This window comes from Cornus florida, unplaced genomic scaffold (genome assembly GCF_030987335.1).
Source record: "Cornus florida cultivar Cherokee Brave unplaced genomic scaffold, ASM3098733v1 CherokeeBrave_3.0.0_Hap2_Chr11, whole genome shotgun sequence".
NCBI lineage: Eukaryota > Viridiplantae > Streptophyta > Magnoliopsida > Cornales > Cornaceae > Cornus > Cornus florida.
The window spans coordinates 113508497-113610097 of record NW_026775581.1 but is presented as its reverse complement, the minus strand read 5'-3'; the positions used below and the strand labels follow the sequence as shown (position 1 = coordinate 113610097).

The 101601-nt window shown below is 34.3% G+C and overlaps 6 protein-coding genes and 1 pseudogene across 6 annotated transcripts; 2 read left to right on the top strand and 5 right to left on the bottom strand.

Moving 5' to 3' along the window:
• Nucleotides 1-5367: 5367 nt before the first annotated feature.
• Nucleotides 5368-8747, bottom strand: LOC132285305 (protein DETOXIFICATION 16-like; annotated as a pseudogene).
• Nucleotides 8748-12632: 3885 nt separating this feature from the next.
• LOC132281894 (protein DETOXIFICATION 16-like) lies at nt 12633-16515 on the bottom strand. The gene is made up of 8 exons (XM_059783554.1): nt 16216-16515; nt 14562-15106; nt 14241-14327; nt 14070-14126; nt 13512-13750; nt 12993-13111; nt 12794-12880; nt 12633-12695 (listed from the first exon to the last, which is right to left on the bottom strand). The coding sequence occupies exons 1-8, from the start codon at nt 16513-16515 to the stop codon at nt 12633-12635; spliced, it is 1497 nt and encodes a 498-aa protein (XP_059639537.1).
• A 6217-nt stretch (nt 16516-22732) lies between these two features.
• On the bottom strand, nt 22733-26414 carry LOC132284514 (protein DETOXIFICATION 16-like). The gene is made up of 8 exons (XM_059786623.1): nt 26053-26414; nt 24575-25119; nt 24260-24346; nt 24088-24144; nt 23590-23828; nt 23384-23502; nt 23164-23250; nt 22733-23064 (listed from the first exon to the last, which is right to left on the bottom strand). Exons 1-8 carry the CDS (start codon nt 26350-26352, stop codon nt 23005-23007), a joined length of 1494 nt encoding a protein of 497 aa, XP_059642606.1. The 5' UTR covers nt 26353-26414; the 3' UTR covers nt 22733-23004.
• A 2768-nt stretch (nt 26415-29182) lies between these two features.
• Nucleotides 29183-49318, bottom strand: LOC132285665 (DExH-box ATP-dependent RNA helicase DExH3-like). The gene is made up of 19 exons (XM_059787858.1): nt 48660-49318; nt 47885-48039; nt 47710-47797; nt 47212-47457; nt 40893-40988; nt 40111-40299; nt 39832-39991; nt 39592-39722; nt 39047-39214; nt 38686-38958; nt 35457-35651; nt 35097-35300; nt 34828-34897; nt 34513-34661; nt 31661-31969; nt 30866-30925; nt 30579-30731; nt 30361-30471; nt 29183-30129 (listed from the first exon to the last, which is right to left on the bottom strand). Exons 1-19 carry the CDS (start codon nt 49104-49106, stop codon nt 29656-29658), a joined length of 3678 nt encoding a protein of 1225 aa, XP_059643841.1. The 5' UTR covers nt 49107-49318; the 3' UTR covers nt 29183-29655.
• Nucleotides 49319-51867: 2549 nt separating this feature from the next.
• Nucleotides 51868-53810, top strand: LOC132283262 (T-complex protein 1 subunit delta). Its single transcript, XM_059785195.1, has one exon. It carries the CDS (start codon nt 52026-52028, stop codon nt 53622-53624), a length of 1599 nt encoding a protein of 532 aa, XP_059641178.1. The 5' UTR covers nt 51868-52025; the 3' UTR covers nt 53625-53810.
• Nucleotides 53811-57362: 3552 nt separating this feature from the next.
• On the bottom strand, nt 57363-66754 carry LOC132281893 (WAT1-related protein At3g18200). Its single transcript, XM_059783553.1, has 8 exons — nt 66616-66754; nt 59141-59447; nt 58985-59047; nt 58768-58884; nt 58440-58689; nt 58173-58331; nt 57934-58085; nt 57363-57834 (listed from the first exon to the last, which is right to left on the bottom strand). The coding sequence occupies exons 1-8, from the start codon at nt 66752-66754 to the stop codon at nt 57687-57689; spliced, it is 1335 nt and encodes a 444-aa protein (XP_059639536.1). The 3' UTR covers nt 57363-57686.
• On the top strand, nt 66349-81813 carry LOC132286588 (nuclear poly(A) polymerase 1-like). Its single transcript, XM_059788946.1, has 13 exons — nt 66349-66474; nt 66571-67216; nt 67296-67373; nt 67467-67574; nt 69581-69643; nt 69744-69905; nt 70823-70936; nt 71095-71157; nt 71256-71585; nt 72281-72445; nt 72565-73548; nt 80580-80653; nt 81482-81813. Exons 2-13 carry the CDS (start codon nt 67100-67102, stop codon nt 81498-81500), a joined length of 2277 nt encoding a protein of 758 aa, XP_059644929.1. The 5' UTR covers nt 66349-66474; nt 66571-67099; the 3' UTR covers nt 81501-81813.
• Nucleotides 81814-101601: the final 19788 nt, after the last annotated feature.

Sequence of the window (101601 nt, the reverse complement as noted above, 5' to 3'; positions counted from 1 at the left end):
TGAGCTTATGTTTTCAATGTTGAAAGATATTGTTATAGCGTGTAACGAATCGCACACTGAAGATTTTTTATTTGTCATGCCATAGTAATTGTGGACTTAGTACATGTATTGTATGTGTTTCCAAATTTGGTTGTACTTGGTAGATAGTTGATATATACGTTATTGCACAACTTGTTGATTTTGGAAACTTGGGGATGTTGTTGTTTGGGTACAGTTAGGACTTGGTTCTAGTACGGGGGATTGTCCCTCTATATAGTCTAGTGCGCACATAGGGAGGTTACCCATGGGCTAGTAACCCTAAAGTAACTATGGTGTCGATCTGATCCGACTTGACGTCCAAGTATCCACTTTGGTTGATTTCGCATTTCTTTTCAAGTTGATAACTAGATGATATCGTCACTTGTTGATCTTTGTTTGATTTAGCATTTTAAGTTGCAAGATGTTAACTTTGAGAAATCATACTTTATGCGTTGTATTGGAAGTTCCAATGTTGGTTAAATTGTATCGATATCATGATTTGTGTTTTGATGTTCAAATGTAATTTAGGAATGATCCTACAGATTCATTTTGAACATGGACGTTAGGTGGCATGACCCACTCTTGTTGTTTTCGTATTTTAAGTTTCAAGTTGATAACTTTGAGAATCTATATCTTGTTACTTTGTATAACATGTTTTGTTGTTGAAATGCATGAATGATGTGATTTATGCTAGAAACACTCTAAGGTAGCTTATGATGCTTCCTGAGTCTCATTTTGATATAAACGTTAGGTGGCATGAACCCCTTTAACATGTTTCACCATAAGGTGATAAAATTGTAAAATGTTAGGTCGATACATGCTCATCTCCTACGAGTAATTTTATGTTACTCAGTCACGTAGTGGGGACATTTTTCAGGTACGGGAATCAATGTTGAGATTCTCATTATGCTTGGATGATTTATGTATTTGAAGATTTCTATTCTTGTGAAGGTTGGCTTGAAATGCCATTTGTAGCTATTTTGTCAAATGTGTATATTTGATTCTAAACTTGTATTATGTACTTAAGCACACTTTTTGGTATTCATTCTATGTATATGATATGTGGCCAAGGGCCAAACTTCATTTCTAATCCATATATATTGAAAAATGTAGAAGTTTGCCTTTAATGAGAAAAATATGAAAACTTGGGTTTCAATATGTCATTTTCGCACTGGTGTGTGCATTGTGTATGTAATTCATCATTTATCATTCATTTTCTATATGTGAGGTGTGGCCAAGGGCCAAACACCATTTAGTTTTCATTTTTGCATCTTAGTTCACATATTGCATTTTTGGGCTAAAATAGTAGAAACCGAGCCTTTAAGGGTTCATTTTCAAATCGGGTGTTGTAAAGTGTGTTTCGGTACCTCTACTAGGTCTCATTAATCTTGTATGAAGTGTGGCCAAGGGCCAAACGGTTATTTGAAAGTATTTTAAAATTTTAGTTTTCAAAATTTTCATTTCTAGTTCATTTTTGCCTTTTTGGCTGTTGGGGGGTCGAATTTTGCATCGGCGATATTTTTAAGCCGTTGACCATTGTAGCACGTCCTAATAGGTAAGTTATGTTTGTGTGCATGGTCGTTTCCGGACAAACCCTCTTCTTTGGTGAAATGAGCCTCCTATGGACTCATTTTGATATTTTGTTGCATAATCTGATCTAGGGGCATTCTAGACCTTTCACATCAATTTCATTTTCTTCTTTTGACATGGTCACTTAGAAAACGTGATTTTAGGGGGGTTTCTTTTTCATGTTTTTCCAGAAAATGTCGTCTTGGTACCGGAAATCTATTGCAAAGTTCAGCTTTCAGTTTTACATTTAGCAGCTTTATGACCAGATTTCATGGAGAGGCATTTTACAGCGAATTTTTTTTTTTATTTTGTGCCACATTGCCAGGTAGAAAATTTGATTTCTGTAAGGGTTTCTTTTTCGTGTTTTTCCAAAAAAATTCATCTTCTAGCCTGTTTCTGCTCTCAGATCAGGACAGTCACTGTAGCAACTTTTGCCCTCTTGTCCAGTTCTGATTTAGGGGCATTTCGGGAATTTTCTTTGAAAAATAAATTCTGATCTTGACATGGTCACATAGAAAATGTAATTTTAGGGGGGGTTTCTTCACAACATTTTTCCAGAAAATATCATCTCGGACCCGAAAACCCCGCGTCAAATCTGATTTCCTGTGCGCACCGGCACTATTTGAAAAAGTCTGTTGTAAGGGCATTTTGGGGATTTCACGTCAAAAATAAAATTTTCTTTTGAAATGGTCAGCTTGGGAAAATTATTTTAAGGGGGGTTTCTTCTTTGTGTTTTTTCATAAAACGTCGTTTAGTACCTCAAAACGGCACACGCCCTTCAGTATTTTTGCCCAAGTTACTATTCACGGCTTCTGCGATGTCAACACTTTGTTTTGACTTTTCTCTTCCGTCCGGACTCCGAATTATGCGATTCTTGAGTCCATCTTAATTAGTTTTTCGTTTTCTTTCCAGCGGTGTGCTCGGTGGCACCCAAATCCATATTTTCAGAAATGACCATTTTGCCCTTGAGGCTATTTTTGTTCGGTTTTCTTATAATTCGCTTCCGCTACTTTCTTTTGAGTTCCGTGACTTCATGGGAAGTCACAGATGTGTTTTGGGAATGATATACATTCTAGGGACGTCATTTCTATATAAAAGACCATTTTGCCCCTGGGGGCTTAGTCGTCATATTTTCGATCTGCTGCTTCTGCATCAGTTCTCATTAAGTTCTACGACCTCATGGAAGGTCACTTTGACTTCTTAGAGTCTTATTTTCTATTTTTGCTTTCGCATTCGGAACCGTTATCGGGTCAATCTTCGGTTCATCACAGGACGCGCTGGCCTAAAAACCAGGGTCGTCACAATCCTCGCTACGTCGAGGTCTTCTATTCATCAGAGTTTGGGGTTGTCTCCAAGAAGGTATGGTTTTTCAGCAATGGCTTCCATCTCTTCTCTAATCCGTCGATCTTGTCGGTTGCCTGGCCGGAGGAGTACTTATGGGCGGTAGCTTGTAAATTTGGGGTTTTTGTGCCTTGGCAGAATCGCGAACTGATTTCTGCCAATCTTTCCATTTGATCCGAGTATAGCTCTACTCTCCTTTGTTTCCTGGTTTAGTTTCATATTTATTCTGTGTGTTTTTGCTTTTAGTTGTAGGTGTTTGCCTTCCTCCTTCTCCCTTTCTCCGAGGGGTTCTTCTCCCAGGGCTCCCATGGCAGGTCGATCCAATGATTGTTATGGATCTCATCTTGTCACCATGGCTTGTAGATTATGGTTGGGTGGTAGAGGAAATCTTGTCTTGCTGGCACAGTTTTTCTCGAATTGGGATTTTGCGTTTCCAACCAAGGTTTATGTTCTGTTGATTCATGGCCATGATACTATTGCTTGGTTGCCGGCCATCTTTTCTTACCCAATCTGAGTTGTGTTTATACCGGCCACCTGGATATTTGTTACTGTTATCTATACTGGGCGGGGTTCTATATTGCAGCTGATGCTCATGATGATGGCGCTTATGAGGATGGCAACACACCGGCGAAATACCATTCCGGCAATGTGTATTCCATCGTCCTTGTTCGTTGCCTCGTGATGTGTGGTGTTGTGGTGGGCCCACTTGTCAAATATTGCAATGATGGTCTTAATGGTGCATAGGTAGGACATCACTCCAACATCTTTTAGTGGGTTCGACCTATCAGTTGTGGTTAATCCAGATGTTGTTTAGTAATCTTGTTTTGTTTGCCATGTAATCTGTAAGCGATGTAATCTCGTCTTGTTTGCCAGGCTAAAAAAAAAAAAAAAAAAAAAACCTTGTGTTGGGCACGGAGTTGAAACCAAAGGTGAAAATAATATAATACTATATGATAATGCCAAGTTTTGACATCACTTGAAAGTAATAGCACAGTGGAATGTCAATGAAACAAGTGCTGTTGAGTAATAACATGAAAAAAGAGCAGATCAAAATTTAAAATTTTGAACATGAAAGATACATTTAAATAAATCTTTCATGTCCTAAATTAACTCAATGATCATGCCAAGTGTTATCATGCAAAATACATTCATGGCTCAGGTCAAGATTTTGGTTTTATGACAGCCTAAAAATTGATTTTATTTATTTATTTATTTTTTTTTTTTTTTTTGATATTTAGAAACGACGTTTAAAAAAAAAAAAAAAAAAAAAAAAAAAACTAAATTGTGAAAATTGGAGTATTTACTTTGCTTCTTTTTATTATTATTATTTTTTTCACAAACAGTTTTTTTAAACTTTTATTTCTTAAATTAACTCTACAAGAATAAAAAATAGAACATGGATTTCTCTGTATATACATAAATATATTTGTGTGTAATAGTGCATGGTCAGGCGCTATGATTGGCTAGAAATCCAATCATGGTTGGCACAATTTTTTATTTATCTTTTTTTTGAACTTTTGTATTATAGTACTATATATGTCCTTCATTTAACAAAAATTTACATTCGGTGTCATTACAAAAGTGAGGTATATTACCCTACTATTATAATGACACTAACTGTAATTTCATGGAAGGGTGATGACTTAAATATAACAAGACCATTTTTAAATACATTGACATTTTTTTTTTTTGCAGTTAGTGCTAACTGCTATTGTAAAATTCAATCAAATTGTGATCAGCTTGGAATCAAATTTGGACAACATTACTTACTAAAGTTATTATAGTATGGGTTAGACTAAGGTTGATCCTTTAATATGTTCGAATTGTCACCTTTAATTAAATTTAAAATTGACAGTTCCATGTTGTTTTTAGGAATTCTAGCTTATAAATTTTGTTTTTTATTTTTGGTTAACAAGAAATTCAAACGTCACTTTTGTCAAATTTAGCATCATATTCTATTTTGCAATAATACAAACTTTCTAAAAACCTGCCTAAATTATAAAAGTATTCAATAATACCCCAATGTCATAATTTTTGGAGCATGTCTAGCCTTCACGTTTTAAAAAAGTAAGCACATGACCATTTGATACTGACTGGGGACCACTTTTTGTCGTTCGGACATATTCGTACCTAAAATATTTAGGGTTAAATGCAAGAAACATCCTCCTTATATACAAAAGGTGCAAAAAAAACCCTTACTATTTTTTTTGGTGCAAAAAAACCCTGCTAGTTTTTTTTGGTGCAAATTGCCCCCTAAGAGCAGGTCCAATAGTTGGCCTGTTGGCGATTTGGGCCCATTTTGGCGACCCAATCTGCTTCATTGCGGGTCGTCAAAATTGGGCCACGTCATGCGGATCGGGGAATTGATTGCCATTTTCGATGACCTTGTTAGCAAGCGTGGGCATGCCATTATCAATTTTAACCTTCTTACATTAATGATTAAACTTAGAAAAAGTAAATCATCACAATATATTTGGTGACACACCACCAATACAATAAAAAAATATTACAACCATTATAACATATATAACACATCACTTTTTTTCCTGTCTCCCTCGATGTGGTGATTTAAGTTTCATGACACTACATCCACAGGGAGCATAGACTCATAGACGCTGGTTGTAGCCTTCTTTGCCCAAAGAAGAGAGGCGAGGATCGAAATGAGATGATGAAAGGGAGGTTGAAAAGTGTAGAGTGTTTACCTTTAGTTCCCAGTTAGTCCATGTTGTAATGGTTAGAAGATATAACACTTGCACAATAAGTGCACATATAAGCCCCAACCAAAGACCTTAAAAGAAATAGTTTCGATAGAGTGCATAAAAAAATCAGTGAAGATGAAAAGTAACAGATGCCACCAAAAAATAAAACCACAAACAATTACCTTTCCTCCAATGTGGAAAACAAATGCTAAAAGAATAGCAGAAGGAATGCCCACAAGATAATATGACCCGAGATTGACAAAAGCACCCATCTTCTGCCATCCACATCCCAACAGAACCTAAATGTTAACAAACATACATAAATTTGACTTCAATTTAAGAAACCAGTTGACCGGATTGACAATATATTTACAAGGCTCTGTCTTTAGACAATTGGTTGAGTATCAGAGGCAACAAAATAATTTTTGTAATATTCTCTACTCTCCATAGTTGCAAGGTGAACTCTTTTTCAAAATTTTGCAAATATTATCTCTCCCCACAGGCATCCATGAAAATATGCCTAACAGAATGAGAAACAACACATCAATCACCCCTTATGGTATTGCTATTTGAAACCTATTTGCAACCCTATTTATATATTTCTTTTCCTATAAATAATTTCACAAATTTGCCTAGTAAAGATAATTTACATGATATTATAAATGTATAACAGACCTAAAGGAATACATTGGAGTCCATCCATGAAGTTGGAAGTTGCAATAATTGGCATCATGATAGCTACATATCTGACCACTTCTTTTTCTCTGCTATAAGCATAGCCCCAGACGTTACGTATCAATATTAGGACCGATCCAACCAAATTGCCTTTAATAATAGCCACCACTAAGACGACACGCACTGCCAAACGTGCAACTTGAGGATTCCCAGCCCCCAACTCATTTGAGACTCGTGTGCTATATAGTAAAAGATAATTGCATTGGAAGGTACAAATTTAATTAAGGAAAATGGGAGGCATGGTTCTAAATTCGAATTGCATCATCTAATTCAACCTGGTCCAACTCAAACTAGAACAAGTGGTTGACAAAAAATTCCAAAGAAGAATTTAAAATGGTTCCAAATTGAATTCCATTGCCTAAATTTTAAAAATGATGTCAAAAATTCAAAGCCTTGGCACAGAGGAAAGAGAGATTCACTACATTCAGTATTGCATAACTGACCTCACTGCACCATTGAGTCCAACTAGGATCATCCAAACCGTCATAGATGTATTAAGGCTGGGGATGTAAATAAACATTATATTAGTAATTAAGATCGTAGAGTATGTTCGAAAATAATTCTTCTCAATTGAGTGTTCTAAAAATTCTAGGAAGATAAATGGATAATTTTTACCAGATAGAAAGAACTGAAGTTTCTAATCGGGGATTGGGTAGAAGACCAGATAATAAAACCATCATCTCAAATGATCACAACTCCATGCTGTTTTAAGTAATAGTAGAGATCACATTAATAGTCTATGAACATGGTGAAAGAATAAGGATCAGCATGACTATATACTTATGTAACATCCAATTGCTGAAAAAAAAAAATTTAAATAGAGGAAACTTGTCTGAAACAAAAAAGTAATTATAGCATTGCAATTATTGATGTCTATTTCAGAGTTTTTTTTTTTTTTTTTTTTTTTTTTTTTTTTTTTTCCAGTCTTTGTAATAAAATAGACCACTAAGAAGTAGAAACTTACCAAACCATGACAGCTGAAGGGACTGAAAGTCTAAGAAAAGTGAGGATATTTTGCAGGGCCTCATTCGAAACACCAGTCCAAGTATTTGCACATGAAAAGGAGAACTTGACATAAAGTGCTAAAAATAACACATTGATCCAATAAGAAATTGAACCAAGGCAGCTCCTCTGTTACCGAGGCCAGATTTGAACACCAGGACCTAACATACAAGGATGTGGAGTAGAGTTGTAATTCCGGAGCTTAACATCATGGGAAAGACATTGTTTTGAGTTTGTAAGAACCAAACGAGACATTGCCATATGCAAAAAGGCTGGGAATAATGAAATTTGCATAAAGTCCGGCTTCATTTGATATGGCAAGATCTTGGCCCAAGGCCTTGAGAATGGGGCCAGTGTTTGCCCAGATGAATGCAAGGGGTATGCTCACAAGTAAAATAATAAACATAGCTCTTTGCATGTGTATGCCAAGCATATGATATTGCTTTGCTCCATAGGACTGGCCACAAAATGTATCCAATGCACTTGCCATTCCCATCTACTCAAACAGGGAGGGAAAAAGCAAAAAAAGAGTGATAGGACGAACAATTCATAAACAATTTAATGCAAAATTAGCTTTGTCAAATGAATGGATTTCAAACAATAAAAAATCAATGCATTAAAATGGTGAAAGATCAAATTATTACACTTAAAAGATGATGTTACAATCAGGTAAATGAACCCACAAGCCCATTTCACTGAGAAACCCTTTTGCCAAACAATAGTGGAACACATTTTTTATATACAGAAAACTATGAGATCACAAATTCACATCTAGACAAACAAGTATGATATTACTTAAATTATCAAGTTTCCCACTTTTTATTTATTTATTTTTTATTATTATATTTTACTTAGAAATAAAGAGAAATCCAACTTATTTCCAAACTGCAGAGAATCCTCGCAATACAAGTAAGTATTAAGAGAAATTCAACTTATTTCCAAGCTGCAGAGCATTTTCACAATATAAGATGTGTACAAATACACACACACACACACACACATAATATAAGATGTGTACAAATACACACACACACACACACACACACACACATATTTATTTATGGTTATCAACATCAAGAAGAGAAACAAATTCAAAAACAAGCTACAAAAAATATGTAGAATTAATGGATTTACTACTCATATATTATATGCACAGATACATATAAAAGCATCACAACCATTTCTGAAACCTAAATAAAACTCCAAAGGAACACACATAAAAGAATAGGAGAACATAGAAGCCATTTAATTACCACAAATTGAAGAGAAACCCCAACTTACCAACACCGTAAAACCAGTAACGGTTGCGAAAGAAGTGGCCACTGAAGCACGAGAGAGAGCCAACTCCCCAAGATGGCCCACAAACATGAGAAAGATGAGCTGTAAGCAGAATTGTAATAGACGGACACATATGAGAGGCCCTGCCAACCATATCTGTGTTGGGGCACAGCGGAAGCAAAAGCTAGAAAGAAAACAACGATTCAAACCATAACACAAGATATATACGTGGTTCACTCAAAATCAGGGTTACATTCACGGATGAGAAGAGATTTACTATATATGTAGAGATATTATAATAGTAGAGAATTTTAACACCGGACCATGCACACAAACTTTTGACCGAGTTTTCCGTGTACTCCACGAGACTCCCTCTCGCCATCAGTGTTCACTCTACCAAACCCATAACTCACCCATACCATCAACGTACTCCCTCATGAGGCTACATCTCTCTCAACTCATAACTCTCAACAATAGCCCAAGTGTCTATTTATAGAGTCACATACCCAATTCCTTTGTGGACAAGGATTACAGTTTCTTAGAGCCCAATTCACGGTCTCTATAAGAAATTACCATAAAAAATACACTCTAAAATAGAAACTAATAATAATGGGAATTTGAGACATAATTCCTAACCATCTCCACCTTGGCTCAAATTTCATTACGTCAATCATTACTTCTCATGGCAATTGAATCTGGACAATTTTTTGCAACTTCAATCTTCTCGATCTTATTGCAGAACTCAGATTATCCCCACTATACGTTGCTCAATCAAGCAAAACCCCAAGGCTCCACCTTGACTACTTAAGCTCCATGCCATGTAGCACATGTTGAGACTTCTTGTATTTTCTAGATCTCCTTCACCTTTGGCTCTGATACCAGTTGTTGGGACACAGCGGAAGCAAAAGAAAGAAAGAAAACAATAATGCAAACCACAACACAAGATATATACGTGATTCACCTAAAATCAGGATTACATCCACGGATGAGAAGAGATTCACTATATATGTAGAGATATTACAATAGTAGATAATTTCAACACCGGACCATGCACACAAACTTTTGACCGAGTTTTCCGTGTACTCCACAAGACTCCCTCTCGCCATCAGTGTTCACTCTACCAAACTCATAACTCACCCCTACCATCAACGTACTTCCTCATGAGGCTACATCTCTATCAAATCATAACTCTCAACAATAGACTAAGTGTCTATTTATAGAGTCACATACCCAATTCTTTTGTGAACAAGGATTACAGTTTCTGAGAGCCCAATTCACGGTCTCTATAAAAAATTACCATAAAAAATACACTCTAAAATAGAAACTAATAATAATGGGGATTTGAGACATAATTCCTAATAATCTGCTCCTTCACTTCTACTACAATCTCCTTCCTATAAACCCCATTTTCACTGTTTCTCTCTCTACCAATTCCACTCTCTCCTTCAGAAATTTGAATCAAAGGTGAGGTTAGGGAAGATGGTTTATCCATTTTTCTTCGCTCTCCTTACCCTCAAACAGAGAGAGAGAGAGAGAGAGAGAGAGAGAGCCATTGAAGATTTTAAGAGTTAAAATTGTTTAATGGTGAGACTGCCCATACACTGTTCATTGTATACCAAAAATGTTCAAATTGGTAACAAGTTAACAACAATCATGATTATTTCTTTTATCGATAAATAAGGATGAAACTTTTGCATTCATCGACCTTCAGTACATGAGCTAATAGTCTGTGCTTCAATTTTGATTTCTTTAAAAAAAGCTGAGATTTGTTTTTTTAGTAATAAAGAGACATTATAGGTATGTGTTGACTTTTTGTACCACAACAATATTTTTTCACATAATAAACAAAGATAAAAAACATGTCATTGGTTCATTCGCAGTAAAAAACCAAAGATGAAAGTGACACACACACACACACACATATATATATACGTATATATTTAAACCGGGACTCTTCCAGTTGGGTGCCCTTTTGGTATTGGTAAATGTGATATGTGCGATGAGAGATATTTTAATAATGTTATGGTAGTTTTGAAGAATATGAACAGTGATAAAACTTAATAATTTATGGGTTAAGTTGTAAAATTAGCATCGTCATGTATTGATTAAGCAACGAGAAATAAAAAATAGAGTAATCACTGCGCTATATGATCTTTGGTTACCTGTTCTATATATTTATCAGACTGAATTTATTAGATTTAATTTATTGATAAAAAGTCGATTTTTTAAATAAATTAACCATTCTATATGTTTAGTTGTGGAATGAATTTTCATTCCAATGGAATGGCCATTCACACTTTAAGTTACATACCAAACAAAAGAATGGTTAGAATGGGCATTCCATTCCGTTCCATTCTTGCACACCAAAGGTAGCATAAGGGTTTGGACTGGCTTTGGCTGAATCTGCTGAAATTTTTGGCGGGAACGGCATAGGATGATTGCATGGGCATTTTGGGAAAATGGGTATTACAGTATTAAATTATGCCAGATTTTTGATGGAGGAGTAATTTTGCACTATATCAAAAGACTAGAGGTATTTATTGTACACTTTTTTAAATAAGAATAAAAGTGTTACGAAAAGTATACTTCTGTTTCTTGCACTTACCCCTATATCAAACAATCAATCATGTTGAAGAAAATCATCTTGTCAACGAACGGAAAAAAAAATATATATATACAAATAGGAATGTTCGCCCATATCATGAATTATCCAAATATGGGTTTTTCATTAATACCTAATATAACTTGTTTTCAATAGGTGATATTCAACCTATTACAAGATTTGAATTTAAAATTATTGTTTAAATTTGATAAAAAGATTTTGAGAATAGATTTCTCGTCAAACTCAATTTTATTTCATACTCAACTTGTAGACATTTACTTTTTCATATATATTATCTATTAAGGATCATACTGTGTAAGCCTTTTTTATAAAATCTTATTGTTATTTTCAATTCCTTTTAACATATTGCAAATGAATTAACTTCTTTATATTAAAATTAAGAATCATACTTATATGCACAATGACCTAACCGAAATGGTCAACCAAAGTGTTCGCATGGATGCAAACACTTGTACTGTCTCCTATTTATTGACTTGCTTAAGCTATCTGGATATGTGGATTAATATTAAAAATGAAAGGTTTTTTTTATTTATAATTTTATTTATTTATCAAACCACCTCTTGATGAAGAAGAAGCACCCCAAAAAAAAAAATATACATATTGCGGATTTGTTGCCGGCTTCATCATCCTTTTTATTGATTTTTTTTTGGTTCTTTCTGTTTTTTTAAACTACGCAGAATTCGTTATCGCACTTTCACAACCTCATGCATCATCATTATCCTTGTTTTATCCTTTGGGTGTCTTTTTTATAATTACATATAATATATATATATATATATATATATATATATATATATATTAGGTTATAGATTATAATATGACAACTAATTAATGTCTTACATCATCACCTCTTCCCTTGTAATTCAATCAACCTAAATATTTAATTAGCCATCATTGATCAAGTGATGTCTCTTCCTCCTTTCAAAGTAGAAGGCAAAGAGGGTTCCAATCTTCTTATAAACATCTTGAGAGTATTTTATCAAAAAAGTCTATATATATATATATGTGTGTGTGTGTGTATTATATTTTATATATGTACCAAGCAACGGTGATGAATGATAATTTTCATATTAATGATATTACTATGACATTATTATTATTGTGTTAAAAAAAAAAAAAAGACGGCATTATTATTAATGAATGACGATATTACCATGACATTAGTAGGTTACCTTCTTTAAGCCTCAGTGCTTCCAACATTCACAGCAGATTATGATCAAGAAAGATCATATAACATAAAGTAAGTAATGAGTACTCAATAATTTTTAGACTCCGAATTCAGGATTTCCTACCATCTCTAATACTCCTCCTGTCTCTGCCCTCAAAGTGCTGATTTTTCACCATTATAATGTGGCGACTTTCAAGCTTCATGACACTACTACATCCACAGGGATCATAGAGTCGTAGACTCTGGTCGTGGCCTTTTTTGCCTGGAAAGAAGCAGAGAGAATCGAAATGAGATTATGAAAGAGATCGAAACAGAAGATTGGGGGAGATTGAAGTACGTTGACAAGGAAATAATGTTTACCTCTATTTCCCAGTTAGTCCGTGCCGTAATGGTAAGAAGAGATAACACTTGCACAAGAAGTGCACATACAATCCCCAACCAAAGGCCCTACTAGAAACAATTTCAGCAGAAGAATAAAAAAAAAAAAATCATTTGATTGTAATGAAGTGAAGATTAAAAGTAATAGATGCCACTGAAACAGAGAACGACAAAAAATTACCTTTCCTCCAATGTGAAAAACAAAAGCTAACAGAATAGCAGAAGGAATACCCACAAGATAATATGACCCGAGATTGACAAAAGCACCGATATTCTGCCAACCACATCCCCTAACAGCACCTAAACGTTAACAAAAACAGTTACATTTGACTTCAACTTGAAAGCCAAATTGACCAGATTGACAAAACTTGTTTAGAGATTCCGTTTGATCCTGTATAGATCATATCCTCTTAGCTAGGCAATCAGTGTGGTTCAGTATAAGAAGCTACAAAAAAAATTCTCACTATGCTAATGGACTCCATAATTACATGGTAAACTCTTTCTCAAAATTCTGTAAATATCATTTCTCCTCCTAGGCATCCAACAAATTATACTGTTTCTATTTGCAACCATATCTGTATTATTCTTTGCCTACAAATAATTTTACGGATAGAAATAGAAGCTATAAGGTACTGTGTTTTTTATTTGATCAAGTGCCTACTAAAGCTAATGTATATGATATTTTAAATGTAGAGCAGACCTGAAAGAACACATTGGAGTCCATCAATGAAGTTGGATGTGGCAAGAATTGGCATCATGATGGCTACATATCTGACCACTTCTTTTTCATTGCTATAAGCATAGCCCCATATGTTACGTATCAATATAAGGACTGATCCAACCAAAATGCCCTCGGTAATAGCCATGACGAAGACGACACACACTGCCAAACGTGCAGCTTGAGGATGCCCGGCCCCCAACTCATTTGAGACTCTTGTGCTATGTAGGAAGATATAATTGCATTAGAAGATATGAACTTTTTATCAAGGAAATGGGAGGTGTGGTATTAATTTCGATTGCATCATCTAATTCAACCTGGTTGGAATTCAAGTCCAAAACTTCGAAAAAAATAAAATTTTAACTTATGTCCATATACCTCAATTTGAACAGATTGTGGTTGATAGAAATTTCCACTGTGGAGTTTTGAAATAATTCTAGATCAAAATCCATTGCCAAATATTTTGAAATGCAAACAAAAATTCACAACCTCGAAATAAAGAAAAGAGAGGGTCACTACATTCGTTATGGCATAACTGACCTCACAGCACCACTGAGTCCAAAGGGAATCATCCAAACCGTTTCAGCTGTATTAAGGCTGGGGATACAAACATTAAATTAGCAATTAACAAAAGCATAGAGTATGTCCAAAAACAACTTTTCTCAATTTAGTATCCGAATAGTTCAAGGAAAATGTATGGATAATTTTTACATGATAGAAAGCACTGAAGTTTCTAACTGGGGATTGGGTAGAAGACCAGATAATAGAACCATCATCTCAAATGACCACAACTCCAGGCTGTTCAAAGTAATAGTAGAAATCACATTATTAGTCTAGGAACACAGTGGCAGAATAACGATCAACATGATAAGATGCTTATGTGCCATATAATTGCTAAAAAAACAATTAAAATATAAGAAACTGAAACTAAAAGCAATTGTTGCATTGCAATTATTGGTCTAAATTTCAATTTTCTTGTTTGTCTTTTCTAGTTCACATAATGAAATGGGCCATGAAGAAGTAGAAACTTACCAGACCATGACAGCTGAAGGGACTGCAAGTTTAAGAAAAGTGAGGATATTGTGCAGGGCCTCCTTTGAAAAGCCAGTCCAAGTTTTTGCACACGAAGGAGAGAACTTGACATAAAGAGCTAATAACAACACATTGATCCAATAAGAGATGGCATTTGCCAAGGCAGCTCCTCTGTTACCGAGGCCAGATTTGAACACCAGGACCCAACATACAAGGATGTGGAGTAAAGTTGTAATTCCGGAGCTTAGTGTCATTGGAAAGACGTTGTTTTGGGTTTGTAAGAACCGAACAAGACATTGAAGAAGGCCATATGCAGGAAGGCTGGGAATCATGAACTTAGCATAAAGTCCGGCTTCTGATGATATTGCAGGATCTTGGCCCAAGGCCTTGAGAATGGGGCCAGTGTTTGCCCAAATGAGTGCAAGGGGTATGCTCACAAGTAAAAGAATAAACATAGCTCTCTGCATGTGTATGCCAAGCATATGATATTGTTTTGCTCCATAGGATTGGCCGCAAAAGGTATCCAATGCGCTTGCCATTCCCATCTACTTTTACAGAAAAAAAAAAAATGAAAGAGCCAACTATTCATAATCAATTTAATGCGGAATTTGTTTTATGAGATGAATGAATTTCAAACTACAAATAATAATAATAATAATAAAAACAATGCTATAGAATGATGTGAGATCAAATTGTTAATAGTTTTTTTTCCTTTCCTAAATCATCATTTTATTAAGCCAGCACAAGCAGCCAGCAAGCAAGAGGAAGAGTCCTCAACAAAAGATAAAAGGCTATATACATCAGCCAAAACAAGATCACACAAAATTGTGATGATGATGTTACGGCTAAATGATGTTACAATCATCTGAATGAACCCACTAGCCTATTTCAAGTACATAATTTTGTGATGATGCCGAGAAGACCGTCTGCCAAACAATAGTGCACACATTCGATCTGTATACAGTGAAGGAATTATAAGATCAATGGGTCGGTGGCCCAGTGGCATCAAGCATTTACTTTTCAAAGGGAGGTCAAGGGTTCAAGTTTTAGTGGAGGCATGTGTGTGTGTGGTGAGTACCAACTATTGAAAACCAACTATTGAAAAAGAAGAAGAAGAAGAAGAAGATCACGTATTGGCATGTGGACAAGCAAATATGATATTACTGAAATTATCAAGTTTCCCACTTTTTTTTTTTACTCAGAAATTAAGAGAAATTCAACTTATTTTCAAGCTGCAGAGCATCCTCACAATATGAGTGTATACAAATGGAACACTATAACCCATATCTCAAGAACATTACTTAGAAGCAGACAAATATAATGACTCGGTCTCAAACAACAAAGAAAATAAGAACCCAATAGGAAAGTAATCAAGCATTTAATTACCCAAAAAAAAAAACACAAGAAAAGTAATCAAGAAAGTCATGCTGTAATAATATTATACTTAAAGAGAAACAAACTCATGATCAAACTACAAGGGAGATACAGAATTAATGGATTTACTGCTCATCTATGCACAGACACAGACACAGTGACACATATGCATATAAAACCATCACAACAACTTCTAAAACACATATCAATTAACGACTATGAGATCGAACATATATAGAAGCCACGTAATTATGACAAATAGAAGAGAAACCCAACTTACCAACACGGTAAGACCAGTGACAGATGCGAAAGAAGTGGCCATTGAAGCACCAGAGAGAGCCAACTCTCCAAGATGTCCCACAAACATCACAGAGATAAGCTGTAAGCAGAATTGCAATAGACTGACACATATGAGAGGACCTGCCAACCATATCTGCTGCTTCAGTTCTTCTAAAATCTCCTTCCTTTGAACCCCATTGTCACCGTGTGTTTCTCTTCCAAATCCATGTCTGTCTCCTTCTTCAGAAATCTGGATCAAAGGTGAGTTCAGAGAACATGGTTTTTGATCTTGTCTGTCCATTTTTTTTATGCATGTGTTGACTTTTGCGCTAGAGCTTTATTTTTATTTATTTATTTATTTGCAAGCTAGAGCTTTATCAGTTCACCTAATAAAGAAAGACGGAAATTTTGTCAGCAAAGATGATTCAGAGATTATTATAATGTTATGTTGTGGTTGTTTTAATATATATATATATATATATATGTATGTGTGTGTACTGTGTATACTTGAACTTACACATACGAATACTGGGCAAACTCATCCACTCTGATTTGTACAATGACAAGATGTTCAACCTACAATTTTGTCAAATTCAGCAACTACATCTCAATAAATTGAGCCCCAGCTATTTCATTTATTTTGTTTCTTTTTTGTTTTATCCAAAATGATGCTTTCATATATAGCATGACACATAGCCTAATTTACTCACGGATACTACAATGAGGTCTACCTCTATCTCATGACACTTCTTATGAGTTTTTTTATTTTTTATTTTGCCATTGTAATGTACAAATATTGAGATTCAAATTTAATCATCTGAAGAAATTGTATAAGGATTATATAATTAAAATTTTGTACAAAATTTCATTTACAGTAATTACACATAAATCAGTTAAAGTTTTACATACTATTTTTTTTTACTCAAATTACACTATTAACTTTGATCGTTTCCTATAATTTTAGTTTAAAAATGTCATAAGAAACACCACATAATAGCATTACTCTTTACTCTGTACACTTAGTTAGTGAAACAAAAATATTTTTTCTCATTTTATTGTAGTCCTAACAAAGCCCATCCTGCAAAGGACTTCTATTTTAAAAAACCCCACGTAGAGAAAGTTGAAAAATAAAAAAATCTCAACAAACGCTCAAAAGGGTTATAATTTTATATTGGGTTAAGTGCAAAAATTCCCTTAAACTATTGCCCTTTTGTAAATAATTCCTCTAAGCTAAGAATTGCCCCCTTAAACTATTGATTTATTACAATTAAGGACAAATCTATCACAAAAAACTATTTTACCCTTTCTCATTAAAATTTTCATTTCTTATTAAATTATTTTTATTATCTTTTCTCTTATATAAATATTAATTATACTATTCACCTTAATTTTAAGCAATTTATTAAATAAAAAGAGGATGTACACGGAGTGCTTTAGGCCGAAACAAGCCCAAATCATCGGAAACTGAGAGCCATGAAGCCCAACATAAAGCCTATCATGTTACACAGGCCAATAGCCCACCCAAAGAAAACAGATCAAATAGGCCCAAATAAAGAAGCAAATGGAGCCCTCAGTTAATACTATTTGAGTGGATCAAGCCCGCAACGGCCGCACAAATCTTGTCTTCTTTAACCCACCACACATTGGAGAAGGGTATTGGATGCACCCGACACATTGTGCATCGGACTCATTTAAATCGTAGGTGTTTTGTATGTGCAGGTGTATGTTGCACACACGATTCGAATGAACTCGGTATACGGTGCGCCCCAATATTCGTGGACTCTCTGCCCTTTAAGATTGGTAAGGCAAGGTAGAAGAAGAATAGCAAGGACATAGTACTTGGTCTTCTTTGTACACGGGTAACCCTTGACTCCTTTCCCGGCAGAACTAATCCCCGATCAGTCACAATAGCCAAGGCTTTAACGAGACGGGTGTCGCCTTGAAGTTCAGGCATTGGAGCACTTCGCTTATTAAGATTAACACATTAGTCGAAAAAGTCTTGATTATAGGCCCACTTCCATGCTTTGGCAACATAAGCGAAGGGTGAAAGCCTAGCTCGAATCTCAAAAGAAGGAGCATTCCCGTATTCAGTCCATTCCGAAAGTGGAGGAGTTGCTCAGGAATGGATGTCAGAAGCTTGGAGAAAGAGGGGAACAGTTAAAACTTCATTATCCCCTTTGCACCGTGCAATGGACATATCTAAACCATTCATCTAATACATATGTCCACGCACTGATCGCACGCACGCACGCACGCACGAACTACTAGTCTACTACTACTTCCTATTCTCTCTCTATCTCTGCAAGTAGATAGAAGAAAAATGGACAACTTGACTTTGGCCCAACTTATATTGAGACTTGTTAACTTTCCGTTGCAAGGGATACACATGTTAAGACTTGTAAAATGGAAATAGGAAAAAGTTCTTAGGAAAATAATAATAATAAAATGGAACTAGGAAAAAGTGCTCAAGCAAATGATTTATTTATTTATTTATTTTTATTTTTTTGGATAACAAAAAATTAATTCACTCTTTAACCACTTTGAACTTTCAGATCAGAAAATGTCTCGAGCAAATGAGTTAATTCGGAAACAATGTTAAAGTCAGCTCAACAAATCGAAAGCATCACAATAATGCATGAATTCAAGAACAAAACATATTTATGTACAAGTTCCAAAATCAAACTCTAAGTTTTTGAACTAATCAGCAATTTAATCTGAGTCTTAATGACAATGTTATTAATATTTGTTTTAGGATAAAGTGCAAAAAAAACTTAGAGTTTAAAAAATAATATTATGGTCATTTAATGATGTATAGTCTAGGCGGATATTTTGCAACAAAATATAGTTTAGGGAGGGAGTTGTTTGCAAATTCAAACATAGTTAACAAGATTTTTTTGAACTTTACACTACAAAAAATAAATAGTACTATCATATAACTTGCTTCTAAACCAATAAAAATTGAATAATGATTTAGTCTCATGTGAAGTAGTCGGAAGTTAAATGTGTTCAATTATTTTATGCAAATGAAGATGACATCATTATCACATCATTGAGTTCATGAGTCAACAAGTTTTTTTTAATTATTTTTATTTTGTTATTCTATCAAAATTAGGAAACTGTAATACATAACAGATTGAGTTCATGGTTTTGCAATGTGGAAATTGAAAAAATGAGGTAATATATCCTCTCCATTCTAAATTTCTTGGGTGAGATTTGGCATGTTGGTTTGTTGAATTAAAAATAGACGAATGTTGTAATTTGATGCGTTTAGATTACCAATACCACCGTATCTAAATAGCATATGGATGAGAGAGTCACTAAATAAAATTAATTATCGATACGATAAATATACTACTTTGATTCAAAATGCCCTCTTTATATCATTCTCATATCCATTTCCACTCTCTCTCAATTCACTTTCGTGGTGGGAACGGTGGTATTATATATATATATACATATATAAACACTTTTAAATATATATGGGTGGTGCATGGCAAGTGCAGTGTGGAGTCATGATTTTATTTCGGGCGAAGTGTACTTTATAAAAATAAAAATAAATCAACTGTGTCATGCTTTTTATTAATTTAATTAGTCTTAGTTGCTTTAAGGATGCATTATAGTCTTAATAAAAACAATAATGAAGCAGAAATCAATTTTAAAAGAAACATATTGAAACTAACAATGCAATAAGATACAAATCCAAAATATAGAAATGCACCATCCAAAATATAGAAATGCAATAACACTGCATTAATTAATATTTACAAAATATTACATTAAAGAAAAAATTCAAAAAATATACAGACACAAGTAGAGTTCATGAAAGCAAATAAAAAGAAAAGCGGAAAAAAAAAAAGACAAAAAATGTTATAGTACATATCTCATGCATGAGTGTAAAAAGTAAAATTTTAAGAAGAATAAAGAAAAAACAAAAGAGTAAAGAAAAACAAAAAAAAAAAAAAAAATTGAAGGAAAACAAAATTAGGGTTTAACTAAAAAAATTTAAATTTTAGGAGGCATTTTCTAACATTTCTATAAAACTTCTTCCATATATATAAGTAAAATACATATTATGTATATATGGCACAGACACGTGTCCCCTAAGCCTTAATTGGTTTCGCCCCTCGATGGTGGTGACTGGTGGGTACGTGTTGATATAGATGATGATATATGGGTGGTGATACATAGAGAGAATAGATTAAGCAAAATTGTTGGAGAAGTGAGATGATGATGATGGGGTGGTGGTTGCGGTGGAATTTTACAGTGATTGGCGGTGGTGGATTTTTTGTTTTTGGATCTGTTGTTTGGAGTAGTGGTGGCATCCGTTGGTGTGGATGGTGGTTGGATTTTGTTCAGATGGATAGTGGGGTGATATAGAGAGGAAAATGGTGGTGGCATCCGTTGGTGTGGATGGTGGTTGGATTTTGTTCAGATGGATAGTGGGGTGATATAGAGAGGAAAATGGTGGTGATATGGAGGGAAATGAAAATTATTGGTGAGGGATAATTTGGATTCAAATTGTATTCATATTTGTCAAATACGAAACTACCATCTTAAAGGCTGTTATATTTGTAATATATATATATATATTAATTGGGCACTTTTCATCAATTATTTTTTGAACTTGTATTTGTTATACGTAATCCTAATTATACAAAAAATATTGGTAATTCTCTAATTTGTCTATTGGATAGTTACTTTTTTCCATCTCTATAGTTTCTACAGTGTGAAACAATTGATTTTGGTAGTGAAACAATTGATTTGGGTGATTTTAATGTTTAAGAGTTGGTTATTGATTTTTCGTGGTTGAACAAATATAAATTCATTTAAATAAGCATATTGCTTGGGTGTATAGGAAGGAGCTATCACCTCCTTATATAGGTATTTAACCTCTACTAAAATATTCTAAATATGTAGAAACGAGAGTTCTCCCCGAAGAATAGTTTATATAGAAAATTTTAGAGAATATTACACGCATTAAAACAAGTTTAAAACAATTCTATAGACAATTTTGAAAGGGTGTAGAGAAGTCTAAAAAATTTTTGGCAATGCAAGTAGCCATGTCATATTTGATGTATGTCTGCATTGGTAAACTCTAAATGAGAGTAACGCTTTGCTGTCGAAGACGGTAACACTTCTGTAACATCAAGATTATAACTCTAAACTCAAAAGAGTTATAATTTCATATATAATTCTTCATTTCAAGATGTGTTAATTAGATTTTTTTTTTTTTTTTCAAAATTATTTGTTACAGTAAATTACATAAAGGAATATTTTTTATTGTTTATTTATGTACAATACAAATAAGTGACGGATCCCACTTTCTTTGCCATTGATTAAAAAAAATATGTTTAAAAATTCACTACAATAAATTCATACAAATATCATTTTCCTAAATATAAAGAATGTGTATGTACATGGAGAGCCTTCGGCTTCGGCGAAAACAAGCCCAAATCATGGGAAACTGAGAGGGCCATCGAGTCAACATAAAGCCTATCAGTTACACAGGCCAATAGCTCACCCAAAGAAAACAGATCAAATAAGCCCAAATAAAGGTTCAAAAGGAACCCTTAGCTAAGACCATTTGAGTGCAGTCCGATGATCAAGCCCACGGCCACACAAATCTTGTCTTCTTTAATTCCCCACATTGGAGAAGATATGGGATGCACCAGACGCACTGTGCACTGGACTCATATGAGTCGTAAATGTTGTACAAGCGGGTACATATTATACTAGTACGATTCGAATGAGATTGGTATACAATATTCCACACATTGATGCTCACATATTTTATTAAATTCACAAGCATACATACATATAATATCACTATACATATGTTACCCTTTCTATTTTCTCGTCTTGCTTGGTTTATGATCCTCACTCTTACTATTTTCTTTGTCCCAAAATATAATTTTGTAAATCACAGTTTCCAAAGCACCCAAAACATCCAACTATTTTGAGAAGGAAGTATCTAAACTCTGACACCATCCTATGCGTAAATCACACTACTACGCAGTGCACGCACATTTTTATTTATTATTTCACTATTTCTCACATTATTACCACAACCACACAGAGACACACCAACTATTTTTCCTTTTTTAACACACACACACCTACTCACTTCCCGTTTTCAACCTTCTCATTCATATTTGTGGTGTGGACCCATATATTGTCTTACATCACTTAACTAAAATAGTTAATATCAACTCAAAATTGACCTAGTTGAAAAAACTTGGGCCTAGTACCTTATTAAGTATCAACTCTCAAGATCAATTTTTGTTAAATACAAATAATTCCAAAAAAAAAAACTATATAGATATATATAGAAATTTAGATCTAACAGAATTTTCAAATTTTAGTTTTCTTGATGATTCCATTTGTACCGGATGAGCACACATTCATATGTAAAACACTGCAACCTCACATAAAGGATAATCATAATGTTGATATATCATATATGTGGAAGCAATAGAATAATAATAATACTAAAGAATGGAATTTATGAACATGGAGGATGCTCTTTAATCAATTCCTTAAATTATGAACGTGAGGTGTTATTTTCGAGTACAGTACTTCAACATTTATTGTAGAGATACAACTAGCCAACTTTCTTTAAGCATCAGAGCTTCCAACATGGACAGTAGAGGATGATCATATGACATAAAGTAACAAGTATTCAGTAATTTTTAGACTACCGAATTCAAAATTTCCTACCATCTGCAGTACTTATGTCTTTGCCCTCAATGTAGTGATTTTTCACCATTATAATGCGGTGACTTGTAGAGCTTTATGAGACTACATCCACCGGGATCATAGAGTCGTAGACTCTATCCGTAGCCTTCTTTGCCTAAAACAGAGAAGAGAGGATCAAAATGAGACAATGAAAGAGATCCAATCAGAAGAATGGGGAAGATCGAAGTACGTTGAGAAGGTTAGCGTGTTTTACCTCTAGGTTCCAGTTAGTCCGTGCTATAATGATAAGAAGACACAACACTTGCACAACAAGGGCACATACAATCCCCAGCCAAAGGCCCTACAACAAACAATTTCAACACAAGAATTACATAAATAAATATATATACACACACATATATATCACTTGACTGCAATGAAGTGAAGAAGAAAAGCAACAGATGCCTCTGAAAAAGAGAACGACAAGCAATTACCTTTCCTCCAATGTGGAAAACAAAAGCAAACAGAACAGCAGAAGGAATGCCCACAAGATAATATGACCCGAGATTAACAAAAGCACCTATCTTCTGCCACCCACATCCTCTGACAGTACCTAAACGTTAATAAATTCTGTTTGTTTATATTTTGATCAAGAGCCAACGAAAGATAATGTATATGATATTATAAATGTAGAAGAGACCTGAAAGAACACATTGAAGTCCATCCAAGAAGTTGGATGCCGCAACAATTGGCATCATGATAGCTACATATCTGACCACTTCTTTTTCGTTGCTGTAAGCATAGCCCCAGATGTTACGAATCAATATTAGGACTGATCCAACCACAATTCCCTCAGTAATGGCCATGCCTAAGATGACACGCACTGCCAAACGTGCAGCTTGAGGATGCCCAGCCCCCAACTCATTTGAGACTCTTGTGCTATATAGGAAAAAACAATAATTGCATTACAATATATGAATTAAATCAAGGAAATAGGAGGCATGGTTTTATATTTCAATTGCATCATCTAATTCAACCAGGTAAGAACCCAAGTCCAAAACTTTGAAAAAAAAATGTGGAAATTTGAAATGGTTCTAGATCAAAATCCATTGCCAATTTTTTTGAAATGTCATCAAAATTTCAAAACCTTGGTACAAAGGAAAGAGAAATTCACTATATTTGCAATGGCATAACTGACCTCACGGCACCACTAAGCCCAAAGGGAATCATCCAAACTGTCGCGGCTGTATTAAGGCTGGGGATATAAGCATTATATTAGCAATTAACAAAATCATAGAGTATGTTAAAAAAACAACTCTTTTCAATTGAGTATTCTGATATTTCAAGGTACATATATGGATAATTATTACCTGATAGAAAGCACTGAAGTTTCTAACTGGGGATTGGGTAGAAGACCAGATAATAGAACCATCATCTCAAATGACCACATCTCCAGGCTGCTCAAAGTAATAGTAGAAATCACATTATTAGTCTACGAACACGGTGGCAGAATAAGATTAAGCATGATAACTGATAAGATGCTTACGTACCATCTAATTACTAAGAAAAAAAATTACAAAAGAAGAAACTGGGCTGAGAGCCTGAGATTAAAAGCAATTGTGACAATTCAATTATGGCTGTAAATTTCAGTTCTTTTTCGTTTCCACTAAGAAGTAGAAACTTACCAGACCATGACAGCGGAAGGGACTGCGAGTTTAAGAAAAGTGAGGATATTGTGTAGGGCCTCCTTTGAAAAGCCAGTCCAAGTTTTTGCACAGGAAGGGGAGAACTTGACATAAAGTACTAATAATAACACATTGATCCAATAAGAGATGGAATTTGCCAAGGCAGCTCCTCTGTTACCGAGGCCAGATTTGAACACTAGGACCCAACATACAAGGACGTGGAGTAGAGTTGTAATTCCGGAGCTTAGCATCATCGGAAAGACATTGTTTTGGGTCTGTAAGAACCGGACGAGACATTGAAGAAGGCCGTATGCAGAAAGGCTGGGAATCATGAAATTTGCATAAAGTCCGGCTTCATCTGATATGGCAGGATCTTGGCCCAAGGCCTTGAGAATGGCGCTCGTGTTTGCCCAGATGAATGCAAGGGGTATGCTCACAAGTAAAAGAATGAACATAGCTCTCTGCATGTGTATGCCAAGCATATGATATTGTTTTGCTCCATATGACTGGCCGCAAAAGGTATCCAATGCGCTTGCCATTCCCATCTACTCAAACATAAACAAGTTAAAAGAACTTTTGGACAATTATATAATTAACTAGGTTTTGTCAAACGAATAATTTCAAAGTTCAAACTATAAAAAATCAATGCTATAAAATTGTGAAAGATCAAATTCTTATAGTTAAAAGATATTTTTACAATCATCTAAATGAACACACTAGCCTATTTCAAGCACAAAATTGTGTGATGATGCTGAGAAGCTCGTTTGCCAAACAATAGTGGAACACATTTTGTATATACTAAACAAACTATAAGATCACATATTTACATGTAGACAAGCAAATATTACATTAATGAAATTATCAAGTTTCCCACTTTTTTTTTGCATATTTTATTCTGAAATTAAGAGACATTGTACATATTTCCAAACTGCAGAGAATCCTCACAATATATGTCTACAAATACACATACATATGCACACACATATATATGTATATATTTACAGTATAGTTTATATATACCTATCAGCATCAATGGACTAATGGAGCCCTATATATAGTCTATTATATATATGTAACTATATATTTATAATGTATACATGCTTATCAACATCAACAGACTGATGGAGCAGTACAGTCTATAACCCATAACTCAAGAACATTAATTAGAAGCAGACAACAAATAAAATAACAACCCAAAAAGAAAGTAATCAAGGCATAATTTCCTTATTCCTTTATTTTTTTCTTGAATAAATTCATATTGTAATATTATAGTTAAGAGAAACAAACTCAAATAGGGAGATATAGAATTAATGGATAACCTACTCAATCTATACATATACACAGAGACATATACATATAAAACCATCACATCAACATCTGAAACCTAAACAGAGCTCCAAAGAAACACATATCAATTAAAGACTATGAGAACGTAGAAGGCATATAGTTACGACAAATTAAATAGAAACTCAACTTACCAACAAGCTAAAACCAGTAACAGATGCGAATGAAGTGGCCATTGAAGCACCAGAGAGAGCCAACTCTCCAAGATGGCCCACAAACATGACAGAGATGAGCTGTAGGCAGAATTGTAATAAACTGACACATATGAGAGGCCCTGCCAGCCATATCTGCTTCTTCAGTTCTTCCACAATCTCCTTCCTAGTAAACCCATTTTCACTTTTTCTCTCTCTACCAATTCCATTTCTATCTTCTCCTTCAGAATTTTGAATCAAAGGTGCGGTCAGAGAAGATGGTTTTTGTCCTTCTCTCTCCATTTTTTCTTCTATCCTTAAACCAAAGAGAGAGAAAGCGTGAGACACGTAATAGAGACAATGTGATCAGAGCACCACCGACGATTTTAAAGGGGTGAGATTTTTTCCAATGACTAAACTGCCCGTACACTTTGTATATTGTAACGAATTTGTCATATTGGTAAAAAATTTATTACATATTTTTTTATGAAAAAAAAGAAGGATAAACTTGTCCATCCATCTCGTTAGTACCGACTAATGTGGCGATCACTTGAAGATGAGAGACTCTGTGTAACAAGAAGAGTTTTTGTTAGACTCTGTTTACTGAAATTTTCTAAAATAATAAATTGAAAATTACTTTTTATTTCTTTTTATGTATTAATACTCAAGCTAACCCTAATCCTCATAACCTCTAACTTTCTATCAGATTTATTCTTTGTTTGTTTTGCATTGATTTTTGCAATTTTAAAACGCATTTACATAGATAAAAAGTCCTTATAAATGTCAGAATTTTTTTTTCGAACTAGTGATATGGATATTCACACTAATATAGTATATAAAAACAATTGAGATTTGTTTACTTAATAAGGAGGATAAATTAATTTTTTGGGGGGTTTATTGCGGTCATAAATGCACTATCACGATGGAGTGGTTTTAATAATGTTATTATGGTAGATTAATTAAAATAGAAGGGGTAAATTGTAAAATCAGCATCTTAGAATATTGATCAATGCAAGGACAAATTTATAAAGAACAATGACACAACGTAATACGAGAATCATTAAAACAGAAGGGGTAAATTGTAAAATCAGAATCTTAGAATATTGATTAACGCAAGGACAAATATATAATGGCTGCCCAATTGACAAGAGGGACCACAAGACTCGGGTTCGGAGTACCACGCAGATTTTGATGACGTGGCAGCATGTTTTGTAGCATGCATACAGAGGGGGACTGGTTTTATATATTACTGATTTGATGTCTCGTTGAAATGTATCTTTTAAAATATTTCTGTAGGACCTTGTTTTGATGCATAGGGAAGGATTAAAAAAAAATCTATCTTTCAATTTAAAATTATAATTCGATTTTTTTTTTTTTTTTTTTTTTTTTTTTTTTTTTGTTTTTTTTAAAAAAAACTGAAATTTGATCCCATTTCATGCTTTATTTGTATCAATTTAAATTTTTTTTATTTTTTTTTCCAGATATTCTACGTCACAGGAGATTATATTGTGAAAGTAACTTCTCTTAGATTTATTCCGTTTTTACATGTAGCAAATGAATTAGTAACTTTTTAATATTGACATTAAAATACACGACTTGTCTAAGTCATTTAAATTTGTGAGTTAAAGTGCAAAAGCATAATTTTGTATCAACCTAGCGTTAATTTTTGAAGCACATTCTCACTTCAATTGAACAATCTTCGTGAAAACTGTAGCTCCGTTAATGGTGATGAGTGATGACATTTTTACTTATATAGGAGTGTTTATGGTGGGTTTTGAAATTTTATTATAATTAGTAAAACAGGTGCATGTGATGAAAAGTTATTTTATAATTTTAATTAAAATATATATATATATAAGTTATCAAAATAAATTTACTTTTTTAAATAATTGATTAGTAACTTCATTGAGTAATTAAAAATTTAAATATTTATATGAAGCGAAATGTGTTGTCGAGATTAAAATTTAAAAGTAAAATCTTAAATTTATGGAGTTGCTATTATTTGTATATTAGGTATATAATTAGAGAATAAAATATATAATAGAACTCTTGGCACAGTTCTGTAAGAAAGTTAGAGGGGAGGATGCCGCTCTAAACACAGTTAATTGTTTTCGATTCGCCAGATCTTACATCAGTAGGCCCTCAATGTTGAAAATAATAATAATAAATTGAACATTTCTCTCATATTTGTACACTATACTTAAAATAAGATATGATTTTTATTTTTAGTTTTTATTTTTATTATAAAATTATTAGATAATATATTAATGAGTGCAAAGACTCAAAATCGAATTTCCTAAAACAACTAGTAACAACCAATTACCAAACAAAGAAGGCGTTGCAATAATACATGGTACCATGATTAGATAAAACCACTAAGTACAAAAAAATAAAAATAATAATAATAAATAAATATCCCTGCATCAACAATTCTAAAATATTCTATCCTCACTAATATAGGAGTACTGGTCAAACACATCCACTTAATAAGACAAGCTCTGAGTTGTATTCAATGAGAAAATAATTCTACAAATCGTCAAAATTCGACCAACAAATTATAACCCAGCAAGCAATCTCAATCACTTGAGCCCCAAGTCTATTCTTTTTGTTTTTGGGGAAATATATATATTTTAGTTTATTAGCAGTGAGGATCATTGATGGGGATATACCAAAATGGTCCGTCCATTCATACATAGCATGACATCCTTAATTCAAATTCCAATTATGGAACTCGAGACTAGTAAGAAAATTCCCCATAGTAGGTGGTGCATACTGATTTACACTAAAACTAATCAAAATCAAGCTTCGTCAAAGGTCTAACCAGATCCTCTTGATACTTGAATTATGCTACATTCATCATCTTGTTTACTTCAAAACTACAGACTAATGAATACTTGTCCCCCCAAAACAAGAAAGAGACAATTTATTAAACCAAACACCAGAGCCGTCACAACATATATATATATATATATAGAGAGAGAGAGAGAGAGAGATTGTGTGTTTTGTGTTTGCTTGTTTCATGTCTCATAAAACAGCATCTAACAGAGAACTTGCAGTCTACAAAAGAGGTGACTGATTCGAGGTTTTTTTTTCCTGGTTAATACTCAGCATGAAAAATTAAGGAGGCAGAGGATTCTTTGCACCAATAATTTCTTTTCAAAAAAAAGACGAAATTTACATAAATAAATGCAACAAAATCTAGAATAGCTCAATAACTTTTTACATATATAAATACTATCTTGCTTATTCTTTTTCCTTAGAAAACCTAACCCTTCAAACTAATAATGGTGGCCACCTAATGCAGTATTTCGTTAATCAAACTGATACTTGAACTGTAACAGGTAGCATTTGTCAGACAAAATTTTCTGTGAATTCCATTGTAGTATTTAGAAACTCCAGTTTGTCTTTTAAGGGTCTCATTCCCGCACTTCTCAAAAGAACTAGACATATCATACAACATTTGAACTGTGAATTTCCATCTGGTCGTGAGTACTCGACCAGAAAGATCCTTCCACATTCAAGTCCAAAAAGAATCTCAATCTGAACCAGGAAATCTTCTTCCCCGGCAAAAAATAATGACATTTAGTGCTTCTCTTGTAAAGGCACCTATCGCCACTTAGAATCATGAATTTGATGTTTCTTTTTGTTCTTCTTTAGAATCATAGACATATGGTCAACTGTGTCGTGGGATGATTGGGACTCACCCGTCAACCACTGAAGAGCCTGGTCAGCTGCATCCTTTTCTGCAACTTTCTTACTGCTGCAAGGCTGACCAACAAAGTCCAGCCCGTTAAAGATCACAGTGGTACGGAACTTGTTCTTTTTCAGTTCTTTAGTCTTGTAGGTTGGTGCTCCATGTCCTGCCCTTGCAAGCAATGTTTGCAGTTGACTCTTGGAATTATCACCGCCGCCGCCGCCTCCCCTGCCACTCTTCGAGTCTTTTGGTGCCTTTTCTGGAGGTGCAAGCACCTGGTTACGACCAAAGACAAATCTACCTTCACATTGATCTTCTGAGACCAACAATCTTACTGCTGATAGAAGCTCATTGTGGTTGTGAATCTCCAACTTGGAGTTAAGGAGCTGCCATAAAAAGTAGGCATCAAGAAAAGAAAGAACGACTTGGTTAATTTTTTAAGTTAAGTGTGGATGTCCGTGCGTATGAAGACTTGTGCCTGTATATGTCTCAGAGGGAGAGTTCAACTTCAAAAACTAGGCTGTAACATGACAGAAAAATCTAAAAGAACTAATAATTGAACAAGCTTAAAGTCTTAAACCACAAACATGCAGCTATTATAAATCTGTTATACTTACCTTCTTTTGAATTAGTTCCTCAAGCTCTCTCTTTAAGCTTATATATGTGCCTGCTAAGGCGGGATTCATGAAAAACTCCAAGTATCCTCCCAACATTTTCAAGTGTCCATCCTATCATAAAGCAATGATTCCAAAAAAAATGGTGGAATAAGAATGAATTTGAAAAGACAATTGTTAATATCCTAAGAAGTAATGAGTACAATGACTAATAAACTTACTAGGCCTCCTTTAGAAATTTTTCCTCCGAATAAGAGAACCACAGAATCAGATACAGCTGTTGAATCACGGAGAAACACTGAATTCACTTTCACCTTTTCATTGAAAACTAGCCACGGATATGGAATTTTAAGTTTTTGTGCATTTACAGAATTCTGGGAGGAAAAAGAAAAGAAAATTGCAATCCATAAGTAAAATAGAAATCTCAGATCTCAATTTCATTCAAAAAGAAAGAAATTTATACAAAAATTATTCATGGAAAACTGCAGCAATAAAAGATGGAACTTACTGAGTACAGAAGTACAGGACCATCCTCCATTGTTTTCAAAGCTATTGACTTGTCTTTCTTCTGTAAACATATCATTCTGTCAGCGTGTCCATATTAAAGAACCAAAATATACATATACTACCCTAAAATTCGGATAACAAGGTCAAAACTCGTCCTGCTAAGCATAAGAATGCAGGTTCAAGCGTGAAAAATCCATTTGGAGCAATATAATTCAGAAAGTTCAAAACCGTTGCAAGTGCAATTATTACACGGGATAGAGTCTTTGCTTGAGAAACCCTAGATCCAAAACTAGAACTAAGAAATGATCTGTAAGTTCATAATCTGGATGTGATTGAATGTAGAGGCAGACTATGGTAGAAGATAAAGATAAGACCTCAAACTAAGATATGAATGTGCCAATATGTTATTCATAAATAAAAGAATATGCTAAAGTTTATAAAGTCCGTTTTAGGTTCAGTTGTTTAACCTAAAACACAACCCAGAATCAATCAGCTTTATCAGATCCGATTTTAAAGACCTAGGACCACAACAGTAAACCTAAAAGGCCAAACCAACAGGTTTAGTTGGTCACTTGGTCCAATTCTTTGGTTGATCCCAAGTTGTACCCTAGGTTGAAGTGACTAATATATCAAATAAAATTAGCAATAAAAAATGATGCAAGAGCAGATGGCTGCGACGGAAATTTATTTATTATTTATTTTTATTATTTATTTTTTATTTTAAAAAGAATGCTAGTAAATGCTTGAAAGGGGAAAAAATAAAATAAAATAAAATTTTAACATATTAATCACTCACCACAACAGAGCATATTCCAGGGAACAAACCCGCGCAGATAATTGCCCGGATGAGATGATCATCATGACTCCAAGTGTTGCAAGTTTCTATATTGTTATCGACCAGACCAGCGTCCTTTAGCAAAAATAAGAATTGCTTCCGAAGGGAATCAATGGCTTTTAGGGTTTGTGCAGAAAGGAAATTTCTCCAACAGAATTCATAACCAGATTGCTGTCTTTCAGCATCTCTCCAACCCTCATAAGCCCGGACAAGAGCAAGATGGTCACTGTAGTCACGTGCAGAGAACTGGGCCTTTGCAGACTCCGCAAGCTACAAAAAGTGAAAAAGAGAGTAAGATTTCTCAAAACCTTTATAGTGACGACCTTGTCAACACAATATAAAAGGATTGAAAGGGACAAAAGGCCAACCCAAACAATTTGGTTGTTAAACATGATTAGATATATAGAGCCCCATACACTAAAGAAGGTTTTACACAGTATGGGAGGTAATACGATGTGAATGAAATCAAAAAATTATGTTGGGATACCATCAAGACTTTAAAAAAAATAAAAATAAAAAGCAGATATAATAGCTTCATATGCACTTTTGACATTACTTATTAATAATATAAAAAATTAGGCCTTTTTATTTATTTATTTCTAAAGATACCTAAAGTGGTAAGCTACCTGAAAGCTACTTGCCACGACTTGTTTGTTACTAGATTGCCACCAGCTTGCTTATTACCAACTGCGACTCTCTCTCTCTAATTAAAAAACTCTCATTTGAAGAATGCCAACACAACTTAAATTGTTATCCACATTAAATGAAGAACCTAAGAAGGGACATAGATAATTCTGGGTGTCAATCCAGCAGATTGAAGAAAGAGGCAAGGGGGAGGGAGACTGAATGGTATATTGGCAATTACTAATTGAGATGCATGTAACTGAAGCACAGAGTTGAAGTTCAATGCCAATATATACTGTACAACTAAACAGTGCTTTTATCCACTGCCTACTGGTGGTCATGTGAATTGATCGTGTTTGAATTTTCTAGTCTTCCATTAAATTCATGAATTTTCTTATGAACTCTTTTTATCAATGTGTGGCACAGACATGATTCTCAAACTCGCTGCAACTCAACCGAGTCATATCGGACTCAGTGGCAACCAAGTTGGCAAAATAATGTGGTGAGTCTGCGAATAGCAACTAACTCAATGCTACTCAGTCATGACGGTCATGAAGGGCAGTGAACATCATTGTTTTGGCCACACAATTATATGAGCCCCTTTTTTCCAATATTTCTCAGTTCTTTCCTCGAAACGAGTGTCTCAATCTCTAAACCTAAACACACACAACTTAAATTTACAAATTCAAAAGGGAAAAAAAATAAAAATAAAAATAAAAAATAAAAACAAACAAAGGATTTAACTGTGGATCTTCGATGTGAAAAAAAAAAAATGTGGATCTTTGATAAAAGCTTTTGAATCTTGCAAAATAATCAGTAGGATTGTAAACAATTTTCAGTTTCTTGTTCTGTTTTCACCTGAATATTCTTGTTCATGAATCTGGCTACAAATCTCCTGATCTACTCTTCTTCTTTTTTAATATTCCCTTTTGTCTTTTTGAAGGTAGTGATTGTAGCTTAGTGGTACTACCTCACCTTCCAAAATAAAAGGTCCAGAGTTCAAGTCCCCTTAGGGGCAAAGTGGGTGTGTAAGTTTCAAATAGGGAAAAAAAAGTTAATGATTCTTTTTATGGGCAAGGAAGTCAATAATTACACTCATAAAACATGTGAATCTTTATTTGTTTTTTGTATGCCGTAGATATCTAACATGATTTATATTTTAGTCTACATAAATTGTTTTTGACAAAAAAATAAAAAGTGAAATAAAAATCAGAGAAGTTACACATATATTCAATAAAAATCCATCAATTATCTTCTTGAATTGAATTAGAATGTACTTGTAGTCATTCAATTCCGGAGTATACATAAAAGTGAATTCCCCATAGTTGAAGCAATTGATCATGTTACGAGGCTAGCGGTTAAGTCAACCCTAAGTTCTTCTTCCCTTGATCTCAATACTTGTTAATTTAGTTTATTTTCAATTTTATTGCACTTTAGACATAGCTAAACACAATAATTATAATGAATTCAATAATTATAATGAATATTTGGAAATAGATCATTTATCATCACTCATCAGAATAGTAAATCTAGAATTTACCTAACCATAATTATATGCTGCCTTTTGATTTAGATGCCGGAGCACTTATCAAAAAAAAAAGAAAAAAGAATTCAATAATTAAAATGTGCATTGGTTCACTTTGGTCAAATGTTGTAAGGTTGAAAATTTTTCACGACCGCTGATGCAATTAAAAGAATCCCCACTACACCCTTCAAGAATGAAACAGCGGCTGTTACTCAAACAATGGGCCTGGGCAAATAAGCCAAGCTCCCAGGTAGCCTAAATGGGCTTTCACCAAATAAGGCCAGCTTCAACCAAGAATTGAATCCAACATTCCAACTTACTATGTAAAAAGTTTAAAACTTTGAAAGAAAATGAGAGTTCAGAGTTAATAATGACCTTATTCAACATACCTTTGAAGTCACGAGAGTGTTTTAATGTACAAAGTTGGAAATTTTGAAAGAAAATGAGAGTTTTGAGTTAAAAATGACAAAATTTCAATGTGTAATCCTTGAATAAATGAGGGCTCATAAAAATAAAAAAATCAAAAAAGCTAAAGATATATCAATGTTCATTCCTATGCAATACAAGGTAGGACAATAGTTAAAGAATAAATAAAAAGAAAAAGAAAAGCACATAGAAGCAACACTAGGACATCATTGGCAACCAGAAACAATGAGTTACTTACATCCTTCTTGTCAAATGGCATCAAGAACGGATCTCTGACACTTAGACCAGAAACAACAGTCATTATGGGATCTAGGCAGTTGAAAATAGCCCCTAATATGAGCATTTTCCCAAGTTTGGGCTCAACTGGAAGCATTGATAAGTGGTGTCCTGCAATGTAAACGGCATGATTTTATATTTGTTCATACTTATCAAAAAAAAAAAATTGTTTTGATATTTGTTCATGTTGGAATAACCCAAGAGCACCTCCCTAAAACATCTTAGAAAGATGAAAATAATGAGAAGAAAATGGACAACAAAATATATGTATTCTTACCTAGCACCGTAAGATTTTCATTCTCATCTAAAGCTCCAATAATCTCCAAATATTCAATAGCATTCTGAACCTGCAAGGCAAATGTTATCCAAATAACTGCCAGTTATATCTGCATATAGATTATACTAATAAAACGAAATAGAGTTGCCTTAACTTAAACATGGAAATTTAATCAATATAAAGTTTAAGTGAAAACACAGATATTATCTGTTGTCTGCATTCCTTGAATATGTCCAAAGGAAGACAAGCAGGCTATGATTGAAACTTACTGACAGAGGTTCTGGAGGCTGCAAGGCCCTAGATAGGAACTCTGAGATACTCCCAAGTTGTAAACTTTTAATTTGCAAACATAGAGATTGTAAGGGCGTTCTTAAGAGTTCTGGCAACTGATAATCAGCAAAAGCATCATACACACATCTGGGATAGAGATGGAAGCACTCGCCTGGTTGAACGCGACCAGCTCTTCCTCTTCTCTACTCAATGGAGAAGACATTAGTGTCACTAATCCATGCGATAAACCCCAAAATGATGTAAATCAAAAGGAATGGCATCAAACTAGTAAAAGCCATACACCAAATATCATTCTATAGGCTATCTAAAGCAGCAAATGTAAATCAGCATAGTCATACCTGCCGAGCAGAAGCCTTTGAGATCCAGGAAGGAAGCAAACATGGAGTGTTGTTCAATGCATCATATGACGTCTCTTTTGCTTTTCCACCGTCAACCACAAAAACCACATCATTAATGGTGATACTTGTCTCAGCCATGTTAGTTGCTAGAACTATTTTCCTCACTCCCTCTTCAGGTTTATTGAATATTAACCTCTGTTATGAAGACCAATAAAAGTAAATTTTAAAAAATAATAATAATAAAGCATCAGATTACTAGTACCAAATAGTTCCAAACATATATGTGATCAAGTTATGAAGTACAAACTTAAATTGAAAGATAAAATCATGATGATACTTCTTTTAGCGCAAGAAACTAGAATTTATAATAAAATATATATATATATATATATATATATTTAAAAAAAACAGCAAGATGAAAAGTTGAAAACGAATAACAAAAATAGGCGACCTGTACTAAACATAGATATTTGGGATTCTGCATGGCACCAGAATTTAAGCACAAGAGGGAAAAATTATAACTTAAACCTAATACAATAATATAATGTGTGAGAGAGAGACAGAGACAGAGTTACAAGCAACAAATGCCAGTCAAAAACTAGACCAGAAACACATGCTACACAGAGTTTAATAGTGCCACTCTAATCATCATCATCCTTGCCTTTATCCTGTATCAACAGGGTCGGCCACATGAATTCTCTTTTTCCAATATTTTTTATCGTAAGCATTTCTCCTACTAGATTTAATTTTTTAAATCATTTCGTATCACTTCATCCCATGTTAGTTTTGGTCGCCCAACAGTGCCCACTCAAATGCAGAAGTAAAAAAAAATGCTATATACACTACGTACAATCAGATACATATAATTTGTGTGCATGCATGATACGGAATCTGCATTGAAGCACACCCATGTACAAGTAAACAAAAATGGAAGAAACTGGCTCCTATAAGAGACATATGGTATTGGCATCAAGAGTTTAAAAAATTGCAGCGAAGTCTCATCTTTTATATTTCCTATGACGCTAGTTGTAAGTCACTAAGCCTAAAGGTATTAGTATAGTGAATTATAAGTTCCGTTAAGAGTCCTTTTCAAGGTTTTAAGGCAATTCCTTTTATTTCACCAGATTCATAGCGTTCTTCCTACACAAATTTCAGGATTCAGAATAGCTGAAATTTCGAAATCTATCTTTGCAGAATTCCAAAATTCTTCCAAAGAGACGAGGAATTTGACAATTCTAGTGAATGATATATCTGGATATCTCACAACATATGACTTTCTTTTCTATGCAGGTTTGATAATCTTTATGAACCATAAACTATACCAACAACATATAAACTAAGGTTGAAATACAATTAGGTTTCAAACCACTTGCCCGTGAAGGGTCATACCCATTAATATTCAAAAAATATATAATATCATTAAAAAAATAAACATCAAACATAATACAAGAAAGCATATATAAGGGAAACCAGTGGGAAAAAAAAACACTTCAATTGAATTCAGGCCAATCAAATTTGAGAGCTGAATTAAACTAATTCGATTTAGGTACTTGTGTGTTCAAAATCTTTTAATAATCTAAGTTTAATCTCAAAATAACTAAGATGTGAATAGGCTTAAGAATTACTCACAAATTAATGAATCTTTTTCTTTTAGGAGGTGGGGGTTAAATTAAAAGTTCTAAATATGCTATTAACTGAATCTCTTCATTATTATACCACATATTTCACTTGTCATTTAACGGAGTTTTTAGTCAAGTTATTAAAAAGCTTAAGATGACATAATTCACAAATAGAGTCAAAACTTGTATGAGGTGACTGTATAAATGTATACTTGGCTAACTAGTCTAATAGCAAAAAATAGGTTCTTTAGGCTCTTGAATGTTCCAACCTAAGCTTAAACCAAATGATTTTAAAATAATAATAATAATAACATGATGTCCTTGGATTTAGATGTGTATTAGGTTCTAATTTTATCTTATTTGATAAAAACTTACTAAGTCATAATAAAACATTTTAAAGTCTTAAGCAGTTGCTTGAATGCTTAACTCTACATTCCACATGCAATTTTATAACTTCACTTGAAATTTCAAAATGGGTTAATATCACAAAACCCCCATGAACTATAATTTATCTTCACGCTACACAATTAAACACCTGGGACTATTCAATTTAGAGTCCAAAACCCCCTTGCCATCAATTTACCATTTAAAAAGTAACAGTTATATCATAATCCCTCCCAGGGGGAAGGGTGTAAAATAAATTTTAAAAAAAGAAGCAACTTGTTTGCCGGGAGGTGGGGTGTCTGAACTAAACTAAAGTAGAAAGGATGCCTGTTTCTTTCTTCTTCTTTTTTTGTTTCTTTTGCCTATGTGTGAAATAATATATCACTGTTAACTGAAAAGTAAAAGTACACATCAACTTCACTTCCTATTAATTAATAATTTCATCTAGAACTATATGAATTTAGCTTTCTTGTGTTTTCTCAAATTCACGTTTTTTCTTTTTTCAATACAGAAAGGAAGATCTGTCATTTCCATTTGTTGTTAATGCCATTCTAAATTTATGGCTTATTTGATGGTTTTTTATTTGGGATAAAGCCTAAAGGACCTTTTATCTCAATGTCCCTCCAATTTGATGATTTGTGAGCTAGAAATTACATTGTGTGAAGGATTTTGGGTTAACACGGGGCAAGAACGGGGTTGGGAGCTCTAATTATGACTGGGGATGGGATGATCAATGATGAGTTGAAACCAGCCCAGGTCCCGGAAAGGTATGGGATGCTGTAATACTAAATAAGGTGGGGCAAGGTTTAAGGAAACCCGTCCCATACCTGCCTCGTTGCCATCCCTACAGAAAAGCTGTCGAGAACCTCTAAAGGCTTCAAAAATCAAATCGTTATTAGTTGTTGCAACTCCAAAAAACTTTTTGGGAAAAAAAAAAAAAAAAAAAAATCCTTGGCATCACACTATGTAGGTGAGTTTTAGATGACTTAAGCAGGTTGGGCCTCAAGTTCTTTCCTTGAGCCTTGCCTGATAAGACAAATACTTCCAAGAACATTTACTAGCAACTTCGACCTTTTTATTACACATATCCATTATTAGCATGCCATTGCAAAAAGTTGCTGGTTGTAGAAATGGCTTGGTCTTCTGCAAGAGTTCATATAAAGGAACACAACCATATGCATAGATGACAAGATAAAACCCACAACAAACAGTAAATACAAGGTTACCTGCTCTGAGCTTGCCATGGAACCATGGCATGCAAGCAGCAAAACTCTGCTTGGATCTCCCAAGAGTGGATGAGCTTGGAGCTGCTCCTTCAAAGAATTTATGTCATCCCAACCAGTCATAAAAACCAAAACAGCACCAGGTCTTTCTTTTTTGCATATATGGCAAAGTACATGCTCGATGAGGTTAAAGCCAATTGAATCAGGATTCCAACAGGATAACGACTCCTGAGTTCGTGGACCATATTGCCTAAAATCGGCAGTTTCAAGTGCATCCTGTTCCAAGGTTTAAAGTCAAAATATAAATTTATAGGAAAGCGAACGCATGAAACTAAGAGGGTATGGCCATGTAAAACTTTTTTACCTCTACAGCTGAAGCAATTTGGCTCTTCCTCTTTCTGACAGCTTGTTTCTGCATTTTCCACATTTTTTCTTGACCATAATTATCTATCTGATTGTACGTAGTTAACCTATGCCCAGTCATTTCCAAAATGTTCTCCAGAAAATAACTTCGGACTGGGTATGTAAAACCCTGAGAATACGATCCACCCACCCCAACCCCGCCACAAAATAAAGAAGGTGAGTCCAACAGTCAACACTACTATGCCTATACATGGTGATTGTGAATAACTTACAAGCAAGCTTAAAAACGCTAAATAGAACAGAAGAAAAGCATAAAATTGAAATTTATGCTGGGATATTCCATTCCCAAATATTTATGCTACCATAAGCAAGAAAAATAACTATAATTATATCAACTAATAGTAATAATCAAGTTTGTAATAGAATAAATTGTGTTGAAAGACACCTGTTTTTTTAAGAAAATATGCATTTTAAATATCACGGGACTGCTTTCAAATACATATAGAACAAATCATAGAACATGGTACTTAAGAACTCTAAACTTACAGGAATGTGGATCATCGGAGCACCACCAAAATAGGACGAGAAAAGCTCGGCATTAAGGGTTGCACTCATCAAAATCAATCTCAATTCTGGTCGACGAGGAAGGAGATCCTTGAGGACAATAAGAAGAAAATCTGACACAAAACACAAACGGTGATAAGAAAACACATCAAAAAAAAATCATACTTAAATTAAATTAAAGATATACAAATAAATAAATAGAAGAATCAGTTCCACAATTACCTTCATTCATTCCACGTTCATGAATTTCATCAACAATAACATGAGTTACACCTTTCAATTTTCTGTCAACAAGTAACCTCCTTAGCAATATGCCAGTAGTGCAAAATAGAAGACGTGTCTCCCTCCCTTTCATTCCCTCTAATCGAACTTTAAAACCAACCTTCAAAGGGGTAAAAAAAATTGAATTTGCAATAATTTAATGCCCATCTGCCACCGAAAAACACTATCGACAAATAAATTTTTTCAGCAAGAATCCGAAAGGTCAAGACAGAAACTTACAGATTCTCCAAGTTTCTCACCGCGTTCTGCAGCAACTCTTTCAGCAACTGCCATAGCAGATATTCGTCTCGGCTGAGTACAAATAATATTACAGAGAGCTCCTCGAGCAGCTTCAGTCTCAGACTCTAAGATGTACTGAGGAAGTTGTGTGGTCTTACCACACCCTGTCTCACCTGACACAACCAGCACCTGCAAAATATTTAGAAATATAACTCATTTTAAAAAACAAAGAGAACTCACTAAACATATTATGTTCAACCGGCCTCAACAAGTCTTGTCCAGGTATTTAAGGTCAACTCCATTTTTTTTTTTTTGATAAGTATTAAAGGTCAACTCCATTTAATCCTGTTTCGCCAATTCATTGCATAAAGCCATAATTTTAGTCCTCTCCAAAAAGAATGCTAATTAACTAAAATATACTATCCTTTGTCTCCATCCCTTTTTAAGTTAGTGGAGATCTCTGAGCTCTTTCTTGGCATGCTAATTATCTACAGAACTCCAAAGTAGCATTCTACCACCAATGGAATCTTCAAAAGCCAACTTCTTGGGAGTTAAAAAGTATTTTTTTTGTAAATTGCCCTTTCACTTTACTATTTTATTTTGTGTTTACATTTATCTTATTTTTAACTAAAAATGGTTGCTAACTGGAAAGAGAATAAAATCCGACCTGAAAACCTTATGAGACAATACCTTCACAATTTTTCTGCAATTGATTCAAAAATAAACAAAAATATTGAACAGGCAACGCATCTAAATTCAACAAATTAATAAAAAAGAGTTACCTGATTTTTTGCAATGGCATTTAATAATGCATCTCTCTCTTTATATGCAGGGAGACTTCTACGAAATTCTTGCATCTTTTGGCCATCTGAAGATTCCTATCAAAGAACAGATATTTTTCAAACAAGATTTGCATGTCCTTAATAACAAACGTACAACTAAATGCATAAATTGAAGCATGTCGGGACAATTCAGAAGTAAACTATGTCGATAACAAAAACATATAAACTAAACACCCTGATGAAAAAATTTTGGCTAATAACTTTGACTAATACTCCTAGAAGATAAACTATATTCTGAAAATCAACATGCAACAATCTCTTGAAAATTAATGCCACTAACTTACCCAAAAATTATGAAAGAATAGCATGATTTCAGAACTCCACAAGAGCAAACATTCAATGGTAAGCTTTTAAGAAGCATATGTAGTGAACAACGTCTCAAACTGAATAACTCTTTTTCAGTTTACAAGGCAAAAGAAGTGGTATTCTAAAAAAAAGAGATAAAAAGAAAGGCGAAAAGGATGAAATAATAATGATGATAATAATAAGGGTAAATGACTCTAACCTCCCCTGGGATATGGCTTAGCTACACTCGGATTAATCTTTTCGCATACTTACTCTGATCCCCCTTCAGACTAACGACCCGTTACTTGAACAAACATTTCGTATAAATTTACTTAAAAGCCCTCAAATTATTGGTGGTTATTGTTTAATTACTAAAAGATTGCTAATTTTTATATATTTTTTATTACGCAAAAAACATTAAAATAACACATGTATCTCTCTCCACCACCCCCTCACCATCACCACCACCCACCGCCACTGCCACTCCATCTCTCTCTCCTGCCCTTTATCTCCACCACCCTCTCTCTCCCCCACCACCCATGCCCCTCTCTCCAGCACCGCCCAACAAAAACAAGAAAAAAAAAATGGTGACAGTGAGTGAGCGGTCGCCTCCATCAATGGTACCATCATTGCGACAGCCTCCTACTCGGAGAAAACTCGTTCCCTCACTAGCTGGAAGAGATCGGAGGAGTTGCAAAGCTCGAGGATGATGTGAAGATGATTATTGTCTTCGTTGACGTTGAAGATTCGGACTAGGGGTGGCAATATTTTTTTTTGATAAATAATAATAAATTAAAAAGGGCGTTCAATGGGAACGCGTCCCGTGGACAAAGGAACCGGGGTTCAAGGCCCCAAAGAATCCAGAAAAGAAATTAAATCAACAGAAGAGGAACACGAACTTCTGTTCACATAACAAAAAAGAGAGTGAATGATGTCGCTGTAGACGACTCCATCCCTTCAAACATTCTACTATTTCGCTCCTTTCAGATACACCACCAAATACAATGTGGTACAGATCTCCAATAAGCACGAACGCTCCTAATCACATGACAACCTCTCCAAGTATGAATTAGCTCCCTAGTAGAACGTGGCATTACCCAACACATGCCAAATAGGCCAAGAATGAGATTCCAGCAATCGCGCGCTACAGAGCAATGCATTAGGAGATGATCGACTGCCTCCCCATTCTGCTAACATAAACAGCACCAATTAACAAGAAAATTTCCCCTTTTCCTATTTAACACGACATGCTAACACAACTTGAACACGACACGGGATAAGTGGGTTTGGCTTAATCATGTTTAGGTCATAATCGTGTCGATTTGAATTAACACAGTAATTAAACATATCGTATTCGTATTTGACTCCTCAACCCGTTATAACCCGATTAATTAAACATGTCATGTTCGTGTTAATGACCGTTTAGCTAAACGTGTCGTATTCATGTCAAAAATAACGTAAACATGTCTTGTAGTGTCCAGTCTTCACCCATTTATTAAATAGGCTATGCGTGTCGTGTCGTGTTACCCATGTAGTAATCGTGTGGTGTTCGTGTCAAGGTTTCTTGACACGAATAATAATCGTGTCGTATTCGTGTCAACCAATATAACAAGATACTCATGTCCTAACACAACACGCCAACACAAATTGCCATTTGCCACCCCTAGATGATGTTAGGGTTTGGAGATAGGAGGTTCATAACCTTGACTTCGTTGTAAAGGCATTTTCGGTCCATGGAACGTTGAAGACGAGAGCATGTCGATGGACTTGACGAAAAAGGACTTGCCAAACTTTGGGGAGTAACACTAAGAAACAACGCTGAAGCATCCCCGTCCGATCTCTACACAAACGGTAGTCTCTTATTTACTCTCTCTACAAATAGAAGGGGAGCCTTAAAATAGCGAGAATTGGTGTTCTCCACATCAATGGCATCTTTTTGATCAATAGCGTTGTTATGAGAAAGTGGGGAATGAAGAAGTGAAATTGATGATGGTGGGGCTTTAGTTTAAGAAATCGACAACAAATTCAAGCTATCTTCAATTGATCTCACGTGCACAAATTAATTGATGGCTAATAATTGTGCTAGGATTCAACAATGGGGATGAATTGATAATCTGCATTTAAATATATGTATATACAGTGTAGATGATGGTAATGAGAAAGAGAAGAGAGGTTTGAATGGTGATTTTATTTGTTTGTTAAGGTTATTGTAGTAATTCTGCTGCATAAGTGGGTAATTTTGGCATATTGATTATTATTTTTTTCTTAACTTTAACGGGCCTAACGATAAATTGACAGCAGGGGAATCCGGAGTAAAGTCAACCAAATCTTGAGGCTGGTTGACCATCATATTTTAAGAACTTTAATCTCAATTTAATTAGGCCAAACCTTAGGGGAGGTCAAAATAATTTACCCTAATAACAATCAGCACCACCACCATCATCATTGCTTTTGGCCCATATGAATAATTATCGTTTTGCATTCTTTTCTATCAAAAGAGTATTTTCTATGATTATATTTAATTTTCTGAAGTCATTGCGAATAACTTCAATCTTATGTTTGTTCTGGTCCACCTCTTTGTCTCTAACTGTTAGAAGGGTCTTGTCCCACGTCAGATCCGAATGGGGAAGGACTTGGGCATAAAAGGGTGGATATGCAGCACTACCTAACAATTTAGCTTTTGGGTTAGAGGGCAAGCGCCATACTCGTTACAAGTGGTATCAGAGCCAGACTCAATCCTTCATCCGGTGTCACGCCAAGTGCCTGTAACGAGGGCGTTGCGAGTTCGGATGAGAGAGAATGTTATAAGGGTCTTGTCGTAAATCAGATCCAGATGGGGAACGACTTGGGCATATAAGGGTGGGAGGTTTGCAGCACTACCCAACAGCTTAAACTTTTGGGTCAGAGGGCAAGCATCTGACCTGTTACACTAACCTTCTACACAAACTAATTTTCCATTTCTCACTGACTCATCTACAAATCTACGTTGTACAATATCCATACCACCTAAATCAATTTTCTCCTCACTCTTAAATTCTAGCAACTCTATCTCTTCCAATTACTCCTATCATCCATCTTAACAATATAAATTTTAGAAAGTTTTTTTTTTTTTAGCTACGTGATCAATGCACTTCAGCACAAATCATCACTCAAATAGCTAGGTATTGATCCCTTGTTACATGTTTAAGGTATTCTAATTGTACCCAAAAGTTATATATTAAAACAAATAAAAATAAAAAATTAAGGATATGGTTGAATCCCCTATATCAAGGTTGAAGCAAGCGGAAGTGCCACCTAAATATGGATATAAATCTACATGAGATGAGGCAATAAACATAAGAAGGCTATTACCAAACCAGGCACTTCCCGAAATTGATTCAATAAGCGACTAAAATTATCAAACCTCAAAAGAGGACGAAGGAATAAGTGCATTAATAAAAAATAAAAAGGGCAACAGATGTTAAAAAGCTATTCCCCCAGCCATCTACTTTCCCAAATTGATCTCATATCTAAAATTAAACAGACGTCAAAGAGGGATGAAGGAATAAAAGCATTGAAAAATTAAATTCTAAAATACCAAATGTGTACAAAAACCCAATTACTCGACCATCAGAAACAGTGTCATATTTGCTCATGATCCAAGGTTCCGCATTGAATTTATAAAAAAGGGTTCCTAAAATGCATTATCAAAGTAACACATGGCATTAGCAAGCCAAAAGCAATGGCATGAGCTACAAACTCCAGCTATGAGATTAAGGAGGTTTAAGATACTTCCTTAGCAGGCTGATGAGAAGGGTGGTGGATTTGGGTTTTCTTAGGGGTTTCAAGATTGGCCCTGAATCAGTTCAGCAGTTGGAGATCTCTCATTTACTTTTTGCGGATGACACTATTGTTTTTTGTGAGGCTGATGTATCCCAGTTGAGGTATCTGAGATGTGTTTTGGTTTGTTTCCAGGCTGTTTCTGGTTTGAAAGTTAACGTGGGAAAGAGTGTGATTGATCCTGTGGGGGAGGTTCAGGAGGTGGACACTCTGGCTGCTGTTCTAGGGTGTGGGACGCAACGCTTTCCCATCTCGTACTTGGGTTTGTTGCTGGGGGACTCGGCTAGGAGGGTGGGAAGTTGGAACCCGGTGATTGAGCGGGTCGAGAGAAGATTAGCGGGTTGGAAAAAACAATATCTGTCAAAGGGCGGTAAAGTTACGTTAGTGAAGAGCACTTTGTCAAGCCTTCCAACGTACTTTCTTTCACTTTTTCGTATTCCAGCCTCTATTGTTGAAAGACTAGAAATGCTCCAACGTAATTTCCTTTGGGGGGGTCGTGGAGAAGAGTTCAAGTATCATCTTGTCAAATGGGAACAGGTTTGCAAGCCTATTCGGTTGGGAGGGCTTGGAATTAGGAGATTGGCCCTTTTCAATTGTGCTCTTCTTGGTAAGTGGCTTTGGAGATTTGGTAAGGAAAGACATAGATTATGGAGAAGGGTTATCTCATGTCGCTTTGGGGAGGAGAGAGGTGGGTGGTCAGTTAGACCAGTCAGGTCTGTTAGCGGAGTGGGGGTGTGGAGGGCCATTGGTAAGGGGTGGGATGCCTTTTCCAAACATATTAGATTCAAAGTTCGGGATGGAAGAAATGTCCGGTTTTGGGAGGATCCATGGTGTGATGATAGGTCTTTGGCCCTATTGTTTCCCAGGCTTTTCAGGATTGCTGTTGACAAACATGCTATGGTTGCTGACTACTATCGCCTTGATAGTGGAAGGTTGTCTTGGGATGTGCGTTTCCGGCGAGCTTTTCAGGATTGGGAGCTGGATGATGTCACTGGGTTTTTGGCTCTCCTTTACGGACACGAGGTGGAGGGGTCTGGGGCAGATTCCTTGATTTGGGTGCCTTCTTCTCAGAAGATGTTCCAGGTCCGGTCCTTTTTTTGTGTGCCTTTCTGGTTTTCATGGTACCTTATTCCCATGGAAGACGGTGTGGAGGTCTAAGGCGCCTCTTAGGGTGGCCTTTTTTGTGTGGACTGCAGCTTGGAGTAAGATTTTGACTTTGGACAATTTGAGGAAGCGAAGGCATATCATTGTTAATAGGTGTTGTCTTTGCAAGATTAATGGGGAGTCGGTGGATCATCTTTTGTTGCTCTGTCCTGTGGCTCATGATTGTTGGAGTTTGATGTTTGGCCTGTTTGGTATTCATTGGGTCATGCCTCGGCCATCTCGGGAGTTGTTAGATATGTGGAGGAGCCAATGGGTGGGGGTTCAGGCAAGAGTTTTTTGGAGGGTGACCCCTTTTTGTATTTGGTGGAGCCTTTGGAGAGAGCGTAATGGAAGATCTTTTGAGAGAAAGGAATCCTCCATTGGGGTGTTAAAATTTTCCATCATTTGTAATTTGTTTTGTTGGGGTCAGGGGAGAGACTACTCCTCTCTTGAGGATATTGTTGATTTTATGAGCTCTTTGAGTTCATAGGCTCCGTTTTGTCTTTGTATAGTTTGGGACGCGTTCCCCTTTTGAACGCTTTTAATACAATTTACTTATCAAAAAAAAAAAGATACTTCCGCAATGAGATAGAGAGGAAAAGTAAAAAGAAGAGAGAATCTTTAACAATTGAATTGATATTCAACAATGTTTTTTGTTTCAGTGAATAAATCAGAACATATTCAACAATGTTAACTCTCATTGTTCAAAGATTTCATTTTTTTCCTAAAAAATGAACGCTAAGAATAACTTATCAAGAAAACGAAAGCTAAGAATTTTAGAAGAGAAAAAAAACTTCAATAAGACATAAGTGAAATTGACCGAGTGTCATGTCTCAACATCCAACGCAAACTCAATCCCGCCACAAATCAAATACAGATCACAAGCTTTCATAAAAAAATAATAAAAACAAAACAAAACAAAACAAAATGCAAAATAACTGCGCAGCAAGCTACACATTAATTATGACCAAAAAAAAAGTAACCCTTTTCTATTTTTAAGGGTGATATAAACCTGCCAATCTTGTTGCTTATTACACAGTTGCAAGCTTCTCCGCAGAAGGATTTTCTCCGCAGCAACACTAGTGCCCTGTGTCGAGGACTCCTCTTGCTCATACAGTCCACCAGTAGAATGGCTCCCACCACTGCTTGATCTTAAAAAGGCATCATCTGAAATTCTTTCCTTGTTCACGGGCTTTCTGGAAATGTATCCTTTGAGATGAGCATCCACCTGTCTTTGCAACTCGAAAGGCAAAACCACCTGTATATTCTCAAGCGTGTTTGAAAATTACATCAGATGAACTGAAATAAATAATCAAATTTGAACCTTTAAGCTTTAGGCACAATTTTCAATTCCATTTGCACACAATAACCATCCACCTCATTTCAAATTCCTAAAAATATTTTGGAAAAATGATGAAGTGCTCTAAGGAAGCAAATCATTCTTCATTCAAACTTAAAGAGATTAACTAGCAAAACAAGAGACACAGAGTTCAGGGCAGAAAGGAAATACCTCCCTCTGCGGCCGCTTATCATCCAGATCTGATCTGTAGTTTGGAAGTGGAACTTTACTAAAGACAACTACTTTTGCATATTGACGGCTGCACAAGAAAACTGCATTTCAGAAAGAATGTTATATGATAATGAACAGCCAAGATAAATACCTACATCAGAGAGCCTCAAGATACCTATATAAACCCATTCTGGTTGCGAGCATTGAAATTTGCTCAAAATCACGCCGATCTTTTTTCCCCCTTGACACCATCTCTTGTTCGTCTTTGTTGCGCATGAGCATGGTCAACTTCCACTTCCACTCTTCAATATTTTCAAGGGTTGAAGCACACTGGTGATCATGAATCAACAATAGGAAGAAAAATAACAGATGTTGTATACGGTAGCATTCAAATTTTAATAGATAAATTTCTAACTTCTAAGGAGTAACACACTTCAAAAGGCAGTAGGAAGCAATTAAGAGAACAGCAAATAACATCAACAACAATGATTCACCAAAACACTACAGTTTCCACGGGATAGTTTCACCCCTCCTTTTTCCTTGATAGATATGTAACTAATGAGTTATAGTGAAGATGCAAATACATGATTGAAATTGAAGTCTCAATTAAAACTAATGCAACATTTTGTATGGGCAGTTAAAATGCGCTACAAGTTGTGTAGCAAGTTATTGGATTCTCAACAAAATTCACATTCCAGTGAAAGAAATCAATTTTGGCGCCAAACACTAACCCCTTTCTGATAGAATCAGTAGTAGGTTTTTCCAAATCCTAAATGATGAAAAAAAATTCCGTAAGTATGATTCACCTCTTATTTCATACCTTTTCCCAGCCGCCAAACAAAAACCCAACCCAAAATTACTCTTAATCGGCATTCAAATAGATTAAGCAAATGGCAATCAAATAGAACAACCCGCAAAACCCAAACAAAAATACTTAGTTTAGAACTCACCGCTTGCCGACCAGAGCCACCCGAGCCGACTTCGCGATCAGATTCCTCCTCGGATACATAGTCGTCGTACGCATACCGACCGTACTGCGAGTTCTGCTGATAAAAATAAGAGGAAGAGGCATTGCCCCTCTTCAAGACGACAGCAGAACAAACACCGGAAGAAGAAGCAGCCGAGCATGTGAACCCAAAGGCAGACCTGAGCCGGCGGTGACGAGAGACGTGTGTGACGGAGGAGTAGGCTACCGTTTGGGGTCTATTGGAGGCGACAAACAGTGGCGGCCGTGGAGGGCGGAGGAGTCTAGGGTTTCTGGGGTACGAATGGAGGCGGCGACTGAACTGCAAAGAGGGTGTTGTGGCAGTTAGTGTTAGCTTTGGTTGTCTCAGAGAAATGGCGACGAATGGGCTTGCTCTGAGGTAGTGGTTAACGAAAATTGCCGAATAGGGCATGGTGATGTTGCGGATTGTAATCAATCAGTTTAGCTTCGGAGATTGGTCGCCATTTTCTGTAATTACTAACTAGGGTTTTCGACTCCTGTGTGTGAGAGGGAGCCGGTGTGGTCTCACACACACCGTGTGTGTTGTCAGGGTGGTACACGTCGTTCGTTTGGTTCAGGGAGGAGAAGAAGGGTAAGTGAGTTTGACAATTTATTTGGGCCGTATGTGTGTGGAAACGCAGTTTGAATCATTTAATATAAAAATGATAAATAAAATAAAATACAGTAAATTTATTTGCTCACAATTTTATTAAAATATAATTCTAAAAGAAGCATAATGCCAACAAGAAAAGTATTATAGTACCAATTTAAAAAAAATAATGTACAATATTGTACCTATAAAGGAATTAAATTGATATATTGTCAAAGGTGAAAAAATACAGTAGATATACCCATATACAATATTGTAATACATGTAAGGAAATTAAATTAATGAATTACATAGTAAAACTATGAGAAATAGTTGTTGAACAAATATTATTAAGGAAAGAATCTGCAATGTTTAATAATCACAATGCGTTCAATATATATTATTTTTATAAATTTAGAAGGGAGGGAAAACATGTAATATAGTATTAATTTGGTGGGCTTATGAAAAAATCTTTAAAAAATTCGAGATTTGAATAGTAATACAAGGACTATAGTTAGTTCTATTTGTTGTGGTATTAATATATTTTTTACAAACCTGAGATTGCACCAAAAATCAATACTAAGTTCAAATCTATTCACAATAAATGCTTGTAATGATATATTTCGTGGCCATGTTGTTTTCGGATAACATAGTATTATTAGATATTCTTAAAAAAAAACAAAAAAAACAAATTTATTGTCATGCTATATTTTTTAAATAGCAATTTTGTCATTTTAGTTATTACTACTAGATAAAGTGACGTGCAAATGTCAAAACCGATTTTTTTTTTTTTTTTTCTAAAATAAATTTACAAAAATCTTCAGAAACACAATGTTTTGTTCTTATATTTTTTTACCTTGGTGTTCTATTGACCGTGCAAGATGTACTCATCAAATTTTAATTATGGAAATACTTTTACCACCAGCAGCCAAAAGCACCACCTCCGTTGTCAATTGATCCCTAAGCTCTCCCATGTGATGTAACACACCCACCTCCGTTGTCAATTGATCCCTAAACTCTCCTGTATGATGTAACACACCCAGTAGATGTATGTATATATGAATATAAAGTTATACTTATTTGAATTTAAAGTATAAAATAGATGTATGTATATATGAATAGGATGTGAATTTTTTTTTTTTCACCAAAATATAGGATGTGTTTAATAGCTTATTTAGGGAGAGAGCGCTACAAGTTCGGAAACAAATAGATTCGAGTGAGAGAGAAATAAAGGGGATGTTTTTATTATATTTATAAAAAAAATAGAAAAGAATGTGACCGGTTTAGAAGGACTATTAAATTTGAGAGAAAGAAAATTTCGACGATTTCGATCACACCATTTGAAACATAGTTTTATTTAAAACTACTACAAATTTAGAAAGTGGACTTCACATTCTCTCAATAGCATCCACACACGTTTAAGGACAATAAATATAAATTGGGAAAATTAATATTCACATTATATTTTTCATTATTTACATTTCACTTCAAAATCTTTAATACAACTATTTGTAACAATTTTTTTTTTAGTTGAAGGAATATTTCATTTATCCCTAATAACTTCTGGACTGATATCATAAATATTTGTAAAGTAACTATGACATTAGCCTTTACTCATATTAAATTAGTCAAATTTAATAAAACTTGACATGAATAGTTGTGCGAATAGTTTAAATAATAATTTAAAAATTATGTTGAGTGCAATTTGAAAAAGTGGATTGAAAAATCATTCTTCAGTAAATTGTTTCTCAAACACAATTTTAAATTTTTTTTAATTAATACTAATATGACATTATAATAATATAAAGGTCAAATTGCATATATTTTCTATTTTTGGCATGAAACCCTCTACAAAATTATCTTAACATAAAACTCCCTAACATTTTATTTATTTATTTATTTATTTATTTTGTTGGAGAGATACTATATAAGGGATTTGGAGGGATAGTTTCTTTTCTTTTTCTCCTCAAATTCTCCCATTCAAACACAACATTTTTTTTTTTTTTTTTTTTTTTTTTTTTTTTTTTTTTTTTCCTATCCCCAAAATATTTCCATGCAAACGAGGCCTAGAGTATTTTTAAATTATTTTCATTTTAGTTTTTCTTCTCCTTGTTAATTTTTAAAAATAGAACTTAACAAAAAAATAAAAAATTACACAATATTAAAGTGACGTAACAATGACAAAAATACCCATTAATATAAATTTTAAAAAAATTAGGTTTCTTTAAAATAATTTAAGTTTTCTTTTCCATTTTTATTTTTTTTAAAAAACTAAAAATTTAAGAAATTTTTTAAAATCCAAGGTATTTTTATTTTTTATATTTCAGAAATAAATTTTAACACTATACCGAATGACTTATTTGTATTAATTTTAATCTTAGATTAAAGGGCATTATTTCTTAACTATATATATATATATGGAGTATATTGTATTAAATTAAGGGACATTTTCGTCATTAGGGGTAGTGTTGCAACAAGCAAAGAACTTGGGGTAGTTTTATGTCAAAAAAAAATCGGATGGGGCTTTCTGCCAAAAAACTGAAAGGATAGGCCCTAATATAAACAACTACTTATCTCTCTCTGTGTCCCGCTGTACCTCTAGGGTTTTGTGTCATTAGATTATTTTCACCGATTTAGGGTTTCAACTTCACAAATTTCTCTCTCACCCACTGAAAGTCCACAGCTTGACACTGCTAGGATCTAGGGTAAAGTTCAGTGTTTCAATCTTTGATCTTAACACCAATGGCGGTCCAAGCCTCTCGCTCAGCCACATCCAAGACCGAGAGATACGTCGACAACAAGCGCAAGGACGATATCCGTCAAGCCAACATCGTCGCCGCCCGAGCCGTCGCTGATGCCGTCCGTACCAGCCTCGGCCCCAAAGGCATGGACAAGATGATCTCCACCGCCTCCGGCGAGGTCATCATCACCAACGACGGCGCCACCATCCTCAACAAGATGGAGGTCCTTCAACCCGCCGCCAAGATGCTCGTGGAGCTCTCCAAGTCTCAGGACATCGTCGCCGGCGACGGCACCACTACTGTCGTTGTTATCGCCGGAGCCCTTCTTAAACAAGCCCTCTCTCTCCTCAACAGCGGCATTCACCCCACTGTCATCTCCGATTCACTCCACAAGGCCTCGCTCAAGGCCGTCGATGTCCTCACGGCAATGGCCGTGCCAATCGAGCTCTCTGATCGCGAATCGCTTGTGAAGTCCGCTAGCACTTCGCTCAACAGCAAGGTCGTGAGTCAATACTCAACGCTTCTAGCTCCTATTGCTGTTGATGCGGTTCTCTCAGTTGTAGACCCCTCAAAACCCGATCTTGTTGACCTGCGTGATGTCAAGATCGTGAAGAAGCTTGGAGGGACTGTTGACGACACTGAGCTCGTCAAGGGTTTGGTTTTCGACAAGAAGGTTAGTCACTCTGCTGGTGGTCCAACTCGCGTGGAGAATGCAAAGATTGCTGTGATTCAGTTCCAAATTTCGCCTCCAAAAACTGATATTGAACAATCTATAGTTGTTTCTGATTATACCCAAATGGATCGGATTCTGAAAGAAGAGAGGAATTATATTCTCAGCATGATTAAGAAGGTTAAGGCTACGGGGTGTAATGTATTGTTAATTCAAAAGAGTATTTTGAGAGATGCTGTTACCGATTTGTCATTGCATTATCTTGCAAAGGCAAAGATTTTGGTGATTAAGGACGTTGAGCGTGATGAGATTGAGTTCATTACCAAGACATTGAATTGCTTGCCTATTGCGAATATAGAGCATTTCCGTGCAGAGAAGTTGGGTTATGCAGACTTAGTTGAAGAGGTTTCGATTGGAGATGGGAAGATTGTGAAGATCACGGGGATTAAAGAAATGGGTAGGACCATGACAGTGCTTGTTCGTGGGTCAAATCAGTTGGTTCTTGATGAGGCGGAAAGAAGTTTGCATGATGCATTGTGTGTTGTTAGGTGTCTGGTGAACAAGAGGTTCTTAATTGCAGGTGGTGGTGCACCGGAGATTGAGCTGTCCAGACAATTGGGTGCATGGGCTAAGGTCTTGCAAGGGATGGAGAGTTATTGTGTGAGGTCGTTTGCAGAGGCCCTTGAAGTTATTCCGTATACTTTGGCTGAGAATGCAGGTTTGAACCCAATTTCTATTGTGACTGAGCTTCGGAATCGGCATGCACAGGGTGAGATCAATGCTGGCATCAATGTGAGGAAGGGGCAAATTACTAACATCTTGGAGGAGAATGTGGTGCAGCCTCTGTTAGTGAGTACAAGTGCGATCACATTGGCTACAGAGTGTGTGCGGATGATTTTGAAGATCGATGACATTGTTACAGTGAGGTAGATTGATAAGTACATCACAATGTTGGAAGTGAAATGGTCTTGTCTTGTTATCTTTTTGTGTCTGTGCTGTTAGTGTTTGTTTGTTTTTTTTGTTTTTTTTTTTGGTTTTTGCAAGTGTCTGTGCTGTTAGTATTAATGGTCTCTGTCAAATGGGATTGATTATGTTTAATGAATTTTGACTTGAGTACTTACCTTTGCAGATGTTTACAATGAATTTAAATATCCTCTACTTGTTCAAATGCAGTTAAGTTCATTGCAGTTTTGATTGGACATTTTAATTGTCGATTGGCATCAACTTAAGTACCCTTTGAGCGATAAAAAATGATCATAATTTAATGTTTTGATAAAAAGAAAGCTGATTATAATTTATTTATTTTGGTAAGTATGGTAAGTAAAAGATGATTATAATTTATAAATTAGTCGAACATTTTAAGTATATAATTTTGCCAATTGAAGCTTTTATTGACTTGTTTAACTTTCCTGCATTTTCATTAAATATAATTATTAACTTGTATGGAGAGCAGATAACATATGTGTGTTACTAGTACTTTGGGAAGCCTCAATTTAACTTAGTTTTTGCATCATAGGAACTTCGTGCTTAGCTTATGCGTTATAGGAACTTCTTGCTGGTAGTCATTGTTGGAGCATTCACCATCATATTAATACACATCCATGCATCCATTTAGTTGAGGGTGAAAGGGCTTTTATTAAATGCCTACATGTGCATCTTTTATTTTTAATTTTTAATGGTAAAAAAGTGCTGAAGATGCATCTTTCTTTGTATTTTTATGTTTATTTCTCTTGAAAAGGTAAATTATGTATGCATGCTGGAGTGTCTACTTCTGAATAAAGTTAAATGTATGTGTATTTGGAAATATTCTTTTGGGGGCCTTGCGCTGCTATTTGGATGAGTGCCACATAAACATGATAGTGGCTTTGAGTTTAGTATTTACTAATCATACTAAGCCAATTTGGCTGTTGGCTTTTTTTATGTTTGTATTCTTTAAGGTGGATTCCTCTCTGCAGCACACAGTTCTTTTGGTAACTGGTATTCAGAAAATATTATAATTTCAACAATACCTTAGAACATCTTTTGGTAATTAGTCTTTTCTCACGTTTCTGTTAGTCAGGACACCATGCCGGTTGTTCAATGGGAGGCCATATCTTTACCACCAATTTGAACCCACAGCCTCCTACCCTTTTCTCCTTTCCCTGCTGCCTTCAACTTTTTCTGGTTGCTTATCTGTCCAGAAACACATCAATCTGTTATAAGGAGGCTTCTATAAGACAATAAAATAGGTATTCCTATCAGAAGGAAAATTTTGGTCCAATTCAGTTAATATAGTAATTAGTTATTGGCGCGGTTCATGTTCATGCCACAATTTCCTTGAAATGCCAATATCTTTATTTTTATTTATTCTAAAATTTTTGCAGAGCTCTCTGTTTTTGGATTCTTTCTTTCTCCCTGTTTTTGGATTCTTTTCTATGGTTAGTTGCTTATCCCATATAGATTACTTTGGAACTGAGTTTCTCAGACCCTTCAAGCGCTCTCTGGGATCCTTGGAAATGTTTTCTCATATCTTTAGTGAATTTCTTGACTCTTCGTACTCCAGATGAGATGAAGCTGTGCAGCTTGCCAGGCTTGGTGGAGACCAACACACTCTATACTCCAGTGTCCAATGAGATCCCTTGCAGATTCAGGCATAAATTAAAGAGCAGCAACTATTGGTCGGTTTGCTTTTATTCCACCAGTAATCCAAAGTAAGGTCATCTCTAAAGCTGCAGTCCATATGAAGAAAAAACTTTGAAGGAACTTCAATCTTCATAATTCATTTCCATGGGAACCAAGTCTATTACCGTCTTGTAAAGCCCTATAGAAAGATCTTACTCTAAATCAGCTGCTTCTATCGGAATTTCACATCAATGTATTCCTCTTTCCCTACATACTGAGGTGCTATACAGAAGTTCAAGTAGCGCATTCATGGAATCCCACTTCCAGCCTTGCAAAGATCTAAATAACTAAGCTTCGTGCACCAACCCACCCTTCAAGGACCTAATATGGTCCGTCACAGATGCTTCTCTATTAGAGGCAATACGGAACATCTAGGAGTAAGCTATTCAAGGGAGCATCTCCAACGGAACATCTAGGAGAACGCTATTCAAGGGAGCATCTCCACGCCAAATATAATGTCAAAATCTCACTCAACCCAAAACCTAATATGCTTGGAGCACCCACTCCACCCATTTCCAAAGGCCAATCCTATATGAGCCCTTTATTGCCCTACAGCATAAGTCCATATTCCCATCCCTAAAATTTTCCTTCCACCACCTTCCTTCACAATCTATCCAAGTCCACAATACATCTCCAGAGTAGAGGATTGCAGTCTTTTATTTCACTAGATGACACTTGAACTTCTTCCCCATGCTGAGGTTGGAATGGGGAAAAAGAAATGGACATAAAGTATGTGGGTAGGCTTGAGATAGTACTCATCATTGAGAGTTTACCTCTGTGTAATGAGCACAACTTTTCCGCTCTGCAATACTCTCTCTTCATCTCTGAATTACAGACCAAGATTGCCTTGAAGATGCACTGAGCAGGAGGTCCAGATACGAGAGGAGAGATCCATCCTAAATCTTTGTTTGGTTGAAAGTAAGGTAAGGGGAGAAGGAAGTAGTAAACTTCTATTGTTTGGTAGAGGGAGAGAAGAGACTAAGAATGAGAGGATGGATGAGGCATCTCCCCCGTGTCCACCAATTTACTTCCATTATTGAGAGGAAGAGAAAAGAGAAAGGACATTTGATGGATAAAATTAAAAGAACGTTACGATCCTGTCATTGCCTCAAAGTAGATTTCAAATTCCTTGTTTGCATATATATTTAAAAACATTTTTGGTCGGTGCATCCAATTGTTGCTTTAGATTAGAGGTTGCTCTTTAAGTTGTGCAATGGAGTAATCTTTTGTATGCTCAACGAATATTGTTTTGGAGCCTCACATGTGCTCACTACTTGCCTTTTCATCTACAAATTTAGAATTCTTTTACTTTTTTACTTTTTAACTATCACCATGGGTAGCATTAGTTAGGAAACTTTTTCGGAGGGACCAGAGTTTGTATAATATGAATGAAAGGTGGTGTTTATTGCTTACTGGTTTTAGCATTTCAAATTCCGATTCTCAGTTTTTATATATTGCTTTTGGTAACGGAACCTTGGGCAGGGCCACCAAAATAGAGAAAAACACCTGGAGAGGCATTTTGGAGGAAACTTTGTTGAAGTGCTTGTAGCTTTTTAGCTGTTTAGTTTTCTGGCCTTTAGCTGCATCTACTACTTATTTCATTTGTTTAAATGCTACAAGGAATCCTTGTAGTGTTTCTGCTTTTTGTTTGAGGTGGGGAGCACTATTTGCTTCTTAAATTTAGAATGATTCCCTTTTTAAAAGTAATAGCCAGATATCAATTCTCAAGTCCCATTGCTTTGCTCCCTTTTTTTCCGCCTTTTAATATTCTTTTTGGATGAAAAGTTGCATAAATACTTATAGACTATGACCTGCACCAGATGAGTGTTCGCAGAGGCTGCAGTGGGTCAGAATCTGTCACAGGTTTGATTTTCCTTGGGTCTACCTGATCATGTAATGGTGTGGTCATCCACTGGCATTGGTTTTGATTCGAAGTGGTTAGGATCAAAATTTTGTTGATTTGAACAGTTGTCTTGGGCTAATAGGGTGAGTAAGCAAACACCATAGCTTCTATTTGATATATTATTGAAGTAAATAACTAAATCAGTAGTAGTGTACAATTCATGAAGCCTCACTTTCAATGATTCCCAGTTTGTTTGACTGCCAGCCTGCCAACTGACAACACCAGATCTAACCATCTAAAACTTTCATTAAAATGGGCTTCTCTTCAATGTACTTGTAGGCTAGAGGCAGCTTAGCTTGATATTTAAAATGGATAAAGAAAAATCCCATAGATTTACATGTTGACATCTTGAACATATCTACTTCAAAGATGATTCATTGTCTCTGGGCTCATCACTAACTGTCTTGATCTGTAAACACAAGGGTATGTCATGGAATGTCTGCATCTTTGGTTTCAGCATCTAGAAGATGCGTTGTCAATGTCTCTTCCTTATCTTTGTTTGCTGCTCTTGTCTCTTCAGTTTTACCCCATAAAACCGAGTAGAGACCGATCATAATAAGAACTGCTCCAATAATCCTGCAAGAAAATTAAAGTGGAATTATGTATATAGTTTAGTAAGGTGAATTGTGCAAGTATATGTTTCAAGAGTATACTGTATATATGTGTTCCACTTACCCTCCTGAGTATAACTGATCACCAAAAACTACCCATGCCATGACAGCGACTAGAATTGTCTGCACAGGTTGGAATATAGCAACAAAAACTGGACCGACCTTGTGAATACACCAAGTTTGAAGGGATATGACAATCCCAGAGGACACAATTCCCTGTGGCAAGCACAGAATTGTAACTTAGATGTTTATAAAAAAGAATCATCAATGAAACAATGGGTAAATTGTCTTTGAAGTTATTACTGCATATAAGATTGTAAAAATCTCTTCTCCGGACTGGATTCTCCAATGCGCTGAATCGGTTTCTACGAAGGCTGCTATGACTAGGAACTGGATCAATCCGAAGAAGCATGTAAATGCGGTGAGTGAGAGTTTAGCAGGGTACTTCTTCAACACAGGTGCCTGCAATATTTCAGTTTATAACTATTAACTACGTTTTAAGGGCCATCATTTGATAAATGGTAAAAGTTCGGACTGACAAGCATGAAGATGTGTTGCTTATACGCTGACCTGAAAAACCATCCAACCAGCCCATGACAAGCAGTGTCCAAGCAAATATATACAGCCCCATGTCCAGCTCTGGATTTTCATTGAAGAGAAAAACATGTCCTCTTTTAAGGAATCTCCCAGTGGTTGCTGTCCATTGTGTAGAAGAGGAGGTCCTTTATATACAGTAATGACAGTGGCACCTCCTACACTAGCTATTGTTCCCAGAACTTTTGCCCATCCATCTTTCCTTGCGGTATTAACTTGCTCCAGTCTGAGATTGAGAATGAAAAAGATCGTATAAAGATTGTGTATACACACACAGTGATACACACACGGAGTGCCTCAATACCTTAGAGCAGAAGCCATGACAAAAGTAATTGCAGGGACTGAGTTTTGCATAGCAGACGCGAAAGTCGGGGATGCATAGTACAACCCCAAGATATAGAATCCTTGGTTTGCAGTGATACTGGGAACAGAAATGAAGTTAATAAAAGCAACAAATTGAAGTGAAAAAGTAGAGACAACAAGGGTTCATAGTTAAATAAGGAAGCTCAAATTGTGCTTACCCCAATAATGCTAGGAGGAAAAATTGAACCAGTAAAGAAAACGTAAGAGGTGGTCTGTCATTCCTGAAAATAAAGAACATAACATTAAAATCAGATAAACCATCACATTGTCTTGTTGGAGTAAAAAAAGAGAGGAATAAATTAGTATAAACTCACTTTTCTAAGAAATAAGCAAAGGGTCCCAACAAAAGCAGTGCAATGATGTTCCTATAAACTGGATAAACAAGTTTGCTAACACCAATGTTCAAAGCAACCCTAGAGACAATGTGAAATCCTGCAAAACATAACTGCAAAGTAAGCAATGCTAGAAGAAGCTTCATTTTCTCAGAAACAATGCTATCTTTTGCCATCTTTTCTTTCAACTGAGGCCTACAATCAAAGGATGGTACTGATGTGTGTATATATATATATGAAGGGACAACATTTGAATATTGTGTATTATTTGATGCATGAAGGTAGCAGACTGCCTCACAAGCATATGCAAAGTAATCATATAGTTATATCATGAGGTATATATGTTTAATACCATAATATAATATTTGTCAATATCTGTAGATATACAAAGACTATTATATTCACATACATTGTCTGATATTTAGCTTTGAGCTTGGCATATAATCTTCCTATTTTAGTGATAGTTTTTTTCTCAATCCCGTTTGCTGGTTGACTTGAGAATTGAATTTTGTTGGGGGAGACAGGGCAGAGGTACTGAGGTAGAGCATCTTGGCCAGGTAGGTAGAGAGGGGCCAACCTTTTCCTTTTGATTGATCATGAGTCATGACCCCACCTCTCAATTAGGAATTGACTATTAGATCCTTAATTCTTGAAGTTCACTAGGAAGTTTTCTGATAGAACAAAACCTTTATTGGATGCTTCTGATTACTGATAGGGCATGTGGTGGTTAAGCATATAATTCAAGCAATAATTTGGTTATCATTGTTTCTTTGACATTTCAAAACCATTTTTTTCAAGAATTTAAGCAGCCTCACCTAGAAAATTGATAATGAAGTATATGTGTGTGTGTATATATATATACATATGAGGGTGGGCATTGGCACAATGGTAAGGTTATTCAACTATAACTTGGAGGTGAGATAATGCTATGTACATCTGACCCTCTCCGAACCTCGTAATGACAGGAATTTCGTGCACTGAGTTAGCCCGTTTATATATATATATATATATATATATATATATATATATATATATAGTGCTTGAGATAGTTATTGTGAATGAATGGGATGGAAGTTAATGTGATGTGAGATAATAATTGTGAAATGGAAGGAATCAATGGCATGTGGTCCTTCCTATGGTTTTGATATTTTTTATACTGAAAATTTAACAGGAAAGCATAAACGGAGAGGAAGCACATGTGGACAAGATACAATGTGACAATTTTAATAATTGATGGGATGAGACATAATCCAAGATACAATATTGATGTTGCTCTGTTTACTAATACAAAATGGGGTTGATACTGATTTGCTCTTTTTCTTTTTATTTCATGTGAAAGAACAAAATGGAATTAAAAGGTAATCATATCAATTAGCTCAGACAACTTCTTCTTATTTTTTTAAGACAGTGCAATGCAGAACATATCTAGCACTTATACCACTTGATGTAGAATGCACAAAAAGCTCTAATAACTGATTTAGAATTAGAAATGCTTAATGAAGGGTATGAGAAACAGACGATGACATTATACCACAATGGAAATGAGAAAAGCAAGAGAAGGGGGGGAGGAGGGATTTATTATTATTTTTAATTAAGGTCAAAATAATTCTCAATATTCATTGTAAGAGCCCCTTTTATATAGTGAAAACAAGACCTATATAAGAAATAAAAGAAAAATACCAAATAAATATATAAAACAGGGAAAGGAACCCTAAATTAGTAACATTAAAATCCAAATTAAAAGAAATTTCTCTCAATTTTAGTATCTCTTTTTCCCCTGCTCCTAAAGTAAGTTAGAAGGCTGTGTGGTGCATGAACTTCTTGTTCTCCATCACACTTACCTATGTTTGGTAGAGTGAAAAAGAAAAGAAAATATAACATTAGTTATAAGAAAAGAAAAAAAAAAAAAAAAAAGAAAAAAAAAAAAAAAAAACATTAGTTAAGAGGAAAAGAAAAATTAGTTTTAACCTCCCAATTCCATTGCACCAAGTAATAAATGGTGGTATTTTTTTTTTTTCCCGGTAATTTAAATGGTGGTATTTCTAATTCACATCTTCACATTCTTCAAGAAATTCCCTCTCGAGTCTTGTTTTTGAAGTGTAAGCTGATGCCTATATGATGCTTTAATTTGATCACTTAAGAGTTAAGACTATTAGATTCTCTCTCTCTCTCTCTCTCTCTCTCTCACACACACACACACACACACAAACACAACAATCATGTTTATGATTGATATAATTGGGGTGATAGGTACCATAACTATTACTCTGCCTTAGATTATCATAAAAAGAAATTAGGTTAGGACCAAGCGTATCTAATTTTGCAAATGAATGTACAATCTAAAGACAAACATCCAACTTGATAATTAAGAACTTGTACTTCACAAATATGATACATATTGGGGAAGGATCATAAAAACAAATCATTGATCGAATCTTACAACAAGTGCATGAAAAGGCACTGCTGACCACATTCATGAACCACTGCACCTTCTATCAACTTGGGCATGAGATCTCTAACAAAGCTGCACTTTGGGGGGAAAAAAAAAGTCAGAATATTCCTTCTTAATATATATATATATATATATATATATATATATGCATGTAAACAACCCTTTTTATATTGTGCCATAAACAAATATGAAAATGGGACTCATGTTATTGAAAAATGCAATTATCTACACACATGGGGTTGTCTCCAAAATCATAATTTCCTTTGATAAAACAATATTTTTCATGGCTTGAGAAGTTCACTTCAAATCATTTGTATGAAAAGATTCTCAAAAGGGCAGACTGATGTGCAAATGTGACACCTACCAAGAATGCATCTGTCACACGGACCTAATGCAAGTAATGTATTTAAATCTGAATTTGGTCGAGTGAAGTTTAGAATTATAAAATATTTTTTTTCAGGTAAACTGTTATTATTATTCCAGTGTTTTGCACATGTCTAGATCAAGATTAAGGTCGAGTCTATCAATATGACGTGTAAAATAATTTGTTAAAAATTGATAGATAAGTTATTTTTGTTAGGTTTAATTTTTTTTTTTTTCTTCATAAATAGTTTACAACAACCAAACACCAATAAATAAAAAAATAAAAATTCAAAAAAAATATTTTGCATCCAAACAAATACAACCTTAATAGTCTTTTTTTTTTTAGAGGCTATAAACAATTAAGTTAACAGTCTCAATCAACTTAAACTTCCGGTGCCATAATGTAATAAATTTCCATTGTTTCGAAAGAAACTCCATTTTGTCTTGTACAATTTATTTATTTATTTGGTTTTGATACGAATAGAACTCAAGTTTATTTAATTTTTCTGAAATCAGATTCTCACACTGTTGACAATCTAAACTTCTACCATTGAACCTGTCCTTTATAATTTTATAAATTGTCCAAAGCTAATATGTGAAAAAAGAGGTTTGCTCATTATAATCAACAATAAGAACGTACTTTTTTTTTCATCAATCTCACATTATGAAATGTCATATATATATATATATATATATATATATATAAGAGATGAACTCAGGAACACCTCGAAATCCTGTAATGATGCAAGTATTGCATCTAAAAGCATGTGATGTTTATCAAACAAACTTGTAGATAAATACTAACTGTCTAACATTTTCACTCTAAGTCTCAACCCAATAACCACTTTATGTCCCCAATTTTGCAGAACATTAAGATATGCATTCTTAACTACAGTGACTCTGTATGGCAGTTGTCACGCTTCACCAATTTGGATGAAATCATCACAAACAAATTTCACAGCACTTTTAATTACAAATCGACAGATAAAATTGCTCTCATTAGAGTTTTAGGCAGAACTCAGAAGTAACAACAGAACAAACAGAGCTTCATGTGAGATTCAAAATGAAAACAATTTTATATATATATATATATATAACAGTTTTAGAGTGGTTGTCCTTTGGAAGTTGGTAAACAAATCTTTGGGCGGAAGGTGGATTTTGGAAGATTTGGAGTGCCAAGATTCGCTGAGAAGGGACTGAAGATGGAATAATGCCAAATAATATTGTAAATTGCAGAGTGTTTGACCGCAGGTTTTTTTTTTTTTTTTTTTTTTTTTTTTTTTTTTTTTTTTTGCCTAAGTGGAAAAAGAATTCAAAATGGGAGTGAAAGAATGAAAAAAAGATAAATGAATGGGGAAAGAATCGCAGATGTTTCGATAGCCCGTGAGTTAGTACTTTCGGTAGATTTTAGAATGCGAGGCTTCATCTTTCCGTATCTACTCACTCTCAAAAAAGTAAAATTTTTCAACTATTGGAAACTTTCTATTTCTCTGATAGTCACATGTCACCCTCCGAAGTTACATATTTTAATGGATTCCTACCAAAGCAGCTATTTTGTCCAAATGGCTTCCTCGTATGAAACTACAGCCCTGTTTATATTGGCTTTTGAAACGCAGCTTTTGACTTTTTGAACTTGAAAGTTGTTTTAAGTACTGTTTGGTTATATTTTTTTGAAGTGTTTTTTATCCTAAAAGAGCATTTTGGAGAAGTTCGGGGGTATCAGCTTCTCAAAAACGCTTTTCTCAAGGGTTTTACAGATCAAATACGAGTCCTAATCCACTAAAGAACATTCCAATTTGAAGCGAGATCAATTGAAATTCAAGCCAACAAACTCCATTACAGGACAATTTTGTATATATTCAATTCCCTCAATTCCTCTAATATATATACCACATCAATTGATTCTCTTAGTTTGTCATCTGATTCTGTAGACAATCCTTTTTTATGGATTCGGTAAAATGAAAATATCCATGTTTGTTTGTTATGTTTCAAGAACACGTTCGGGGTAATTCCCATTTTATGTCAATTATTGCTATTCGGATTCTTTTAAAGTTGATGTCAATTATGGGCTTTGCCCAAAAATCATATTTGCATACTGTGATATTCACAAATCACAGTCAAGTTTTGGATAATCTTTCTTTATATTGCTATACTTTCTTTCTCCATGGGTTCTATGAAATTTCTACAGTTTGCCCTTTGCTGTCGGTTTGTTGCGGAATTACAATTTAAGTTTCAATTCTAACCAAAATTAAACCAAGTATTTTTGTCACATATTATTACTTAGAAATGGATTCATATTCCAATGGTTTTCCTTTTTCTCTGAGATAATTTTGTACTTCAGTTATGCTTCCATTTTTATTTCAAAAAGAAGTTCCAAGTCTTTTGACATGCTTCCATTTTGTTTTTGAATACAGAAGAGAAAGATGTAAAAACACCAAATTTGTTTGAAAGAGCTAAGGAAGAGATTGATGCGTTAATCCACACCGAGAAATCACCTCCTCATCACAAGTTAACATATGGGATTTTGATGAAGTTTGAACGAGTGACGAAAGAGATTGAGGCTGTGGTTGAAGCTATTCACCCTAAGAAATAATGCACCAGTCAAAAACAATCAGCAAGAACTGTTTGTGTAATGGGCAAAATAGTTACTTCCTCGTCTCAAAATAAGTTTCAAAATAAGTGTCCATTTTCTTTTTTCAAACAATATATTTCACATCATTTCAAAAATATCCTTTGAATTTAAAGTTCAAATTTCAATATTCAAAACTTAAAAAGACAATTTAGTAATTTTTCAGACAGACAATATATGATCACACATATCTTCTTAAAAATTATCACTCCCCTTAAGTGACACTTGTATTGAGAAGAGCTTTAGTAAATGTTTTGCCAAGTTGATAAAAAAATGTCTTTTTTTTTATTAAAAACTCTTCTAAATTACAGTTGCCAAGCGCTAATGCATAAGTTAAATAAAAGTAATGGCTTCTATTCTCTTTTTACTAATGTATTACAAATAAACAAAAGAAAAAAATATGCCTAACGAACCCTACGTAACACTTTATATGTAATACATATGAGTCATTAGTAATCAACCAGTCTTCCTAACGAACCCATAAATTATGACATAAACATGTATTGCATTAAAAAACAAAAAAATGCTTATGTCTTGCTATTACTAATTATAAACAAACCCTGTAAAAACCTTGTGTGTTAACTTGAAAAAGCAACCGGAACACAATAAACTAATTCAACTTCAACTGAAAATCCAGACAACTAATCCTTGTAAAGAAAAGGGGCAATGTGAAAGATCTTTACTTGCCTTCAACAGCTAATAAACAAGATCAACAAACATCACTTGGTTCAAAAAAATTTACTCCTTAACACAGACAATTTTATACGCACGGTTAAAAAATAAAAATAAAAAACTTTCACTCCTCCGTGCGAAAAAAAATCGCTTGTACTAACAATTTTAATCATTAGTTATTTACTAACAATTTTAATCATTAGTTATTTATAAAATCGCTTGTTAAACCTTACTGAAATTCTTTCAAACATAGACAACTCAAATTTATTAATAATAAGATTTGTTGAAAAATAATTATCCAACTACACCTTAGAGTACGTTCATAGAAGCATATTATTTGTTGTTTTAAAATTGAATTACACACTAGCATAGAGCTTCATGACTCCGTTTGTTTAGTAAAATATTTTTCTCAAATTTTTTTTATTTTTATTTTTCGGTATTTAGCAAGGATCTAAGTTGGTATTAAAGTCAAGTTTATCGAGTAGGGTGTGTAAAATAACTTATCGAAAACGAAAATTAATAAATAAATTATTTTTGTTATGTTTTAATATTTTACAATAACCAAACATTAAAAAATAAAAATAAAAAATTTCTAAAATCCTAAATAAAATTGTAAGAACCATGAAAAAGTTAAACTCATTATTAATAAAAACGAGCTTAGAAGATCCATTTCACGACTTTCACTGTCATGAAATTGTAAATATGTCAAGATGAGCTCCAAATTTTTTACTTACTTCCTTTATTTTTTATAAAAGTGTTTGGAATGAATATTTATCTTTTATAAACTATTCATTTAATTTTAGGAAAAAAAAAACTATTCATTTAATTCTATCAAATAAAAAGTGAATTCTCTCACTTCCATTCAAAAATTGTTTTTTTTTTTTGCTAAAATTTGGATCTGAGGTTAAAAATAAAAAATTCAGAGTAGAGCTAAGGTAATTTACCCTAAAATATCAAATATTAATGTGACAATATTACATGAATTACCGGGGATAATAATAATAATAATTATTATTATTATTATTTTTATTTTTTTACATAAATACACGTGAATGTATTTATTTCATTGTTTAGTCGGTTTTTATTACTCTGTCGATTTATTACTACTTTTACTCGTCGCTTTTAAGGGTTGATGTAGAATAGAAGAAGTGCCCACAAAACGATCGAACGAGAAGATGAATCTTCCATCGTCTTCTCTACGTACGTATATCCTTCACCCGAAACACCATCTCTCTCCTCTCTCTCTCCCTCCATATCTCTCTATTCTAATGCGTTTATTGTGCAAATCTTTTGCAGGGCATCGCCAAATTCATGATTCGAGGCCCGATTGCTAAGTAATACAACAAGCGATATCTACGGCAGAACAACTGCTTCCAACAACTCCAGAAGCCGGAGGGTTTTGAATTTCCAGTTCTTGGCGATCTTGTTCTATTGTTAGTTCGTCTTTTTGTTCAATGTCTAGGGTTAGGGTTTTCTCCATGGATTGAAAAACAAAGAAAAAAAATTATGGAAAGCTCAAGTGCTGATGTATCAGTTCTATGTTCATAGTATCAATTATCAATTCGAGGGTTGTCTTTCTTTTACTTTTTCAGTTATCCTTCAATTTTTGTTTAGCTTTGGGCTCAATTTCAGTGGACCTTTATGCCCAGTACTGTACGAACTCTAATTTCATTGTTATGTTCTTTTTTCATTGTTTTATTACTTCAACATATTCCTGGTTTTCTGCTCGAGAGCTAGGGAAAAGAAAGTTTCCATTTTTTTCAGTAATTTTGTGCATAACAGACTCAATACTATTGAGAAAAAAAATTGTAAAATAAACGTATAAATGGGTAGCCACGGGTTTAACAATCGGAATAACGGGCAGCAACTAGGCATTACAGAACCAATTTCATGGGGCGGACCTACCGAGCAAGATGTGATGAAGACCCATGAACTTGAAAAGGTTTTACTTTTCTTCTTAGCGACTTTTCTATTACTAGTGATAATTGAGAGTACATTAAACTAAAAATTTGGTTTTTCAGTTTCTAGCGGATGTGGGATTGTATGAGAGTCAGGAGGAAGCAGTTAGTAGGGAGGAAGTGCTTGGGAGATTAGACCAGGTGGATTTGTTCTCTCAGTTTTGGTTTTTCTAATATGATGTATTTTTGGGTTGCTATGTTTAATACTGTTTTGGGTGTTTCAAAATTGAACAGACTGTGAAGATATGGGTAAAAACCATAAGCCGTGCCAAGGGATTAAATGAACAGCTGGTACAAGAAGCGAATGCTAAGATTTTCACCTTTGGTTCTTATCGGCTAGGGGTATGAGAATTTCTTTGATTTTTCCTTTGTGTGTGTGTGCGCTTTCGCCTTTGATTCTAATCGGTTTAGGGTATGAGGTTTGATATTTCCTTTTTGTGTTGTCTTTTGTGTACAACTATTTCTCTTTTGGTTATGTTTGTGGTTCAACAGTTACCCACCTGTACCCAAAAGAAAAAGAAAAAAACTGCAATCCAATAATTAGTTTTGGTATTGTGATGCCTAATGATCATCTCTAAACAATGTGTTTCACGCATTCTAGGTGGCCCTTCTTTTTTTGGATCCAAATCCATGTCTCCACATAAGATTTTAAATATTTCCATTAGTTTCTAGTATATTATATTAATTATACTCTGACTCAAGAATCCCCTAGTAACCTTGGAGCTAGAATCATGCCAGACGATTCACATCATCTCTGCTGCTGCTAAATCTGTCTTCACGTGATCTGTTCTTCAATCTGTGCTTGATCTCCAGTGACGTTTCATTTGATTGTTTGTTTGTAGTAAATTTTTTTGTGGTGTTTATACTTACAAAAAAAAAAATGTTTGTTTGTGGTGTTAAAGTCCTTGAAGCTCTAGGATCAATGTCTGTTGACACACATTAATGCTCACCATTTATATGAATGAGGAATGGAACAAAATTCTATTTATTGGATTGATAGCATGTACTTTATGCCTCGCAAAAAAAATATATATATAATGATCAACTATACTCATATTGTGCTTGGCCTGTGCTTGCATAGATTTTCTGAAAGCAGACGTTCTTTATATAAGCATTGGTTGCTGAAAATATTAGCCTTAAAAGAGTTTGAACCAGATTTAGAAACCGTTGTTTCGCAACTTTCGACCGATCGAACCTAGTGCAATGGGTTTCCTTTGTTCCATCAGTTGATCGAAATTTCTAGTCCTTTTTCTTTTAGGATTTTAAAAATAGAAACATTTCTGAAATCAATTTTATGCATTTTAAACACGTTTTTATGGATCAAAACATGTAATTAAAAGCCCTAAAATGTTCAATTGGATGAATAAATGAACGTGGACTTAATTTGGTGAATGCACAATATTGAGAGTTGAATTTACCTCTTGCACTTCTTGAAGCTTTGAATTTTCAATTTGCCCTTGGACAAAGGTAACTCTAACTTACCTACCTGACGTTTGAAACATGGATAAAAGCTTAGAACAAAACATACATGCTATAGATATAATTAGCCATGTCCTGCTTACCTAAGTGAGTTAGTGATGCTGGATGGAATAGATCCCGCAAGAAGGTTAGAATGCAGGCTTAGTTTTTTTTAAAAAAAATTATACAGCAATCTGATATCTTGTGGAAATTGCCCTTTGGGAAGCACGGATACGGACACGGCGATACGACAATTTGTTATTTTTGTTTTCTTAAATTTTATTTTATTTTTCTAATTAACCCATAATTTTTTAAATTGTATTGAACCCATTCTTTTAAAAAAAGTAAAAAATAAAATTACAAAACCACCTGTCGTACCCGTATCCTGAAAGTGTCCAAAACGTATTCTTGCTATCCTGAATTGAACTGATATTTGTACCAATTACCAAATTGAGTCTAAATTTACACATCAATCTTGAAGGATTTCTAACGCCTGTACTCATCATCATTTGGTCAAAAATCAATTTTTATTTTAGTTTTTGGTAAAGTGGTCAAAAAATCTTTTTGTTATCTTCTTCTTGAATCTTTTGCATTTCAATGCTCCAAATCTGCTGTTATAATTTTTTCCATATTTGAACTTCTATACAATGCTTTTAAGGTGTCCCACTGTTTTGTGAATAATTTGTGGGGGAGAGGGAGATAGAAGTGTTAAAAATGCTGACTGCATCATTTGGTCCAAAGCATTTTGTTACCTTGTGCTTGCACTTTATTCGAATGCTTCAATTTTTTGTTGTAATTTGTTTCAGATATATATATATATTTTCCTTTTCTGATTAAGTAAAATTATACTTTTGTGCTTCACTTATATATTTTCTTTATTTTATGTCTAGGTACATGGCCCCGGTGCAGATATAGACACGCTGTGTGTGGGACCGAGGCATGCAACTCGAGAAGTGCGATCAGCTCTAGCCCTGTGGTGTAATTTTTTATTTTTAATTTTCTGAAAGTGGTTTTGCTTGATGGACATCTACTGCTTTGATAAATTGGATGCAGGAAGATTTCTTTGGAGAGCTACATAGAATGCTGTCAGAGATGCCTGAAGTATCAGAGTTGCACCCTGTACCTGATGCTCATGTTCCAGTAATGAGATTCAAGTTTAATGGGGTTTCTATTGATCTTCTTTATGCAAAACTGTCACTTTGGGTTATCCCAGAAGTACGTGCTGTTTTATCCTTGAAACCTCTTACATGGTGTGAAATTTTCTTGACCCCATTTAATACACGCAGCATTTTTATTTTTCTTCTTTTGTAATTAATGCATTAGTAGTGGGGGTGATTTATCTGTTTCCCTCACTTTCACCTTTCAGAAAGCCATACTCTTGATCATCAATTAAGTTATTCATGATCATATATTGAGTCAGTTTGCAAGAAGAATATATCATTAGAAGATGGCGCATGGGTATACCAAAGAAGCATAACATGTTTTAACAAAAAAAATGTTTTTTAAAAGATCAACAGTTATGCAAAAAGTATTTACATACTAGCTAAAAGTAAAAGGGTATTTTTTTTAAAAAAATATTTCAAATCAGGAGTATTCCTAATGAGCCAATTGGTCAAGTGGTGAAAATGGTGTTGTATAGAGTACGCCATTATGCCTTGATACTTAATTTGTGTTTTTGACAAGATCCATTCTTAGCTTGAAGGTTTTCTCTTACCTTCATGGCTTGACCAATTCCTGGGCCATGCTTCAACTTCCTTTATAAACCAATTGGCATACTAGCTAAAAGTAATAGGGTATTTGTTTTTAAAAAAAATATTTCAAATCAGGAGTATTCCTAATGAGCCAATTGGTCAAGTGGTGAAAATGGTGTTGTGTAGAGTACGCGACTATGCCTTGATACTTAATTTGTGTTTTTGACAAGATCCATTCTTAGCTTGAAGGTTTTCTCTTACCTTCATGGCTTGACCAATTCCTGAGCCATGCTTCAACTTCCTTTATAAACCTGAAATGTGAATGATAAGATCTTTACTTCCGTACAATTTGACCTGATGCTGCAATGGGTGGTTGAGCTAAAATATTTTTGGCTTTTAAAGTACATTTAATGATTCAGTTTCAAATGTTACCTGGTGTAGGATTTAGATGTTTCACAAGACTCAATACTACAAAACGCAGATGAGCAAACAGTTCGTAGTCTTAATGGGTGCAGAGTAACTGACCGAATTCTGCGTTTGGTGCCGAATATTCAGGTTTTACCATCTGTGGTTCTTATATATCTGTTTAGATATCTTATTGTGATTATTATTATATATTTTTTTGGTTTTTGGAGCTCTGAGTTTAGAAATATGCTTTTCATTCTTTCAATAGCATTGCTTATCCATCATTGTGTTTCTGTTCTGTTGCACAGAATTTCCGAACTACCTTGAGATGTATGAGGTTTTGGGCAAAGCGCCGTGGTGTTTATTCAAATGTACGAGAATGATTTTTTTCTCTCTAAAGGCAGGATCATATTACAGTTTGTACTATAATTTCTCATATCTTAGATCGTGTTCCTCTCTGTCATGGCAGGTTACTGGATTTCTAGGTGGTATAAATTGGGCATTGCTTGTTGCTCGCATCTGCCAGCTATATCCCAATGCCCTGCCCAATATGTTAGTATCTCGGTTCTTCAGGGTCTATACACAGTGGCGTTGGCCCAATCCAGTAATGCTCTCTGCTATTGAGGAGGGTTCGCTTGGACTCCAAGTTTGGGATCCGAGAAGATATCCCAAGGACAGGTTCCACTTGATGCCTATAATTACTCCTGCTTATCCATGCATGAACTCTAGCTATAATGTGTCATCGAGTACTTTGCGGATATTGACAGAAGAGTTTCAGAGGGGCAATGAAATTTGTGAGGTATGATTTTGTGATAAAAATAAATTATCTTTCCTTCTTTTTAATATAAAATTCTTCTCCATTAAAGTTAATATGTTGACCAGGTGATAATAATTCCCCATAGATTTGTTCTATTGATTAGTTTATGTTGTTTTTATTTCTAATGCAGTCGCTCTTCCTACTTTTGTGGTACTTTGTTAACCATTGCTGGAAAGTTCCCCCTTTGGCATGTGTATTCTGTTATATTGAACTCAATAGTGTGGTTGTGCATACATTTTCTTTTTTGTAACATTCCGGTCTTATCTTATTGTTATTTTTGATTGTTTGCGAGGTATTGGGCACTAGTGTGTCTTTAGTTCTGCACAGCAGACATTAGGGTTGAATTGTTGAATATTATCCCAGCAAATTTGTTTCTGTTTCCACTCTATTGGCTGTTGTACAGTCTGGACTAGGCTCAGTGTTCTTTTTGACAAGCTTCTGTGTAATCAATACCTTGCCCATTTGGGTCGCTAATTCGGCTTGGATTAGATTCTGAATCGGATGTGACTTGATAAAATATATCATTCGTGTAAGGAATTTGATACTGATTGAGTTTAATGAATTACCAATACTAAAATTATTTTAGAGCTGGATCTTGGGCATCTCTCTCTCTCTCTCTCTCTCAAGAATGATGCAATCAGTATTTGCTTAAATTTTGTGTTTGCCAATCCCTGCAGTCTATGGAGGCAAATAAGGCTGACTGGAACACACTTTTTGAGCCTTACCCCTTCTTTGAAGCATACAAGAATTATTTGCAGATAGATATTACCGCAGCGAATGCTGATGACCTTAGGAAATGGAAAGGCTGGGTTGAATCACGTCTCCGTCAGCTTACACTGAAGGTGGCACAGTTTTCTTTTTCATATTGTGTTGTTTTTAGCTGCCTATATTATTATTAGTATTCTTTTTCTAATTATTTTATATGCTTGTCTTAATATTTGTTGTTTATGTCCAAATCCAGATTGAGAGACACACTTTTAACATGCTCCAATGCCATCCACACCCAGGTGATTTTTCAGACAAATCCAGACCTTTCCACTGCTGTTATTTCATGGGTCTCCAACGGAAACAAGGAGTTCCAGTAAATGAAGGTGAACAGTTTGATATAAGGCTGACTGTTGAGGAATTCAAGCACTCTGTTGCCATGTATACGTTAAGGAAGGCTGGGATGGAGATTTATGTAACCCATGTAAAACGTAGGAGCATACCCAATTTTGTATTTCCTGGTGGGGTTCGACCCTCCCGTCCTGTCAGAGTATCTAGGGAGAGTAGGCGGGTTTCAGAACCCAAGGTTACTGGAAATAATGAATCAGAAGAGTCACCTGAAGGCAAGCTTGTATTAGGTGGAGCAGATGACCAAAGAAAGAGAAAGCGGGAGGAAGATACTGCAGGGACTAACTTAAGAGCTGCGCAGTGTTTAGCTGCTGGAACTCTCTCGCAGTGGGAATCAAATGAAGGCAGCACTCTTAGCACAAATTCTAGTCCTTCTATAAAAGATGGCAATACAGATGCAAGTTGGTTAGTGGAAGCAAGGGGAGAAAAAGTTGCAAATGAAATAAAAGAAGGCTTGGAAGGGTTCAAAAATCCATCTGAGCCTCCTCCTAAGAGTGGTGGAGCAATTGATGAAGTAAGATGCAGACCTACCATTGAACTTTTATCTGCTAATGATAATGATGAGTCACCAACCTGTAAAGAAGCAGAGAAACTTGCAATTGAGAAGCTCATGTCTGGTCCATATAATACCCACCAAGCTTTTCCAGAAGAACTCGAGGAGCTTGAAAATGACGTTGAATATAGAAATCAAGTCAAAGATTTTGGTGCGAGAACCGTAGGTGGTCCGACGGAATCATCCTCCAATGCAAAAGTGGCCATTTCTCTAGCAAATGTCAATCCTGCTGGTCCTCGGTCCAGTTCAGACCTGAATGGAGGCTCAGAAGAACTTGAGGTCTTACTTTTCAAACTCTCTACTTTTATTATTGTTTCATGTGAAGTTCCATTATTCCATTTCTTGTTTCTTGTGATATCCATTATGGATTTGTTCTTATCATCTCATTATTATTACTCACTATTTCTGATCATGTAAATGGGTATCAATTTAGTTGTTGAATTTGACTAAACACCAGATGACTTTCTTTTTGTTGGAATGTATATTCTTTATAGTGTTGGGTCATTATGTAATTACCCATAGTAGTTAGGGTTATTGTGTAATTATGTAATTACGGTCTCTAACCCTTTTCTAATATAAGCCTTATTTAGAGGGCTGAAGAGAGGTAATACAGTATATACATTTTCTCTCAATCTCTCTCTCTTTCTCTCCCTATCTCTCATGAATCTGAACATGGTATCAGAGTGGTATAAATTCATGGGTGTGGGAAACAATAAGTGTGTTGCCCTTGTATGAGAGCGACTGGAATCGTGAGTATATCGTCGGTGTCTTTGTCAGAAGTTCGTGTCGCCGGTAGGTTGAGAACATCGTCCTTAGTCACCGTCAGATCTGAAGCCCGTCGTCGTCGTCGTCAGATCTGCAGCCTCCTTCGTTGCCGTCAGATCTAAAGCCCCTTGGCCGCTTGTGTTGTTGCCGCGTCGATCGTCAGTAAGCTCGCCGACATCCACCGTCGTTGTTGGCAGAGGTGAAGCTTCATCGATTCGCCTCTTTTTTCTTGGTCGGAAGTTGCGGAGGTTGTGTGGTGTCGCCGCTGTGTGCTCGCCGGAGTCTGTTAGTGGGTTGTGAAGGAGAACAACCTTGTTTGGTGGCGCAGCTACACTATTCCAATCCTGGTTTACTAAAACCGGGATAGCAGAGACTTGTTTTGATCCGATCCAGCTACCCAGATCCAACTTGACCCAGGTCCGACCCAGATCCGACCCGGTTCAAGCTCCGACCCAGGTCCAGATCCGACCCGGTTCCGATTCTGCATTTTTCCCAGGTTTTTTTTTTTTTTTTTTTAATCTTCTCCATGGCTTCCAGTTCCGATCTCCTATCTCCTGCATCCTTTAATCCTCCCATGACTTCAGTCAAGCTTAATGGAAAAAATTACATTTTATGGGCCAAGTCAGTGGCCATTTTCCTGAAAGCCAAAGGCTTTGGCGATCATTTGGTTCAAGATAAACCCAAAAGCAGTGATGCTAATTTTAGTTCATGGGAACAAAGAGATGCTCAGATCATCTCCTTAATGCTGAATTGTATTGAACCTCATATTAGCTCCAACCTGTTATATCTGGACACTGCCAAGGAGATATGGACCCGACTCCAACAGTTATATTTTGGTGCTGGTAATATAACCAGAGTTTATGAGGTGTGTAGACAATTTTTTGATCTCCAGCAAGGGACTCACAGTTTAGAAGCAGTGGGACTGTGTGAAGAAATGAATATGTATCAACCCATCACCTCTGATGTGAAAAGCATGCAGCAGCAACGTGAGGATTTTAATATTGTTCGGGTTCTCACAGGATTGTCACAAGAGTATGAACCTGTTCGTGCACAGATTTTGGGTAGCTCTACACTTCCCTCTCTGCCTGATATGTTATCCAGACTCCAGCGTGCCACTTTATCTAGTGGCTCTTCAGGCAGTACTTCCAGTGGTGTCACTGCTCCTTCTAACAGTGAACGTTCTGCCTTAGTTGTGAACCAGGGTGGCTTTCAGTCTTCTCGTGGAGGTGGTGGTGGTGGTCGTTTCGGCCGTGGCCTTGGTCGAGGCAAAGGCAGAGACTCCAAAATTTGCACTCATTGCGGTCTTACCAATCACACGGTCAATTACTGTTGGGATCTTTACGGGAAACCGCCATCTTCTTCCTATGCACATCAAGTGATTGCTAGTGATGGGGATTCTTCTCTCTCTGCCACATCCACTGCTCCACATGTGGCTGTTGAGACTGCTATGGTCACGATTCCCCGTGATGAGTATGCTCAATTTCTGTCTCAACAACGGACTTCCACCTCATCTTCCATGGGGTCCTTGGCTCAATTAGGTAGTGCCCCTGCATGTCTTCTGTCCTCTAGTCAGAGTCCCTGGATTCTTGACTCTGGCCCATCCGATCACATGACTGGTAGTTCTTATCTCCTATCTGATTTTCAGTCTGTTCCTTCCTCTCAAAGTGTTACTCTTGCTAATGGATCATCAACTAAAGTCTTGGGTTTGGGAACTATTCCTCTTACCCCTTCTATGTCCCTTTCTTCTGTGTTATATGTTCCTCAATTCCCTTTTAATTTGTTGTCCATTAACAAAATTACTAAATCTCTTAACTGTTCTGTAACGTTTTATCCCACATGTTGTCTTTTTCAGGATCTCAAGACGAAGAAGAGGATTGGTATGGGACATGAAGTAGGTGGCTTGTATTACTTCGATCTTGCACCATCTCCCACGGCTCTTCAATCATCTTTGTCTTCTTTCCAGTGGCACTGTCGTCTCGGCCATCCCTCGTTATCAGTTTTGCAGCGTCAAGTTCCCGGTCTTAGTCACTTTAAGTCTCTGTCTTGTGAAACATGTCAGCTTAGTAAGCATTGTCGTGTATCTTTTAGGCCAAGAGCTAATAATCGTGTGGCTAGTCCTTTCCAATTAGTTCATTCAGATGTATGGGGACCAATAAAACATATTTCTATTAATGGATTTCGTTATTTTGTGACTTTTGTGGATGATCATTCTCGGATGACTTGGTTGTTTTTAATGAAAAATCGTTCTGAGTTGTTTTCTATTTTTCAAATATTTCGTAAAGAAATCAAAACTCAATTTGGGTGTTCCATTAAAGTTTTACGTTCTGACAATGCCAAAGAATATTTCTCGGACCCTTTTGAGACGTATTTTCATGCCAAAGGCATCATTCATCAATCCTCTTGTACTTATACTCCGCAACAAAACGGAGTAGCTGAGCGTAAAAATCGCCATCTTCTGGAAGTCTGTCGTGCCCTTTTATTTTATATGCATGTTCCCAAACGTTTTTGGAGTGATGCTGTTCTTACGGCATGTCATCTTATTAAGAGGATGCCCTCATCAGTGCTACACGGTAAATCTCCTCACTCTGTTCTATTTCCCGACTCCGTATCGTTTACTCTGACTCCGTGGGTCTTTGGCTGTGTGTTTTGTCCATAACCTTGGACCTGGTCTTGATAAACTCGACCCTCGTGCAACTAAATGTGTTTTTCTTGGGTATTCATGCACTCAGAAGGGCTATCGGTGTCACAGTCCTCATTTCTAACGCTATTTCACTAGTGCTGATGTAACATTTTTTGAGTCTATCCCATATTTTTCTGATTCTACTAGTCCTCTCGATATTACTTCTGAGCCACCTCTGCCATCGGTTCCTTCTCAGTTTCCTGTTTCCGCACCTCCTCGGTCTGCTGTTCCTTTGCAGGTTTATACTCGACGACCTCGACCGCCTACTTCGCTCCCTCCGTCTCCTTCAGAGTCTTCGGATCCGACGCCTTTACCTGATGATTTGCCTATTGCCCTTCGTAAAGGTATTCGGTCGTGTGTTACTGCTCATCCCATTTCTAACTTTGTCTCCTATCGTCATATTTCATCCTCTTTATCTTGTTTTTTATCCAAAGTATCTGCTACTTTTGTTCCAAAGACATTACAGGATGCTCTCTCTGATTTGGGTTGGCAGCAAGCCATGGTAGATGAAATGGATGCCCTTCATCGTAATGGAACATGGGATCTTGTTCCCTTACCTCCGGGCTCCAAACCGGTTGGTTGTAAGTGGGTCTACACAGTTAAATACCTTCAAGATGGGTCTATTGAGCGGTTGAAGGCTCGTCTAGTGGCAAAGGGGTACACTCAAACTTATGGTGTTGACTATGATGAGACTTTTTCTCCTGTTGCTAAGATTTCTTCTATTCGGATTCTTATTTCCATTGCTGCCAATTGTACCTGGCCGTTGTTCCAATTGGATGTCAAAAATGCCTTCTTACATGGTGACTTGGTTGAAGAAGTTTATATGGAGCAACCACCTGGGTTTGTTGCTCAGGGGGAGTCTCATCACACTGTTTGTCGCCTTAAAAAGGCGTTGTATGGATTGAAACAATCTCCGCGGGCTTGGTTTGGGAAATTCTCTGAGGCGGCATTAGAATTTGGTCTTAACAGATGCCAGACCGATTATTCGGTATTTCACCTGCGCACTAAAGCTGGCTTCATTTTTCTTGTGGTGTATGTAGATGATATTGTGATCACAGGTGATGATTCTGCAGGCATTGCTAAGTTAAAGTTGTTTCTGCAAAATCGGTTCCACAGTAAAGACTTGGGTAAACTTCTTGGGTATTGAAATTGCTAGATCCAAGGAAGGTATAAGTTTATCTCAACGAAAATATGTGTTGGATTTGCTAGAAGAAACGGGTATGTTAGGTGGTCGTCCGGTTGATGCTCCTATGGATTCAAATACAAAACTTGTGTCTGATGAGGGTGATCTATGTAATGACCCAGGCAGATTTCGTTGCCTTGTTGGGAAATTAATTTACCTCACTATCACTCGACCTGATATTTCATATGCAGTTAGCGTTGTAAGTCAGTTTATGGGAGCTCCTAGAATGCCACATTGGATTGCTGTTCTTCGGATTATCCGATATCTCAAGCGAGTTCCAGGTTTTGGGTTACTATACCATTCAAATGGTCATCTCAGGATGGAAGGTTTTACAGATGCTGACTAGGCTGGTTCTCCTCCAGATAGGAGATCTACTACAGGCTACTGTACATTTGTAGGAGGAAATCTTGTTACATGGAAGAGTAAAAAGCAAACGGTGGTAGCTTGATCTAGTGCTGAAGCTGAGTACAGGGCAATGGCACATACCACTAGTGAGTTGACATGGATACAAAATCTTCTAAAAGAACTTGAGTTGACAGTTGAAACTCCTACTCCATTATTCTATGATAACCAAGCAGCAGTTCACATAGCATCGAATCCTGTATTTCATGAGAGAACCAAACATATTGAGGTTGATTGTCATTTTACTTGGGAAAAAGTATTTAGTGGTAGCATCTCTACTCCATTTGTGAAGTCTGAAGATCAACTAGCTAATATGTTTACCAAAACACTGGGTCATAATCGGTTAAAGACTATCTATTCCAAGCTGGGATTATTTGATATATATTCTCCAGTTTGAGGGAGAGTGTTATAATGTATATTCTTTATAGTGTTGGGTCATTATGTAATTACCCATAGTAGTTAGAGTTATTGTGTAATTATGTAATTAGGGTCTCCAACCCTTTTCTTATATAAGCCTTATTTAGAGGGCTGAAGAGAGGTAATACAGTATATACATTTTCTCTCAATCTCTTTCTCTCCCTATCTCTCATGAATCTGAACACTTTTCAAATATGTATGTTTTGATGAAGCCCAAAAAATCTGGCTTCTTGGATATAGTGGAGGGGGCTTTTTGTTTCCCCCTTTTTTTTTTTTTGCAAGGATAAACTACATTGACATCTCCTCTAATTAAGTGAAATTACAAAGATTTTTCTTACATATTCAAAGTACATTTGCTACCCTTGAGTTCTTATGATTTGGGAACACCTTTTCTCATCCATTAACGATCAAGGGAAATCAAGGTCAAAATTTGCTTATGTAAGCAAAATAGTTTTTAGATTGCGTTTGCCTTAAAATGTCATAAAAGACAATAAAAATTATTTTAAACATGAGGGTAAATTAGTAACTTTTGCTAACTGGATCGAATGATAAGATTCGACGGGGCGGTCAGCGTAATTTTCCATTACACAAGCGGTTACTGTAATTTTCCTTTTCTAGAGGGTAGGTTAGTGTAATTTACCCTGTTTATAGCTTCGAAATCTAAACCTTTTGGACAATGTATTATGGTATATGTTACTCCTTATATAACAAAGAGTCTTGTGGCCTAGTGGTATCTCTTCTACCTCTCAAAGTAGATGGTGAGGGTTCAAGTTCCCAAATGAGTAAAGTGGGTTTGTGAGTGCTGCCAATGACAAAAAATTATGTTATATATAAGTTACAAATACAAAGCCCAGTTGACATACTTGACCAGGTATTAAAACCTAGTGTACTGTTAGTAATAAGTATATACTATGTAAGTTGTAATAGTATCACTACTAAGTTATATAAGTTTAAAGTATTACTACTGAATATATTAAGTGTAACTAAATATAGTATACGAACAACGACTACAAGTATATAATAAGTAGTAGACTACTAAGTTGTTGTAGTACTTATATGTACTTGTTAAGTTGTTATTATAGAAGTATAAGACATAACTTATACGTAGAATTAAGTGATTAAGTATTACAATTATACTAATATTACTAAGTTATAAGTACATATTATGTAAGTTGTATTTGTTATATTAGTATTACTAATTCATATATTAAGTATAAATAGTATTTAGTAGTTTGCTTATACATTTATATCAGTAACTTAAATACTAATTACTGATGTGAGTAATATTAAATATTTATGTTAACAAAATATACAAGTATATAATGATAAAAAACTATTAACTACTAACTACTGAGTTATAGTAGTACTTATACTACTTGTTAAGTTTTTTAAGTTATTATACAAGTATATAACTTATAAGTATTAATTATATATATTAAGTTATGCTGGTTATAGTTAGGGAGGGTGGGAGGCGCTTTGTTTCCTCAATGTATAATTTTACTTCTTAAAGCTAGTTCAATAAAAATAAGCTCTGCTTGTTCTATGAATGAGTGTATTGTTCATAAGCTACTTTTGCTATTCCTGGAAAAGAAAATTCTAAAATTATATAAACATTAAAAATGTCCGAACACAGATCCTATACTGATTAAATGTCATTTCCCTACCACGTTGAATTATCATCGATTCTATGTATTTTTATTTTGTTCCATCATCAATATGGCCATATTTGCCATTATAAAGTTGATAATAAGATCATTTTTCCTGTTATTGCATATGATAATTTAATTTGAACTTAGAAACAAGCATTGCTGACATCCTCTTTTGTTTTTCTGTCCTTTTTTCTCATTTTGTCCTTCAATAAAGTCTACTGAGCTTGTGGCCCCATTTTCAAATGCGGTGCAATCTACAACTATGGCACAGCAGAAGCCAGTTATCAGGTAATGAATAGTTCAATTGATTCATAGGCAGTTGGTTGAGTGTGTTCTTGTATTTTTTTTTTTCTGGCATAGTAGATATGTAAATATTGAATTACTGCCTGAAATGTTGAATATGTTCCTTTAAGGCACAATGGGGTTCTCACTTCTCAGTTGTGTCCTACTGTCCTCTGTTTTAAACTTCAATAATATTTTCGATATGTATGGGGTTCTCACTTTTCAGTTGTGTCCTACTGTCCTCTGTTTTAAACTTCAATAATATTTTCGATATGTCATTCATAATTGTTCTCAAATATTCTTATTGGTATTAGATATAAGAAGTACTTTTGTATGGATAATAAATATCTTGTAATATCTCTGTAGATTCATCCAACTACTAGTTTATATGTTTAATAACCTTATGTGACAAATCTGAAAAGGTTCACTTCAGAAACTAAATAAATAGGAATCTCTTTTCAAGACAGTGGGATAACAATTTCCTTGAATGTGCTAACATAAAATTTTATCTTCATATTTTTATAAAATGATAATTGTGTAAGAAAATTGAATGCTTTTATGCTCTATTATTGGTTTCTTCCAGACAAATGTGCTGCAGAGCTTACAAATTAGATGCTCTAATTTCTTATAAATGACAATGTGGCATCTGCGATGAAGGATGTTTTCACTGTAATTATATTACAGTGTGTGTCTACCCGCTTCCCTACTCTCCCCCACGAGTGTGTCTTTATTTTGGTACTTGAATTCTCAGTCGAGTTGAATACATTATCATCATGTTATTTGGTTTGAATGTGCAATTCAATATTTGTTCTCTCTTGATTCATATGTTTCCAGGTTGAACTTCCTGCGCTAAAGCTAGTGGCAGAAACAGTTGAAAAGTTGTCGAGCATTGCTGGAGCAAAACCACAGTGGGAAGGATGTTCAAATTATTTTGATGCATTATCCAATTTCCTTTGTAATAAAATATAATATTTACCTACAAAAGAGAAAAAAAAAATTGATACAGTCAATAAGTTATGATGAGTTAGCAAGGCTGTCATCTTCTTCTTTTCACTGTACGGTAATATGTAGAATTATGCAAGAGGAATGATAAATTGAAGAGCCTGTTATGTAGAGGGATTAGTGTTTTGCATGTATTGCAGACTGCGTTTGTCCTTGCTATCGTATTTCCTTTTTGCTCTTTGTTTTCCATTTATTTATTTATTTGTTCATTCGTTCTTTTTTGTGTGGTGGTGTTTTTCTTTATTTTCACTAAAGCGTTCATGCTAGGCGCAAAATTCAGCTTTATTTGGCTTGCTTTTCAGATATAGTAAAGCAAAATAGATGGGAAAACAAAGATCATCATATTTTTTCCAGCTAAATTGGCATTAATAATCAAAATTTTACCTAAATGGTTGAAAATAGAAAAAGAAAACTCTCTTAAGGAGCAGGTTCCTCCTCACGTGTAAGGGGGGGGCAGTTTTTTTTCTTTCGGTTTTTGTTTTTAACGGAAGCATCGCCATTCTTTTTGTTCATACTTCATGACCGTCTAGTAATTTTATTAGCCTGGTTGTTGATAAGAGGTGTGGTGATCCGCGTGCGTGGGGTTAGTAATGCAGTCAGTGGGTGTTGAGTCCGAATTGAGATCATATGATTGGTGGGAGAATCGACATGACCTATGGTGGGATCTATTAATTTCTTGAATTTAGCATTTGTGTCCCTTCTCACCTTTAAAGAGTTGCACAAATATTTTAGCTATTCATTGGTGACTAGGTTCATCCTACTCACCCTTATGTGTTTCAATAACAAAATAACACATCAATTTTAATAACAAAATAAGCAAAATAAAAAAAAATAAATAAAAAAGTCGAATCGATCCGTTTTAATTGGGTAATCACTTTCTCTTTCATCTATTCCTATTCCCAAACCCACATCCTCCTCTCTCTCCACTCTTCTTCTTCTTCGCACCTCCATGGACATTGTCAATCAATGAGCCAACAACAAAATTGAAGAATGGAAAAAACTACAAATTCATTAATGATTAACATCCTCAACATACATTTCAAAAAGAAAATAATAATAATAAAAAAGAATAAAACATCGTCAAACATTTGTCCACGATCTAGAAAGTACAGAGGAGGACAACATGGATGGTTGTTTACATGCAAATACATGTAACTTATTTATACAAATATTATATATATATATATATATATTATCTTCACCAAAAACCACTTAACATAACATAGCGCGCATCACTACTTGGTTATCAGACTCCTTCTTGAATGTTTTGAGCCAAACTCGGACTCCCTTTTGGGGGTCACGTATCTCGGCTGCCCACTTCCCCAGGGCCTTTGTTGGATTCCTCTATAAATTTGCTTTGCACATTTAGGATTTAATTTTTAGAAAGGGATTTTCAATTATCATTCAACAAATATTCCCAATTTTTTCACTTTCAATGAAACACGAGAGAAAAAAGAAAAATAACCCAAACACGAATCAAACATGTTCGCTCATTGATTGATGATGTCCCATATAGGTGAAAAGAAGAAGAAGAAGAAGAAGAGTGAAAAGAGAGGGTGTGTTTGGGAATTGATGAAAGAGAGAGAGAAAAGAGAAAGAGTGATTACTTAATTAAAACGGGTCGATCTGACTTTATTTTTTTATTTTTTAAATTTTTTTATTTTGCTTATTTTGTTATTAAAGTTGACGTGTTATTTTGTTATTGGAACATATAAGGGGTGAGTAGGTTGAAGCTACTCATCAGTGAGTAGCTAAGCATTGTCCATTGCAAAATGAGGAAAGTGATAAATAAGGATAATAAATTTTATATTTTTTTTGAATAAATTCAGTGATCTTCTTTGATTTCTTATTTATCAATTTCCTGATTTAATAATTAGAGACTATGTGAATTTGTAATTGGACCACATCAGGATGAATACATGACCTACTCACAGATGAATAGACAAGTCTTGTCCATTTTATAATATTTAAAAAATAAATTAATGAAAAGAAAAATAATCTATATCCACATCTATGGTACGGAGGAGATTCCTTAAGCGAATATTTTTTTCAGAAGAAATTTCTTTTTACTATCTTTTTGTGTTTGACCATCTAATAATTTTTCCTAGTTTGGTTGAAAAGGGCAGTCCACATGTTTGGGGTTAGTAATGATGGCTATTGCCTGATCCAATCCAATAAAAAATTTCAAATTAAAAAAAGTGGACCTATAAAAGTTTTAATATGATACAAAGGAGCTTGGAAATGGGTCTTGATTAGAATTAGAGGTGCCTTAGAGCAACTCAAATGCTCTTTCATTTGGGTCTCTTAAACTTAAAATATGAGAGTTGAGTAAAAAAAGGCCTCTTCAATGGACTTTTATTTGAGTTCTCAAAATTTGAAATTCTCAAATTTCTTCTTATATATGGCAGCTGCCAAAATTTTTTGGCAAGTCTGTTATTTCTCAAAACGGTGTCGTTTCTTATCAGTCATTACCCACTTACATCTCTATATGTATATTATATATATAATATACATATATTATATATAAATTTCGGGAAAAAAAATTAATTCACAAATAGTGGTAAAAAATTACAAAAAATTTGTTTTTTTTTTTTTTTTTTTTTTTTTTTTTTTTTGTCCTTTTTTGACCAAATATTTTAGATTTGTACTTCTTTTTAATTAGGTTTAATTTTAGTTTCCTTCTAATGTCTACAACTTAATTTAGAATGTGCCTAGTATTATTATTACTGATACAAATATGAATGGTGGGAATGGTAGTTGAAAAAGAATAGTGGTTGTGTTAAAAAATAGCATTTTGCGTGAAATGTACCATAAGTGCAGAATTGCTAAAATGTAGTATTTTGACACTGTAACACCTGTCAAAATATAGATTTGGCATACGAAAATAGGTTTTAGCATTGGAGATGCTCTTAGCATTCACTTTCTTCCCTCCTCACGCGTGAAGACCTCTTTGGAACTTATGTGTCATAATTTTTTTAGACCATATGCATTTTTATAATATTAAAAAAATATATAATAAAAGAAAAATATTCTTTTTTTATGGTGAGTCCCACTATTAGTAAGTGGATATATACAATAATATAACAATACAAGTTAAGTAGTAATTTCTCACTTTTCAAACCAAATAATACCACCTGAACAGTGAAGTGATCGAGTTGTCTCACATACATGTTTGAGGTTAATAATATACTTTGTGGTGCCGAGCTTGAATTGAAATGACATGTTCTATGATTCCAAGTAAGAAATATAGACCTATTAAGTTTAATAAGATATTACAAATAAACTTGAAGCGGAATTTTGATTGGACTAGATAGATCATACGGTGCAAAATTATCCAATAATTTCCAAAATTTATTAAGCTCTAAAAGGTTGCATCCTTCTTACCTGTGTGGTGGAACTTCCTCCTTACCATTGACGTGTCATCGTTTTACCGAACAACATGGTTTTATATAATATTTTAAAAATAATTGAAGAAAAAAATAAAAAAGAAGTAATAATCATACTTTGCAGTGGGTCCCAGCACTACTAAGCGACGGTATATAATGAAATCACATAATCTCATCTGACGCGTAATGGAGAGGCAAGAATCTTTCCACTGGAGGAGGTTCCTCCACATCATGTGTCTTCCTGTCTGTCTCTTGAAAGAGGTTACAAAAGACACAATGGAGCACAAAACATTAGAAAAATTGGTCATCTCGTTGATTACTCTCTTTTTAGTGATTTCAGTGTCGCATTCACGCTATATGTTTTCAATGGCGTGAGCATCCAATATTGAATAGAGACATTGATGGAATCGAGAGAGAGAGAGAGAGAGAGAGAATGCCCCCAATCATTCACAAACAAGAACAAGGCCGAAAAAGGCAAAGCACAAAGTCTGAAAAAATATGGTCTCCTAAAACGGCATGAGTGGCCACCACAGAGGTCCACCACCACATTACCATTGCTCTCACTCACTATTCCAATTTGCAGTCACACAACGGCGCTTGCTATCTATTAATGTGTGTTCAATCATCAACTCCACAGCCAGCTGTATACAGATTTTTCCACAATTTATTTATTAATTAGTATAATAATATATACATTTATACATATATATATATATATTTCAACGAAAAAAAGGTCCAAGTGGGTTCATGATAAGAATGAAAAGCTGTAGGGTGCTGACACGTTCAACGGATCATCTTTATAACTAAGTGAGAGTAAAGCAGCACCGCCCCATATGGGGTACCATCTTGATCACCATAACTTTCAATGATATATACTCTACATTGAGAGAGAGAGAGAGAGAGGTGATTGATTACTTGGTTTGTTTATTGTTTGCGTCAGTGGACTAGCCCACATTTGGCAACTTGCCAAGAAGCATGGAGAGAAGAAAGTTGAAGCAAAGCATCCCCCAACACAAACACCTTATCCCCTCTCTCTCTATCTCTATATGTATATATTATAATTCAGACACACACAAATATATTATACAATATATATATATATATATATATATATATATATATATATATATTTCACATATCTATATTCATAGAGATATCAAGGCCGGGTTAGGCTAATAATTAAAACACATATGCCATGATTTCTTATGATTGACAAACTGAACACTTTTAACTCATTTCTGTGGAAGTGTTGTAGAATCTTGCCCATGCACGAAAAGGAGGAGTCATGTATTTAATTTCCAAGACAAAAAAAATGTATTAATATATTACAAAGAAATCTAAACATTAGTTTTGATTGGACTCGCCTTCTAGAAACATCTAATAAAAATTTTGAAAATAAAACCTATTTAGTTCAGTTTTCGGAATCAAGAACTGAACAGTTCCAAAGATTATTATTTATTTTTCCGAAATTAACATGCATGTCCAAAGAATCTCTCTTTATATATACACTTATACCTAGATTGGTTTTATGGTGGAGGGAGGTAACTCTATTGTGAAAGGAGGAATTCAATGGGATGAGGTGTGTGCGCGCATTTTGATCAGGTCTCTTTAATTGAAAATTAACCCTATCATTTGTCACATATATGCAGTTCAATACAAGTATGTTGTCTCTATATTACTGTAATTCATTATTGCAACGCTATATATTAAAAAGCACTATCATATAGTATCAATGAGCTCCCACTATTTCAGGCTTGATCATTATTACATGAATACCAGTTTCAACACCACCTAAAATATCCTTGCAAAGTCAACATATTCATATATATGGTGCCTGCATTAATTTCTAATGCTTAAACTATTCTAAATAAGTGATCAGCTCCTAGCAATAGAATTACAGATCACAAAATGTTAAAAGCTCGTGAGGTTGAGCCTCATAATAGTTCCTTTGTGCAAATTAATAATACTCAAGGGGGGAAATTCAAAATATCTTACTCTCGACTCAACCGACACTCAAATATGTGGTGTATCCCACCACATTTGTGGATCGTTGCTCCACAAGGTAATACCTAATTTAATTAGATCCTTCAACACTCTTGAATAATAAAAGAAAAATAATTATCAAAGTGAATAGTCAAGCCCTAAAGAGAAAAGCTTGTCCGAATCACTTATAATCTTCAGATGCATTAAAATAGGTCTTGATATGATCAATTTTAAGACATCTAATAATAAAAATTAATTAGGTGAGACTATTCGGCAGAAAAAATCAGCCTAAGTATGACAATTACTCGGAATGAAAAGGGACACACCACGTAATGAACTCTCTATAAAACCATTTGATAGGAGCAGAAGATTTTACATTATTATTGGTGATTGCCTATATTTTATATGGTTCTAGGAATATATATATATATGTACCATTGATGAATAAGTCCTACATGATTTGAATCATAACAACTTGCAGTTCAATTGTAAGGTCACGGCTTTCAATTTGTAAAAGATCACAGAAATATTCCTACCCCACAGTACATATCATGAAAAAGCTGCTCTGGGGACACTGGATTAATTGGAAACTTTTGGGCAGGTAATATGGTACAATGAGATCCACTGAATCATTCAACTCCAGTACTCTTCATATATAAATATCCATATAACTGCAAGTTACTGTATATATATACATATCTTGTATAAAACAGTAAGAACCACATGATCATTCACAAGGGACCATTAGGATATCATATCAGACGGTGATCAGCTAGGGCTGAATTTTTATATGCAACTTCAGTCCTCACAGGCTACAATTATTTGCATGGTTGTTATGAATGTTATAGTGGCCTGGTGTCCCTTTTTTTTTTCTCCCTGACCTGGAGAGAAACGGTTACAAAGCATCCAGTAAACGAAACAGATAATAGAGATATAAGATATTAATTACCCTTTTGAATTAGTATTCTTTTTTTTTTTTTTACTTTTCTCCCTATAAATAGAGGCCATAGGGAGTCTCTGATAGGTCATCCCTCCAAGCTCCTCTCTCTCTTTTTCAATCTCTCTCTCTCTAGCTTATTGTTCTTCCATGTATCCTTGTGAAGTAGTAACTTTATGGTATTATTATAGTGAATAATAAAGGGAATGAAGGACTAAGTGGAGAGGAGGCATTTTGATGATGTTGTTGACAGAAGATAGAGAGCACAGATGATGAAATGCTTGGAGTCTGCATCTCACTCTTTGTGCTCTCTATGCTTCTGTCATCACCTTCAGCCCCTCGCCGCTTACCCTCTCCATCCATTTCTCAGCTTTTTTTCTTTGAAAAAGAGCACACAATCATTTAATTCAGCTGGATTTGTTGTTGTGTTGTTGTTGTTTTTTTTTAAAAATCTCTCCGGATTCAACATATAATATCACTTCCTATTTCATTGACTTTTTGTTTTGCAGTGCAAATTGGCCCAGCGGAGAAACTTAACACATGTTTGTATCTCTGGAAATTACAAGTAAATGGAGGAGAACTGGTCAAGAATTCATTTTTGTTTAATAATATCTTTTCATTCATTCCATACATTATGTCCAAATAAATTTTGATAAATCTTTAACACACAGTCACCACAACTTATTCTTCTTGTCACAGGTGAATCACTACACTTGTTCTAGTAAACATTTATTTTCTTTTTAATTTTTTTAATTGGTTCTTATTTTAAATTTAAATTGAATACTTGTGCAGATCTATGGCCCAACAGGTGGCCAAGTTCCATGTCTGTAGTTGAGAACTTCACCAGTGCTCCTAACAACTATATGTTTAATTTTTGGTTTCTTCTTTCCATTTTTTTTTTTTGTATGGATTAATTATGTTATTTCAATTCCCTTTTATCTTATTGTTGTTGTGCAGCTCGAATTAGGTACATGGGGAGAAGCAGATTTTGAAATGTTATTAGCTTGTTGCAATGAGATGAATGGGTTATTTGATTTACCGAAAAAAAATGAATGGGTTATTTGGAGAAATTAGTGGCTAGGTTGTGCAAATTACCGAACAAGTGAAGGTTGTTGTATGTTCAATTTTTTTTGTTTTTGGTTGAAGCTCAAAACAAAATTACTTTAATTTGTGATTTAAATGACGAATTTATCATCATCTAACCCTTAATTAGTTAAGGAACTTTACTTTTTTGAAGTTCTAATAGGTAATTGAAGAATTGGAAACAATCACAGACAATTCTACTCTATTTCGGTTGGAAGAATGTGATGATGGAAGTCTTCTATCCCCAAGGCCTTATAAATGTAGTCAGAGAGTCCATTAGATATATATTTGCCTCAAATATTCAAGATAATTGAATCATGGGGAAGATTGGGATATACAAAGTATACATCTCCACCTTATGTGGGATGTGAAGAAAAGCAGGTGTAACTGGCCGAAGATGGATTCCGGACTACTAGTGACTCTCATATACATTGATCATTGTTGTATTAGCTCACCTGTTTTTTTTTTTTTCTCCCAGCAATCAAATTGTTGTGTATACTTTTAGTCTACTTAACTATAGTTGTTTGCTCCCGGGTTGCTTGCTTGTACAGTTATTTACGAAATATACTACTTACCCTTTTCTGGAAAAAACAAAATCTAAGAGTTTTTATCAGTAGGCTCACTAGTCTTGAAATGCCTTTATTTGCATGTTTTTGCTTCATTTTCTTTCACCCTTCTTTTGGACACAGATTTTTGGTCACCCCTAAACAAGAATATGAAGTCTGATAGAAATTCTGATGCTCTAATCTCAATATGTCAAGTGAAGTGGTTCCTAAAAGAAGTAGGTACCACTTGCTTATGAACCAAAACAAAAGGACCATATATATATATATATATGGAGACTGAAGAGATGCATTTGACAAGAATATTAGAACCAAGTGGAAGAATTAACCTTCTAAGAATACTAGATACCATGAAAAATAACTTCTGAAAATTAGCAAAACTGAAAAATAAAAAAATAAAAAACCAAAATGCTCATGAGCAAAGGAGATGTTGTGCTATTGTATTCTCGTGTTACATTTCCAGCCGAGAACTAATATATATATATATATCCATTTAAGTTTGTGTATAGACTATAGACACAGCTTAATTAATAATGCATGGTGTGAGAAAAAGCTGTGCATCCCAGAGGGACTTCCCAGTAATTAACTAGTGTAATTATCTTCAGTAGAGAAAGAATTGAGGGTTCAACTCCCAAATGGTACAATAATTTCTCTTTTGGGGTAAAGTAAGAAGTTGTGTGTGTGTCTATATATATATATATAGATATAAAAAGCTATACAAACAAGCTCTACAAAGGAGAGCACAAGATAAATAGGACAATAATTGGTGCTTTTGTGATATTTATTAAAAAAAATGTATGTGCTCTCCCAAGGGAAAAGCTAATAACTTCCTACCATTTTCCCTTAAAAATAATAATAATAAGGGTGAACTACATTAAACCTCTTTTTTGTATCTGTGTTTTTCATTAAACCCTCTTTTTTTATTTTTCTGTCAAAAAATCCTCCTCAATTATTCAAGATGGGTGATTTAACTAACGGAAGTTAGTTGAAAGAAAACTGAAATATAAATTGGCTTAAATACCCATTAAAATCTATTTGAAAATCTACTTTGTTTCTTGTTTTTTTATTTATTAAATAACCTAAACGACATCATTCACACAAATTAACACTTCTACCAACAAGCCTGTGGCTTAGCGATACAAGGCTCCTACTTCTCAAAGGGAGGTCAAGGGTTACCTCAGTGGAGGTAGTGTGTGTGAGTCTCAACTAGGAAAAAAAAAAATAAATAACACTTATATTGTTTTTTTTTTTTTGTTTTAACATTTTACTAGATTGACAAGTTCACATGGAAGGAATTTTTTATTTTTTTATAGAAAAAAATGATATTGAAATATAAAATTAAAAAACAAAAAAGAAGAAGAAGAAAACATGTAGACATAAATATTAATATAAAAAAGGAAAAAAATTAGGCATTATTTTTCGTAGTGTCCCTTTAATAAATCTATATAAAATGAAAATCAATAAAAACCAAATAAATGAATGCACAATATAATTCTCAAATATATATATATATAGCAGATAACTTTCAAGAAAAAAACTTAGATTTATATTGGTCTGAAGGCTTGATGGAATTGAAAATATAGTATAAATAATATTTAATGGTACATATTATATATACCATTATATTATGAAACAAATTATATATAATATTATAATGATGGAAGAGTACGTATTGTTGCAATGATGATATGCGGCTAAGAGTGATAATGGAGTAGATATATATGTGAGGGTATATTAAAATAGGTACAAGGACATTTTTTACTAAAAAATATATGAGAAACTAAATATCCAAACAGCTTCATTTCAGCTAACTTCCGTTAGTTAAATCACCTCCCTCGAATAGTTGAGGGGGGGTTTATTGATAAAAAAATAGAAAAGGGGTGTTTAGTGAAAAACACAGGTAGAAAAGGGGAGTTTAATGTAGTTCACCCTAATAATAATAATAATAACAATAATAATAATAATAATAATGATCTAGGTCTGCTTGCATATTTCAAGGATATTGCTAAAAAAAAAAAAAAAAAAAAAAAATTAATGATTTTTTCAATAAAACATACACAGATGTCTCGATAGCCAAGTGGGTTAGTGCCTTTAGGGTCCGTTTGGTTAGATCGAAATTTACGATGAAAAGTAAAAGTGAAGGAAAGGAAAATCAAGTTTCCTACGTTTATTTGATTAGCAGGAAAAAATATTATTTTATCAGTTTGGATAGCACGAAAGGGAAAATAAAATGATTTATTTACCAAAACTACTATCATGATTTCAAATATTAAAAAATAAATTAATTTTGTGTTAAATGAATCATCTTTATACCCAATTATTTATATTAATTTCTAACAAATAAATAATAAAATAATGAATTCTTATTAATAATAATTATTATTCATATTCATATTTAAATCAGACAAACTAAGGAGGACTTTAGTCGCCAGATTCTTTTTATGTTGTGTTTTCAATAATAATTATTTATATTTATATATAGAATATAATTCATTTATCATAACATACTCCTGTTTTTATTGGATTATTAAATATATCCTTTTTTTAAAAGTAATATTATTTAATATTCTACCATTGAACTCTTAATTTATTTCCCATTAGGTATCCGCCCGTTAGAAATTATGAATCCAAATTGTGTCCCCAGTATATTTAACCATGATAGAAAGGAGAGAGTCTAAATTTAATAACCACACTATATTTGTTATGTGAAAAAAATAATTTGGACAAATAACGCGCGGCATAATGGAAAATTTAGAAATAAAATGACAATTTTGTGCGAGAAAGTAAACTTTTCGGTGTTTTATGTGGGGAAATATTTTGGGAAAATTTATCAGATGCTGGAATCCCACTTTTCCCAAAATTTTCACTTTCCAGGTAACCAAACTCCTAAAAATTAAAAAAAAAAATCCGTTTCATTTCCTTTCTACCTACTTTACACTAACCAAACAAACTAATCAGTGAATTTTGAAATGCTACGTTTTGACTCTGCATTTACTCATCTAACTTCTAACTCTTCTTGTCTTTTAAAAAAAAAAAAAAATTATAAAGAGAATTTTATATAAAGGGTTTGACATATTTTGTAAACAGAAAATAAATAATCCCTCACTCTAAGTTACACAATTATTTTCAACAGGTGTCGCGCTCCCCACCCTTACGTTTTGCCCGCTGGCTCAATTCTGACTTTTTATAACTAAATTTTGTCATTCACACTTTTATTCTTAAATTTACTTTTACTCCTGCTCTCACTTTACGTAACTTACCTATTCTGAGAAAAAAAATGAAAAGAACAAATACTAACTTTTGAAGACAGAATATCCTATTCATATAGAAAAGCTTAAAATATCAGTGCCATAAGTGGAGATAAAGTTAACACGAATTTCAGATTCTCTTTGATTGAGGGGTAGTGGGGTCAAAGCTTGCTAAATTTAGCTATAGAGAGAATCAACCCATATCCTTGAGATTGATTGCTGGGCACACACTGACTCCTGAATGATGGAAAAGATATTCCACTTGGTCCATGGTCCGTTTGTCAATTTCACCCTAGCCAGACGATAGAAATCCTCTTTCAATACATATATATATATAAATATCAATAGATAGATATATATAATCTTATTAGTATTATTCTTCTTTTATCGATGTCAGTGTCTCTTTTATTAACAGATTGGACCATTTAAGTGGTGAAAATGATACGCATGAATATATCTTTTGTTCTTTGACTGGTCATAAAGTCTAATCAACAATGCAAGCTTCAATCGGAGTTAAGAAGATTGGAGATAAAGTTAATAAAAAAGGATATATTTCATGGAATTTGCTCTGTTTGGCTATTAGTTTGATACTTCTTTGGCCACCCAAACTGCATATGCTTCTAGATTTTTTTTCCCGAATGAAAATGGCCAAATTGATGTCATACATGTGCGCGTATCTATCTTTTATCATGATTCCAAAATTCCTAGAGAAATGGTTGAATAAGTTAGTACACCTAGTGGACACTAGTTGGACATATTTGGAAGTTGAGAGGTTAAATGTTTAGTATGATTCAAGTTTATGAAAATGGATTTCAAAAATTCTATAAATGGAAAACAACTTAAAAGAAGATTACAAAAGAATCATTTTTTTTCCCAGTAGTTTTAGAATTAAGTGTTTTGATAACACTCACTTTTAATTAACTATAACTGATAATCTGATACTTAAAAATATGATGAAATTTTAAATAATAAGAACATTACTTATCACTCAAAATTATAAAAATTTATATATATATTACCTCTTAAATTTACACTTAAAATTCTCAATTTTTTTTTTTTTTTTTTTAAACTATTCAAGGTAAATAGGTGATTCGAGTCTTGTTCATGTGATAAATAAATAACCCATTCACAAGACAACAAAACTTTCTTGCGGGGATTTAAAAAATATTTTTTGACATTCACCTCAGGACTTGACTATTCAGGACTTCTTGCCAGGATTTAAAAAATAAAAATAAAAAAAAACTTCAGGACTTTTGGAATCATGAATCTAATATTGTATTAGACCTTATATAACTTGTTTACGCAAATAAAATTAATTATAATATATTATTCCTAAATAATCTTCTGAATTATTGTCATTAATGCTTGGAGCTAAATGTTCACACAGTTGTATGAACTAATAATGACAATGTCAATCGTTTGCATAACAAAGCATTTTACAACTCTTTACACGTCTGTGCAATTGTATAGACTTGTATAAATTATTTAGAATAAAGTGTATTGTAAAGTTTTTTAATATTAACTATTTCATTAAATCATGTGTGCAGGTTCAGGAATTAAGGAATTATCAATATATCATCTAAATAGAATCTAAATTGAATTATGAATATATATATATATATATATATATATATATATATATATATATATATATTATTTTGGACCACAAAAATCGTGTGAAGAGATTCTTCTCTCTTCGAATTGTGATCACAGAAACCTTATGAGGATATTTGGTTCATTCTCTTAGAATCGCCGTTGTCTATCGGCTAAAACTAAAGTAGAATTATCGTTATATCATCTAGGTAAGATTATGGAGATATATCGTAGGATTAGGGGGAATTTTTGCAATTTTTCTTTTAATTTCGGACCACAAAAGTCTTGTGAAGAGATTATTCTCTCTTCAAACTACAAAAATCGCGTGAAGAGATTATTCTCTTCCATTGTAACCACGCAAATCGTATATGGAGAGATTCCGTGAATGCATGTGAATTGTATTCCAACCACATAACGTCTATTCAAAACATATAAATTGTTTGAAGAGATTCTGCTCACGTCATGTCTGAATTGTATTCAGACCAACCAAATAAATTGTTTGAAAAAATTCTGCTTACTCGCTTTTTGAATTACTCAGGAAACATAGGGGCGAATTGGATCCGACCGAAGCATTTAGAGGATATCAAACATCATATCAAATGGGATAGAATTTCATGTGGACACAATTGGACACGATTGAGACATCATACCAAATGAGATAAAATTTAGTGAATGGAAGGAATGACTTTACTTGACTACAAAGAGGTGTTATGACATTCTTAATAGGATTGTGATTCAAATCTGGTTTCTTTAATCCGAAATAAGATGAAACAATATTACAGAGCAAACTGGAAAAATTTGGCGAGCTAATTCAGCCCAATCAAAACCCAGTCCGAAAATTTTGAAACTTGATCTTTTAAATTTACAAATCGGACTAAAATTAGGTTCGATTTTCTCAAAATCGAGGCTTTTTTGGGTTGGTCTCGGGCTCGACCCAAACCCAACCAACCCAATCCAAAACCCAAAATTAAAAAAAACTTCTAATATATATATATTTTTTACCTTCCAAATCTTTGATGTATATAGGTATATATATATGTGAAGTGTTGTATCCTAATTGGTCTTTAATACATATATATAAATATATATAATCGAGCCCAATCCAAAACTTAAAATTAAAATAAACTTCCAATATTTTTTAGTTTTTACCTTCCAAATCTTTGATAGACATGTATCTATTTATGTTATGCCAGAATCCGGATAAGTTTGATATATATAATATGTATTGAGGCCCATTGCAATATGAAAATGTTGAAACAGCATTCACACCTTTTTTTTCCTCCTCTTTACACGATAAACAGTAAATATTCAACTAATCATACATGCTATTAGTCAGGTAGGCTATCGAAAAAAGTAAAGGTTTTCTCAAATTCTTCCTTTAATTTTCGATCACAAAAATTGTTTTGAGAGTTCTGATGACCCTCTCCTTGAATATTCAAACCTTTAATATACTAATAACATGGAGATGATTTTACTCGACTATGAAGGTGCCGTGACTTTCTAATATCATCTTATCAGATGAGATCAGTTTTGTAATCCAAAACAAAAATTGCAAAGTCATAGTTAGCAAACTCAAATGAGCAGCAAATTATAAAATCTTCATAATCTTAATTAATGTTAATATCTATCAATATCCAAATTTATAAAATCCTGAATTTTCACAAACCGCACTCAAATCATATGCAAATTAAATCAAGTTTACACAATTTAATACGGATTCAAAGTTATATGCGGTGAATGTTGAAAGGCTTTCAGGGCAAAAGTTCCACAAGGAGTTAACATAATATGTTTTTGCCATAAGAAGTCTCGCACCACTTCCAATTTCAAAGCCCAAGGCACAAAAGAAAGGCCGAAACCGAACTGCAGAACAGACCACTATAGTGCCTTGGGCTTGGACTTAGTTTCTGTAGTGATCTGTTCTGCAGTTGGGTTTCGGCCTTTCTTTTGTGGCTTGGGCTTCTAAAGATCTTGAATAAGTTAGTATACTCTCACCTAGTGGACCCTAGTTAGACAAATTTGAAACTTAGAGAAGATTAAATCTTTTAGTATGATTCAAGTTTATGAAAATCGATTTAAAAAATTCTATAAACGGAAAACAACTTAAAAGAAGACTATAAAAGAATCATTTTTGTTTTTCAATAGAAAACACTAAGATTTGGAAGGTAAAAAATAAAACTTAAGCGTTTTGATAACACTCACTTTTAATTGTCAAAGTCTTCTAACCTAGCTGGTAAAATGCCTCCTGTTGGCTCTTGAAGTGCATGGGTTCGAATCTTGGCACCAACTAACCCCTAACTTTTAATTAAGTGTGTTTTATAAGGTAAGTTAAACATAATGGAAAATTAGTACTACAAAATATGGTGAAATTTTAGATACACATCTATAATCTCTGTTATATATATATATATATATATATATATATATATATATATATATATATATATATCTTTTAAATATAATATGAAATTATATAAAGAAGGGTATTTTAGGAATTTTATAAAAAATAGTAAATGACGTCATCAATTTCCGTCCTTGACTAGCGTTGACTATAACGGGAGAAATGTCCGTATAAGATATTTTCAAAAATAGGGGAGATCCGCGTAATTTTCGAAACAAGAAGGGTACTCCCTGTAATTAGGGCAAATCATATGAGAGGTCGGTGTAAATTACCCAAAATTCAAATATATATTTACTTTTTAATTATCGTTTAAATTTCAACACTTAAAATTTAATTCTTAAAATTTTCAAATTTTTTTTTTTTTTAACTCTCCAAGGTAAATAGTTGAATTGAGTCTTGTTCATGTGATAAATAAATAACCCATCCACAAGACAACAAAACTTTCTTGCGGGGATTTAAAAAATATTCTATAAACTTCACCTCAGGACTAGACTATTCAGGACTTCTTGCCGGGATTTAAATATATATATATAAAACTTCAGGACTTTTGGAATCATGAATCTAATATTGCATTAGACCTTACATAACTTGTTTACACAAATAAAATTATATATATATATATATATATAAATTAATTATAATCTTATGAATTATTGTCATTAATGCTTGGAGCTAAATGTCATATCACAGAGTTGTATGAACTAATGACAATATCAATCTTTTGCATAACAAGGTATTTTAGAACTGTTTACACGTATGTGAAATTGTATAGACTTGTATAAATTATTTTGAATACTCTCAAACCAACTTTTAGAATTCACTTTACAGTTAAATTTAAATATTTATATAGATAATAATTAATGATTTTTGGCCTATAAAATAGAGTGGAAGTTATCGATATATCATCTAATTAGGATTATGGATAATTTTCACAATTATTCTTTTAATTTTGGAACACAAAAATCGGGTGAAAATATTCTCTCTATTTGAATTGTAACCAAATCTTAGGAAGATATTTAGTTCATTCTCTCAAACTGCTATATCATCTATTGTGGAGAATTTTCACAATTCTTCGTCTAATTTTAGAGGAAAAGATTATTCTCTATTCGAATTGTGACTACATAAATCATATGAGGATATTAATGTCTAATTAGCTGAAGCTGAAGTAGAATTATCGGTATATCATCTCAGTATGATAATAGAGATGATTATAGGAAAATTTCACAATTTGTTTTTTTTTTTTAATTTTGTACCATAAAAATCGTGTTAAGAGATTATTCTCTCTTCGAATTGTAACCACGAAAGCCGTATGAAGAGATATGGTTCATTCTCTTCATAAATACTCAAACGTAAATTGTATTCGAACCACATAACAGTATTCAGAACACTGAAGTTGTTTGAAGAGATTATGTTCTATCCCAATGTGAATTGCTCACGACACGTTTGTTTGAAGAGATTCTACTTACTAGCTTCCTTAATGAATTACGCAGGAGAAACAGACGTGAATTGAATCCGACCGAAATATTTAGAGGATATTAAACATCATATAAAATGAGATAGAATTTCATGCCACACAGAGTAAATTGGAAACAATTGAGACATCATATCAAATGACAGAGAATTTAGTGAATGAATGACTTTACTTGACTACAAAGAGGTGTCATGACATTCTAATAGGATTGTAACTCAAATCTGGTCTCTTTAATCCGAAATAAGATGTAACAATATTACTGAGCAAACTCCAATAAGAAGCCAATTCTATATATATTTTTTCATCAATTAAAATTTTAAATAATTCAATTTCGATCATTGTCCAAATTCATAAAATCATGAAATCTTACAAACCAATATCATACGCAAATTAATCAAATTTACACAATTTAATACCAAATCATAAATTTAATACTGTGAATCCTTAATCGTTTTCCTTTTATCAAATTTTCTCTATTTCAATATCAAAAAATTAGTGTAATTTGGATTGGGTGGAATTTGGAACAATTTGATCCTCTCTTCCCAGTTTCCTTTTCTCTGGATCTGCGAAGGCCCAAGTACTAACACTTGGCTTTCCTTTATTTTTTCTTCTTGGTGTAGCACTTCGCAGCTGGTATCGAAGGAACAAACTGCCATGGTACTCAAAGGAGGAAATAAACGCACAACAATTGTCCTTCATAAACGCTGCTGTAATTATGATTAATTAGCATCACAAGAAAATGCCTTTAGCCTAGCCAATTATAAGAAGGTCGAATCCCTTGGTTCATAACTCCATATATATATATCACAGTCCTAGCTACAGGTAATCAATCCAAATAATTAATTTACTCTAATGCCATTGGACAAATTTTTAATTTGATTTGAAGTTAAAAAAAAAAAAAAAAAAAAAAAAAAAAAAAAAAATTGATTTGAAGTTTGTATTCCTTTGTACGGGCTACGAAGAGACAGTGAGACAGTAAACATTTTATTTTATTTTTTATAGCCCAGTACAGAGGAATACTTGGTAAATGTTTACTGTCTCTTCATAGCCCAGTACAGAGGAATACAAACTTCAAATCAATTTTTATTTTTTTAATTTCAAATCAAATTGAAAATTTGTCCAATGGCATTAGAGTAAATTAATTATTTGGATTGATTACATGTAGTTAGGACTCTGTGATATATGAAGTTATGGGCTATGAAGATAAACATATACCAAGTAGATAAAATGGAGTGAACTAATCATAGGAGGTTATTGAGAAAAAAGTCAAAGGTTTTTCAATTATTTCTTTAATTTTCAATCACAAAAATTGCATGGAGAGTTCTGATCCGTTTGAATTCAGGATTGTACGTCTAGTGATGCAACTGAGGCACCCCAATCCAAACCCATCCCCAAACTTTTGAAACTTGAGCTTTTAAATTCACAAATTGAACTTAAATTAACTTTTGAAACTTGAGCTTTTAAATTCACAAATTGGACTTAAATTGGATTGAGTTTTCTCAAAATCCAGACATATTCGGGTTGGGCTCGAGCTCGGACTCGACCCGAACCCAACTCAAAATTCAAAAAAAAAAAAAAAAAAAAAAAAAACTTGTAATATTTTTTATTTTTTACCTTCCAAATCTTTGATATATACACGTATTTATATATGTGAAGCATTGTATCCTAATTGGTCTTTAATATATATATATATATATATAAACAAAGCCCAATCCAAAACCTAAAATTAAAAAAAAAAACTTCCAATACTTTTATATTATTTACCTTCCAAATCTTTGATATATATATATATGTATCTATATATGTAAAGTGTTGTATCTTAATTGGTCTTTAATATATTTATATATCTATATATGTGATTGCAGATAGTGAGAGAAAATTCTAATGGATTAATGATAGACAATATAAAATTCTAATGGAATAATGATAGACATCATAAAATTTATAAAAAATTTATTGTCCATGTCAGTATTATTTCATTCTGCTAGAATCCGGATAAGTTTGATGTATATAATATGTATTGAGGCCCATTGGCAATGTGAAAATGTTGGAACAACATTCACACCTTTCTTCCTCCTCTTTTCGACTGTGGAGACAGCGGTTGCTACCAATATATATATATATATGACATCGGGCCAGTCCAACCCATCCCAACTTCGGGTTGAGGTCGGGTTGGGACCGGGCAAGGTTGGGCCTGCCTAACTTGTTGCCCTATGTACGTCGTAGTGACTTTCTAATACCATCGTATCAAATAAGTTCAGTCTTGTAATTCAAACGAGTAATAACATGGATATGATTTAACTGGGACATAAAGATGTAAATGTTTACACGAAAAACAATAAATATTCGAAAAAAGTCAAGGTTTTCTCAATTCTTCCTCTAATTTTCAATCACAAAAATTGTTTTGAGAGTTCTGATGACCCACTCCTTGAATTGTATACGGTGACTTTTCTAATATCATTAATCAATAACTTTAGTCATATAATTCAAACTAGTAATATACTAAGAACATGGAGATGATTTTACTTGACTATTGACTATGAAGAAGTGTCGTGACTTTCTAATATCATCTTATCTGATAAGATCAGTCTTGTAATTCTTAACAAAAATTGCAGTCATAGTTAGCAAACTCAAATGAGCAGCAAATTATAAAATCTTCATAATCTTAATTAATTTTAATTTCTATCAATATCCAAATTTATAAAATCCTGAATTTTCACAAACCGCACTCAAATCATATGCAAATTATATCAAGTTTACACAATTTAATTCCGATTCAAAGATATATGCGGTGAATGTTGAAAGGTTTTCAGGGGAGTCTCGTTTCCATTTGTGATTAGAAACCAGAAGTTCCACAAGGAGTTGACATAGGATGATGCTTTTGCCATAAGAAGTTTCGCATCACTTTTATTTATTATTTTAGTATGATTGTATATATGATGAAAAATTGTACGAACAAGAGTTGTAGTAGCTCAAGTCCAAACCCAATTTCAAAGCCCAAGGCACCAAAGAAAGGTCGAAACCCTACTGCATAACCGACCAGTGCCTTGGGCTTGGACTTAGTTTCTGTAGTGGTCTATTCTGCAGTTGGGTTTCAGCCTTTCTTTTGTGGCTTGGGCTTCTAAAGGTCTTGTTTGTACAAATTTTTCTTTCATCCATACAATCTTACTAAATAAATAAAAGTGATGAGAGACTTCTTATATGTATATGACTGATGTAATACTAGTGCAGAGTTCCGAGTGAGGTTTGAACTTAGGATGTTTCTTACTTACATACAATGTTAACAACTA

Excerpts from the sequence above, each read along its gene's own strand:
- LOC132281894 (XM_059783554.1), bottom strand. The coding sequence starts at position 16,515 with ATGGACAGACAAGATCAAAAACCATGTTCTCTGAACTCACCTTTGATC. Across the intron at positions 15,107-16,215 it reads TCACTGGTCTTACCGTGTTG|ATGGGAATGGCAAGCGCATT; the intron begins GTAAGTTGGGTT and ends CTGTAAAAGTAG. Across the intron at positions 13,112-13,511 it reads ACTCCAATGTGTTCTTTCAG|GTGCTGTTAGGGGATGTGGT; the intron begins GTCTGCTCTACA and ends GTTAACGTTTAG.
- LOC132284514 (XM_059786623.1), bottom strand. The coding sequence starts at position 26,352 with ATGGAGAGAGAAGGACAAAAACCATCTTCTCTGACCGCACCTTTGATT. Across the intron at positions 23,829-24,087 it reads GGGCTTAGTGGTGCCGTGAG|CACAAGAGTCTCAAATGAGT; the intron begins GTCAGTTATGCC and ends TTTCCTATATAG. Across the intron at positions 23,251-23,383 it reads TTTTCCACATTGGAGGAAAG|GGCCTTTGGCTGGGGATTGT; the intron begins GTAATTGCTTGT and ends TGTTTGTTGTAG.
- LOC132285665 (XM_059787858.1), bottom strand. The coding sequence starts at position 49,106 with ATGCCCTATTCGGCAATTTTCGTTAACCACTACCTCAGAGCAAGCCCA. Across the intron at positions 38,959-39,046 it reads AAATTGCTTCAGCTGTAGAG|GATGCACTTGAAACTGCCGA; the intron begins GTAAAAAAGTTT and ends ACCTTGGAACAG. Across the intron at positions 30,732-30,865 it reads GTCCTGTACTTCTGTACTCA|AATTCTGTAAATGCACAAAA; the intron begins GTAAGTTCCATC and ends TTTTCCTCCCAG.
- LOC132283262 (XM_059785195.1), top strand. The coding sequence starts at position 52,026 with ATGGCGGTCCAAGCCTCTCGCTCAGCCACATCCAAGACCGAGAGATAC.
- LOC132281893 (XM_059783553.1), bottom strand. The coding sequence starts at position 66,754 with ATGGAGAAAACCCTAACCCTAGACATTGAACAAAAAGACGAACTAACA. Across the intron at positions 59,448-66,615 it reads TGCCGTAGATATCGCTTGTT|TCTGCTACCTTCATGCATCA; the intron begins GTATTACTTAGC and ends CTTGTGAGGCAG. Across the intron at positions 57,835-57,933 it reads GATCAGTTATACTCAGGAGG|GATTATTGGAGCAGTTCTTA; the intron begins GTAAGTGGAACA and ends ATTTTCTTGCAG.
- LOC132286588 (XM_059788946.1), top strand. The coding sequence starts at position 67,100 with ATGGGTAGCCACGGGTTTAACAATCGGAATAACGGGCAGCAACTAGGC. Across the intron at positions 69,906-70,822 it reads CACTTTGGGTTATCCCAGAA|GATTTAGATGTTTCACAAGA; the intron begins GTACGTGCTGTT and ends TACCTGGTGTAG. Across the intron at positions 72,446-72,564 it reads TCCGTCAGCTTACACTGAAG|ATTGAGAGACACACTTTTAA; the intron begins GTGGCACAGTTT and ends GTCCAAATCCAG.